General features: G+C 41.5%; 2 protein-coding genes and 1 pseudogene across 4 annotated transcripts; all 3 read right to left on the bottom strand.

The window, feature by feature from the left end:
• Positions 1 to 902: 902 nt before the first annotated feature.
• SLC30A9 (solute carrier family 30 member 9) lies at positions 903 to 69193 on the bottom strand. Of its 2 annotated transcripts, XM_030563788.1 has the most exons (18): positions 68930 to 69191; positions 66260 to 66418; positions 59188 to 59250; positions 55031 to 55130; positions 49404 to 49496; positions 48892 to 48974; positions 46817 to 46875; positions 41447 to 41514; positions 35925 to 36027; positions 31768 to 31823; positions 30020 to 30155; positions 29490 to 29529; positions 26012 to 26083; positions 25260 to 25367; positions 22150 to 22315; positions 9296 to 9425; positions 5204 to 5317; positions 903 to 2910 (listed from the first exon to the last, which is right to left on the bottom strand). In XM_030563788.1, the coding sequence occupies exons 1-18, from the start codon at positions 69024 to 69026 to the stop codon at positions 2866 to 2868; spliced, it is 1692 nt and encodes a 563-aa protein (XP_030419648.1). In that variant the 5' UTR covers positions 69027 to 69191; the 3' UTR covers positions 903 to 2865. The 2 variants fall into 2 exon arrangements, with proteins under 2 accessions (XP_030419648.1, XP_030419649.1); XM_030563789.1 differs by lacking the exons at positions 903 to 2910; positions 9296 to 9425 and having other exon boundaries at positions 5210 to 5317; positions 68930 to 69193.
• Positions 51277 to 52618, bottom strand: LOC115652140 (annotated as a pseudogene).
• Positions 69194 to 78288: 9095 nt separating the features above from the next.
• Positions 78289 to 91815, bottom strand: TMEM33 (transmembrane protein 33). 2 transcript variants are annotated; one of them, XM_030563706.1, is made up of 8 exons: positions 91717 to 91815; positions 91546 to 91624; positions 89574 to 89668; positions 88875 to 89062; positions 84655 to 84722; positions 83419 to 83552; positions 82825 to 82908; positions 78289 to 81851 (listed from the first exon to the last, which is right to left on the bottom strand). In XM_030563706.1, the coding sequence occupies exons 2-8, from the start codon at positions 91600 to 91602 to the stop codon at positions 81722 to 81724; spliced, it is 756 nt and encodes a 251-aa protein (XP_030419566.1). In that variant the 5' UTR covers positions 91603 to 91624; positions 91717 to 91815; the 3' UTR covers positions 78289 to 81721. The 2 variants fall into 2 exon arrangements, with proteins under 2 accessions (XP_030419566.1, XP_030419567.1); XM_030563707.1 differs by lacking the exons at positions 91546 to 91624; positions 91717 to 91815 and adding an exon at positions 91367 to 91522.
• Between the last annotated feature and the right edge of the window lie 30081 nt (positions 91816 to 121896).

Raw genomic sequence — 121896 nt, 5'->3', positions numbered from 1 at the left:
TATCAGTCGTGCTCAATGTAGAAGATGTTTTAACTGAATGCAAGCCATGAAAACCCATGCTGGGATCTCAGAACCAAACTGGGGTCTTTCCTCATGCATTGCCACCAATGAAAGTGGCTTTGCAAATAAAATTAGGTTCTTAGTGAGGCCGGTGCAAACCTACAGCCTCCAAAGGGATTGCAACGATGTAAACAATTGGAATTTAGTCAATCTTGTTGAAGACAGAAGCAACAGAATCCAGCGCACTTTTTCATAGTACTGCAAAGACAATAAAAAGCAATACAATCTTATTTTTGTCACTGAAGTAGCAGATCCCTCCCATACAAGCAGGGAGCAGCTATGATTGAGAAAATACCATTTTTACACAAACTTTTTTTCAGAGTAGTATGCACCTGAAGATGAGGTGCTTAAGTTTCTCTATAAACTAGATAAGGGAGCATTTCAGTACATATCTAATATTTACTAACCTTTGGGGATGTTTCAGGAACACAATACACAAATTCCCCCTATAGAGTACTGACTCCTATTTATGATGATCCAGCATACATGTCACTTGTGATATCACATATACCAGTAATGGCCAGAGGCAATGTTCAGATTCTTGCCCCTCCCTTCCAGGTTTTTTACAATTTTTGCTTTCTTCAGTAACAGTACTTTATAGTGCTTTATGGGAGAGAGTGGAGGACAGAGAGAAGAGAAGATAAATAGGATTTGCATTAATCAGAGTCAAGTTCCAGTGCTCTTCCAGGATGATGATGTCATCAACAGAGTGCATGCTAAGATATGGAGAAGAAAACTTACAGAAAAGAATCAAAAGTAAACCATTTAGACTGTGCCAGTGTCCCTCATTAGATATTTAGGAAACTACCCACAAAGTTGTAACATTTTACAAATATGTGCAATTAACTTTAAAAATATCACTTTTTATTAAACACATTTCTAATTATCAGTCTTAAGGGCATACTACAAATCTAATGAGTACTACAGTGGGAGACAGCCAGATAAAAATCAAGTCTTCCCTTAGATTAAGCACTAATAGGTTATAAACAAATGACTGATGAGAAGAGAAAGAACAGGAATTATAAGCAAGGGTACTAACAGACCCTTCAGTCCCAATTATGTAACAAAGTCATTCATTACACACATTACAGTACATAAAGCCTCACCTCTAAAAACTAAACTTTGGAATGTCATTTTATTTAAAATGCACAGCATGCAGTGTTTTGTGATTGTCAAAAGGCATGCTATTTTAAATTCTCATAATTCACTGGCAAATGACATTTTACATTTTAAAAAATACTATTACAAAGCATGTAATCAAATCCTGACATTTTGGTCTCCACTATTATTATTTGCTGCAATGCATAGGATTTAATCATAACAAATTGATTTTGATGACTTGTGTTCCCTATCAACAATTCTGCCCTCAGTATGTCAGTCACCAGACTACTCAGCAGCAGAATCATCAGGATGCTCTTATTGCCACCTCACTCCCATGAGCAATTTTCATGTTACTGAAACATTTTAAAGTGCATAAAGGGTTTTTCTTGGAGGAAGATTTATCAGTAATTATTCTATTAATATTTCAATTACTAGATTTGCATGATTTGTACTCAGCCTTTATTAAGATTATTTCTTACAGAGTCTGCTATGACTTGGATACCTATTGCAGAAAGCCTTATTTTAGAAACTCATTTTTGTAAAACACTAGAATTGTGCATTTCAAACACGTACATTCTATGCACTCAGTTTTGGGATTACTGATAGCCATGACACATATTTCAGCACAAATGTTTTACTTTCCCCACACAATAAGGTTTTTCAGAAAAAAACAAAAAAGCTATCTACAATTCAGATTCATACAAGTAGTGCCTGTGTAAATAAATTAGTATCAACTTCACATCTAATTATAAATATTTCTAGAATGTTAAAACTTCTACACACCTCTTGCTTTTGCTAGCAAAGATCATTCACAGAATGCTGCCTCTTAAAAATATAAAAAGCCAAATGAAAAACAACAGAAAATGACTAAATAAATCGTTCCCCAGGTTATATCCTCCAACGTTAGCAAGTTAAAGCAACAAAAAGGCATATGGGTGGGAAAAAATCTGAAGAGAAAAAACCTAAACACAAGGCATAGGCCAAGATCTACAAAAAAAAAGTTTGTTGAGGTTTCTACATCCTGCGCAGTAACTCAACGTACTCTAGGCCAAGCCCAAAGCCAACTGCATTCAAGAGACTGATCTGACCCTCTTACGTTATATTAATAATTGCAACACTGGCAGAAGCAAGTTTCCAAATCATGACACTCGAGAAAAGGACTGGGTTTTTTGGAGGGACTGATCTCAGAGGGGAAAAAAAGAGACCATATAGCTAGAATATAACAACTGGTTCAAGATTGACAGGTAGAACAAATGAAACAAATCCTGTTCTAACATTAAAACATCTGTATCTTGCAAATACCTCCAATGGCTTCTAGAAGTAAGTAGTTAAATGAGTGCAAACTGATGTGCAAGTTGACAAAAAATTGAAATGGCGAAACTATCTTCTGTGTATTTTCAGGCATTAACATTTGCCTTATAGAAACTAAAAGATTTAAGTTCCAATTCCCAAATAAATCCACCTCCAACAGTCTCATGTAGAAATTATGCTAAGTAGCTTTTGTTGAACTGATCTTCTATACAAAGTTGTTGACTCTGAATCTATAGCTGTTCTGGAAACTGATTCAGTAACAACAGTTCAGGAAGCCTACAGCATGAAGTAAATGAGGTATGGTATGGAAGTGACTGCAGTTTCAATAGCTGTTCCATTTCTGTGCAGACTTGTTTCCAAAAGAGAGTACTCCACGGATTTCTTCTGTCAAATCTACAATATTTCCAAATCTACATGTCGAACATCAGGATTGCGTTGCTGAAACAAAAAACCCAAAATTCTATTAATAAGCAAAGAATCAAATGTATCACACTGATGCTGACAACAAGACCTGCCACTATGTTGGCAATAGGATAACAAATCCCTGCTCATGGTAACATAGCAATTGTTTTAAAATGAAGACTGACTAATACATTCAACCCATGCTTTAGGCAGGTCTAAAGAATTTGTCCACCAAGGAAAATTTATCAGAGTGTACTACAATGGTGACAACTTCATAGCTAAATTAGTTCTAATGCTTTCAAAAGTATAAAGCAGCTCATGATTTAAAAAAGGTAATTGGTTAAAGGTAAAAATGTCCAAATTAAAAATAAAAAGTTACATTCTACATAGAAGAGGCACTTTCCTGAATGCCAAAAGTGCATGAAAAGAGCTGTCTATGCTATTAAAATGACTTGTAAGACCTAATATACTGACCGAGTTTCTATTAAAGAAATACACAACTTCAGACACTGAAAATATTATGTGGTTTGCATAACAGGTGATGTTTGCTTCAAGTGACTTGCTTCACCAACATTTCTACAGGTGACTTTAAATTAGGTAAAGCTTTTGCAATAGCAACAATTATTGAAATCCCTATATACACTGAAAATAGAATTCATGTTTTGAAAATTATTATTTGTAATTGAGCCTGCTGTTCAAAAAAATCACCGAGGGCTGGCAAGCAAACCCAACTATAGTCAAAACACTGATTTTGATTTTCAATAGCACCACTCTGGGGAGATAAAACTAAAATTACTTAGAATGTTTCTCAAAAATCCTACACAGACTAGAACATGCTCTTGAACAGCACCTTCTGATGAAGGGAAAAGGCAGTCAAAGGCACAATATTTATCTAGCACACTATGGTTATGATCATGGCTCTGTACTCCCCTTGGAAAATACCATGGATTTTACCTATGTCTATGGAAATATTTGTCTGCCCAAATGCCTCACATCTTCAGACAAAGGAAATGCTTAACTACTCCAAAAGTAGAGAAATAATTCTTCAGCAGAAAGGAAAAAACATTTAAAAAAAATCACACCCTATAGAATGGATATGTTCTGTATTAGAAGTTCCCTTTGGGGCTTTTCATACATTTGTAATATAAAACAGTTCCCCATTTATTTCATGCAGACTAATATGATTTATTTGTACATACAATTCCTTCTACTGCTTAGCCACAAAGGGCATGAGACCTGTCCACCTTTTCATCCTAGGAGAAACAGACAACTGCTGGTGCCTGGAAGAACAGATTTTCCCAGATTGTGGGATGTAACAGAATGTAAAGCAAGAAAACCAGACTCTAAAGACGGAACCAAATGTTGAACATCTGCTGCTTCCCAGACCTCTCCAATCCACTTATACTTTCAGGAATTCATAGCATCTCCTATAACTAGGTAATCACACATCAGCACATAAACTATCAATACAAAACCAGTCACAACACAACTGTCTGACTATATCTCTGTCCAGCCCAATAACACCATTCTAGAAATTGAAATCAGAAAGGCAAAAAGTGTTAAAGAGTTGGGAAAATATTTACCTTAAAGGTCCTTATGATGAATCTATCCTTTTATAAAGTTATGGTTTGGTATAAAGGACAAACCACAAACTAAATGAAAATTAAAGCATGCCACACCTACCTACCATAACTTCTCAGGTAAGGTTTTAGTAGCCACAATGTAACAAGGACGACACGCCTTTGCTGTTACAATTGAAAGAGATCTCTAAATCCTAAACTGAAAAAAGGATGGATGCTTGTTTGTGTGTCTATTAATTTCACATGGTAGAGCAGTAGTTGCAATGAGAGATACTGTTTTGCCAAGAGCGAAACAAAACAAAACAAAGGTAAAGTAACTGGAGCTCTCTTCATGTGCAATGACATCACTTTTGACACAACATTAAGTACATGGTTAAAAAACATTTAAAAGCTGCTTCTCATTACAGCTGATGCAGAGTTCAAGGGCCTATAAATGACTTGACATTTTGAGACAACTGTGCCATTTTTCAGAGAACACAAACAGGTAATATTCCATGGGAACTGTAATCAATAAGTAGTAATGATCTTAGAAAGGCAAGTGACTTGGACAGACAAAACAAACCACCATACAAGCCACACATGTCAAGCAGACCCAGGGCAAGACAAATACTTGTTTTCAAGGTCAGAACTGTTGAATGAAACTTAACTGAAGTTTGTCACTGCTTTTCTTAAAGGTAAAACAAAGCCCTAAATATATCAGCAAAATAAGAGCATTCACTGACTGATTATTTTTACCAACTGAATATTACCTTTAGCTCCTTTTCAAGCCGGTCTACTTCAGCTCCCAGTGTGTCAATGACATTCTCTCCATGTTTAAGCATGAAGGCTTCTAATTCCTCAAGAGTTTTCACCTGCTGAATTTCCTGGCAAGAAAAGAAATTTGAGAGGTTGGAGGGAAAGGTAAAAACACAAAACAAAAAGAAAAACAAGCAACCAATAATTTTTAAACATTTTCATGTTTTCTAATGGGCAACTCTTTGCCAAGGAACTGGAAAAGGCTGGGCTTCTTTATTATTCCTGACTTTTCAGGGCAGTGAGGATGAAAGACACAAAGAATGTAAAACAGATGGGGAGGAAGATGGGCTGGCAATAAACCTGCAATATGTACACATACATTTTCACTTTTTCCTTTATTCACAAACTAAGTTTAAAGAACTGCACTTTGTCTTTCCAAAAAGTCATCTCTTCAAAAAGTTGGTAAACGTCTCAGTTTTCTCCTAACAAGACAATGCAGCTTCTCTCTCCTTGTTCTCTCCTCTCATTCTCTCTCAAAAAGGTAAGGCCAGAATGGACCACCGTGACCATGTAGGTTGACCTTTTGCATAACACGGGCTACAGAACTTACCCCACATCTTCCCTGTTTGAATTACAGCATCTCTTTTAGAAAAGCATCCATTCTTGATTTTAAAATGGACACTGACAGAGAATCCACCACAACCCTTGGTAAATTGTTCAAATGGTTGTTTACTTTCAGTTAAAAATTTACACCTTATTTCCTGTCTGAATTTATCTACCCCTTCAACTTCCAGCCACTGGATCTTGCGATACTCTTGTCTGCTAGACTGAAGAGCTCATTCTTCACATAGTATTTATAACCTGTGACCAAGACACCCCTTAGCCATTTCTCTGTTAAGCTAAAATAGACAGCCGACTCTAGGAGCTCAAACATAGAAGCCAGGTTTTCTAATCCTTTAATCATTCTTGTGACTCTTCTCTGAACCCTCTTCAATTTATTAACATCCCTTCTTGAATTATCCACACCAAAACTTGCCACACATTTCAGTAGTGGTCACAACAGTGCCAAATACAGCAGTAATATAACCTCCTTACTCTTATTGTATATTCCCCTGTTTATATATCCAAGGATTGCATTAGCCCAGGGGTGGGCAAACTTTTTGGCCCAAGGGTCACATCTCGGTATGGACATTGTATGGCGGGCCATGAATGCTCGCAAAATTGGGGTTGGGGTGTGGGTTCAGGCTCTGGCTGGGGGTTCAGGTTCTGGGGTGGAGCCAAAAATGAGGCGTTCAGGGTGCAGGAGGCTTCGGGCTGGGGCATAGGATTGGGGTGGGGGCTCTGGGGTAGGGCTGGGGATGAGGGATTTGGGGCGCAGGAAGATGGTCCAGGCTGGGACCAAGGGGTTTGGAAGGCAGGAGCGGGATCAGGGATGGGGCAGGGGGTTGGGGCCAGAAATGAGTTCAGGGTGTGGGAGGGGGCTCCAGGCTGGGGTAGGTCATGGGGGGGGGTGAGGAGGGGAGTGTGAGGCCTTCAACTGGGGGTGCAAGCTCTGGGATGGGGCTGGGAATGAGAGGTTTGGGGTGCAGAAGCGTGCTCCAGGCTGGGACTGAGGGGTTTGGAGGGCGGGAGGGGGATCAGGGATGGGGCAAGGGGTTGGAGTGCGGGAGGGGCAGCTCCCGGAAGGAGCGGCATGTCCCCCCTCCAGCTGCCATGCGGAGGCATGGGCAGGCAACTTGTCATGCTGCCCTATGTGCAGGCGGCACCCCTGCAGCTCCTATTGGCCACAGTTCCTGGTCAATGGGAGCTGCAGGGGTGGCACTTGGGACGGGGGTGGCACACAGAGCCCCCTAGCTGCCTCTAAACATAGGAGCCGGGAGAATGACATGCCGCTACTTCCGGGAGCTGCAGGGAGCCACCGCATGCATGTGCAGAGCAGCCTCCAACCCCGCTCCCCAGCTGGAACTTGAGGGCCAGATTAAAATCAGCTGGCAGGCTGGATGTGGCCTGTGGCTCATAGTTTGCCCACCCTTGCATTAGCCCTTTTGGCCACAGCATTCCACTGGGAGCTCAAATTCAGCTGATTATCCACCATGACTCCAAGTCTTTTTCAGTCACTGCTTCCCAGACTAGTGTCTCTCATCCTGTAAGTATGACCTACATTGTTCCTAAGTTCACATTTGGTTGTATTTATTTGCTTGCACACAGCTTATCAAGCAATCCAGATCATTCTGTATTAGTGACCCATCCTCTTTGTTATTTACCAATCCCCCAACCTAAATGCCATCTGCAAACTTTAGCAGTGATGATTTTATTTTCTGCCATGTCATTGATAAAAATGTTAAACAGCACAGGGCCAAGAACCAATCCCTGAAGTAGTCCACTAGAAACATACCCACTTGAAGAGAGTTGCCCATTTACAATTAAATTGAGACCTGACAGTTTTTAATACTTTTAATATGTACCATTAATTTTTTATTGTTCAAGTTTTTTAATCAAAATGCCAAGTCAACTGCTAACAGAAGTCTACATAAATTATATCAATACTTTTACCTTTATCAACCAAACCTGTAATCTTACTCGAAGTAACAAGTTAGTCTGATCAGATCTGTTTTCCATAAACTCATGTTGATTGACATGAATTATATTAGCCTCCTTTCATTCTTAAGTCCCATATCAGCTGTTCCATTATTTTGTTTGGGATCATTGTCAGATTGACAGGCCTATAATTAGCCTGGTTGTCCCATTTACCCCTTTTAAATATTGGCACATTTCTTCTAGTCCTCTGGAACTTCCACGGTGTTCCAAGACTTATTGAAAATTCATATTAATGGTCCCAGCAAGCGCCTCGGCCAGCATTTTTAAAACTCTTGGATGCAAGTTATCCAGACCTGCTGATTTAAAAATGTGTAACTTTAGTGGTAGCTGTATAATATATTGCATTGCAGGTGGCAAAGTAAATGTAGTAATACCTAAAGATTCCCCATGCAACCTGCAGGAAATACTCATCCTTGGCCCCCAGAAAGAGCCAAGTAAAACAGCTGTGAACTGAGGATAGGAGAAGCCAACAGTGTATCAAATAGAAGGAAAAAGGTTAAGGAAAACAGGATGCAACGCTCTCTATAGAAGTACTAGGCAGACCTCTTTTATAAAGAGAGGAATTTTTCACCCAATAAAAAAACCCAAGCTAACAGATGCATGAGAACTATAGATAGTATCCCAGTACTAACATGAGTTTTTCTTGGCTGTCTCATATCTAATGACAGAGCTGGCTAGATGCTTCTTAACTTGTAATATTCACAGCCATAGGCAATAACGCTGCAGTATATTTAAGACACAAATATTGCATCACTAATATAGACATAGCACAGTATAAGATCAACAGTACCCCCTCGATACAAAGCAAGAAGACTAGTTTAAGTTAAACATTTCCTGCAATATCAATAAAAATGTATTTAGTCTCTAAAAATGAAGTGGAAAGAGAGAAATAATGTGCTGTACAATCATAAACCAGACTTGAAAGCATGCGACCTCTGGTTCTGATCTGCACCTGCTCAGTTTGCAAGACCTACAATGATCAGTTTTTGGATGAGAGATTTCCAGAGAAAATCCCAGGGTGTTGCAGAAGTGGTGTTGGCATTGTCACAGGGTGGGCTTAGCCTCACTCCATCTCCCTGGTCTTCTACTGAATCAGGGTAGTTCTTAGAAAAAGCATTTCAGAGTAAGAAACTGGGAATCATACAGGAAAATCTAGACAGAACAACAACTTGTGAACGTTGGGCAATATCCTGATTATTTAAAATTAGCCTTGTAATTTGACCTGAATAAGATTTTTTTTTTTTAAATACACTTCTTGTACTACGAAGGTTTTGTAATGTTGCTATACATTACTGCTATTTGAGCCCAGAGGTGGAGGCTGATGGTATGATCTCCGTGTATACTTTGTATCAGTGTGTTAATTATGTAACGCCATCTGGGATCCTGCAGGATGAAGAGCTATAAAAATGCAAAACAATACCCCATCTACTTGCAAATTTTTCTTTTAATATGCTTGATAATGGGAAAGAAAAATGCTGGAAGTAACAGTATTGCTTTATTAAACATACTTGTAGCAGCTGTTCAATGTCTTGCTTTTCCAGGTAAGAACGAGTCACAACCCGTCCATCAAAGTCTACTTCTGCCTTGAATCTCACTTTGCTCAATCCCATGTCTGTGGCTTTAACATCATGAATTGCTCTGAAATAAATAATTTTTAGAAATGTGGAAAAATGTAAAGCAAAACAATTAGCTGATCTGAATTCTGATATTCACTATAAATTGTCACAGTTCAAAGATTTTTTAATTATATAAAAGCAGCAAAGAATCCTGTGGCACCTTATAGACTAACTGACGTTTTGGAGCATGAGCTTTCGTGGGTGAATACATGCATGCATCTGAGAAAGTGGGTATTCACCCACGAAAGCTCATGCTCCAAAACGTCGGTTAGTCTATAAGGTGCCACAGGATTCTTTGCTGCTTTTACAGATCCAAACTAACACGGCTACCCCTCTGATACTTTAATTATATAGGGGCACTGTTCCCTTTTGTCCCGCATTAGAGCCTCTGAATATTTTCAAATCAAACTCTCATTACTACATATTCCTATGTTTAGTACTGGTTTAAACAGATCAAGTTTTACAAATATGACCGCTGAGCCTGCAATAGTGCATCAAGTCATTTGTGAGAGGGATAAAATGGCTGAGAACTGATTACAGGAGCATTAGGATCTGACCTGGTGGCTAGTTTATTTTTTGCGTTCGTGGTTAACAGATAACTGCAGAGAACAGAAATTTTCCTATCCATAATTACCATTCTCTCATAAGTTAATAGATAACCACTCCTAGAGCTATGCTCAAAGTGAAAGGTCCAAATTATCTACTACAGCAGGGGAGTTGTGTTTTACACTTCTGGAGGGTTTCTGCACCACTGCACGCATGCAGAAACACGTCCCCTCATAGAGTCTCTTTGCTTTCCCGCAGAAAAATGGTTTTCGTGGGGAAGCAAAGAAAAGCTGCACCAGTGCTCATTCACCCCTTCCTGGAGGGGGGAACAGGAGGTCTGGGGATGCCCCGGCTACCAGGGATGGTAGTCCCGGCTGGACGGGGGTGGAAGAGGAGGACGATGACAATGGAGCTCCCCCTCCCCTGCATGGAGCAGCCGGGGCTGGGTCAGATCAACCCCCAGAAATGTCGGAGGGGTGAGAGTAGATGCATAGGGTTCGGGTGGACAGGGAGAGTGGCTCCCATACAATGATCCTTCCCCCCCACTTCCTGGACCCATCACTTTTCAGCTATAAGGGCAGTGGGTCACTGTACATGGAGCTGCTCCCCCTGTCTGCCCAACCCCCATGCATCTGTCCGTCCAACCCCTGCACCCAGAACCTCCCCACCCCAACCCCACCACACTGGGAGCCCCTTGCATCCAGAACCCCTCCATCAAGCCCCCCCAAAAACTCCCCTCAAGCTATACCCCCCGCATTGGGAGCCCCCACCCCACTGAGCCCCAACCAACTGCAACTTGCCCCCCACCCCACCCCCTCACTGATCCCTAATCACCTTCTTTTGGACTCCCCTGTAGATCCAATTCCGCCTGCACCCAGAACACCCCCAATGAGCCCCTATGCATCCAGATTCCTCTCTACACACAACCCTACTGAGCTGCCCACATCCAGATTGCGCCACACAGAACCCTGGTAGTCTTGAGGGAATTCTGCACCAAAAATTAAAAATTCTGTGCCAAAAAATTAAAAACTCTGCAAATTTTATTTGTAAAAATAACATCGTAACACAACATTATAATTACACCATTTTCAATTATTTTGGTAACTTATTTCAAAATACTTGTCAGCAAATAATTGAAAATGGTGTGATTATATTGTGTTATTTTGATAAATAAAATATGCAGAATTTTAAAATATTATGTGCAGAATTTTAATTTTTTTGATGCAGTATTCCTTCAGGAGTAGTGCGTACTCCTGCCCTGGAACTTAAGTGATCCTAGCGGCTCAATCACCAGTTCCTTTAGAGCAAGTTAGAAACTCATACATGCACGTATTTTAAAAATATGACAAACTGGTTGGGGGAAGAAAAAACGGTTACTCACCATCTCAGAACTGTTGTTCTTCGAGATGTGTTATTCACGTCCATTCCAATCAGGTGTGTGGACATGCACATGCACGATGGTTGGAAGATTTTTCCCTTAGCAGCATTTGTCGGGTAAGCCTGGGCGCTCCCTAGAGTCACGCTTTCATGACGCCTAATATACAGCCCTGCTGACCCGCCACCCCTTCAGTTCCTTCTTGACGGCTACAATGACAGAGGGGTAGGAGGATGGATACTGGAACGGACATGAACAACATATCTCGAAGAACAGTTACGAGAAGGCGAGTAACTGTATCTTCTTCAAGGGCTTGTTCATGTCAATTCTAATTAGGTGACTCCCAAGCAAAATTAGGAGGTGGGGTCACAGCTGTCCACTAACTGGAGTACGGCTCTACCAAAGGCCGCATCATTTCTGGCCTGCCTAGTAACTGCATAGTGCGCAGCAAAGGTGTGTACTGATGACCACGTCGCCACCCTGCAGATTTCCTGAGTGGAGACTTGAACCAGGAAAGCTGCTGAGGAAGCTTGCGCCCTAGTAGAATGTGCCGTCATCGGGGGCACTGTGATTCCTGCTAGATTGTAGCACTTGGTAATGCAGGCCACAATCCATGATGAAATGCAGTGTTGAAACAGGCTGGCCCTTCATCCTGTCCGCTACTGCGACAAAGAGCTGTACCGACTTCCTGAACGGTTTCGTCCTCTCGATGTAAAAGGCCATCGCTCTGCAGACATCAAGAGTGTGTAGCCTCTGCTCCTCGCTACTCACATGAGGCTTGGGGTAGAAAACTGGGAGGAAAATGTCCTGGTTGATGTGGAACTGCGATATCACCTTTGGGAGGAAGGCCGGATGGGGACTGAGCTGAACCTTGTCCTTAAAAAACATGATGTAGGGCGGCTCGGACGTTAGAGCCCTAAGCTCAGACGCCCTCCAGGCTGAAGTTATTGCCACCAGGAACACAACCTTATAGGAAAGGTAGAGCAGGGAACATGTTGCTAGAGGCTCAAAGGGGTGCCCCATGAGCCTAAAGAGGACCAAGTTAAGGTCCCAAACAGGAACCTGTTGGCGGAGGTGCGGGTACAACCTGTCAAGGTCCTTCAGCAAGCGACCGATGGAAAGCCGAGATGGCAGCCAGGTGTACTCTTATAGAAGACAAGGAGAGACCTTCCTGCTTTAGGTGGAAAAAGTAATTCAAGATTTGGGGCACTGAGGCTAGCACCGGGGGAAAGTAGCGCTGAGCTGACCGACTGAAAAATCTCTTCCACTTGGCCAGGTATGTGGCTCTAGTGGAGGGTTTCCTACTGCTCAAGAGAACCTGTCTGACTTGTTCTGAACAGGAGAGCTGTTATGGAGCCTCCATGCCAGGGGTAGGCAACCAATGGCATGCATGCCGACAGCGGCACGCCAGCTGATTTTCAGTGCCACTCACACCGTCCGGGTCCTGGCCACCTGTCCAGGGGGCTCTGCATTTTAATTTAATTTTAAATGAAGCTTCTTAAACATTTTAAAAACCTTATTTACTTTACATACAGCAATAGTTTAGTTATATATTATAGACTTACAGAAAGGTTTCAGAATAGCAGCCATGTTAGTCTGTATCCGCAAAAACAACAGGATTACTTGTGGCACCTTAGAGAAAGACTTATAGAAAGACCTTCTAAAAACGTTGAATGTATTACTGGCACACAAAACCTTAAATTAGAGTGAATAAATGAAGACTCGGCACACCACTTCTGAAAGGCTGCTGACCCCTGCTCCATGCTATGAGATTCAGCGACTGGAGGTTCGGGTGCTGGAGCCGCCTGTGATCCTGTGTGAGAAGGTCAGGGAAGAGCGGCAAGGTAATCAGGGCTCCCACTGACACATCTAGGAGACACATGTACCAATGCTGGCGGGGCTAGGCTGGTGCTATGAGAATGACCTGAGCCTGGTCTCTGTGGATCTTGAGCAAAGATGCGATGTCCGGGCGAAGGGACCACTCGTGGCTGTGAAAAGTCCTACTGAGGCGGTCCACCAGCTCCTTCTGGAACCCTGGAAGGTACGATGCCTGTAGATCGACTAAGTGCTCTATATAAAAGTCCCATAACCTGAACGCTTCATGGCACAGGGGAGAGGAGCATGCATCCCCGTTTGTTGACACAGAACATCGCGGTCATATTGTCCTTCATGACTGATATATGTCGACCTGCTAGATACAGGCAGAATGACAGATATGCTAGGAGCACTGCCCTGAGCTCCCTGACGTTGATATGAAGACGGAGATCTGTCTGTGACCAGAGGCCCTGAGTCTTGTGGTCCCCCAGATGAACTCCCCATGCCAAATCTAACACATCCGTCACTAGCGTTAGGGATGGTTGTTGGGCAAAGGGGACTCCTGAGCACACCTGCTGAGCATCCAACCACCACAGGAGCGAGTTGAGGACAGGGCGAGGCAGGGTCACGATCCTGTCCACGCTGTCCCTGACAGGTCTGTACACTGACAAGTCATGACTGAAGCGGTCAAAGTCTGAGTCTGGCGTGCCGAACCATGTACGTACAATCTGCCATGTGGCCGAGAAGTTTGAGACAATTTCTCATGGTGGAGGTGGGGAACTACCTGAATCCTTGGATCATGGTGTCGAGGGCCTGGAATCTCACCTGCAGGAGGAATGCTCTGGCTTGGGTTGAGTCCAGAACCACCCCTATGAACTCTATCCTCTGACGGGGCACAGAGTTGATTTCGCCTCATTCAGCAGCAGGCCCAGATTCTCAAAGGTGGCTCTGATGAATGCCACCTGAGCTTCCACCAGAGCCCTGAAATGGCCTTTGACCAGCCAATCGTCGAGGTATGGGAACATCTGTACCTCGTGTCTCCGCAGAAAGGCAGCGACGACTGCCATGCACTTGGTGAAGATTCGAGAAGACTTGGAAACCTTCTCTCCTGCTGGTTAGCCACATTGATAACCAGCAAGTCCGGAGGCAGATGGGAGTAGAGATGCTCAAAGCCTCTGGAGGGGACGAAATACCACTGCTCATTATGTTTGGCAGTGGGTGGCAGGAATACTGACATCTGCCATAAGGTCTTTGTGGCATCCACCACTGTATTTATGAGGGGTAACGCTACCCGTGAAGGCCCCAAGGGTGGTAGGATGTCCACCATGTCCTCTATGACCTCCTCGGCCTTGATGCCCAGACCTTGGGTAGCCCTGTGTAGCAACTGCTGTAGGACTCTGTTATGCTCTAACGCAGGCGCTACGGTCGTTCCTGCCAATACTTTGTCCGGAGACAAGGAGGAGGCAGCATGTGCCGGTAGTGGAAGCTCCCTACTGTCTGCCCCAGACGGGTCACATGACTCCTGGGGCAGCGTTGGAGGAGGTGGTGCCAATCATAGGCATTGTAGCCAACGTCGGCGTCAGCATCAATCTCTCTGGAGGTAGCTCCATCGACTTGCTCACATGAGCTGCCGGGGTCAGAGGGCCCAGTGCCAACATCAACACCAGGGCCATAGGTGCCTGCATCGAGGTCAACGTCGACAACAGTGCAGGCATGCGAGACGGGTGTGTCGACGTCATTAAGGCTGGTGCCGAAGTCGGAGCAGAGCATGGTGACAGAGGAAAAGGCATCGGGACCGTAGGCATCAGGGGCAGATGCACAGCGGAAGGTGGCATGAAAGTAGTGGAGGCCACTGAAGACATCGCTGAGCGTGGGCCCTGGGTTCCTCCCTGGTGATAAGCTCAGACAGACCAGAAGGGCCACTGAGGCAGGTTCTGCCACTGCGAAGGCCACGCCTACTGCTCCCTTCTGTCTCTGCCCGACCTCGCTCTATGGCTTCTGCTCCTACTCGAGCGATAGGAGTCGGGCTCCGACTCCGTGGTCTCAGACACTGAAGACCACGGAGGTGCCGATCCTCAGTGCCTCGAATGTCGAGAGCTTGGGGAGCGGGAAGGCTCTCTGTCAGAGTGTGTAGGCGACGAAGAGGAGTGCCTTGACATCATAGCTGGCTTCCCTTAGTATGCACCGGAGGATGGGGCTCCATCAGTGCTGAGGGTTCCTCACTGGCAGGCGAGAACAGTTCCGTCAGGTGAAGGAGATCTCTAGCAGCTTCCAGCATGGACGGGACCTGAAGCTGATGCGTAGACACTGGTGATCAAGTTGGGGCTGGACTTGACTCCCTCACCTGGACAGGAGTCGACATGGCCCCGGAAGGAGACGCTGAGGAGTGGCCCGCCTGGGGTCGCACTTCTTGAGGCTTAGCCGGAGGAGAACAGTTGTCCAGCTTTTTCTTCTTTTGCAGCATCAGCACGTGGGAGTGGTGCCTACTGTCTGATGGGCCCCGTGAAGAGCCGTGGCAGTGCTGAGCGTCCCTGGAGGAGTCCTTCCTCGGCGCCGAAGTCGCCAGGGCTCTCCGTGTTAAGGATGCTGCTGTAGGGGTCAAGTCTCTCGAGCCTGGGTCGGAGTGGGAATGTAAGGCTGCCTCCAGGAGGATCACCTTCAGCTGCTGTTCCCCGTAAGTGTTCTCAGGCGGAACTCACAGCAGATCTTTTAACGATCTTTCTGATGGCTCTCCCCCAGGCACCAAAGACACGATGAGTGCAGATCACCTTTCGGCAGGCGCTTGACGCAAGCCACGCAGTTCTTAAAGCCTGGGGACCGTGATATGCCACAGCGCTGGGGACAGAGTGAGGGGAAACCCCCAACTACTAACTATACTATTAACTGGAGTACTACTAACAACTAATTAACTATATACATGGACTAGAGAAGAAAACTTGCTGAGCAAGAGCCAAGGGAAGTTCCAGCCACCATCGCTGGTGGTAAGAAGGAACTGAAGGGGTGGTGGGTTGGCAGGGCTCTATATTAGGCGCCCTCCATGAAGGCACGACTCCAGGGGGCGCCCAGGCCAACCTGACGGATGCTGATAAGGGACAAATCTTCCAGCCATTGTGCACATGCATGCATGCACACACGCGCACACACACACACACACGACTGGAATTGACATGAACAGGCACCTGAAGTAGTGATCTATGACAACTTATATCTTCAGTGAACAGCAATTGCAGATAAGTCACTTCCTCTCCTTGACTGCTACCACTTGAAACATCTTCACTTTTGGAAAATAAAAGGACAGACTCTCCCCTGTGCCAAGTTATATTTGATACAGGAATAAGTGTCCCCCATCCATCAGGGACCTGCTTACTCGTAGATTTTCAAGCTCTCCCCCACCTCCGACATGCCTACTCTAATTTACCACAGAGCACTATGATTCCGGTAAGGCCATACACCATATGAAAGTTGCTATTAGTTGAGCTCTGTCCTGTCCCCGCATCAAGCAGACAAGCTACACAGCAAGGGTAGGAGGGAAATTTGTAGAAGAGAAGGCGCTACCGACCTTATGGCAGTTGAGAGGTCCCAGCTAGAGAAGTGCAACCATACCGCATTATCTTTGCTTCAGAAATGGAGCCAAGAATTTAAAGCTCCAGGGACACGAGGATCCAAATATTTAAAGATTTTATTATGTGGTATGCATTACTCCAGTGAAAGAAGTTGGTAGCTGAGCTCTGCATGCTCTATTCAAGGCATGCTTAAAACTAATTTTAGAAAGTTCCCATCTGAGCCTTTGTTAGGATCATAATACCAAGCTCAGTCTGCTTTCTTGATAGGAGCACTGACCCAAGGATACTATGCACGTTACAACTTGTCACAAGTTTGTAACTCCATGGAAAAGTGTCCAAAACAATGTCTCTGTCTTTGTTTATACAGTGATGGAATTTTAGAATGGCACAGCCCATGTGGATAAACATGAGCCTTGGAACACGTGCACTTGTACTAACATATTAACAATGATCATAATGTACCTAGAGCCGTGTAACTCCTGTGATAGACCTTACAACTCAGGCAGAAATTAGTGCTTTGCCTAATGACACATGGAGCCCTCCCAGGAGCCCCAAAACATAAGAGAGAATGAGAGCCAGAACTGCAGTTCACATAGGCTGATTTGTTTGGTTTGTTATGTTTTTTGTTTTTAAAAATGACTTAAAATGTTTTGTCAGTTAAAAAAACAACAAAAATATTTCAAATAAGGTCAAATTGTCCCGAAGGAAATATTTAACTTAGATTTTCCTGACTGAAAATCGAAAAATTTTAGCAAGTTCAACAGTTTTCCCAGGAAAAAAAATAGGGTTTTTTTTTCAATTAAAGTTACGTCAGAAAACCATTCACAGAAAGTTCCCAACAAGCTCTAAATATTTTACACTAATAATTTAGATCTCTCGCATATTGGGCTTGAAACTACACCTCTACCCCAATATAACATGGTTGTGGGGAGCCAAAAATCCCTACTGCGTTATAGGTGAAATGCCGTTATATCGGGGTAGCGGTGGCAGGGCTGCAGAGGTGATTTAAAGAGCCTGGGGCTCCAGCCATGTGGAGCTCCAGGCCCTTTAAATTGCTGTTGGAGCCCCACTCCTGCTGCCACAGCCCTGGGATAGTGGTGGCAGGGCTCCAGCGGTGATATAAAGGACCTGGGGCTCCCAGCAGCAGCCAGAGCCCCGGACCCTTTAAAGAGCCGCTGGAGCCCTGCTGCTACCACACTAGATGCAAACCCGTGTTATATCGGGTCGCGTTATAACGGGGTAGAGGTGTACCAAAATCCCACTGGCAAAAGTTGTCAAAAACTTTATAAGCAGTTATAAAAACAAGTCTCCCCTCACACCTGAATGCCACCCCACTAGAAATAACTTTAACAGAAAAGCTAATTTTAGAAGTGGTACACCTTCATACACACTATGAGAAAACTATGAAGGATGTGGGGGGTGATCTGTATTAATTTATTAATACTGAATATGACTGGGCATAGTTTACTGCACAGCTATATTAGAACGTTCATTGTGTGCTTCTGGGGGCATTAGTTTAATTGCAAGCTTAACAGGAAAGCAACACAATGATACCAGATAAAACACACTTGGTAAATAGATCAGGATTTACAAAACAATATCTGCACTATTAATTATGAAACTGCTAATTCCAAGATCTGACCAAAGTTGCAGCTGTTTTGCTAAAGCTGAGAACTAATAGATCAAAAGGACACCAGCTGGAGCAGGCAGGACGATGCTGAATACCAGGGAATAAAACTGATACAAACTCAAACTGAACATTTCATGAACAAATTGAATTGATGTGATGAATAATGCAAAGAGAAATAATTTTTCAGCTGCGTATATACCAGTGCTGGGAGTCTGAGTAACAAGGAAGAAGAATTGGAAAGTTTCACTGATGAGAAGGAATTCAATAAAACTAGCTTTACTGAAACCTGGTGGGGCAATTCATGACAGGAATGCTAAAATCACAGGTTATAACTTGTTCAAACGAGATAGAGTAGATAAAAGAGGTGTTTTGGGGTGGGTACTTTACATTTGCGACACTATCGCCTGTATTATAGTTACTGATAACCCAAAAGTGCAGAATCTTGAATGCATATGGATCAACGTGCTAATCAACAACGTCTGTGTCACAGAATCAAAGTAGAGAACAGGATGAGTTATTCCTTAAACATTTGTTTAAAGTGTGGAAAGAAAAACTCTGTTATGGGAAATTTATTTGGAAGACGTATGCTGGACAACTCATGCCACTAATACCATCATTAGATTTTCTAAAATTGCCAGATGATTTTCCAACACAAAAGGTACTGTGCCCATGAGGTAACTATTTTGGACCTCACTGTGATGGATAAAAATTCATCACTGGACTGGAAGCTGGTGGTTGCCTAGAGACTGGTGAACATGACCGGATTACATTAAATATGGACAGAACAGTCCCAGCCAGAAATATATATCTATATCTATATCTATATCTATATACTTGGTGTTTCAAAAGGGCTAATTTCCCAAAGATGAAGAAGATTATGAGTCCACCTTTTGCTCAAATCCATCTGGTTCAGTGGCAAAGTGAAGGACGCAATTAGAAATAAACAACTCAATACATAACAAATGGTAAAGGGAGGAAAGAGACAGCAATCAATATAAATCAGAAGTTACGAAGTGCAGAAAATTGATAAGGGAAGCTGAAAACATCAGGGACAAACCCGTGGTCAGCAGCGCTAAGGACAATGAGATTTTAAAGTATTAGAAATGAAAGAAATCCCAGCAATGGTATTGGCCCATTATTGATGGAGACAATAAAACTATTGATGATGCAGAAAAGGCAGACTTCAATAAATATTTTTGTTTTATATTTAGAAGAAAGCAAGTTATTGTACTCACATCATGAGGATGTGAAAGGGCTTTCCAGGCAATTAGTAACAGAGAATTATGTTAGATAAAATCCACTAGTATAAACATTTATAAGTCAGCAGGCCCAAATAACTTGCATTCAAATTCCTCAAAAGAGTTGGCTGAAGAGATCTCTGGCCCGCTGATGTTAATTTATAAAAAGACTTGGAATACCGGGGAAATTCCAGAAGACTGGAAGTACTAATGTTGTGTCAATATTCAAAAAGGCAAATGGTGTAACACAATTATATGCTGATTTGTCTGACATCAATCCCAGGCAATATAATATTAAAGCTGATACAGGATTCGACTGATAAAGAATTAAAGGCTAAGAATATAATCAACACCAGTCAATGTGGTTTTATGAAAAATGAATCTTGTACAATGCTTAGACTTTTGTAAAGTGTTTGATTTAGTACCACGTAACATTCTGATTAAATAAATAAGTGGTAAATAATGTTGTGGACAGGGCATTCATACAGAGTTATCTGGATTGCTTGGTAACCTGAGCCCATTCAAACAAAACATATTTTAATACAGCCCACTGCAAAGCTACAAATCTAGGAACAAGTAACACAGACCATAGCTACAGAATGGGGGTCTGTACCATAGAAAGCAGTGACTCTGAACACGACTTAGGGGTCATAGTGGACAATCAACTCAACAGCTCTCAGTGTGATGCTACGGCAAAAAAGGCTAATGCAATTTTTGGATGTATAAACAGGGAGTAGTGAGCACTAGTACTAAAGGGCTCTTTAAACTAAAGCAAAAAACAACAGCTGGAAGCTGACACCAGACAAATTAATATTAGAAATTAGACCCCTTTGAAAAAAAATCAATAAATAAAAACACAAAACAAAAAGCCCAACAGTGAGGATAATTAACTACTAGAATAAACTACTGTACCAAAAGAAGGGGTAGATTCTCCATCTTTTGAAGTCTTCAGATGGAGACTGAATGCCTTTCTGAGAGATACATGCTAGTCAAACAAATTATTTGGCTTACTACAGGAGCCACTGGGTGACAGTTAGTAGCCTGTGATATACAGGTAGTCAGTCTAGATGAACTAATGATCCCTTCAGACATAGAACTCTGAGTAATTACAAGGGGGGAAAGAAGGAGGAGGGGGAGAGAGAGAGAGAAGGTAGGGCAGTTGCCAGTGAGCTGTTCGCAGAAGAATAAGCTAACAGAGACACAGACTGGACCTGTGAAGGGTGTCTGAAGCAGTCGAGCCCTCCTAAGCTTCCAGGGGATAGTAAGTCTTGGGAAAGAAAGATACAGGTGTGGACTGTTTATTGTGTTAAAAACCTTTTTCTCCTGTGCTTTGCAGTGTTCTTACTGATAAGATTAAACAATACTTTGTTTCAAGAAACCTCTCTTTTTATCATATTAACCACTAGCTACAGATCCCAAAGGTAAGACTTAGAGGTGCTGAGTCCTGTGAGACCAGCTGAGAAATCACAATTGGTTCACAGAGACCCAGCCTAAGAAATGGGGGAAACTGCAGGATTCTATCTCAGGACAGGTAAAGCCAAGAGGTTTAATATTTAATGTGGGAAGGGTACAATCTGAGAGACCAGAAAGGAGTCAAAGGTGCTGCTAGCTTTGCAACTGCCACACAATTGATTTTTAACTGTATTGTTAAAACATCCTCCACCACTCATATTAACATGTGGTTAACAAATGTTTTACAGAGTTAGTACCTGACACTTGAATTTTCAGACAGGACCTTAGAAAGGGGGAGATGTGTTGTTAAGTAGGGTTCCCAGATCTCTCTGATAGTGGTTTTCAACCTGTGATCTGCAGACTCCTGGGAGTCCACAGACTATTATAAGATTTCCAATGGGGTCTTTTTAGGGGTCCACAAATGAAAAACGGTTGAAAACCACTGCTCTGTGATTACAACAATCTTCACAGGGCATATTATTCAAATGTGTTGTTTGCAACCCAAATGATACAGCCCTGCACTACAGGAGTACTTGAAATTGAAACTGACTAATTTATTTTTGCTAACCAAAACTGACAGTAATACATAAAGATGAACACCATAAATATTCCAGCTACTGATACACAGAGAAAAGATAGGCATGGGTAAAGGATATTGAAAGCAAAGGGTCAGCTTCTATTTTATTAAAAATTAAAGGGATTAAAGTACCAGAGTTTTAAGATAGATACTGAAAGAGCAAGGAAATACGGACTTTCCAGTATGTGACTAAATTTATTTGTATCCCTTTCCTTCAAAATTCTTGTGCCAACTGCTGTAGTTAATAGTATAGTGCACCACAAAACACATTTGAAGGCTTTATTTCAGCTAAGCTTGAATTCTCCTGTTTGTCAATTCAGTCAACAACATTTTTTGCACAGGAAACCAAACCAAGTTTCTCTCAAAACCCTGATGCTGCCATACTGAGGCTGGAAAATCAATGCAAGAGGTGTATCTCTGCTCCTTTGTTTCCAATTATTTAATTTGGCTTAAAATGCCCTTGAACTATTTTTCCTCAGACAAATACTAGTTTCCTGCTTTTTGATCTGCTTGATAAGAGACGTTTATATCATGAAGATCCTCATCTTACCTAACGACAGGGTCACTCTCCAGTAACTCAGTAAGTCGCTGTAATTGCTCAGGATTAATGGATCGTCCCAGCAATGCTTCTGTGTTGGTGTAGATGAGAAAAGCTGATACAGCTCCCAACAAAGTTCCCACACCTAGAGATCCCAGGCTGTCATAGTAAGGGTTGCCTACACACACACAAAAGTTGAAAATAATTTAACAGAATACTTCTAAAAGCGTAAAAACAAAACCTTTGTAATACGGAAAAGCAGACAATACGTTATCTCTACACAGGAATTACTGTTTCTTTAGAATATGTATTGGAACCCTGTCTTTATTTCTGGTTAAGAAAATATAAATGAATAAAGAAAATAAAGAAAACAGAAGATTTAAAATAAAATCTTTCCTGTCCCAGGTCCTGGAAGCCCCATGCCCTCCCCTTATGACCTATGAATTTGTAGACTATTTTGTTAGGCAGATTCCCGGGCATAGCCGTCATGCAAGTAAAAATACCATCATCATAACCAAAATCTTGACCCACTTTCTGTGCTATGTGATGAGTAAAGCCTTCAACAGAGCAAATATCAAGTTAGCAGTAAGGTCCATCAGTTTGATGGCGAAGAAGGAGAAAAACACTACTCAATCTTTTTATGAAAACAGGAATCTTTCTTATTTGCCTTAAAATATGCAAGTAATATAAAAAAGACAGCAGCAGAAATCCATCCTGGAATGCATTAGAGTACTTACATAATGAGCACGTTATACATTTATTTATATTCATTTTTCGGTCTACAACATTGCATATGTTTACACCGTATCCTAAATATAAAGTATCACAAAACATTTTACAGAGTCAAAGATGAAATAAAGCAAATAAAGCTGTGAGGCAAGTAATTAGTGAAGATCTATCAAGAAAGTTGCTATGTTTATCCAGTTCTTACTAGGTCAATTACAAAAAACTAACACCCTTTAACGGGCAAATAACCCTCATCTCACAGCTATCAAGTCTCCTGATTCTTGCATGGTGGGGAAGTGACAGCTACAGTGCAGAGAATGCACACATTCCTTACCACAGCTTCGTTCTCCAGCCCTTGTGTGGGGCCACAAAATTTGTCATACAGATCATTCTATTTTCCTCATCTACTTTGGCAGATGGGGAGTATTTGGGCTACCGAGCATCTTTGGGGCTAAAGTCATAACTTCAAATCTACATCTGGGGGAAAGGGATAGGATTTCCTCCCTAAACCTTCCCTTCATGCAGAGTAAAACAGTGCACAGCCCAGTAACAAGGCTGTGCATGGCTTCTCAGGATATGAGTTTATGTAATCAGACTAGAGAGAAAGTGATTTACATATTTGACTATGATAGATTCTCTTTTCAGAAAAAGATTCAGCTACAACTTGGGTTAACTTGAATCCAGATAAAAGGAAATGACCCATCATACAAACTTTGAAGTCTGTAAGTGATCCCACTGGCTTCAATGCAACTACTGGAGTAAGTAAGAGTGTGAATGACTCAAGCCCTCATGTCTCCAGAACAGGAAGGCCAATCCATATGATCCTTCAATAGCATTATTAGAATTGTTTCAAGCTATAATCTCAACAATAACGGGGGTTTGAAAAAAGGCATTCAAATATCTCCTAATTTCAAATATCTTCAACTCAACATACTTGAAATCAGATTAGAGAATAATATACAACTGTGGAAGCTCACCGCAGTAAAAACTTCCTCCAAAAAATCTGCAAAGGGGCAGAGATTTTCATTAAAATATACTGCTAGAAAATCACTCAAATTCATCAGTTCTGACAGATTTTAATGCAAGCTTTTTTAAAGCAATATGAAATGTAATTGAATGTCATCCAAGAGACAAACAGCATTATTGCAGGATGTATGTATGCAGAGTGGTGCCCCCAAGATTATAAACTGAAGCTTACGTAGTGCTATCATTAAGGCTACGATTATGTCACGGAGGTGGCGGAAGTTCACGGAAACCATGACTTCTGCAAATTCCGTGACACCGGAGGCCCCCACAGCTGACCAGCCGTCCTGTAGTGTGGAAAAACTGCTGACTGAATGTGCTACTTAGGGTGTACTGAGCATGCTCACGCGAACTAAGCATGCTTAGTAACATCTACTGAAGCCAGGAGTGGGTGATCCCTGTAGCAGCCTAGCCTCCGCAGTCAATCCCCACAACTGACTGGCGGCCGGCAGGGACTCCCGAGTGCCCCAGCTGCCACTGCTGGTAGGGGACCCCTTCCCCCACTGCTCTGACACCGCAAGCAGCTGGTCCCCTCCCACCCCCGCCACAGGCAGAAGGATCCCAGAGCTGCTCAGCAACCACTGGAAGGGGCCCCCCATAACTCCCCAGCTGCCCCCAATGGTGGCAGAGGGACCCCCCTGCATCTGACCGGCCACCACTGCTGGTGGGGACCCCTAAGCTGCCCAGCCACTTCCGCCAGCAGCAGAGGGACTCCAGAGCTGCTCAGCGGCCACGAGCAACTGCTCTCCCCACAGCTCCCAGATATCTCTGGCCATGGCAGAGGGACCTTGGAACTGCTCAGTGCTGCTGGAAGGGGTCCCCGACAACTCCCCAACCAGCAGTGGTGAGGGACCGCTCCCCCCCCCCGATCCAGCTCTGCATGGAAATGGGGACCCTGCAGCTCCCAGCTGCTGTTGGTGAGGGAGGGACAGGGTGCTGGATCCTCCTCCTTCCCCATTTTTTTCATTAATGTATTTAGTAAAAGTCAGGGACAGATCACAGGCAAAAAAACAAAACAAAACAAAAATCAGAAGCTGTGACCTGTCCCTGACTTTTACTAAAAATATCCATGACAAAATCATAGCCTTAGTTATCATACACCAGTCATATATCATACAATAGTGTAGTTTATAAATGACTAATCAACTGATTAAAAAACAAAGTGGTTGATATCAAAAGTGAAATTTTTCTTTTCTTATCAACTGACTTTGTAGAGTTGGAAGATGAGGAGAGTCCCATAATCCAAAAGAAAAAAGATGCATACATTTAAAGTAATTAAAAGAGGAAGTCAAAAGGTATAGTCATACCATGCATACAACACACAAGGATATTCTCTCAAATCGAGGCAGCCTCAATTTAAGATGGAGTTTTACCTGTTAAAGAAGTCAGACCCATGCAAGTAGCAGCTAACGTCACACCCAAAACTGCTGCAGCATCCTCCAACAACACCACATTTGTACTGGGATCACGACTGAGCCTGACTGAATATTTAATAAAAATTACACTAATGTTGAAATCTTAGCTTTGTTACATCATTCACAGAGTTTTGTAAACCACTCTAATTCTAATAATGTAAAAGATAATACATTTATACATATATAAAAACCTATACTTTATAGCTAACTCTTCTGTAAGTGTTCATAAATACATATAACACAGTAAAAACAATGAGGAGTCCTTGTGGCACCTTAGAGACTAACAAATTTATTTGGGCATAAGCTTTCATGGGCTAGAATCCATTTCATCAGATGCATCGAGTGAAAAATACAGGAGCAGGTATAAATACATGAAAGGATAGGGATGCAGACTAACACGGTTACCATTCTGAAACATGTAACAGTGTACACCAATTACGAAAGCTTGTCCAGAAGATGTGTAAAACTAATGGGAAATTTATTCTGAGAAATGCAACAACTTAAGTACTCAAGTGTCTAAGTAGTATTAAATAAGGCAATAGATTTTCACCCAATTTGTAAAATATACTTGTTACTAGCATTCATAATCATAAGACTCATGTAAAAAAAGAGAAACCAGTAATTATACTGTTTTTATTTGTATGCAAACTCAGGTAACAAATCCTCTTTTAAATAACTAACACATACCATACTGATATAAAGAGACATACCATACTGATAAAATGACAGACCCTTGGCCCGGGCACTCCTTCGAATTTCATTTATAGCAACAAGAAGGGTAGCTGAAATAAAAGTAATACTGTTGCTGAAAATGGTTAGAGGCAAAGTGACCAACTTTCTACTACAGGAAGTGGGGGAGAAACTCTTGCTCATATCATAGCAAACTAATTACAGTGCTCCTACCAGCCATACCAGCAACAAATTTCTTTAGTAGATCAGACCCATAAAGTACAAGGATAAATAAGTTTTACACCTACAGAGTACAATAACTTCTTCCTACAAATACAATGAAAATGGTAATATTCTGAACGTAAAGATTTTTTTTCATGTTTCAAATGTGAGAAAACTATAAATATTTCAAGAATTCTAATCTTGTATCTACATAGCACATAATACCCCAAAACAATCGTTCTATTAAATAAAACATCAATACACTATTACATGTGATTGTCACCAGGAAAGTTTTCTGGCCATCAGTATTGTGAGCAGTGGCAACTCATAAAGAGAAGCCCTACCCATGCATTCTTCTCCACATACAAGCCAACCCACTGATGAATACTACAGTCACATAAAGGCAAAAGGCTTGCTGTGTCTTTCAGATTATGTGTCAGATATTCTTATATGTATTGTTCACATCCTATAAGATTAATACAGACCTAGAAAATATCACACACACACACCCCATGATTCACAGATTCTAGGACTGGAAGGAACCTCAAGAGGTCAAGTCCAGTCCCCTGCCCTCTTGGCAGGACCAGATACTGTCTAGACCATCCCTGATAGACATTTAACTAACCTACTCTTAAATATCTCCAGAGATAGAGATTCCACAAACCCCTCTAGCCAATTTATTCCAGTGTTTAACCATTAGGAACTTTTTCCTAATGTCCAACCTAAACCTCCTTTGCTGCAGTTTAATCCCACTGCTTCTTGTTCTATCATTAGAGGCTAAGATGAACAAGTTTCCTTCCTCCTCCTCATGACACGCTTTTAGATATCTGAAAACTGCTATCATGTCCCCTTCTCAGTCTTCTCTTTCCAAACTAAACAAACCCAATTCTTTCAGCCTTCCTTCATAGATCATGTTCTCTACACCTTTAATCATTCTTGTTGCTCTTCTCTGGACCCCCTATCCAATTTCTCCACATCTTTCTTGAAATGCAGTGTCCAGAACTGGACACAATACTCCAGTTGAGGCCTAACCAGCACAGAGTAGAGCAGAAGAATGACTTCTCGTGTCTTGCTCACAACACACACTGGTTAATGCACCCCAGAATCATGTTTGCTTTTTTTGCAACAGCATCACACAGTTGACCCATATTTAGCTTGGTCCACTATACCCCCTAGATCCCTTTCTGCCATACTCCTTCCTAGACAGTCTCTTCCCATTCTGTATGTGTGAAATTGATTGTTCCTTCCTAAGTGGAGCACTTTGCATTTGTCTTTATTAAACTTCATCCTGTTTACCTCAGACCATTTCTCCAATTTGTCCAGATCATTTTGAATTATGACCCTATCCTCTGAAGCAGTTGTAATCCCTCCCAGTTTGGTATCATCTGCAAACTAATAAGCACACTTTCCATGCCAATATCTAAGTTGTTGATGAAGACATTGAACAGAGCCAGTCCCAAAACAGACCCCTGTGGAATCCCACTTGTTATACGTTTCCAGCAGGATTGGGAACCATTAGTAACTACTCTCTGAGCACAGTTACCCAGCCAGTTATGCACCCACCTTATAGTAGCCCCATCTAAGTTATATTTGCCTAGTTTATTGATAAGAATATCATGCAAGATGGTATCAAATGTCATACTAAAGTCTAGGTATACCACATCCACCACTTCTCCCTTACCCACAAGATTCGTTATCCTATCAAAGAAAGCTATCAGATTGGTTTGACATGATTTGTTCTTTACAAATCCCCATGCTGGCTATTCCCTATCACCTTCCAAGTGTTTGCAGATTATTATCTTAATTACTTGCTCCATTATCTTCCCTGGCACAGAAGTTAAACAAACTGGTCTGGAGTTTCCTGGGTTGTTTTTATTTCCCTTTTTATAGATGTGCACTATATTTGCCCTTTTCCAGTCTTCTGGAATCTCTCCCGTTTCCCATGATTTTCCAAAGATAATAGCTAGAGGCTCAGATACCTCCTCTATTAGCTCCTTGAGTATTCTAGAATGCATTTCATCAGGCCCTGGAGACTTGCAGGCACCTAACTTTTCTAAGTGATTTTTAACTTGTTGTTCTTTTATTTTATCTTCTAAACCTACCCCCTTCCCATTAGCATTCACCATGCTAGGCATTCCTTCAGACTTCTCAGTGAAGACCGAATCAAAAAAAGTTATTAAGCATCTCTATTTCCAAGTTTCTTGTTACAGTTTCTCCCTCCTCACCGAGCAGTGGGCCTACCCTGTCCTTGGGCTTCCTCTTGCTTCTAATGTATTGATTAAAACATCTTCTTGTTTCCCTTTATTCCTGTAGCGAGTTTGAGCTCATGTTGTGCCTTTGCCTTTCTAATCTTGCCTCTGCATTCCTGTGTTGTTTGCCTATATTCATCCTTTGTAATTGTCCTAGTTTCCATTTTTTATATGACTCCTTTTTAATTTTTAGATCATGCAAGATCTCATGGTTAAGCCAAGGTGGTCTTTTGCCATTTTCTATCTTTCCTACCCGGTGGAATAGCTTGTTTTTGGGCCCTTAATAGAGTCCCTTTGAAAAACTGCCAACTTTCCTCAGTTGTTTTTCCCCTCAGACTTGATTCCCATGGGATCTTACCTATCAGCTCTCTGAGCTTACCAAAATCCATCTTCCTAAAATCCATTGTCTCCTTTTTGCTGTACTCCCTTCTACCCTTCCTTAGAATTGTGAACTCTATGATTTCATGATCACTTTCACCCAAGCTGCCTTCTACTTTCAAATACTCAACGAGTTCCTCCCTATTCGTTAACATCAAATCTAGAACAGCTTCCCCCCGGTAGCTTTTTCAACCTTCTGAAATAAAAAGTTGTCTGCAATGCAGTCCAATAATTTATTGGATAGTCTGTGCCCCGCTGTGTTATTTTCCCAACATATATCTGGATAGTTGAAGTTCCCCATCACCACCAAATCTTGGGCTTTGGATGATTTTGTTAGTTGTTTAAAAAAAGCCTCATCCACCTCTTCTACCTGGTTAGGTGGCCTGTAGTAGACTCCTAGTATGACATCACCCTTGGTTTTTTACCCCTTTTAGCCTAATATTAATCTTCTGCTTCAGGCAAAGGAAGGAAACTAAATAGAACACACAAGGAAATTCAAAGCAATGAAAAAGTTTTCCTGGATGTCAAACATCAATGAAATTGTGAATAACAAAGCTCAAATCTTTGCAGTTCTGTAAGCAAAAGCTTAATAAACTATCGCCACAGATTGCTGAGCCTGCATTATCAGCTTAAGAACAAAGCAACACAAATATTTCATGATATTGCATACCTCCTTCAGACACCAGTGATCCTGCTAAGATACAATAAGCCTGTAAGCATAAAAAAAAAACAGTATTTATTATTTTGAATGTATACAGTTTCACATTTATATAGAACCTTTCATCCCAAAATCTCCGTAAGAACTTTACATACAAGAATCACTTTACCCACAACTGCAATGCAGCCGTCAATAGGTGGCAGACAGAAGACTGAACAACCAACCTAATTATAATGCACTACCTAGTTTAAGGAGAGAGAGGGGGAAATTTTTGGCTAAGGACACCTGGACAACCTCATATTCTTAAAAAACAGACTAAATTATCAGTGTCAATGCAAAGCAGAGAGGAAATTGGTTTAAATAACCTCACGCAGATACACTGAGTTCCACCCTACATACTATCTCAGATGGCTTGGTTAACCCTACTGGGATTCAAACTTTTTGTTTCAAGGTGTCTAGGTGTTTCAGATACTCAGGTTTCATTACATTAAACCATCCCACCACCTATAGTTAAAAAACCCAATGGAAAAAGATTGACTTACCCAAAGAAGAGATTCCATGGGTTGAGGATGAAGTAAACCCATGATTCCATGATACCAGGAAAGTCCTGCACCCATCATGAAAATGCCGACCCCACTAATGAGGGAGGCAATATAGCGCATATTTGTGAAGCCATACCTATGTGAAAACAAAAAGTGGTTTAGGAAAAAATGACTGCTTTAAAAATGTATTCAGATGCTTGATTATAAATGATAAACTAGAAGCTCCTGATAGCTAATTAAAATATAGTTGCTAAAATCAAATTTAATCAGAGAAAACACTGATGGAAAAGGACATCCAGTTTCTTAAAAAATTATATAAAACAACATAAATGTATGTTTAGATTTTTTCTATTCCCTTCTCCACACACAGGCTATTTAGATTTAGTTGTATTACTTTATTATGATGTACCGTGGCTATATTAATGAAATTAATTTAATCTTTTTTTAAAAAATTCATTCAGGTGTTTAATGAATGGGCTAACATTTACACTGCCTTGCAATACTGCTTCTAATTGAAATCTTCAGGTGTAGTCAGTCTACCGATTTCATTTCCTTTAAATTAATCCCATAAAACTTAATAGTTCAGCTGACAGCAAATCCTCAATGTTTGCAGGTTTAAATATTTTTTGTAAAATTAAAATGGCATCTTAATAATACATCATTGTGTTAAATGTGACTCCTGATTAGCAGCATTGCAAAAGAGATGATGCTGCAGGTGAAGGGCATAATTTGAGGGAAAGGGGAAGACTGAGAAGGGAAGGAGATCTTGATAAAAGATCCTATTCTGAGAAGGCTGAATCTGGTAAACAGACATAAATCAGAAGCCTTAGGGCATGGCTACACTTGCAGATGTAGAGTGCTTTGAGTTAAGCCAGACTTCGTAGAGTGCAGTAGGAAAAGTGCTGCAATTTGTCCACACTGACAGCTGCAAGCGCACTGGTGTCGCCACATTAGCAGCTCTTGCAACAGCCACAGAAAGCAGTGCATTGTGGTAGCTATCTCAGCATGCAAGTGGCTGCAACATGCTTTTCAAATGGGGGGGTGGGGTGGAGTGTGACAGGGTGTGTTGTGTGTATGCGGGGGGGAGAGAGAGTGGGTCTTGAGGGGGCTGAGAGCATGTCAGCATGCTGTCTTGTAAGTTCAGACAGCAGCAGACCCCTCCTCTCCCCCACCCCTCTCTCTCTCACACAGCATTCCACAGTAATGGCTGCTGCCAGAAATGGAAGAGGAAAAGGCAGTCTCGTTACTATTGTTCAAATCCTGCCATCCATGCAGGAAAAAAATCAGAAGTATGAACAGCATACTGTACAGCTATCTAGTGGAAAAGGTGGTAGGGCCCATAAAAATGTATCTTCCTAATAGCAATGAAAATGAAATACAAGTTTCATAGCTTACAATGTCAAAACATGCCAACTCATGACCATTTTGAACTCTTGAAATTTGGTAGGAACCCACATTTTTCTTACTATTTCTACTGTAAAACTGGAAGTTATTCATTTCAGTTTAGAAAAAATGAAAACATTGGATATACATACGAGTACCACCATTTTACTTAAAATAATTCAAATTGTCTGGATTAATATGGTGGAACAAAAAGGAAAAACTATGGTTTATCTCCTATTCAGAAACAACAGATCCTTTAAATAAAAACAGGGTTGCACACAAGAAATAAAAGCTTTTAAGCCCATATAATTATTGAAACAATTATTTATTCAACAAGATAAATTCATTAAAGACAATGGCCTTACGGATGACTAGGATCTGGTGTCCTTGCAGACTGACTTATGCCCAATGCTAGCAAAGCCTGCATAATGCAAAGGAAAAACACATCATCTGTAAGAAGTTTTAAAATCTTGAGACTAGTTCTAACTTGAAAGAATATGATTAAATAAAATTAGATCCAACTTGCTGATTTTTTACATGTAGCGTTAGAAACAAAAACACATTAGCTCAGATTATAGTAACTTCACATGAAACATCCACTCCCAGACAGGACAATGTCATCCATAACTAACTCACCTAAATCTGGTTAGTTCTAGCTGCAAGAAGTTTAGAGCAACAAATTAAACAGAAGTTAAGAACGTGTTTAATATAATAGTAGAAATAATTTTGTAGCACTCTCCACTTGGGTGTAATCAGGAAACAAAGGTTGTTTAATTTAAAAAAAAAATCTGTCCAAACAGAAGTTTATGCATAAACTATAGCAGTAAGTATATACTCATCTCCATTAGGTTTAAGGCAAACTAAAATTAAAATAGCCTACATTTACATTTCAACTTCCTAAGGATACATTTAGTTGCAACAAGTCACCAAATTGGAAACAATAAAAATATACTGTCTGTGCCTACATCTTGAAAAAACGGATTGTCTGAGCTGATACGTTTCTGATAGTTAGTTTAGAATAGATTCAATCTGATGGTGCAGTCTTTTATAAATCCAGGCCCTGCTACTGCAAAGATTTAGGCATGTGCTTAACCTTAAGAAAATGCCAGAATTATGGTTACCCAGGTATCCCTGATTTGCTCCCCCTTAATATGTATGCATTATGATACAGCCTTCAATTACATGATCACATCCTTTGTTCTACAGGACTAATATTTATTGTACAAGATGGACAATGAGTGAGGCAGAAGGTTACCTCTCTTGTGTTTAAGGCATTAAACTCAGACTCTAGAGAACCAGATTCTATTCCTGCTCTTCCTACATAATGCTGGACGAGACTTTTATAACACATACAGACAAAGTGGCCAAATTAAGGTTGTATCAGCATTCTTAATTCTGGTATTTCCTAACTTTTGAGTGCTTAACGTTGCATCCTTAACATTCTTTTAACTTTTTTAGAAATGTAATTTTACTTTATTACTTAGACAACTAGAGGGAAGATGAACTTGAGACTTTCAGCAATAGACAGGCTGAAGAACACAAGTCTGAGGTAGACTGAGCATGTGATAAAAATGGGAGAAGAATCACCAGCAAAGAAAGCATGGGAAGACAACAATAGCAACAAAGGACATGGAAGACTGATGATACTTCTCTGTTAAGAGAAGTGTGAAGAGAAAAGAACTTGCACTTCAAGACCTACAAACTCATGCCAGAAGGAGTGGCAAAGAACTGTGGGCACCTCTAACCCCATGTAAATGGGAAAAGGACTCAAGTGAAATGTGATGTGACTTAGACCAAAGGAAAAAAAACAGGCTAAGGTATGAGGAGGAAACACGATCTACTGTCTTCTTCTTTGCCTTTCCCCATTAGTCAGGGTCAGCAATGCTGATCTACAGAGCATGTGTAGGATTCTACCAAATGCATGGCTTTGAAAAATGTGCCACAGACTATGAAATCTGATCTCCCCTGTGAAATCTGGCACCCAGCCAGAGGCTTCTACTCTGTGCAGGGCTTCAGCTGCTAGTCCAGACAGAGGATCAGAAGGGATGAGACTTCCTCTCACACTGCAGGGGCTGCTCCCTGGGTGGGTCAGACCTATCTCCAGGAACGTTCCCTGGCTGCAGGAAGCTCCGCAGCTCCAGCTGTCACCCCACCCGCACGTGCAGCGGCTGCGGCCCCAGCTGTCAGCCCCACACTGGGGCAACAGACTGCCAGAAAAACCAGATATATGGTATAACCCACCCCCTCAATACCCTGCGACCCTCACTTCCATGCTGCTGCTGACATGGCACTAACTTTAGAGCTGGGACCCAGTCAGCAGCCTTCCTTTCTGGCTGTCCAGCTCTGAAGACAGCAACCCTGCCAGCAGCAGGGGAGAATTAAGGGTCGCAATCCCAGATTTCCCTACAATAGCTTTGCGACCCCATAACCCTGACCACCTTTTAGGTCAGGACCATCATGGCTACAACACCACGAAATTTCAGATGTAAACATCTGCAAACATGAAACTGACTAATTTTAAAACCCCAGCCTTGAAACTGACCAAAATGGACCATGAATTTGGTATGGCCCTAAGGTGTGTGATTAGCAAAACACTTTTACAAACTAGCTGGCCAGGCCTGATTACTTCAGTTTTCCTTTTCCTAGGTCAGTGGCTTCCAACCTTTCCAGACTACTGTTATATACCTCTTTCAGGAGTCTGATTTGTCTTGCATATGCCCAACGTAGACTTAAGTTAAAAACTTCTTGCTTACAAAAAGACATAAAAATACAAAAAAAGTGCACAGCACTCTATTATGGTAAAAATGAGAAAAAGCAATTTCTAAAGTATCATTCTAAAATAAATCAATTGAAATATAAATATTGTTCTTATATTTCAGCGTATATAGAGCAGTATAAACAAGTCATTGTCTGTACAAAATTTTAGTTTGTACGGACTTTGCTCATGCTTTTTATGAAGCCTGTTGAAAAACTAGGCAAATATCTAGAGTTGATAGGCCCCTGAAGACCTCTACCTACCCCCAGGAGTGGCTGAGAACCACTGTCCTAGGTGGACTGTCTGTCACAGCTGATGAGCCTCACCTGAGCAAATAGAGGCACAGAGAAGAGAAGCAACTTGCCTGTGGCTACCCGGCAGGTCAGTGGCAGAGCCAGGAATAGAACCCAGGTCTCCTGTATCCTACTCTGTATCTTCTCCATTGAACCACACCACCTTGCCTGGTACATGGTCAATGGTATGGGAAATTATTAATTTAGAAAGGAGGAGTAATACTTCTACATATCTGAAATATAGACAGAAGTATTAGTCCAAACTTCACTAATCAGAAACAAGATAGCAATAGAATCTCCAGTTTCTCTCCATTTCCAAGGTTTTAGCCTAGAGTGTGAGTATGAATTTGCTAATTAATAATTCCGCTATTAGTTCACAAATTGTGTACCAAGTTATGTACATCAAAACAGGATAATATTAAGAGACAAGTTGGCTACAGCAATATAAGGAGAGACACTTAGGTTCTGAGTAAAAGTGCCAAGTAAAGTAATGATAATGTTGCACTCAGAACTCACACTGTTCCTGGAAGGATCACCAACCCAGGGCTGCTTGCTATATGCCCCCATCATTAACTGACAAGGTTATGCCTAAATCACCACGCAATTTGACAAGCTATTTAGTTATTCTTTCTTCTTTAAATGAATTCACTTTTATATTGCAGCCAAAAAATATATTCATGTATTACAAAAATTGCATGCCCATACTATAACCAAATGGACCTTTATCATGGATTAGTCATAATAGCATGTTACGGTCTCTAATATAAATGCCTTGCTTTGCAAGGCAGGAATTATTTAGTAATAAGTTAACTGACACTTGAAGGTACGTTCTCCCAGATGTGACAACAGTCTAGGTAAGTAAATTCTTAAACTGATCAGCCTTGGCACTGTTAAAATGGCTGCTGAACTTGTTGAAATCCAAAGCTCTTCTTAAGTGTTACCTGTTATTTTACTTTCAAATGAAAAGCATGCAAAACCACATAAATTAATACAAAAACATCCACTAAAGTGTTAAAAGAGGCAAAACCACTGAAATATGCAACAGCTTAGAGCCAGTCTGTGGCTATGCTAATTCTAAAAATGGAAATGACAAAGTAACATCATCAATGTAAACTAAAAGCCAGAGAGAACTTGAAAGCTCAATTTTTGGTCTCCAGCCTCTCTCTCTCTCTCTCGCTCGCTTTGTAGCATTACTTTACAAAACATGCTCCAAGAAAGCTTCTCAGAGCAGTATTCTGACTTTCCAGTTCACCTCACAAAACTAAATACAATGTGCTACTTTCCTTCTATTTGTCATGTGCCCTGTAGTTTTTCACCCTAATCAACCACCACCAGGAGACAGCCACTTAATTTCTGAATTGAAAGCAATCTCCCTATCTGCTACCAACACAACTGTTTCAAGGATCTGCATTCCTCCTTGGAAGCTAACTACAATCACTTTAACTTAAACAAGGCCAATGGAAGCACTACTCACCTGGTTGCAAGTGTCTGCTAAAGAATGTATAGCTTCTGAAAACATGCTTGCAGAACCCGTGTAAACCCAAGCGAGTAGTTTAAAGAAAAAATTCAACCCATTTCTAAGATTGGAGACAGAAGAAAGCTGAATTAGCAATATTATATGAATATTAACATTCAGTATTTTAAATATCACAGTGAAATAAGATATTTTGTACAACTACATGTTGCCATCAGCAAATAAGGAAACTAAATTTCACCAAAAGTCAATTTATCAATAATTAGTACACATAGCGAATGTGTATACATCTTCTGCAATATTTACTAGATTAAAAACATTTTCAATTAAGTGGAGTATAAAGGGATATACAGCTAGGATTTTTGGAAACATGATTTTTTTAAAGTAATTGCATATCATAAGCTATACTTTTGAAAGTTGCAATCTTTTTGCCCTCACCTTCAAGACACTGCACAACTACTTCCCAATTTGTAAACATGTCAGACCTTTTAGTCCAGTGGTTTTCAAACTTTTTTTCTGGCAACCTAGTTGAAGAAAACTGTTGATGCCTGCAACCCAACAGAGCTGGGGATGAGGGGTTTGGGAGGGGCTCAGGGCTGGGGCAGAGGGTTGGAGTGCGGGAGTGAGAGCTGCGGGGTGGGACCAGGGATGAGGGGTTTGGGGTGCAGGGGGGCTCCAGGTTTGGGGGGGGAGGGCTCAGGGCTGGGACAGGGGATTGGGGCACAGGTTTACCTCAGGCGGCTCCCAGTCAACAGCGCAGTGGGGGTGATAAGGCAGGCTTCCTGCCTGTCCTGGCACCGCGGACCATGCTGCACCCTGGAAGCGGCCAGCAGCAGGTCCAGCTCCTAGGTGGAGGCACACAAGCGGCTCCACACAGCTCTTGTCCACAGGCACCACCACACCCTCCCCAGCTCCCACTGGCCTGGAGCCAGTGCTCAGGGCAGGGTCAGTGCACAGAGCCCCATGGCCCCCCTGCCTAGGAGCCGGACCTGCTGCTGGCCGCTTCCAGGGTGCAGTGGGTGTCAGAACAGGTAGGAACTAGCCTGCCTTAGCTGGGCAGCAGCAACAACGGGACTTTTAATGGCCAGGTCAGCAGTGCTGACCAGAGCTGCCGTGACCTGGTGCCTTACATTCATTCCAAGACCCAGTACTGGGTCGCGACCCGCAGTCTGAAAACTACTGTTTTAATCCATCCTTGCCACCCTTGGCACAAGCCTCAGCAATTTCTCCCACTTAGATTTTTGTGCCTTCTTGTACAAAGCCCCCTTTCAATCTCAGTGTGCCAGCTGTAACCTCCCAGTCTCATTTCACTTAAGTTCCTTCCAAGATACAAAGGAGTGGTTGGGGGAGAAAGAATCATTACATTAGGAAGAAAAAATTAAATGAACTCCTTTCCTTTGAGAGTCCCAGTGTGTTGTGTCTTTCTAAACATGCTTTCTAGATTACAAGATCTCTAGGGCAAGCACCATGTTGATATCTGTGTCTTCTATGGACCAGAGTGCAGCTCTTAATAATAAATAGTAGCATAATCATTGGCAAGTGTAGTTCTAAAATACAAGTTTCTTTCTAAAACATATTATTTAGTTCACCTACTAGCTGTTGGAGACACTGGGTAAAATTCTATGGTCTGTGTTACACAGACAATCAGACTAGAGGGTCATAAGTCCTTTCTAGCGTTACAACTTTTTAAAACAGATTAATAACTAACTCAGAGTCACAGAAGAAACCTGTAGTAACAGTGAAAAGAATTAAGTTCTCCCGGCTCCCAGTCTTTTGTTTAACTACAAGCCTGTTCTTCCTATCCATAGTGCAACACAGGTTTAGCATTAATGAGCAATGCAAACAAATTGCTGTAGGAATTATGACCACATTTTCCTGACTTCTTGTAGCAATGTAATTTCTTCCATTTAAAGATAAAAGGAGTCAATCTGTTTATCTGAAGATGTAGTAAAGCTGTGGGATTCCTGCCTTCTAAGATGACACAGGAGAGTCTCCCCAGGATTAATAACATTTTACTGCACTCCTCCAAATTCCAGGTTTGGGTTGTCTGTGGGAACACAATAGACTTGAGGGCTACATAAAAATCTGCATTCAAATTTGAGATGTCAGGACCCAACAGAATGGATAAACCTTTTCCTCAAATGTAAAATGCTTTGAGATCCACTTGCGAAAAGACTTACATAAGAGCTAGGTATTATTATTGTGCCGTCTGGGTTAGAAACAGTAAACATGGAGTAGGGAGATTTCGAGAGCTACTCATTAAAGAGATGCATGACAAAGCACAAGTAGACTAAGGAGTCACTGTAACCCCAAGAGCATCCTTATGCCAGAAGGAAAGGAGCTCCCTGGTATCTGACAGTGAGTTTCAGCTGACCTGACCAATTCAGTGTACCCCAACTCATCACTGTTATAATCTGTAACTCAAAGATGCCATTAGGGATGTAAAATGTTAACCGGTAAGCATGAGTCTTACTGGTTAACCCACCTTAACCGTTAACAGCTGCGCCAGCCAGTGGGAGCAGCCCTGGACGCTTAATCAGTTAACCATTTAAACAAAATATTTTAAATAATTTAAACAGTTAACTTTTTTAATGGTATTTACACCCTAGATGTCATGTAATACGTCATTGGAAAACTAATAACTCATTTATCATGCATACATCACACAAGAATATTTAAACCATGCATGTCAGAGGGATTTGATCAACGGGTTTTTTCCAGACAAAGGAAGAAATGTGGTTCCAGCTGCCTGAATGTGCCTTCCATGTAAACTGAGAAAGATGTGACCAAAGACGAAGAAAACAACATTTGCATGCCAGGCAAACAAAGCCATCGGGAGGGCAGGTGGGGGGAAAAGTGATCATTTATGGAGCCCTGCACACATACAAAATTTGTAACCACATCCAATACGCAAACATGGTCTGTGGATAGCTGCAGATTTGCAGGGTTGTAATCATTTAACAATTTGGGGGGGGAGGAGGGAACGGGGGACTGCACCCCCAGGAAACCTTCCTATCTTTTGAAACACGGTTAATGAACTTTGAGAGCGAGACTTTTAAAGGTTTACTGGACTACAAAAACAGCAGCAGAGAACCCTTAAGTTATCCTGGACCTGAGGAGACAAGAAAAGCCAGCATCTTGGGCCCTGGGGGATCCTGGCTAAGGGCCAGTCAGCCATTGCTGGAAAAGGAAGACTGGTGAAGAAACAACCTTAAACAAAGACTGTAGCTTATTAAGTTATGTCTTAGCCAGTAGAAAGTGTTTTAACTTTTGTTTGTTTGTAACCCTTTCTATCTTTATCTCTTATACTTGAACTCATTTAAAACATCTCTTTTGATGGAATAAATTTGTTTTACTTTTCTAAATCTAAACCAGTGGTTCTCAACCAGGGGTCTGTGGCCCCCTGGGTGCCCATAAGCCCTGCGTGGAGCCCTGCAGCTGAAGCCCTGATCCCCAGTGCCACCCATGGGGCTGAAGCCCTGAGCCCATGGGCAGAGTTGGGGACATGGAGGGCACTACCGCCCCCAAAACTACAGCACAAGAGCAAGGCAGTGCTGGGGGCAGCTCCACACCTCCTCCCCATCTTCTCTCCCTGCCCAGGTCAGAGGCGGGAAGCGGGAGCCAGGCAGTGCAGGGCAGCTGCTGCTCTGGCTGGTGCCATGGAGCAGGCAGCTGCAGTGTTCCCTCCTCTCCTATTGGTGCCCAGATTGAAGCTGCTCCTCAGCTCTCATAGTGCCCTGAAAGAGCACCACATAAGAGAGAAGAGCCTATTACTCAATTATCTTCTCAGAGATTCTCTGCAAGGCTGGAGAAGGAAGGATGCATGTAGCCCTTTCATCCCTTCCACCCTACTGTAGACCCCTAATCTGCAGACGGGTCCCTTTGAGGTCATGAGTGTAGGGAAGAAACAGTGCCATGATCATGGCTGTGCCCAATTCCAAGGAAGAAGGGCAAAATTTGTACATGAATCTTTGGTGCAGGAAAGAAATAGGAAGGGAGCATAATACATGCCACTCTTTCCCCCTGTACACACCATACAGTTGTGGTTATTGTAAATTTATTTAACAGAGCAAACTCAAGGCTCAGTAGTTAATAACAGAATCTCTTGAATGATAGAAAGGACAATTTTCAGTGAAGTTACTTTCCTGATCCTTTTTTCCTGAACAAAATGCAGAAGGAGTGGTAAACAAATTCAGGAATATTTCCCATCAAATTGCAGCTTCTTCTTTTGGGGTTATAAATTACGATTTTGTTAAGAGTTCCTGCTATTTGGTCATTTATTACCTTCCATTGGATCTGAGGAAATAGCCACACTTTTTAGAAAAATGAAGTGAATCTGTTTAAAAGATTCACTGTGTTCCTCTAAAAAGTTTTATTCAGTCTTCACTTCCTTTTCTTGTGGGTAAACTCAGTGGAAAATAGTGATAGTTTTCAAATCAGGTTTATTTAAAGGGAAGGTTTTTGTTTGTTTCACTTAACTCAAACTCCTGACAAATACTTGAGGAAGAAATCATCTTTGTGAAAAATTCAACACTTCTCTGCTTCTACTAATGGGGTCCTTAAGAAATCTCTCCAGCAAAAGCAGAAAAGTCAAACTTTTGACATATTTAAAGTTTACCAAAAAAAAAAACTTGTTAGAAAATACATGAAACTCTCTTTATACATCATACAAGAGCAGGAAAGGGCATGAGCTATAAAAAGTGTTTGCCTATGCCATTCACCTTCAAGAATTTTGGTTGCTGTTTCAAACATTAATTGTCTAACTGACCAGCTTCGAAAGACTAGCCTTTCTTTGATCAGAGATGGAACAAGTCTTTCTGATCTCTAAATATAGAGGAATGTACTTCTAAAAGGAGCCTACCCTCCCCGTTTGTCAAGACATGCAAATAAATCTATTAATTTCAACTAAGATTTGAGTCTACAGATGAAACTATCGAGACAGAAAGAGAGAATAATTTTGCTAATTCTTATTGTCAACAGTGTGATCCATTACAGACTATGTACAGTGGAAACTAATTTTTTTTTTAAAAACAAAGGATACTGCACTTACTTTGATAAGAGGAGTTTTTTTTCATTTATAATACTCCACAGAACACTAAAGCTGTACTGTCGCATCTCCTAAAGGTAATTAAATCTTAATGAAACCTAACTGTTGTAGTTTGTTTTATTATATTACAGAGAAAGGAGAGTGAAACTAATGTTTTAGCTGTTTTTCAGGTTTGCTTTATTATTAAGTTATCAGTGCCTTCAATGAGAGCTGCTGGATTCTCAGTCCTTTGGAAAGTCATGCCTATTATTTAACCAAATGCCTAAATATGGACTTGGAAACTAATTTAAAAAAAAAATTCCCATAATTTCTTTTAAATAAAGATTGTTTTCTGGGTCACATTGCTACAGCAATGGTGGGCTCTTCAGCAAATTTCATAGCTGCAGAATTGCAGAGAACACTAGGACCTGGAACTCAAAAATACAGACTATTTTTTACTCTTACATTTACAAAACATTTTCTTTTTCAAACTTACATGCAAATAGCAACCATCACCACCTTTCCTGGTCCTTTGAGCAACATACTGGCTGTGCTGGAGCGTGGCTATATACAGAAATGAGAGAATGCTAAAATAAATTGCTAAACTGAACAATGAAGTAGTAATATAGCTAAATCCTGGGTTTATGAAGGGACTATCAGTAGTCTACTGTACACCACATACATCACCTACAATATCATGTAGTACTAGAATTCCTGTAACAGTTGAGGTATAGCTTTTCATAATCCAGTAATTTATCATGGACAGCTCACTAGATTTATAGTTTGGTCTCATGCATAACTAAGATACTTAGTTTCTGTGCAGAAGTTCTCAAACTGTGGTCTGTGGAGCTCTTGATGATTCACATGATACTGACAATTCCCTTTTCAATTCAATAGACAGTGCAGGATTAGCTGTAAAGGAGATTAAGCAAGCATTGCAGCCTCCACCAGGGGCCACTGCAACCATAAACAGAGTGAGGAGAGGAACCAGAGTCCAACAGAAAGGGTATGTATACACTATGGGATTATTCCGATTTTATATAAACTGGTTTTGTAAAACAGACTGTATAAAGTCAAGTGCGCGCGGCCACACTAAGCACATTAATTCGGCGGTGTGCATCCATGTACCGAGGCTAGTGTCGATTTCCGAAGCGTTGCACTGTGGGCAGCTATTCCGTAGCTATCCCATAATTCCCGCAGTCTCCTCTGCCCCTTGGAATTCTGGGTTGAGATCCCAGTGCCTGATGGGGCAAAAAACATCATCGCGGGTGGTTCTGGGTACAGTCTCACACCTCCCTCCGTGAAAGCAGCAGACAACCATTTCGTGCCTTTTTTCCTGGGTGAACTGTGCAAACGCCATAGCACAGCAAGCATGGACCCTGCTCAGATCAAGACCGCAATCATGGATGTTGCAAACACCTCGTGCATTCTTGTGCAGTCTATGCTGAACCAGGACCTGCAAAGCCAGGCGAGGAGGCAGCGGCTACGGCAGAGCAGCGACAAGAGTGACGAGGACATGGACACAGAATTATCTCAAACTGCGGGCCCCCGCCCTTTGGAGATCCTGCTGGTAATGGGGCAGGTTCTAGCCATTGAACGCTGATTTCGGGCCCAGGAAACAAGCACAGACTGGTGGGACCGCATAGTTTTGCAGGTTTGGGACGATTCGCAGTGGCTGCGAAATTTTCGCATGCGTAAGGGCACTTTCATGGAACTTTGTGACTTGCTTTCCCCTGCCCTGAAACGCCATAATGCCAAGATGAGAGCAGCCCTCACAGTTGAGAAGTGAGTGGCAATAGCCCTCTGGAAGCTTGCAACGCCAGACAGCTACCGGTCAGTCGGGACTCAATTTGGAGTGGGAAAATCTACTGTGGGGGCTGCTGTGATGCACGTAGCCAAAGCAATCATTAAGATGCTGCTACGAAAGGTTGTGACTCTGGGAAACGTGCAGGTCATAGTGGATGGCTTTCCTGCAATGGGATTCCCTAATTGTGTGGGGGACGACAGATGGAACCCATATCCTTATCTTGGCACCAGGGCACCCAGTACGTAAACCGCAAGGGGTACTTTTCCATGGTGATGCAAGCACTGGTGGATCACAAGGGACGTTTCACCAACATCCACATGGGATTGCCGGGAAGGGTTCATGACACTCGCGTCTTCAGGAACACTACTCTGTTTAAACAGCTGTAGCAAGGGAATTACTTCCCAGACCAGAAAATAACAGTTGGGGATGTTGAAATGCCTGTAGTTATCCTGGGTGACCCAGCCTACCCTTTGATCCCATGGCTCATGAAGCCATACACAGGCAGCCTGGACAGTAGTCAGGAGCTGTTCAACTACAGGCTGAGCAAGTGCAGAATGGTGGTAGAATGTGCATTTGGCCGTTTAAAGGCGCGCTGGCGCACATTACTGACTAGCTCAGACCTCAGCCAAATCAATGTCCCCATTATTACTGTTGCTTGCTGTGTGCTCCACAATCTCTGTGAAAGTAAGGGGGAGACCTTTATGGCGGGATGGGAGGCTGAGGCAAATCACCTGGCCGCTGATCATGCGCAGCCAGACACAACGGCGATTAGAATAGCACACCACGAAGCAGTGCGCATCAGATAAGCTTTGAAAATAAGTTTCATCACGGGCCAGGGTACGGTGTGACTGTTGTGTTTGTTTCCCCTTGATGAACCCCACTCCCTTCATTGACTCATTCCCTGTAAGCAATCCACCCTTCCCCTACGATTACAGCTTGCTTAAGGAAATAAAGTCACTATCGTTTAAAAATCATATTCTTTATTAAAAAGTCATTATTAAAAGAGGGAGAGAACTGACAAGGTATCCCGGTTGTGGTTTGGGAGGAGGATAGGAGGGAAGGAAAAGGCCACTAAAAATATTTCAAAGTAATGACAGCCTTTTGGTTGGGCTGTCCATGGGGGTGGAGTGGGCGGGTGCACGAAGCCTTCCCCCACGCTTTCTTACACGTCTGGGTGAGGAAGATATGGAACACGGTGAGTGTGGTTACACAGGGGCTGCAGCGGCACTCTGTGACCCTGCTGTTGTTCATGAAGCTCCACCAAACATCGGAGGATGTCAGTTTGATCACACAGCAGCCCCAGCGTTGCATCCCGCCACCGCTGATCTTCCTGCCGCCACTTCCCATCTCGAGCGTCTCTCCTCTCCTTACGTTGGTCCCTCCTTTTCTCACGTTCACTGGCATCTTTCCTGTAATTTGATACCACGTCCTTCCACTCATTCAGATGAGCTCTTTCACTGCGGGTTACTTCCATGATTTCCGAGAACATTTCGTCTCACGTCTTTTTTTTCAGCCACCTTACCTGAGATAGCCTTCGGGATGGAGCAGGGAGGCTTGAAAAATTTGCAGCTGCGTGAGGGAGGTAAAAAAGGGAGAGAAGTATTTTAAAAAAGATACATTTTACAGAACAATGGTTATACTCTTTCACAGTGAACAACACTATTCACCTTACATAGCACATGTGATTTCACTACAAGGTCGCATTTTGCATCTTAATATTGAGTGCCTGCGGCTCTGGTGTTACTGATCTCACAGACACAGGTCCGGGCAGCAGAATTCAGCTTGCATGCGGCCATGGTAAGCCATTGCCTTTCGGCTTCTGCAGCCTTCATATACACAGTGCCCTCCTTTCCCAAATACCAAGCAAAGCCCGTTCAGTGCTGCTTCTTTCCTGTTAATATGCAGCAGCAGAAACCACCCCCCATTCAATTCTCTGGGATGATCGCTTTACCCCTCCCCCCACTGTGTGGCTGGTATCATGGAAGATCACTGCTAATCATCCCCCTTCTCCCCCCACCGCGTGGCTGGTAGCAGGGAAGATCCCTGCTAGCCAAACACGAAAAAGCTCAGCGTCATTAACCACCCTCCCCTCCCCCCGCTTGGCTACCTGCAAGGAAGGATTTTTTTTAAGCAACAGGGAAACAGCCCAGTAGGAATGGCCATCTCTGTCCCCTTAATTAAATTCCTGAATTTCAACTAGGTTACCATGAACGATATCACTCTCCTAAAGATAACACAGCAAGATAAAGAAGAGATGTTGCTTGAATGCCAGCAATCACCGGGACCATACACAGCTAGGCTTTGTCATGCAATGATACCAGATTACTTGCTACATGCATGGCGTGGTCAAGTGTCCTACCATGGTGGACGGAATAAGGCTGCCTTGCTCAGAAACCTTCTGCAAAGGCTTTTGGAGTACCTCCAGGACAGCTTCATGCAGATGTCCCTGGAGGATTTCCACTCCATCCCCAGACATGTTAACAAACTTTTCCAATAACTGTACTGGCTGCGAATGCATCTCAAGTCCTCAGGAAAAATCAATCATTAAAAATGCTTGCTTTTAAACCATGTTTTATATTTACAAAAGGTACACTCACCAGAGGTCCCTTCCATGGCTTCATTTTCTGGGCTACTGGCTTGGGAGGGCTGGGAGGGTAATTCTGTCTGGGTGAGAAAAAGCTCCTGGCCGTTGAGGAGAACGGAGTGCTGTGTGCTCTCTGCAAACTTGTCCTCCTCTTCATCTTCCCCGTCCGCAGAATCCTCAGCTGCGGCTGAGATTACCACCTCCACCTTGGAATCCACGGACAGGGGTAGGGTAGTGCTGGCGGACCCCCCTAGAATTGCATGCAGCTCAGCATAGAAGCGGCATATTTTCGGCTCTGCCCTGGACCTTCCATTTGCTTCTTTGGTTTTCTGGTAGGCTTGTCTGAGCTCCTTAACTTTCACTCTGCACTGCTCTGAGCCCCTGGTGTGGCCTTTCTCCATCATAGCCTTGGAAATTTTTTCAAATGTTTTTTCATTTCGTCTTTTGGAACGGAGTTCTGTTAGCACAGAATCCTCTCCCTATATAGCGATCAGATCCAGTACCTACCGCGCAGTCCATGCTGGAGCTCTTTTTCAATTCTCAGGAGACTGCATTGTTACCTGTGCTGATGAGCTCTGCGTGGTCACCTGTGCTGGTGAGCTCTCCACGCTGGCCAAAGAGGAAACGAAATTCAAAAGTTCGCAGGGCTTTCCTGTCTACCTGGCCAGTGCATTTGAGTTCAGATTGCTGTCCAGAATGGTCACAGTGCTGCACTGTGGGATACCGCCCAGAGGCCAATACCGTCAATTTGTGGCCACACTAACCCTAAATCCGATACGGTAATACCGATTTCAGCGCTACTCCTCTCGTCAGGAAGGAGTACAGAAACCGGTTTAAAGAGCCCTTTATATCAATATAAAGGGCCTCGTTGTGTGGACGGGTGCAGCGTTAAATTGGTTTAACTCTGCTAAAATCGGTATGAACGCGTAGTGTAGACCAGACCAAAGAAGTGTCACGTATCATCCAGCAGGCCTGGAGTTAGGAGCTTTCTCAACTAGGTTGCTTAGGGAGAGGGAAGCAAGAAAGCCAAAACAGGCTAAGGAGATTTGTTCAAACAGATGCAGGGAAAATTAAATGGAAACAAACAACCAAATATGATTTTATGTAATTAACTGTGTATTGTACACATTCAGCAAGCTGCCACACATCTGGGGTGGAATCACAATGGGATTGTGACTAGAAATCTGGGAGAGGAGGAGATCCATAAACCAGCTCTTACAAATGGGCCATACTATGATCATATTAGAATCCATTTAAATAATATTTTAAACATTTAAGATTCTATTACAATCAGAATGATATAAAACAGATACATTACAGGGCATTTACATTACAGGGCATTTATAACTTTCAACAAAATCTTGTATGGCCACCTATACTTTTTTCCCACATTCTTTTGCTCCGAAATATGCTGTGAGCAATCACACACGCACCTTAACGGTGATTTTACCAAAGGAATTTAAATGATCTCTTACCTTAGTATCCCCAAGAAAATCTTTGTACTCCTTTAACAGCTTTTGGTTTCTAAACAGATCTGCAATAAGACAACTCTAGTTACATGCTGCATTTTGCAGTTGAAAATAATTTCAGGAAGTCAAGATTTGTTTTCTTTACACAACTCAGGTAAGTTTGCTACTGCATACAAATGCATTTACATTAAACAAGAAGACCTGGTCAAATTTAGATTTCTTAAAGGATCTGTTTCTTAACAGAACCCAGGCATAACATGGTAAATACTTAGCATTGGAACTGGAACTGAAAAGTATCATCTTCATCAAAAAGCTGACAGGTGTCTAAATTGACTCATAACATCTTGAAAAATAATTTAAGTTTAGGGGTGTGATTCTATATGTCATCTCTAAGAGGTGCCATACACAATCTTCAAGCCAGGGAGAAGTGAACTATGATGGCTCTAAACCAGCTTTTCAATCTCCCAACTCTGGGATATTCCATAGCCCCTGGCATAACACAGAGAGCCCTGGGGAGGATCTGTCTAAATAACAACAGTCTGTCCCAGTGCTGCTTACAATCTCCACAGCTCTTTGTGCTATGACCCTTTCCCGATACACCTCTCCTGACTACAGCTTTTTGTGCTATGTCCCTGCCCCGACATACCTCTCCTGACTACTGACATCTCAAATGCCAGAGCTTTCAAGAGGGTCCTTGGAAGGTAGCCTTACAGCTGTCTTCCACAGCTGCTGTGCTGAAGGATTCATCCCCTAGCCAGATCTGGGCCTCTAGAAACCCTTTATGCCGCTCTGGCCCTTTTACCTGAAGTAAAGGGGTCAGAGCCTATGTGAGGATCTCACCCCAGATTCTTTCCTCAGCACCCTCAACTTGAGAATCCTTTTTCCTACACTACTGCTTTGTCACAAATAATATTATTTGTATTACCATAGCACCTAGGAGCCCTAGTCATGGATCAGAATCCCATTTTCCTAGGCACACAAAAGGAGCAAAAAGATGGTTCCCAAAGACTTTATGATCCAAGTACAAGACGAAAGAAAAAACTGGCGCAGACGGGAATATAAGGAAATAATGAGACAATATTGGTCAGCCTGATAGAGTACTCACCTTTTGAAGTGGGAATTGCCTAATACAGTAAACATACACCTATATAACAGCACAGTACCACTGAGATTTTATTCAATTCTGCTTTCACATTAAGATCTGGAAACGTTTGCTAGTTGTTAAGCTTTCAGGCTCCGACTTTGCGATATTTGGCTCAAATCCTTAAAAACAGTTTCAATTCTTACAATCTTTACGAAGAGTTGCAGACATGTACCACTCCCTTCCATTGGGACTACACACCTATTAAGTTACAAAGGTGCTATATGTTTGCAGGATCAGGCCCCGTTTTATTTTCAGTTTTTTCAATGGTAAGCTTATTTCTATGAACTACAACAGACCTCTAATTTTAAAGTTGCGTAACTGGAACAATCAACTCAACTAATAATGCTTCTGCTAGAATTTTAATTGGCCAGTACTTCCAACAAGAGAAAAATGGAATCTATAGTAAATATTGAATTGAGTTTTGTTGTAACATTATGAATAAAATCTACAATTTTGTTTTAAAGGAAAGAGTGGATCATCAGAACACATACTTTTAAAGCATTAGACTAAAATTACAAAAGATAAGGTATCATGAATCAATAGTTCAAATAGCATAAAACAAATAAAAGGCAAGGCTTGAAATGGTTTTGATATTTTTGTAAATTCTCACAAAGAAAAAAGCTTTGCTCAAAACCCATTCAGATTGTTTAACAATATCTACAAATTAATCCATCAAAGCAAGGATATGTTCAGTTAAGATTAACTCATTTAAACACGTCACAAATACCTCCTATGCGTACATTAACAATACACACATTTTTCATGGCCACACTATACCACAAAACCTTAACAAAAACATATGTATATGTTAGACACCCATACAAGGGTGAAGTGAATGATGTGTTATTCTCTCACAGGGAAGTATGAAGTTGAAGTTAACAGTGATTGATAAGGCATTGTGGAGACATTTGAAAAAAAAACAAAACTCTACACTTACTTTCTCTGTATTCTATCTCTGCTTCTTTACGCCGTTTTCTCTCTCTAGCAAGAGCCTCCGGGCTTCCCCAAACTTCTAGAGATCTGCACAAAATACAAATAATTGGGAATCTATTTGATTTCCCCACACTATACGTTACAAAACAAAACACTTTGAATTTCAAGTTTTTGACTACATAACCCAAGCCTTCATTAATACCAGAGTAACATGTCTTATCAATATTTCTTCTGGAAGAAATCCATCCAGATTAATCTCATGATAAGATAGTGTAGGGGGAGAGTTAGACTGCAATTTGGATATATACAATATGACCCTTCAATTTTGTATACTGTACCGAGTTACTACAACAATGGGCAAATACAGATGCATTTAAACAGAGAAGGAAAATATTACTGCCCCTTCCGTTATAAAGCTAACCTTTTAAAAGTATATCTTATACCATTTTCTCATATAACCAAAGTTAAATTACTTAAAACCACCAACTAATTTCCGTTTAAAAAAAATTTGCTTACTTTGCCTCTACATCTGATCTCAAAAATACAGTGAAAGCCTCAGTATCCTCATGGGGACTTCGTCGTCTGATTTTCCTCAGCTGTTCTAGATCACTGTTGAAGGATGGAAACAGTTTATGGCAACAAAAAACATGTTCATACTGTACACAAAGGAGTCAATATAAAGATCAAATGTACTGATTATATCATTAAATTTAAAAATCTACCCTAAATTTTTTTTTTAAAACTTGACAAGCTTAAAGAAACTGACAGGAAGCTGAGGGTTTTTACTTAAACACAGTCCAGTGGCAATACAAGCACTATAAAGTGTTCTTTAAATTGCTCTTGAAGCTCATAATGGGATTTGCCTGGGCTCAGACTGTATATTAACATGGGAATGTTTATACCTTAGCAGCTGAAAGGAAGAAATTCTTTGGATAATAAATTAACCCACAGTCCCTCTTATTCCTGTCTGGTGGCTACCTATATGAAAATTAGAGGTCATATGGCATTTTAAGAAAGCCGAAAGGATTATGCCCAATACCCAGGCCATTTCCCCCTCTTTCAGTAACACAGGTCTAACGCTATGTAAAAACTGTGACTGAGCAAGTATTTGCTACGTCTGGCTATCAGTTTTTTGTTATTTTCCCCCACTGTAAATCACTTCATAGAATCATAAAAATGTAGAGCTGGAAGGGACCTCAAGAGATCATAAAAGTCCATTCCTCCACACTGAGGCAAAACCATGTATATTTAGACCATTCCTTACAGATAATCTGTTCTTAAAAACCTCCAATGACAGAGGTTCCACAACCTCCCTTGCTAATCTAGTCCAGTACTTAACTACCCTAAAGTTTTTCCTAATAGCTAACCTAAATCTCCCTTGCTGCAGATTAAACCCATTCCTACTTGTCCTACTTTCAGTGGACCTGGAGAACAACTGATCACCATCCTCTTTATAACATTCCTTCACATATCTGAACACTTATCAGGTGCCCCCTCCGTTGTCTTCTGTCAAGATGAAACATGCCCAGTTTTTTTAATCTTCCCTCTGAGGTCAGGTTTTCTATACAATTTATCATATTTTTTTGGTTCTCCTCTGGGCTCTCTCCAATTTGTCCACATCTTTCTTAAAGTGTAACACCCAAAACCAGACAATACTCTAGCTGAGACCTCACTAGTGCCAAGTAGATCAGAACAAATTTCCTCCTGTGCCTTACGTATGATACTCCTGTTAATACATCCCAGAATTATATTTGACTTTTTTATAATCGCATCACACTGCTGGATAATATACTATTTGTGATCCACTATAACACCCCCAATTATTTTCTGCAGTACTACTGTATAGCCAGTTATTCCCTATTTTGCATTTGATTTTTCCTTCCAAAGTGTAGTATTTTGCATCTATCTTTATTTGAATTTTGTCTTCAATTTCAGACCAATTCTCCAATTTGTCAAGGTCCTTTGAACTCTAATCCCCTGTCCACCAAAGTGCTTGCAACTCCTCTCAGCTTGGTGTCTTCCATAAATATTATAAACATACTGTCCACTCCATTATTCAAGTCATGAACAAAAATACTGAATAGTACCAGACACAAGAGAGAGCCCTAGGACCCCCAATAGATACATTCTCACAGTGCGACAGCAAATCATTGATAACTGCTCTTTGAGTATGGCTTTTCAACAAGTTATGCACTTTATAGTAATTCAGTTTGTTTATGAGAATGTCATGTGGGACAATGTCAAAAGCACTACTAAAAATCAAGATATATCATATCGACTGCTATCCACAAGCCCAGTAACCCTGTCAAAGGAGGAAATTAGGTTCTGGCATGATTTGTTCTTGACATATCCATATTGGCTACTACTTTTTATTCACTGTAGCAACTGTCTGCTGTGTTGCTGCCCTCTATAGTTCAAATGGAGTCATTCATAGGTAACAGAGGCTGCTCCTTCTTAAAGCATGGAGAAGTTTTAAGTGCTGGTGAAGCAGGATGGACAGACTGCAATTGTTCCTTAGTGAGGAGTTCTTCTGGTCGCCTGTTTCTCAGTTTCATTTTAGCTTCCAGTTCTTTAAAGTCTTTCTCCGATTGTTTATTTTGTTCATTCATGGTCATGATGAAATTAAATACAGATTGCCTGGGGTTCACAGTTCAGTCAAACTGACGGTACATATTTCTCCAAAATTTATAATTGAAGGACAGTGTTAGACTCCAAGAGGGCAAGTTTCTTGGAAAAATCTGGATTGTAGAGGATTTAGATGCTTCTTTTGTTTGTCCAGAAGGAATGGCCATAAGGAATAAGCTCTCTCTTTCAATTTTAGTTCTTCTAGCTCTTTTTGGCAGTTTCCAAGGAAGTTTCCAAACTGACATGAATGGACATGTTCATGGCTCTGAAAGAGGAAAGCTTCACTGTATTCAAAGGCTCGTGGTAACTGCTCTGTGAGATGCCACACACCTTCTAAAAAGCTGAGTGAAAACTAGAGCGATTTCCTTTGGGTCACCATCCAATTGATCACATCAGTCAGAAAACGTGTGTTCAAAAGAGAGCCAGTTCATCTCTATCAAAACCATGAAGCCTTATATTGTTCTATAAAACAAATCCAACAAGCAAGTCAATTGAACAAAATTTGGGAAGTCCTGTCCCAGCCATCAGAGCAATGAACTGGCACAGTTGCATTTTCAACTGCTGTTGCTTTGGCTAAGAAGACAGCAGCATCCAACACAGCTTTGATATGACACAGTCAGCTAGAGTTCTCCAAACCAGACAAGAAATTGTTGATAGACAAAGCTTTTGTACCACTGACTTCTAAAAGTTTCTGCAGGCTGGATCTCATACAGGAATGTTTTCAATTCCAACAAACCAGAATCTAATATTAGCATAGTTGTATTCATTTTCATACTCTTTACCTGTTGCTCTGTTTGCCATTGCATTAAGCTTCAGTTGAGTGTCCATGACACACGTCGTGATGAGTAGGGTTGGCTATACAGATTGCATTCAGCATATTTTCATCCTCCAGACACCTGGCACTGAAACTTGAGAGAGGTTGCCTGCATCTGCAAATGGCAGCCTCTTTATCTCTGTGATAATATAACACTGGGAATCTTCCTTTGCATCTAAATTTAGAGCTACTTATCAACCTATTCTCCTCTAGGTGCTTATAAAAACTGATTATTTAATCATTTGTTCCAGTATTTTTCCAGATACCAAAATTAGGCTGCTTTATCTATAATTCCCCAGGTCCTCTTTGTTCCCAGGTCCTCTTTGTTTTAAAGGTAGGTATTACATTTTCCATTCTCTAGTCCTCTAAGAACTCATGGGGGACGCATGAGGTCCCAAAGATAATTGCTAACAGTTCTGAGATGTATTTCAGGAACTACCTGAAACAATTTCATCCAGCCCTGACAACTTAAATGTATCTAAACATACCTAATATTAACTAACCTGTTCTTTCCCTATTCTGGCTTGTGTTCCCTTTCCCCTTTTTGTTAATATAAACTATGTTAAGATTCTGGTCACAATTAACTTTTTTAGAGAAGACTGAAGCAAAATAGGCATTCAACACCACAGCCTTCTTGGTACAGTCCATTAGAAAATCTCTTTCTTCACTTAAGCAGTAGACCTATGCTTTCCTTTGTCTTTCTCTTGCTCCTAATGTATTTATAGAACCTCTCCTTATGCCTTTTGTGTCCCTTGCTCGGTGTAACATTTTGTTTCTTAGCCTGATTTTGCTCTGATTTCTACATGCTTGTGCTATACTTTTGTACTCACAGTTAAGAATTGGTCCATGATTCCACTTTCTATATATTCCTTTTTAATTTTTAGGTCATTAAAGAGCTCCTCATGCCACCAAATTGGCCTCTTACTATTCTTCTTATCTTTCCTTCACTTCGGGATAGTTTTCTTTTGTGACTTTATTATTGCGTCTCTTCTAGAAACTGCCAGCTTTTCTGAACTGCTTATTCCCCTTACATTTTCTTACTGTAGGACCTTACTTATTAGTTCTCTGAGTTTGTTAAGGTCTGCATTTTAAAAAAGTCCATTGTCCTTATTCTGCTGCTCTCACTCCTTCCTTTCCTTAGAGTCATGAACTCTATTTCATGATCACTTTCACCCAAACTGCCTTCCACCTTCAGATTCACAACTAATTCCTTTCTGTTAGTCAGAATCAAATTTAAAATGGCTGTCTCCCTAGTAACTTCCTCCACTGTCTGAATCAAGACACTCGATTATATAAGATGTTTATATATAAAATAGGAAATCATTTGGTTTGATCACAGTAACTAACCTATGGTCCCATTATTTCTGTCCAGAACTTTCTATGTAAAAGCCAACAAATAGATTTTCAAATTAATCTGCCTACAGAGAAAATAAGTTATGATAAACTGATTTCACTTAATTAAGACCTTTGGCTGAACTAAGATACTAGGGTGATAAGTAAGACCCAGAGCAGAAATAGTTACAATTTTTTAATTCTGCTGTAAAAGTCACCAAACTTTCATATTTAATAAAGAGAGAGTCATGGCTGGTGAGGTAATATCTTTTATTCAACCAACTTTTGTTGGTGGAAGGGATAAGGTTTTGAGCATTACAATACTCTTCCTCAGGTTTGGAGAAGGTACCCAGAGTGTCAGAGCTAAAGACAATGTGAGACATATTGTTAAGCAGAACGGTGATCGCCTATGCATGAAACCCTTCTGCTTAAACAATATGTCACACTTTGTATTTGGCTCAAGACACTCAGGTTACGTTCTCCAGACCTGAGGAAGAGCTCTGTGATGCTCGAAACCTTGTTCTTTCCACCAACAGAAGTTGGTCCAATAAAAGATATTGCCTCACCTACCTTTGTCTTTTGTATCCAGGGGCAAACATGGCAACATCAGCAGCACCGCTGCAAACAATTTATTTAAAATAGGTCAAACAGATTTTATAAATGAGATCACATATTTGAACTGTATTGTTTAAGTGGATGATAGACACTAAAGAGAGTTAAGTAAAGTAACAACAACCATGGTCCAGACTGATACATACGATTAAGTCAGGATTATAGTGAGAGTTAAGTCTTAATTTGGCAAAATATAACAAGCATTTGTAAACAGATATAATACTAAAGTACTTAAAGTTTAACATGAAGCTTCCTATGGCTTCTAAGTGGGCTTTCATATTTTAGAGATTTGCACAGTTTCTAACTACTGTTACAAGGTTGCCTGTGCCCTCTGTGAAAAGTTGGCTGTTCCAGAGACAGCATTTTCTCATCAGGGACTAATAGGATTTGCACTTCTTGGCATGCAGAGTCAGCACTCGAGAGAAGAGGAAGGATAGAGATGTTGGAAAGAGAACTTAAGTGAAGTTCATTTTGTTTTAAAAGTATATATATTAAACTATTATAATGCCCCTTTGAAAGGGTAGGAAAGAGTTTGAATCCATCAGCCACCATGATTACAATTAGCTTGAAGCTTAGTCATTTTCAAATGAAGCGTCAGCTCAGTCAGTCTACAATTTATTGTGTATATTGGAGCGGCACCTAGATATTTCAATCAGGATTAGTGTCCCACGGTGCTAAGCCATCCTTCACTTCTGAAACACATATGAACAAGTCAAAAATAAATAGACAATTATACTTTAACTCACTTAAACTACTGTACCTGGATTTAAGACAGAACTCATTTATTGCTCTGACACCAGTGATGAAATTATTTTGTGTGTATTTTGGTCCATACTCTCTCTTTTTAAGAACTGCTTTAACTTAAAAAAAAAAAAAAAATCGTAAGTATTATTAAGTGCAATTAAAAGTCATATACAGCATGCTTCAGTATACGTCCTGAAAGACAATTTAGCCCTCTGTGAAATCATAGGAAATCGTGAATTTACCCCATTTAAATGGAGACAAGCAAATCCTTCCTTCCTGCCAGGGATTCTGGGATAAAGATATTTAATGAGAGAAGTAAAAGAGGAAGGTACTTGGATAGAAAAATTAATAATTTTCTGGACAGATTGGAAATAAACATTGTTAAGAAGAGACTAATTTAATTTTGTCATTTAATATAATAAAAATTTCTATTCTGGCAAGAAAAAAAAGCAGATATAAACCATGTTCTACTCAGTCACTGGTGGCCAAAGACTTAGCAAATTAATTTTCTAATCTCAGTAGTTAATTATTTTGCTATTGCTACAGATCTTTTCAGAACTAAACGAGAACTGAAACAGACTGTAACCTCCACTTCCTTATTTTTTAAATACTCCTCCTAGTACTTTCCAGAGTTCTCTCTCTTCAAATTGCCATACTGTGCTTTGTAGACTGTAGAACAGTTAAAAGTGCACATTCCTTATTTATTTGTAGTATCTACCTAGGAGATTCTACTATAATCTTTTCAGAATTTGATGCACAAGCAGGAGACCATGAGAACACATACAATTTTAAATGCAAATGTATCTTATTTTCAGTTATGCCATTCTTGGCTGCTTGTCACCCAAGTATAACATCCTTACAGTGATTTGTACTTTTAAAATCACTATTAAGTTTACTTCTGTTAATATGTTAGGCAGGTTGCCATTAAAGAATAGTTACAGTTGATGAAGGATATTAGGTGTATTAAAGGAGAAGAGAGATCTTTGAAAATTTACAATTCACAGATTAAGGCCAGAAGAGACCTATAGGATTCTAGTCTGGCCCCCTCCATAACAGAGGCCTTAAGTCTTCACCCAGTAATTCCTGCATTAAGCCCAAAACTTTTGTTGGAGCTATAGTATATCTTTCTAAAAGATATCTAGTCCTGATTTAAAGTCAACAAGTGATTAAAAATCCACCACATTTCTTGGTAACTTGTTTCAATGGTTAACTATCCTCAATGTTAACATGTTTGCCTTCTTTCTGGTCTGAATTCTGGAAGCTTTGAAGCAAAAGGTTTCAGCTGACACTGAGTAACCCACAGGCATTACAAATTTCAGCATTTATTTACAAAAATTCTGGTGTTTTTATGGCATCCAGTGGGTTGTTTAATCTACAACACCGTTTTAAAGTAAATTTTCAGCATCTGATAGTATGTGCTGCATCATGATCTACTCCAGAGTAATCTTTGGATCTAATGGTCACTAACACAGAGTTGCTTGGGCAGTGGAATGGAAGAGAACAATTGTCAAATAGAGAAAATGGCTCTTGCATGCTTTAATTGTTTTTCTTTAAATAAACCCTTGAGCAAGTTTATTAACTTTCATATCTTGGGATATAGATTAGCAACAGTTCACAAAGTATCCACTCAATATTACAAAATAAAAGACAAATTTGAAAAATAATGTCAGTTTTAAGTTTCCATAGAAATGTAATAAAAAAAATTAATTCTTTAAAATATAACCCAAATATCACACAAATTTTACAGTGAAGAGTGTTCCCTTTAAGAGTTTTCAGTGCTTTGATATTTCATTACTATTTGTAATAGTAAATATTTAGGGGCTTGGCTACACTCGAAACTTCAAAGCGCTGCCGTGGGAGCGCTGCAGCGGCAGTGCTTTGAAGTGTGAGTGTGGTCGCAGCGCCAGGAGAGAGCTCTCCCAGCGCTGCACGTACTCCACCTCCTCATGGGGATTAGCTTGCAGCGTTGGGAGCCATGCTCCCAGCGCTGGGGCACTGTTTACACTGGTGCTTTACAGCGCTGTATCTTGCAGCGCTCAGGGGGGTGTTTTTTTCACACCCCTGAGCGAGAAAGTTGCAGCACTGTAAAGTGCCAGCGTAGCCAAGGCCTTGGATACAATTGTGCCTAAAGGCCTATACAGAGCATTGAGCTGAGCATCATACAAAAGAGGGAATCCTCACGCTGACGGACTTACAATTTAAAGACACAAAGAATGCACCTTCACTAGGAAAAGGTTGTGGATTTGTTTGCTTTACAGTGAGTTAGCTATCTCTATACAAAACAAACCTTTCCTTAGCAACAATAGGCCCAAACTGATAAAGGTTAGAGGATGTGAACAGAACTGTCATAAACAGATGGTTAAGGGTTAATGTCTCTTTTATCTGTAAAGGGTTAAGAAGCTCAGTGAACCTGGCTGACACCTGACCAGAGGACCAATGGGAGGACAAGATACTTTCAAATCTTAGTGGAGGGAAGTCTCTCTTTGTGTTGTTTGTTTTGTTCGTTGTTCGCTCTTGGGGCTAAGAGGGACCAGACGTACACCCAGTCTTTCATGTTTCAAAACTGTAAGTATAGCTAGGCAAGGCGGATTAATCTTATGTTTGTTTTCTTAACTTGTAAATGTGTCTTTTGCTGGAAGGATTTTTACCTCTGTTTGCTGTAACTTTGAATCTCAGGCTGGTAGGGGAAGAGTCCTTCTAGGCTATATGAATCTAAGTACCCTGTAAGCATTTTCCATCCTGATTTTACAGAGATAGCTTTTAATTAAAGAAAGAAAAGGTAAAAATTTTCTTTTTAAGAACCTGATTGATTTTTCCTTGTTTCAGAATCTAAGGGATTGAGTATAAACTCACCAGGGATTGGTGGGGGGAAAAGGAAGGGAATGGTTAATTCCTCTTTGTTTTAAAGATCCAAGGAGTTTGGATCTGGGTAACTTCCCAAGGCAACCCAGGGAGGGGAAAGTCTGGGGGGGGAAAGGAGGGGGGAGAAGTGTGCCAAACACTATATTTTTGGCTGGTGGCAGATACCAGATTTAAGCTAGTAATTAAGCTTAAAAGTTATCATGCAGGTCCCCACTTTTTGGACGCTAAAGTTCAAAGCGGGAAAAAACCCTTGACAAGAACATACAAGCAAATGAGTAGAGTGAAGAATTGACACAGCTTTGTTAATTACATGTACTATAGATGGGAGAAGAGGGGAGAACTGAGGGTTAATTGGGCTTAGAGTAAGGAAGCAGAAGAGGAGAGAGGAGGAATAGGCAATATCACCTGTCTAGCTAGGATCAACAGCCTGAGTTTTGTAGGTAGTGGAGCAGAGGCAAATCTTTATATTCCTTTAAATCCTTTAAGTAGCAACAATTCAGATTTTAATCAGGAAGCTTTTCCCCATGCATGAGGTGATTAAAAGCACAGAGGTGGTTAAGGAAGAAGATGACCAGTAAGTAGCAATGGCTAGGAGTATTGGTGGAGATAAGGCAGCAGTCAACATGACAATAAGTTATATCAGCTAGGTAGGCTGGGATTAACTAATGGCAGGTCTTAAAGATAAAGACAAGAAAGCAGGTGTGAAGAGGGAACCCCTGGAATAAAGGGGCTGATATGGTCAGAATGACAAGTCAAGGTGTTTTAGCTGCAACATTCTTAAATGTTTTTCATCATAAGAGAAAGGGGAGAAAGGTGGGTTTGAGGCTAGGAGTGGGGGAAGCAATCAAAAATCTCAGTTTTGGCCAAGTTGAGTTTAAGATGTTGACTGGACATTCATGAAGAGATGAAAGACAGGCTGAGATACTAGACTGGATGAAGGGAGATAAATCATAGTTCATCATCTGATACATAGATTTATCAGCTTAAAGTGGTAGTTAAAGCCACACTTCTGGCAGCAACACTATTTCTAATTATTCACTCCATCTCTGAGTAGTACTATTTTCAGAAGACATTCTCTAAAATAAACAGACACCAAATGGAAAGTTGATATGTGAGTGTTTTCCCACAAATGTGTATATAAGTAAGCCCAAGACACGAACTACCTTACATACTTCCTACTGACTCATGGGCCTCCTAATGTTCAAAGATTATTTCCTCCAAGTCTTATAACTTCTAAAGTAGGAAAGGTACCTTAAAAGGAAACACCACTGCCTAACAACTGTACCACTGCAACATAACATACATGTTTACCTTTTACTTGGATTGGCTCCTGCAATAAAAGTGGTTTTTGGCCTGCACTGCCGGTATCCCGTGCTGTAAAAAATAAAAAACATTCACTGCTGATACATGTAAACAATAATTAAATAAAATAAAAGACTATTGTTAACAGGCCAAGAGAAAATTGCATAAAGTTATATTACTATATTATATTACTACATTACTACCACTGAAAGTTGAAATTTGATATTAAACAAAGTTGCTAGGGTTGTCACTGTATTGTAGGTTATCCAAAAATGGTCACGAATCAAAATGTTTTCAGCTGTATCTTTATAGACAAACTTAATGCAAAATTTTACCTTGTAAATAGTAAGAATTGAGGTTTGCAGTTACTACCCCATTAAGATAATGAAGTCTAAAACTGTTTATTTTCTGTCTGCAGAAAATATCACAAATGCTTTGGTTTACAGATTAAAAACCATCTGAAGACCTGGAAACATTTTAAACAAAAAAGAGTTAAGATTTTGAAGAACACAATAGCTTATGAAAAATCAAAATCCATAGATTTTCTTGTGTCATGAATTTCTGTTGAAACTGGACAACAGAAGTATATTAGCTTGCATTTGGCATTTGAAATGTTATCAGATAGTTCAAATGCATGTCTGAATATTTATTTTGAAAATCATCATCTAAACTCACTGTATCAGAATAAAATCCTTATGATTCCAACAACAGATCCAACATTGTGTTTAGTACTTTAGCACTGGATGTTTGCCACACATCTGCTGTTATTAGCAAAATTAAAACTAATTTTATTGAAACTGAAGCAATTTGGAAAACTCAGAAGACCTTTAGGATTCTTCAAGTAGGTCTATGTTGCCTAATGAGAAGCTCCTGACTGAACATCTGATTTGAATTATTCAAAAGTCAAATATTCTTAAAGCTTTGGCTACACAACTACTTTTAAGTCAAGAAAGTATTCCATTAAATATGACAGGAACTACCAAGAAGGTCTAACATGGTCTGAGTATATTTTTTTGGAAAGACCAAGGTAACAGTAAGAAAAACACACAAAACAGTTTCTAATATATTTGCATAAATCTTGCAGCAAGTGAGCTTGGAAAAGCCTAAAAGTAACTCAGCCCTTTTCTTCCTGTTGAAAAGTGTTAGCTGCTCTCTGGATAGCTTGAAGAACAGCAATGTTTAAAAAAGGTTCAAAATAAGAAAGATACTCTTTGCTGTTCATTTCTCATCATACTTAAAAACAATGGGCATGACAAACTATCATTCTTCATATGCACAGACAAGATTGTCTGGCATATTTGCTTCCAGAGTTTGCCAGAAGTCACCCTCTATTCTACAGAAAAGTTTGTTCCTCTTCAAAAATGTGACATCATTTAATGAAAGGTTATGCCATAAACTTTCATAGGAAAAAAATAATTACACATCAAATGTCAAGATTTATATTTGACTGTTCAGACAGCATTAAGTACCCTTTTAAAATATATTACCCTTCTCTGGAGACATGACAAAAAACACAATGAGCCAATAAGAAAAGAATGGAGTATTAGAATTTAGAACTGCTGATCTTTGGGTGGACAGAGGTTCAGATGCCCTTTAAACATTAATTTATTAATCTTCAGAATTCCCAGTCAGGTAGGAAAATATCCCACTTTTTACTAATAGGGAAATGGAGGCTCATGAAGGTTGAAAGACTTACCTAAGGATAATCACGACAAAATTGATATTACTTACTTGTAACTAGAGGTTCTTGGAGATGTGTGGTCCCTATCTGTATTCCACATGTGAATACATATGTGATCCACATGCCTGAGATAGGAGATTTATAGCAAGTAGTGTCTGTTGATCCGCACATAAGCAGTTGCTCTCCCTATTCTCACAATTAAAGGCATAAAGGGCAGAGTGACCAATGCCCCTCCAGCTCCTTCTTACCGTGAATCAGATAGGATATGAAGCAGAAGGGAAGGAGGGCAGGTAGTGGAATATAAATAAGAACTACACATCTCAAAGAACCTCAATTACAGGTAAGTAACCTCCATTTCTTCAAGCACTGGTCCCAATGTACATTCCACACATGGGTGATTGGTGAGCAGTACAGAAATAAGTGGAGGATATAAGGATGCAGTTGGTATGGATGTCTGTAACACTGCTGTCACCACAGCTGCAGACGCTGAGGAAGCCTAGACCAGAGCGTAATGCTTCATAAAGACATGGATGGACCTCCAGGTAGCGGCCTTACAAATATCCAGTACTTGGTACTTCTCAAAGAGATACCAATGAAGTTCTTTGTGTGCTCACAGAGTGGACCCTCACCCCATCCAAGGGAAAAATATGTGCGAACGGATAACATAGAAATATGTATCCAGAGATCCACTTAGAGTTTCTGTGCTGATATAGTGCCCTCATCATTGCTCTGTTATTGTGACAAATGGTCTTTGTGTTTTCCTAATTGCTTTTGTTCTTTGCGGAGAAGAGGCCAAGATCCGTTTGCAATGGAGAAAGTGCAGCCTCTTTTCCTTGCTGGAAAGAGGAGGCTTTGAGAAGAATATCAGTAAGCAAAGAGGCTGGTTCATGTGAAACTCTAAAATAACTTTGGGGATCAATTTCAGACAGAGATGAAGGGAGATCTTTTCTCTATGAAATATGGTATACTGTAGGTTTAACATGAGTGCTCCCAGTTTGCTCACCCACATAGCCAATGCAATGGTAACCTTCATGGAGCATGCGGCCATTGATTCAAAAGGTGATCTGGTAAGAGCTGAAGACATATGGTGGTGTGGGCTTCATCACCGTCAGGAAGGTCCTAATGAGACCTTTCAAGAATCAAATTGTGATTGGATAAGTAAAGATGGAGTGGCCTTCCACTGGAGGATGAAAGGCATTGATAGCTGAAAGTCCATCTGGCAGCAAACTAAAAGAAAGCTCTGACATTTTGAAGGATAGAAGATAGTTTAAAATGACATGGACACCTGCTGATTCTAGTGATAGCTGATTCTGTTGTGGCCACGTATAGAAACACCTCCATTTAGCTAAACAGTATTTTCTAGTGGACATTTTTCTGCTGTTATTAAGGATAGTTTGGATGGTCTGAGACCATGAACATTCCAAAACTGATGACCATCCAACTACCAGGCCATGAGATTAAGAAGGTCTGGGTTGGGATGTCTGATCCTGCCCTTGTCCTTAGTTAAAAGATCCAAAAGGGGTTGAATATAGCCCAGAGGATAGGATGACGATGACATTTGTAGAAGTTCCAGAAACCAAAACCGCCTGGGCTGATTGGTGTGATGAGGACAACCCTGGCCCTGTCATGGCGAATTTTGCCGAGAACCTGAGGTAGCAGGAGGATAGTAGGAAAGGAATACCTCAGATGGTCCATTCAACATAACACAAGGGCATCATCCCTGGAATCTTGACCTAATGCTGCTCTGGAACAATAGAGGTTGAATTTCTTGCTTGATTGTAAGGAGACTAGGTCCCAGGATGGTGTTATCCACCCAGTCAAGATTTCAGTCAAGACGGAATTGTGTATTTCCCACTCACAGTCTATGGAGAAGTGCCTACTGAGATTGTCTGCCAGAGTATTCTGCACATCTGGTAGGTAAGTCACTGTCTTTATACTCACAGGAAGAGATTTTGCTCCACCCTGTTTACATAAAAAGCCCTGTCACATTGTCCAACATTATTTGGACACAAGGAGAGCTTATGAGGGAGAAAAATGTGTTGCAGGCTAGAAAAACTGCCCTCATCTCCAGCAGATTTATATGCAATCTGGCCTCCCATGGGGACCACATACCATGCATGTGTAGTGTGATTGTCCATATGTGCTCCCCATATTATGAATTATGCATCCGTAATTAGGGTTGTGTGAGGGATGGGTGGAAGAAAGGAAACTCGCACTTGCAGATGGTCTGGTTTCATCCACCAAACGACAGAAGCTCTGACTTCTGGTGGGACTGTTACACTGGTTTTCATGTTGTCCTTGTCTGTTGAATAAACAAACTGAAGCCAGGCCTACAGGTAGCAAACGCAAAGTCTGGTAAACAAACAGTGTTATGTTTGTACACGTAGCCATATGGCCTAGCAGGAAAAGGCAGACCCTGATTGTGGTGCAAGATTTGAGGGTGACTTGATTTATCAAGCTATGAATAGCCTGAAATCAGTCTATAGAAGATAGGCTTTGCCTGAAGATGACTCTAGGTCACTACGATAAAAATCTATAGTCCCTGTAGGAGTCAAAGTGGAATTTTCTCTGTTTACACAGACCCCAGTGACATCAAGGTGCAATAAGACAAGGATCACCAACTGGACCTTCTGACTTGATCTACTCATTAGTAAACACTCATCTAGATCCAGGAAGAGGGTGTAGTCATTGCACCTCATCTGGGCCGCCCCCACAGAGAAGACTTTTGTGAAGAGCTTTGGTGCCATCACCAGAGTCATAAACAGATGGTTAAGGGTTAATGTCTCTTTTACCTGTAAAGGGTTAAGAAGTTCAGTAAACCTGGCTGACACCTGACCAGAGGAAAAATAGGGAGACAAGATACTTTCAAATCTTGGTGGAGGGAGGTCTTTGTTTGTGCTGTTTGTTTTGTTCGTTGTTCGCTCTCGGGACTGAGAGGGACAAGACGTACATCCAGACTTCTCCAAATCTTTCTGAATCAGTCTGTCATGTTTCAAAATAGTAAGTAATAGCCAGGTAAGGAGGATTAGTCTTATGTTTGTTTTCTCAACGGTAAGTGTGTCTTTTTGCTGGAAGGATTTTTACCTCTGTTTGGGGGGGGGGGTTTCCTCTAGTCTATATGAATCTGAGTACCCTGTAAAGCATTTTCCATCCTGATTTTACAGAGATAATTTTACCTTTTCTTCCTTTAATTAAAAGCTTTCTTTTTAAGAACCTGATTGATTTTTTCCTTGTTTCAGAATCCAAGGGATTGAGTCTAAACTCACCAGAGATTGGTGGGGGGAAAAAAAGGGGGATGGTTAATTTCATCTTGTTTTAAGACCCAAGGGGTTTGGGTCTTGGGTTCCCCAGGGAAGGTTTTGGGGGAACAGAAGTGTGCCAGACACAGACTTCTGGCTAGTGGCAGCATACCAAATTTAAGCTGGTAATTAAGCTTAAAAGTGATCATGCACGTCCCTACTTTTTGGACACTAAATTTCAAAGTGGGGGAAAAAACCTTGACAACCAGTTTGAATGGAAGTACTCAGAACTGGTAGTGCTCCTGTCCTACCAGGAATATGAGACATCTGGCTTAAGACTGAATAAAACTAAGACCTTCAAGCAGCTGTAGGGAAGAATTCTGGAGTAGGAATTCCAGGGCCATCCAGTTTCACAACAGTAAAAGTTGCCTGTCGGCTTCTCCACCATATTAAATGTTACATAATTTAGTACTTGTGGACATTGCCAGATTAACAGTTCTACAGGGTGAAATCCTCTAAACTCAGAACACCAACAGCCTAAACAGCAGGTTAAGCTTTCTCACCATTTTGCCTCAAGCATGAGGGGAAGGAATTACTACTGATCAGCATGTTCAGCTTTTATGCCAATTCAATCTTTGGCCATGTCTACATCTAAAATTTTGCAGCGCTGGTTGTTACAGCTGTATTAGTACAGCTGTATAGGGCCAGCGCTGCAGAGTGGCCACACTTACAGCAACCAGCGCTGCAAGTGGTGTTAGATGTGGCCACACTGCAGCGCTGTTGGGCGGCTTCAAGGGGGGTTCCGGACCGAGAGAGCAAACCGGGAAAGGAAACCAGCTTCGCCGCGGTTTGCTCTCTCGGTCCCGGAGCCAGCCAGCAAACCGCGGGGAAGGAGACCTGCTTGCTCGGGGTTCCGGGACCGAGAGAGCAAACCGGGAACGCCGCGGTTTGCTCTCTCGGTCCCGGAGCCAGCCAGCAAACCGCGGGGAAGGAGACCTGCTTGCTCGGGGTTCCGGGACCGAGAGAGCAACCCGGGAACGCCGCGGTTTGCTCTCTCGGTCCCGGAGCCAGCCAGCAAACCGCGGGGAAGGAGACCTGCTTGCTCGGGGTTCCGGGACCGAGAGAGCAAACCGGGAACGCCGCGGTTTGCTCTCTCGGTCCCGGAGCCAGCCAGCAAACCGCGGGGAAGGAGACCTGCTTGCTCGGGGTTCCGGGACCGAGAGAGCAAACCGGGAACGCCGCGGTTTGCTCTCTCGGTCCCGGAGCCAGCCAGCAAACCGCGGGGAAGGAGACCTGCTTGCTCGGGGTTCCGGGACCGAGAGAGCAAACCGCGGCGTTTCCGGTTTGCTCTCTCGGTCCCGGAACCCCGAGCAAGCAGGTCTCCTTCCCCGCGGTTTGCTGGCTGGCTCCGGGACCGAGAGAGCAAACCGCGGCGAAGCTGGTTTCCTTTCCCGGTTTGCTCTCTCGGTCCTGGAACCCCGAGCAAGCAGGTCTCCTTCCCCGCGGTTTGCTGGCTGGCTCCGGGACCGAGAGAGCAAACCGGGAAAGGAAACCAGCTTGATTACCAGAGGCTTCCTCCTTCCACGGAGGTCAAGAAAAGCGCTGGTAACTGTCTACATTGGATTACCAGCGCTGGATCACCAGCGCTGGATCCTCTACACCCGAGACAAAACGGGAGTACGGCCAGCGCTGCAAACAGGGAGTTGCAGCGCTGGTGGTGCCCTGCAGATGTGTACACCTTCAAAGTTGCAGCGCTGTAACTCCCTCACCAGCGCTGCAACTTTCTGATGTAGACAAGCCCTTTAGCACCAACTCATTTTATACAAGTAACTAAACAGAGGCAGATTGCTAAACTGTAGAGGCATCCCATTATCTATCCCTTGAGCCATTCTATCCCTCCAACATTTTATCATTTATTTACAAAAAGGAAATCTAAGTTTTTACCCATGCTCATTCACTAGAAGTCTTGATATACGGAGGAAGGTTTGACTATTTCCAAATTCTGCATCTTTAGCATAATAATACATGCAATTCTACACTGTGATCTGTTTTTAATTGCATAAGGCAAACTAACAATCCTTTGCTGAATAAATGCTCTAGGTATCTGCTCCTTTTAAACCAGGTCCCAATCATTCACAAAACAAATGTAAAGCACACAGACCTGTTCCAGGTTTGTGCACAGCTCCTTCAGGGCCTGGTACAGGGCCTTTTTTCTGACCATCAGAGGTGTAAACTCTCACTTGACTCAGTGACTGGGCTGGCAGACGACTGCATGGCAGTATGTGAGAGAGACTTCCACATTTCATTGAGCCTTGCCATCCTGAGAGGAAAAACGTTTTACACATATCAGTTTGAGAAGAAAAGAGAAAGTGTGTGTCAAGAGGAGTTGCCAAGATTAGTTGTGGAAATTGGGCAAAAATATTTATTAAAAGCTATTTTACCTGTGTGCTCAAATTTCGTAAACTCTACACAGCTTTCACCAAATTCCCAAGCTTCTCCTGTTTTCTCCTCAAGCATTTTAACACACAAATATACTGTCATTTTCTGCTAAGTTTCTCACATAGCTTAGTCCTTTTAAACACTACACATGAGATTCTCCTAAAGTTATCTAACAGAAAGCTACTTTAACATTGTCTTACTGCTCGATTAAACCCTATTTTAATCACCCTCGGCACAAAACCATCTTTATAATAAGCAAAATACTTGGCAGTCAGAGAGGATATTACAGCAGAATGACAATGGCATACACTGCAAAACTATTAGCAAGATAATCCTAACAGTTATGTCCTTTAATTCCACCCCCCACACTCAAAAACAAATATTTTAATGGACTAAATATGTAATAGATGTCTGCAATTCAGGTGTAATATCTCAACCCACAACATATAGGCCACAACTGAAGTGTGATTTACAGTGTGATACATAAATATTACACAAACATTTTCTCTGTGTTTGCAGAAAGACCACCTTTACCAAGGCAATTGATAGTGTTAAAAGACTGTCCTACAGTATACCAAATTTACTGAACACAGTTCTGGTCCATCAGCATTAGCAGCCAACTTCTGTTAAGCAACATAAGAAAGCAAGCAAAGCATCAACACACCAAATGCATATATCTTCTCTGCAGATATAACTTCATCCATTATTGAAATGCAACTACCTACTTTAAAAAAAAAAAAGCTGGTGTGGTGTCTTTGGAAAATAATTATAAAATCAAGTAGTGCTTATCTTACTTGCATTGCATATAACTGGCCATTAAACAGAGGACTACATTATTACACAAGTCATCTCACAACACAATTATAGAGATACTTTTGGTAAAAGCATGCGCTCCCTAATAATTCCTTACAGCCTTTTACATGTTCCACTACAGCTAGAACAGATACATCTGAATATAAAGTACTGTACACAAAATATACATGTTATATTAATGTCAAAGTGATTCAGACAACAAAAGGCCTTTAAATACCATGCCAAAGTTCAATATGCTCTGCTAACCACCTGGCTAATAAATTAAGAAGTTACAGAAACAACACTTTATAGTACTTGACAAATGCATGCTTTTAAACTCAACTGTATTTTGAATGTATCTACATTTTGGGGACATTTCACATTCAAAGAGGAAACTTCTTGATAATGGACTAAAATAATTCAGCCATTACATTCTGGCATCAAACTATTGTCTGTTTATTTTCAGAAACTGTCTGTGATATAAACTGGAAAGTTTACTCAAGAGTACTAGGCAGCTTTTATATAAAACAGCAGTACAGTATGTGTTCTGGAGAAAACAGCTACATGAAAAGAATTATATGGATTCTACAGACACAAAATCTAGCTAGTTCAAAATGCTATATTTAGAGCTAGTGCTATTGACCAGGGTTGGGAGGATCACTCTAAAATGCTATGTAGACATACCCAAACAAGCTCTTCTCCCACTACCACATAATCATAAAACTGACCAGCTGCAGGTTTTTATTGCTAGAGAACTCAAAGGACAAGCAATTTCTGAAACTTCTACCCATTACACAAGAAAACATATACATGAATTATTAAAAATATTGGGTTTCCACAAGTTGCCAGTGTGGCCCTAAACATCACAAGGATTAAGTACCTGATCTACAGGAAGTCATCATGTAATTTACTCAACTACTTCCTTTTCATAGACGTTCAGATACAAAAGAGACCTAATTCAGTACAGGACTGTTTCCTCCGGTTTATTATCCAGTACTTTTATTGTCCATTTTTTTGCCTCATCCCACACTGATTACTTCAGTCAATTTCAACAGGGAATAGGTGGGAGAGGCTGTTTGCAACACAGCACAGCAAACAGGCAATTTTTAAATGACAGAGGTCAAGATGAGAAAACATTGGGGGTGCTCCCTTTAGCACAGTGGACAGACAAAACGTGAGGCTCATGGCTATGAAATATTATGATGGGACCTTGGGGAGCCGCTGAGTTGGTGAGAGGGAGCACTGAAGTGATAAGGATAAGGAACAAATGGGAATATGGGTCTGTAACTGAAGAGCACCAGGTTTTGGCAAATTGTGGGAATATGATGGATCACTGAGTGGGAGAGACAGAAGGTTTTGGAAATAGAGTATGGGGCAGTCTAGGTGGGCTAAGATTAGGGGGTCTTTAGGGCGCACAGTATGGGGGGAAAGTGCGGGGCGACCAGATCCCCAGGGGAGGCTGCGGCGAGGGTGTGGAAGCGTGGCCGTGTAGGAGGAGTAAGGCGCCCTAGAGAGCTGTGTCATCAGCGGGTCCGGGCAGGGTGGGCGGCGGCCGGGGGAGGGGGCTGGAGGGCCCGGCTTCCCCGCCAGCCCCACTCACCGTGGCAGACCCGGCTGAGCTGCGCCGCCGGGCACCGCAGGTACAGCCGGTTGAGGCAGCGCCATCCCCGCCTCTGGGCGGCCAGAGCCGGCATCATCCTCGTCTGCTGCCGGACTCGCGCACGCAGGACCCGGACTCGGGCTCCGGCCGGCACCGCCTGGCTCCGCAAGGCAGGGAGAGGGAGCCGCTCTCATTGGAGCACCCGGCGCCGGCCAGCCGGCGGGGGGCGGAAGCGGCCCCCCAAGCGTCCAGAGCGGCGGGAGAGGGAGGAGTCGCTGGACCCGGATGTAAAACGGTGCGCGCGCGCTCAGGCTGCGCCGGGGACCGGACCGCGGCCGGACACACGCCTCCTTCCTCGTGAACGCGCAAGCGCGAGGCGGAGCGCGCACGCTTCGAATGCCAAGCAGACGCATTTCTGGCGGTTGACTGGGTGAGGCAGGGGTTAGGGCAGCCGCCTAGCAAGGGGGAGGGTGGCAGGTTCTAATCCTGCCCGGCTAGTCTCCGCTGCCAGGTTGTGGGAAAGGCAGCAGGACTACCTACGACGAGCAGCATCGTACAATTAATTGATGAACGAGAGGAGTTTTGTTCGTAGGCTAGAAATTTACCGTGCTTTGTAATATGCGGCCCCTAATACTCACCCACACTTTTACACATAAAAAAGCTTAATTTGTTAGGGTTTGGAAAGGCCCAGTAACAGCTGACACCATGTCTGCTCCTTTCGTGTGTCAATAACAGGATCTGCCAGGCACGTAACATTCCCAGGGGTCTGCGCCCCACTGATGTCAATGGAACTAATCAGGTGCATAATCTTAAACAGATGCATGTGTGGTCAGGCTCAGAGCCCCTGGCAGTAATGGCTGATAGGCAGCTGGAGTGGATGTTCCCTCATTTTCATTATAAATTTAGTTCTATAACTATTAAGACAATAAGGTGACTACACTTTTCTCATTATTACAGTTACCCAGCCTTATACCCTAACATTTTTTTCAGTGGTAGAGCATTGCTTTTTTTGTTGCATTGCTCTCTGCTGTATCCTGGTGTATTACAGTAACTAGTTACAATAGGGCTGACACATTTGGTTTTGTCAATGTTGATGTAAAGTAGGTTTTTCATATTTTAATACTCAAACAGTAACAGAATAATTCAGAGATATACACAACCTTAAATAATTAATCTTCTGAATGGCAGGTAAGTATAATATTACCATCTTACAGTCCAAGAACCTGAAGCAGCAAGTTTATGTCACATGCCTAATGCCACAGAGCAAATCAGTGCCAGAGACTGAATTCAAAGTCAGGAGTTCCTGTTACTCAGACCAGTCGTTATCTGTCAGACTATGCTGCTGCAAATAATAACAACAACCAACAGCAACAATTAATTAATCTATTTTGTAATGTTTGAAATCTGCTTAAATTATCATACTAAATACTGAAAATAAGTACATAGAAATTTTATTGATCATTTCTGCCACAGCTCCACCTTTTCCTGCTTGAAGGCTCTCTCAAAACTTACTGTTTTTAGGTAACAGCTATAGCTTTAATAAAAGGCATAAGACTATAAACAAAATTCACTTTCAAGATGCATGCACTAACTTCCCCACTGATTGCATAATCACATTGTTCTCGCCCTTATCATACCCTTTCCCCTCTCTGTGTTCATTCTCCTGCTTCTGTTGGTTTTATCGTAAAATAGGCCCCATTCCTGTTAACACATATACTTAATTTAAGTAATCCCACTGAAATCAGATTATATGTTTTCATGCAAGCCTTTTGACAACTTTGAGGAAGTTCCAAAATGTCTTAGATTTTCATTTATATAACTGTGCCAAATATTCTTTGCTTTACTCCTCTTGGTCTGCATCACTGTGGGGAGCATGCTCCTGGATCTAATCAGAAAATAAACTTGGCAGTGGAATTGGATAATTGATGTATCTGATAATCCACAACACTGTTGAACACTTAAGAGAATTACTATGCATATCCAATTTGATTTTGAATAAGGACATGTTCACTGGCACAGAACTTCTTTCACTGCCTGCAAGTAGTGTTGCCAATGTAAGTAATCCTGTAAGCATGGTGAAGGCAGACTGAACTAAGATACTTAGATGAAATAATGATATTAACACCTATCTTCCCAATAGCCCAATCACTGCTATAGCAAGATATCGCTAGTACTGCAACAGATGCAGTATCATTAAGTACCAGATGTACTGCAATGGAGTTAAATGTTAAATTAGCTGTAAACTAGAGTAAACTGCAAAGCAGTAAAGGTGGAATAGGTTTTCTCCACTATAATTTAGAGTGTAAACTGGTGCATTCATGTTCAGCTGACTTATTACTATGTTGGCAGGGGGTCCAGTAATAAAAATTTAAAAGGAGAAAACAAGATTGACAAGAAAAAGTTCCCTGTATTGTGGGAAAGCATTCTCCTATGTGTGAAGATATCTGCAAAAATGTGAATGGCTAGTAATTATTCAAACATTTGTAATCTCTGAAGGGTCTCACTCAAATTCCGAAAGAGATGGAGGCAGTTTTTAAAACATTTTTTTCTGATGTGCCATTTCCTCCTGCAATGCAAAAGTTACCTCTGGACAGTCCACTCTCATTTTCCTACTGTATCTGCTACTTCTGTGTTTGAACTCATAATTTTGGCACAGGAAGGAAACAAAAATGATGAAGCATCACAGACAAGTTGGTGGCTATTGCAAGGATAGCAGGGCTTGGCTCCATGTTAAAACAGAAAACCAAGGACCAGATCCACAAAGGAATTTAGGTATTGCAATGCAGAGTGTCGCAGGGCCTAACTTTTGGATGCCTAGAAAATCACAGGAACTCTATTATTCACAAAACCTGAATTAGGAATTTAAGATTCCTATACAATTAATGTGGAGAGATAGGTGCCTTAAAATGCAATCAATAAAAGCCAACATGCTAGGTGGGACTAGCCAATGGGCGATGTTGACATCAGTGGTGTATGCTAAGCCCTGCCCCCTTATGGAAACAGGTGCCAAAGTCTAGGTTGCAGGGAGGCACCTTTCTCTGCATAGTGATCTGTTAATGGGAAACCCATGTCCTGGAGTCAGGCAGCTTACGCACCTAGGTAGCTTCTTGCAAGAATAAGTTAGGTGCCTCCCTCACTCCACACAAAATGGCCACAAAAGAACTTGATGGTGTCCATCTTATAACTTTTAGTCCAGTGGTCAGAGCATTCACCTGGGATGTCTGGGGTTTAAACAGCTTTGTAGCTCTGGGCCAAAAATCTGTAATTACAGAAATCTGGTCCACTAAGGGCCTGATCCAAATACATTGGAGTCAGTGGAAAGACTTTCCTTTATTTCAATGTGTGTCAAATTAGACCTTAATTGAACTGCCTCTTTGACCCTAACAACAAGAGGGGATCATGGCTGGGAGTACAATGGATGTTTTCCTTATGCTACCTCTCAAAGTCCTAGATGCCACAATAGATTTCATCCTCTCTTTCTGCTTTGGAGGCGTTACGAGAATTACAAGAATGAAGAGCATGCCATTTATTAAAATAATAACAGAATAAAGTAAAAAGATTTTCAAGACAGAAAAAAAATTAAATATGAACCCAAGACAGGCTGGTAAACTGCTGGGTTATAGGTAGTATAAAATTTAATACCAGCAAAAAACACACATGCAGTCAGATGTAGAGAGAGAGAGACCCATGCACATATCCAAATTTGGTATTTTCCCTAAATTGCTAATATACAAAATTAACATTGAAACAGGGAAGGTAAAAACTTCAAAAGCCAGTCAAGTGGCTCAGCCAAGCAGCAGCAATGGTGGATGAGCTAGAACTCTGTACTCACACACTGCAGCATCCTCCACCATGGTAGGCTGGCCCAAGTAACCTTCTATGGCAGCAATCTGTTTTCATTTTAAACAGCTCAAGATCAGTCTCTCTCAGTTTTGTACAAAGTGAAAGTCACCAAAAATATTATTCCAATGGCACTTTAATATAGAATAAATTATAAGTAATTTCCAGCTAGAAGACTTTAAGGCTATCCAGAGGATTCAGGTAATGTCATAAACAAGAGCGGAATTTGCGTGGGTTGTGTAATCGCCAGAGAGCCCAAGAAGCTCCTTAGCTCTTATTATTAATGTTATATAGTCTTTTTTTTAAGTTGCTACTTCTTTTTCTGCCTTTTCCTTTTTGCTCTTCCTCCTCCTTCCTTCGTGTCCTATTCCTTCTTTCAACTTTCTCTTCCCCTTTTTGCAAACTGTTAGATTGCTTTAATTGCAATGCAATTGGAGCAACTGAAGTCATAGAGTCATAGACTTTAAGGTCAGAAGAGACCAATATGATCATCTAGTCTGACCTCCTGCACAACGCAGGCCACAGAATCTCACCCGTCCACTCCTGTATCAAACCTATGTCTGAGCCACTGAAGTCCTCAAATCATGGTTTAAAGACTTAAAGATGCAGAGAACCTTCCAGCAAGTGACCTGTGCCCCACACTGCAGTGGAAGGTGAAAGAACCCCAGAGCCTCTGCCAATCTGCCCTGGAGGAAAATTCCTTCCCAACCCCAAATATGGCGATCAGCTAAACCCTGAGCGTGTGGGCAAGACTCACCAGCCAGGCACCCAGGAAAGATTCTCTGTAGTAACTCAGATCCCACCCCATCTAACATCCTATCACAGGCCACTGTGCATATTCACCGCTAGTAGTCAAAGATCAATTAATTGCCAAAATTAGGCTATCCCATCATGTCATCCCCTCCATAAACTTATCAAGCTTAGTCTTGAAGCCAGATATGTCTTTTGCCCCACTACTCCCCTTGGAAGGCTGTTCCAGAACTTCACTCCTTTGATGGTTAGAAACCTTCGTTTAATTTCAAGTCTAAATTTCCTGATGTCCAGAAGTCAATGCAGCTATGCCAATTTATTCCAGTTAATGATCTGGTCCTATGTCTTTATTATCATTTATGATTTTTAACTTAATTACTCAATGGAGTGATCTCACGATCTGCTGGTGAGAGCTTTGCCTATACACTTTTATGTAGAATGTGTAGCATACAGAAGCAATGTGCTGAAATTCACCAGAATGAACACAACGTTGTCCAGTGGCTGGGCACTAGTTGTCCTGTTTATTTCAAAATAGTCCTTTGCTGAAGTTTTCTTTAATAATGCTGGCCCCAAACCCCTCACAACCTAATAACTAATTATCTCACTAGCTCTCAGGTTGTATGTAAACATGAAATGAGTTGTGTTTGGGTTTTATCCCAAAGAATTATCTTGCTATCCCTTTGATCCAAACTGAACACTAGCAATGTGATTATATGTCAGTTATGATAGAAAAGAATCAACTTGACTGGGGGCAGAGATTGAGTGGCAGCCAAAAATCATTTGACAGCCCACCGTAAATCTGCTAAGGCTGGCTCTTGTCCCAATGCAGAGCCTAGACTTATTCACTTGAATAAAATAAGCAGGATCTGGTCTGTAGTCACATTATTTAACATCAGATTTTGTTGATATATTTGTTATGGGGCAGATTTTGATCTCAGTTACATTGGTGTAAATTCAAAGCAACTTTACTAATTTGAGCAGTGTTACCCCAGATTTAAACACATGGAAACAGTTATCAGTATTTGGCCTTATTTCATTACTGTGTAATAATGACCAACAAGCAACCTCTTTTTAGACTTACAGAACAGAACCTTGATCCTGCAAACACTTATACACATGTTTAACTTGAAATCAATAGGACTACTCAGAGTAGTAAGGTTAAGCATGTGCATAAGTGTGTGCAGGATTGGGGCCTAAATCTTTAGCTGAGATAAATCAGCATAGCTCCAAGCTGATGATCCAGCCTTAAGTCTTTATTGACATTTGAGATTTTGAACTTAGTTCTTCATTTCCACCATTAAATAAAACAATAAATTACATCAGTTCCCAGTATCTTGCACTGTTTTGTAAACAAGAGGACAGTTTATATGTAAAGTTTCCAACTAGTAACTCAACTGCACTCAAAAGAAAGCTGAGTTCTAGTACCAAGTGTTCCTTTGCAACAAAACATTGCAAGATTGCTTTGAATCTAGGAAAACAATTATTACACAATTTGATTTTGACATCAGATAATACCACAGATGTGACAATATAGAAGGAGAGAGCAATTTAATTTGTGTTGAAATAAATACTAGACATACAAAGCACATACAGTGAAAAAGGGTCACAATAAATTACAAGTGGAGACATTTTGCTCATTCATTGAAGAAAGCCCTTGATATTTCCAATTTCATACCATCAAATTTATCATTCTTGCTGATTTAAGCAGAACACAAAACAAATATGGATCCCAGTGCTTACTTTCACAGGTACTGGCATGGATAATTTAGTACGGTGATCCAATTTGGAAATCAGTAGGGACCAGTAAATCGCTGCATAAAAGAAAGAGCGAATGAGGTCTTTTCTCCTTAGTGTCAGCAGGCTGTGATTATTACGTTTATTAGATTTTCTTGAAAGGACTTCAGATTTTCTCAAATATGCAGGAGAAAGTTATTTCCCCTCTGAGCCCTACATTAGCATTTGTGTGCCTCAGTCCTTGAATACAGGAAAACAACGAATTTTTCAATTTATTTTAGAAATGTATACAGAATGGATAGTATAGATGGTGGGAGCAATGAAACTCTCTTACCTGTACAATATTTGCAATTAAAAATGGATCCGGCTTTTGCAGAAAAGTTACTAGGGAATGCTGACATGAGCTATAAAAGAAGCTTTTGAAGATTTATTTCATTACATTGATAATGTATTTATGATATAGCAAATGATTGTTCAAGGTCCTGTTCTTGAAAAGAAAACTTTTTAGATTGTAAGCTTTTCGGGGTAGGGGCTGTCTCTTCCTGTGTTTTTGGGAAGTGTCTAGCAGTTAGGATACTATTGCAATTTAATATTTCCATGATGGTTGTACTCTCTCCACAAATATTGTACACCCCTTTGCTTAAAATGAGCCAGTATAGATGATTACAGTAAAACAGCATGGTCTGATGATGTCTCATGCTCTCACATACCAGTATTCATGGAATCAGATTCTCTGATGCACTTTGATTCTACTGGAAATAGCGAAGGGGGAAGAGATGTCAGGGAGGCAGTTATGATTCCATTTTTCCAGCCAGCTCTGTGCCAGCCATAGCCCCAGGAAATTTAGAACAAGCTGCTCTAAATTCCATCAGTTTGCAGATGGTCTCAAAGTCACTCAATGCTATGGCCACTTCTCCTTTACTTTCTACATCAGCTCTTTGGGCATAAGGGTAGTCAAAGGAGCTGGCTACACTTGCTCACTGACTGCTGAGGAATTGGAGTTCCTGCTTCCTTTGTGCTACTTTCTAATAGGATTAAGATAACATGAACCAGGCGCCTTTTAGTTCACACCAGCAGTGTCCACACAGGGTGGAAAGGTGGTTTCAGCAAAGCATGCCCGTGAATGCTGCCAATCACACCCCTGTAGTCCACACTGGAGAAGTGCACAGACAAGCCCTAAATCTCAGGTTTAGGCACCTAAATCTCAGGTTTAGGCTCCACTGTGATCCACAAAACTCCTGCCAAAGACTGTAGGTGCTCTACTCACTTGGCACAGGCATTTTTAGGGTAAAAATTCCCTAGGCACTTATGTTTCTGCTTTTGAGCACACACACTGCTCCCTCACTCTGGGCATTTGGATGCCTATCTCCCGCCTATGCCCCAGAGCAATCCACAAACCAAGGGGAAATACTGTAGGCAGCAGATGAATGTCTAATTCACAAGCAGAGCACAATCCAAACAGTAGGCATGCTCAAAGGCTGCCTACCAGATTGGATCCCATTCAAAATATGGATGATGTGGAGGTGCCTATCATCTAACTTTTAGTCCAGTGCTTAGAGCACTCACTTGGGATGTGGGACACACAGGTTCAATTCCCCTCTCTGCCTGAGAGGAAGCAGGATTTTAACAGAGGTCCAGCACCTCTCACATGGGCGGTGGGTACCATAGGCAGGGGAAGGGTGTGCCTCCCCAAAACAGCTTGGCGTGGCCTTGCCCACACTCCAGCCCCAGGTCCCCTCCTGCCTGCTTCCAGTTCCCTCCCTTCCCAGTGTGGCCAAGAGGCTGGCAGGGGCAGACAGGTTGGGGCTGGTGAGCACAAGACCCAGGGCTGGGGCTGTGCTATGCCGCCTGTCCGTCCGCCTGGCCCTGGGGGCATTAAGACCACACCACCTGCCCAGCACTCCCCAACATAAGGGCTGGGGGCAATCTACTTTGTGGATCTGAGCCTTAATGTATTTTTGGAACTGTAACAGAACTATCATTTCTGTTACTGAGTGGAAGGATGATCCACTTACTGGGCCAAAGCCTGGAACTCAGGAGACCTGGCTTCAATTCCCTGTTCCATCACAGACTTCCTATGGGACCTTGAGCAAGTCACGCAATCTCTTACTTCCTCAGCTGCCCATCTGTAAGAGGAGAATAATACTTCCCTACTTCACAGGGTATTGTGCATTAAAGATTGTGAGACATTCAGATACTACTGTAATGGGGACAATATAAGTACCTAATAAGCAATTATATATAAATATGCATGTTATCACAAAATACCTTTAGCATCTCAAAAACAATGTGAAGTATAGATTTAGGACAGAAATTGAAAAATACATGGTGACTGGAAATAGAATATTCTTAAAGAACAGAATTTAAAATATCTTAATTTATAGTGCTCCCCTTTATACATAGCAGGGTATTTTCTCATTTCTAATGAAGTGACAATATATATATACACTGAAAGTACAAAGAGGAATACAAGTAGAAGGAATCTGGATAGAGATGAGGAGGAAGACAGGTGTGTATAAGACACCTATTATTTTGTTTTTTAAAAAATCTGACATTGCTCATTTCCCAACTGTACGTCAGAGACTTCTCCAAATTAGTCATGTACTTTAGTCTATGTTTATCTAAAGGAGACTGAAAGAAAGGTAATCTGATGTTCCTCAACCAGTTCTCTCCTCTGTATGCAGCCATATGAATTTATTGTGAAAAGCTAAATCATACAAAACTCCATCTGGTTTCAGAAGAGTTACTTAGGTTAGCACAACCTATTTGGTCAGCCTAAAAACCTTTCATTGGAATTAGATGTGATTTTGTTTTGGGTAGTCATGCTGGAACCTGAGTTTCACATGCTAGTTGCAAAACTTCATTCTGATGTCATAGTCATGTGTGACAGGCTCACCTACTCAGTGATATGAAACCTATACTCATCGGTTCAGCATGCAAACTATGATAGCCTTGGCACATGATGTGCATAACTTACAATAGTGAAGGGACAAGGAAGAAGCTGGGGTATTGTTTGTTTGGTTTTTTTAATTTCAACAAAAATTTCCAACCTTGTTTTTGTGATGATGGGAAAACACTGAGTTCATCAGATAATAGGTATTGAGGATTGACAAAGGATCAAGAACGCTTGCTGGAAAGTGTTGGCTTGTAGTTTGCAAGCAAAATGAGGGGTCAAAACTATTCCCACAACTTGGCTGTCCTGTGAGTATTGCAAAGCATTGACGAGCTAGGTTGTTCAAGCTAAGCACAGAACTATATTTGCCGTTTTGTCCAGTCATCTCTCTGTGCTATATGCTAAATCTGGGTAATACTGTGGACAGAGTAATTAGGAAACCTTCTACAAAGCCTGGGGTATTAGTCAAACTAAATCCTAGGTATGGAAAGTTTCGTAATCAGTTTCTCATAGTTTTCTCATAACCAAAGAAACCCCAACAAGTTAAGTAAAACCAAACCAACCCAGTTAAAAGAAAGAATCATACCTTCCTCGGGCCTGCTAGTTCTGCTCTTTCTAGCCATTTCATCTGCTTCAAGTTCTCTATTCATAGCAGACTTACTCACTTATTTACCCAGCTACTCTCCCACGTGTTCAGAGTATGGTACAGGTGCTGTAATAAACAGGCCTAATTGTCCTGTTTTACTCCAGTTTTACATCAGCATAACTCCACTGAAATCAAGTAAGTCACACCCATGTAAAAATGAAGTGGTGAATCAGGCACAATGTCACTAGCAGATGGTCCCCTAGCTGGTTCAGAATCTGACAACAGAAAAACAGTGTGAGATGAAGGTTTCAATGAACTTATGCAAATTAAATGCCAAGGATCTAAAAAAAGCTTACAGCCATGGGGGAGGGATAGCTCAGTGGTTTGAGCATTAGCCTACTAAAACCAGGATTGTGAGCTCAGTCTTTGAGAGGACCCACTTAGAGATCGGGGGCAAAACTGAGGATTGGTCCTACTTTGAACAGGGGGTTGGACTAGATGACCTGAGGTCCCTTTCTGATATTCTATGATTCCACCAATAGAAGATGGTCCCATAAAAGATATTACCTCACCTACCTTGCATCCTGTATTCTGGGACCAATGCAGCTACACGACCACTGCAAAGGTCTTTATGCACCTTTCACTTACTCAAGTGTATATCAGGAGTTATTTCTCTTAAATTAGTGGTCTAAATGAGATAAATCATGCCTCACGTATGTGCATGGCATTTAAGAATGATAAACATGTTAATTTTCCAACAAGGACATTCAACATCCTAGACACAGCATGCTGCCATACAAAGATAGGTAGGCTCAAGAGCAGATTTACATTTACATTTCTGTTCTTTTGGTTACAAGGTTTTGGGTCTAAAAGATGTGATGCTTAAGTACCACAATTTAAATTTAAAAGAAAAACTAACATTTTTCTTGAATGCTGCCCTCCAGGGTTGTGAACACCAGTGCTAACCTTTAAAATCTTGCTTTCTTAGGATAAGTAAAAAGGTGGATCCAAAATAAAAGGTGGATGTAAGAATGTGTCAGGGCTCTGATCTGTGTAGCATTTAGGTTAGATTCAGGTGTGGTAATGGGACTAGGCAGAGAAAAACACACGCACCAAAATTGCACTCTCTGCTCAACTTCAGGACTCATCTCAGAATATTGCAGTTACTTTACAAAGAGGAAATAAACTAGAAAAGCCAACTACTAGCAAACTCTTTTCTAATATTCATTTTATTGCTGTAGAAATTTTAGTTTTATAAAAACACTCAGATCACAGGACACAGACATTGAGGCTGGTTGCAGATCTGAGCAGCTGTACCAGAGTATAGCATGCAGTTGCTTCTGCACAGTTCCATAAATAGCTAATTATGCTCAAAAAGCCAAGGTCAGAGCAATCAAGTAAAATTATTCACATCATTTTTGTCAGTACCTGGAGGTTGAGCAAAAATGTACAATGCATGGCTCCTAACAGAAACTAATGACTGAAAAGTCTAAATTACATCTGCAACATACATAAGGAAATGAGATAATTACAAGGAAATATTTTGACTTAAAGGAGCAAGAGTTTTCCAAATATTTAGTATAAGGTCTGATCTGATCATGCAGTAGTAAAGGACACTGAATTATAAAGAAGCTCAATGAATAAAATTTAACTTCTATGCAACTGAAGTATCAACTGTATACTGTGCCTACTCGCCCAAACATCTTACCCAAATTTTAAGGAAACAGGCTAAATTCAGACAAAATGTAATTCCCAAAAAAAATGAATACCTTTACAATAATGAGGTATGCTGGATGAATGTGTAATCAGCACTCAAGTTCACATGCATTTCTGAAGTCAAGATGTTTAGTAGTGCGATTATAGGAACAGATTGACTTATGCCAAATTTTCTCTACAGTAATTTGTTTCAACAGATGTCTGACCAGGTGCAATCTTTTACGTAAGTTCTCCATGTCAGTGAGGTTCTTAGTAACTGGGGAAAGAATTCCTATAGGACTAGCTACAGATTTTACAATTTATATTTTCTAAAAAGTAGCAATGCCTAAATTGCTGCAGTCTTATTTAGGCACAAAAGCACTTGTATTTGCAATAATTTTTTGCACTATTACATTACACAATGACTTGAGGTGGGTAAGAGTTTAAACACTGCAGCTTCATTTTATACAGAAGCCCACTGGTCAGTGACTTCACTATAGTAACAAAGATATTCATCATATAGAAACACAAGCCCACTGTTCAGAGAGTTTGATATGGTCACATTTTAAGACTTCTCCCAAATGCAGGATGTGAAAGTATGAGGGCATTAGGTGATTTATTGGTGTGTTCACTTTTAAATGACATTAAAAAACAGACTCGCCTCCAAAAAAACTGTCACATCAACCACCACAGTTCATGAGATTTTTAATCCATTTGATTACATCCTAAATGGGCCATGTTTGCATTCATGAACTGACTACGTGAATTTAAACAAATTATGTGTACTGGGTATATTTGGAGTGTGGAAAAGAATACTGTCCAAAATGTACTGCATATGTCCATATGCCAATTGCTATCTGTAACAGACTACAAGTTATGCTGTGGTAACATCTTATAGTAGCTATGCATACAGCTAGGATTGACTAAAATTCTTAAATATATCTCTCTGCTTTCAGTAGGTCTATTTTATGGGGGAAAACCAGGTACAATTCTCTGTTAATGTTTTTTTGTTTGTTTAACATTCTGTATGACTGAGTATTTTTTCCTTAAAATAATTTTGGCTAAGACGCAAACAGATACTTTCACCAATTAGCAATACAGCATAGTAATATTGTCTTGGAAACTTAGGACTTATTTGTGAGACAATGCACTGAATATATCAGAGGGAAATGTATAGACAATTTTATACAAACGAGTGAGATCAGTGTAAAAACTGGAATTTATAACCATTAGCAGAAATGCCAGCAGCTCATAATGTTCACAATATATACATACACACATTTCTGAAAGTTAATTATGCAACTGTTGGTGCCAGTCTGCTTATAAAGGAAATGCTATTGAGGCACAGTCTTCTTACAAAAAGAGGGCATGAAGGCTTCATTATTAGGTGTTCAACAACGATCCTCAGCTCTGTGAAAAGAGTCCTGAAAATTTAAAAAAAAAAAAAAAATCAAATTAGAAATATATTTACATCACAGCTGTGTTGATCACCAGTTATTAAACCTCAAAATAGTCTTCAATTCAATTATTCAAGAATCTTATATTAGACCCAAAGTAGCTAGAAAGCATCTGAGGACAACAAGTGTAATACATATGTGACAGACAAATGTTCAGTGTGGACCCGAGAATTATTGCCCCTGAAATTCTTCAGGTTTTTAATCACTTTTGCAAGCTACTTCAAACTTAAAAGGCAGCCTCAGACAAAAAGGGAACACCATGAAAGAAAGATGATAGTTTTTTGCAAAGGGAGAAAGGTGGTAGTAATGGTGTAGAAGATGCAAGCAACAGAGCAAAGAGACATCAAGAAAGGAAGAGAGACAAGCCCATGTTCTAGAACCCCTTCCTCTCCTCCAGGAAGAAAGACTGCATGGCAACACTCTCACAACAGAAACAATTCAGAATATCCTATAAGTACCAGTGAAATCCCAGTTCATCTCTTCAGGGCACATATAATTAAGCAAATGAATCAAATTAAATGCTGCACTGCTTTAAAGGATTTTTTAAGATGTCAAGGATTGAAATGCTTTCCTGGATTTCTGTTGAAAGACTTCAATAGTAAAATGGAATGATTGATTTCTTGTATTATACTGTACTTTTGATGTTTTGGCTCTCTAGTCTGTGGCCACAAAACTTGTCCTGGAACTGAGGAGCTTCACTTCACAAAAAGTTTATCTAAAAACAGTCGTGAGAAAACTTCTCACAATATATAACTACAATTTAGTGAGGGAGAAGAGCAACCTCCCATATATGGTGCTGTTTGGAAAATGTAATTTTGAATAAGGGTTTTTTTTTAAGCCCAGTTAAATATGAATTACATTTCCAGCATGTAACATTTTAGCATACTATTGTACATAAGTTTTAATACATTATTAATTCTCAAATCAATGTAATGCTTACCGGCAATATGGATTTCTACGGGAGGAATAACGCAGTGTAAGAAATCTATAGTAAATGAAAGGCTGAAGCAAACTCCCTTGGCCACTGAAAGGAAAGGAAAAAGATTGTTCTGAGTTTTGTCATTACAAACTCAATATGTTTTGCAATTAGAAATAAGGCAACTCTATATATTTTATGTATTGAGGACAGTCAGATGATCATGTTTGTTTGAGAATCCAGGTTTGACAACAAAAAGCAATAAGATATCTAGAAACACCAGCATATTCATATCCACTAAGGCTGAAAGTTATAAAATAAAAAGCAACAACTGCATGCTACACCACAATTGAAATTTTAAAAACGAAAGAAATGCAGCATTACTGTTCTCATTAAAATTACCATTTATAAAGTGCTTTATGTGCCCAATTTTCAAGACAAAACACAGAAGTGGATGCAAATGCCTGTGTAAAAGCTAAAATCCCAGCTACCTGCCATGAGCTTTACATAGGCTCCATACCTGTACCCATGTAGAACTAACTGCAAGATTGAGGCTTTGGGTAGGAAATGTTCAAGTATGGAAGTAAATATATTAGAAAATGTTTCTGTAATTCTTACCTAAGAAGCATAAAAACTGTAGCTGGCATCAGGAAAATTTCATTGCAAGCAATAAATTTTAGAATATTTTGTTGATTAGCATTTAGTTTCTCTAAAAGACTTCTCAGGAAAGGCAGACTATTCAAACCTCTTGCCTTTAGAAAGGGAAAACAAAGTTAGAGTCACTTAGGTTGTCCAGTTCCGTTCTTGCTCTAGTTTTAACTCAAACGACTGTCAGCCATACTAATTTCAGCAACTTTTGAGACCCTACCTACTTACTTCAAAACTAATAAGATTCTGGGATCCTCTAAAGGATACTTTAAATATAGGGCTTTTGTAGAAAAGAGAAGCATTGCAGAAAAATACCCCACATTTACATACTTCCCGAACAGTTAATCCCAACATTTTCTATGAAAGGCAAGTAAGCATCTTCCACTTTCCAGCATTATCCATAAGACATATGGAGAAAATATGTGATTTTGGGAAAAGTAAAAATCCAGTTTTACCCTTTTTCTCTTTAGTTACAGATGCCATAGCAATGGCCAATAGCTTTATTCTGATCACTAGAACAAAATACGTACCTGTAGCATATGGAAAATTTAATTTAAAAGAAAAGATTCCAAAGGAGAGTGTGTGTATTATATAAAACAAAACAACATAGTGAGGATTTGGGGCTGAGAAGCAGCTTCTTTAAATATTGTTTTGCTTTCCAACTTTATTTTAAGCACTTTGCTGCTTCACCTACTGAAACAGCACTTGTCTAAGTGCAGCTGGAAGGGGGTCCAGAGGCAACCCACCATAATCTGTTGCAATGCAGTCAGTTATCTCAAGTATTTCTGCATAGTAGGCAAACATGGAAGTCATTTGCTTCCACATGGATAGTAACTGGAGAGAAAAAGAGAGCACAAAGCTTAAATAGGATTAACATATTCTAAAGTACCGGTATTGAAGCAACACAAGCTGGCTAGCAAGATGAGCATCTCAAACTAAGAGGAGACTTGTCTACAAACATTGTGTCTGTGTGTCAGGAGGTTAGACCATCCAACTATATTTATTATGCAAAAATTAAATTGATTGGTTCTCAACTTTACCATATTGTGACCCCACATTGGAATACAAAAGCGTTTCAAGACCACTCTCCCATCTAGCCATAAAGAAAGAAAGGATAATCGCAACCCTTTGAAATGTGTTTACAACCCCTAAATACAAGCCATTTTACGTCAAAAAGTACTGAGCAATATATTGCACCATACTTACATCAATAACTTTCTTTGTATATGTGGCAGCATGAAGCAACGAGAACAGCAGAACCGGGAAAATACTCACTGAAGCAAGCAATAAGGAAAATTATAGGCCAGAAAATATTTTAATACATTTATTCTGTACGATGAATATATGCCAGCATATCTACATAATACAGTTGTTATAGCATGAAGTATAGCATTATCCTTAGCAAGAAGTTTTCAAAATGAGTGACAGCTATTCAGAGCTCAGAGATATGTATGTGTATAGCAGTTCCCTCTGTAGCTGTTTTCTTTTGAAAAAATAACATTAAAGAAGAGGAGTTCGTAATCAGCTAGCAGCCTCTTTTGTGATATTCTGAAACGACTTAACAGACCTAGTTGTAATTGTGAGACAGACATCACACACAGCTGTATTACTGTTGACCCAGACACTTCTTGATGTGTTTGGTTCCATCAAGGATTTTGGGCAAGTCACTTAATCGCCTCTGTCATGGTACAATTCCCCACTCTGAACCTTAGCGTCCAACAGATGGGGTACCAGCATGAATTCCTCTAAGCTCAATTACCAGCTTAGGACCTGTAGCGCTGCCACCAACCAGGAATTCCAGTGCCTGGTACACTCTGGTCCCCCCAAAACCTTGCCCGGGGAACCCCAAGACCCAGACCCTCTGGATCTTAACACAAGGAAAGAAAACCCTTTCCCCCACCGTTGCCTCTCCCAGGCTTCCCCTCCCTGGGTTACCCTGGAAGATCACTGTGATTCAAAACTCCTTGAATCTTTAAACAGAGAGGACAATTCACCTTCCTCCCTCCTTCTCTTTCCCCCTCCCAGACTCTTCCTGAAAGAGAAAGTAATCCTGACACAGAGAGAAATTAGCCTCTCTTTCCCCCTTCCCTCCTTTCTCCCCACCAATTCCCTGGTGAATCCAGACCCAGTCCCCTGGGGTCTCACCAGAATAAAAAAACAATCAGGTTCTTAAACAAGAAAAGCTTTGAATTAAAGAAAGAAAAACCAGTAAAAATTATCTTTGTAAATTTAAAAAAAATGGAATATGTACAGGGTCTTTCAGCTATAGACACTGGGAACACCCTCCCAGCCTAAGTATACAAGTACAAATTAAAATCTTTTCAGCAAAATACCAATTTGAACTCCTTTCAGCCAAATACACATTTGAACTTCTTCCAACCAAATACACATTTGCAAATAAAGAAAACAACCATAAGCTTAACTCGCTTTATCTACCTAGTACTCACTAGTCTGAACTTATAAGAGCCTGTATTGGAGAGATTGGAGAGAAACCTGGTTGCACGTCTGATCCCTCTGAGCCCCCAGAGTGAACAACAACCAAATTCTAACAGCACACACAGAAACTTCCCTCCCTCAAGATTTGAAAGTATCCTGTCTCCTGATTGGTCCTCTGGTCAGGTGACAGCCAGGCTTACTGAACTTGTTAACCCTTTACAGTCAAAGAGATATAAAGTACTTCTGTGCTATTAACTTTTCTTATCTGTTTATGGGCTTGTCTACATCAGAAAGTTGCAGCGCTGGTGAGGGAGTTACAGCGCTGCAACTTAGGAGGTGTACACATCTGCAGGGCACCACCAGCGCTGCAACTCCCTGTTTGCAGCGCTGGCCGTACTCCCGTTTTGTCTCAGGTGTAGAGGATCCAGAGCTGGTGATCCAGCGCTGGTAATCAAGTATAGACACTTACCAGCGCTTTTCTTGACCTCCGTGGAATAAGCAGGTATCCCAGCATCACCGAGGAAGCCTCTGGTAATCAAACTGGTCTCCTTCCCCAGCTTGCTCTCGCGTTCCCCGAACCCCGAGCAAGCAGGTCTCCTTCCCTGAGGTTTGCTGGGTGGTTCTGGGAACGCGAGAGCAAACCGCGGCGAAGCTGGTCTCCTTTCCCGGTTTGCTCTCTTGTTCCCCGAACCCCAAGCAAGCAGGTCTCCTTCCCTGCGGTTTGCAGGGTGGTTCGGGGAACGCGAGAGCAAACCGCGGCGAAGCTGGTCTCCTTTCCCGGTTTGCTCTCTCGTTCCCGAACCCCCGAGCAAGCAGGTCTCCTTCCCTGCGGTTTGCAGGGTAGTTCGGGGAACGCGAGAGCAAACCGCGGCGAAGCTGTTCTCCTTTCCCGGTTTGCTCTCTCGTTCCCCGAACCCCGAGCAAGCAGGTCTCCTTCCCTGCGGTTTGCAGGGTGGTTCGGGGAACGCGAGAGCAAACCGCGGCGAAGCTGGTCTCCTTTCCCGGTTTGCTCTCGCGTTCCCCGAACCCCCCTTGAAGCCGCCCAACAGCGCTGCAGTGTGGCCACATCTAACACCACTTGCAGCGCTGGTTGCTGTAAGTGTGGCCACTCTGCAGTGCTGGCCCTATACAGCTGTACTAATACAGCTGTAACAACCAGCGCTGCAAAATTTTAGATGTAGACATGGCCTATGACAACCTCATACCTTGGCTCTTCATCCGCAAAGTGGGAATAATAAACCTTCCTTCCTTTCACCCTTTCTTGTCTATCTAGATCGTAAACTTTGTCTAGCATAATGTGGTTCTGCTCTCAGCTGAGACCTCGAGGCACTACAGTAACAGAAAAAAAGTTATCAGCCAAAGTCAGCAAATGGAGTTTACATTTTTCTTCCTGAGATGAGTCAATGGAATGAATTTGGGAAGATATCTAGTGCATTGTCACCATAACAAGAAACTTTTTATGACCAACCTTTACAACAGACAGTGAAATGTAACAGGTGTAAGGGGCATAAACTGAATTCCACAAAGCTCTCTTGTTCCTAAGAGTACTTGAGACTGATTACTACTGCCTGGCATCTCTACTCTCTAGAAGAGAACTTGAATGTAGAAGTAAAGCATAATATATTCCAGGGCCACTTTCTGGTATTATGTCATGTCACAGTGTGCGTTCAAAACCTCATTCTGAATCCAAGGTCACAGAACTGCAAATTAAAGTCCTCTGTATAACTGACCAAGTGACTGGCGCTGAAGTGAAGGAAAGGGGGCTTATCTTAGTGTGAACTGACTGCTCAGACTGATGAGTCTGAAGTGTTAACAGAAAATGGACAGTGCACACACAGATTAAAGGTGTTAAAGAAAGTTATTCAAAAGCTAGTCTGTACTGTCAAAGTATCATAATCCTGACGTATACTACTTAATGATCAGGAACTTTTTTCTTCCCCATAAAAAAGTTTACTCCAGTATATACTTGACTCTACGAGCTACTACAGTATTAACTGGCAACAGTGAAAGCATGAAATCCCTAAAGAATGGTTTATAATGCTGTTTTAGACAAAGAATGGCATCACACTTGCTATTAACATACTGTACTTCACAGTCCCCCACCACCACACACACAGCTTCTACCGGTTCAAGATGGCAAAATCAGATGTCTCTGCTGCCAGGCACATCGTAGTACAGTGAAACAATAAATAAAATAGGTAAACCTGAAGAAGGAAGATAACCACTTCCTAAATTCCTGTTGCTTGTCATCAAGCTGAAAGCTACTATTTCAACAGCTAAAATTCTCATTAATACAGTGAAAATAAACTTATCTAAGGAGAAGCCTCAATAGCTCAAATCAATAGTTTAGAAGTGGGGTACCAAATCAGATATAATTCACATCTAGCTCACGGTGGTAGTGACAGATCTTACCATCCAATGACTGTGAGTTTGTTGTATCACTGCCATAGTTCCCAAGTCTCCCCAAGAAAAAACAAAAAAACAAAAAACACAATTGCCTAGAAGTAGAGACTGAAATGTACTTTCACTGTATGAGTGGTCCCTCCAGGTAAGGGCCACATGCCATGTGGGAGAGATTCGCTATATTGACTATCCTTAAGGCTAAGTTTTTGTCACAGATATTTTTAGTAAAAGGCAATAAACAAAAATTCACAGAAGCCCGTGACCTGTCCCTGATTTTCACTAAAGATACCCCTGACAAAATGGGGAGGCGGGTTCGGCACCCACTGCTGCTGGGGCTCTGGGGTCCCCCACTGCTGCAGTGAGAGCTCTAGGGTCTCCCTGCATGTGGGCTGAGCAGCCCGTGACATAATCATAGCCTTAACTATGCTGTATGTTCTATGGATAGCAGCCGCACTTTGGTTTTAAATCAATTTCTCATATCATAATGAAGGCTGCTGTGGAAGAGAATTAAGTGTCACAATCCTCACTCATGGGAGTAATGTTTAAGGTAATAATAACATGTGAAAGAGTACATAGATAAAGGATACTTGTAACAGGATAAGAATTAACGAAGATGAGAGAATACAAAAGGTAGTGGCAGCTGTCCTCCAACAAAGCCTGGGCCAGGAATGCCCTGCTTAGCTGGAAATGTGGTAACCTTTGGTGTAGTCGAAGAGCACTGGTAAGCGCATTTGCTAGCAAGGCACGTTGATAAAAGCTAGCTGCTTCATGCAACCTGTAAATTATCAGAGGAGAGGTTACCATACAAACCATCCTCCCTTGAGGATTGCATCATAACTGCACAATACTTGAAGCTATTTCTACTATTACAGCCAAGACAACGATTAGTATTAATTTGTTTTTTTTTTAAAAAAAGTCTTTTGTATTTACATAACATTGCTGATGTGCATAGCACTCAACATTACAGAACTACTGAAAGCATTATTTCACAGGAATACAGGGGGAAAAAAAAAAAGCAGTCTTCCTAGTCAGTTCCAAGGAAACAGAAAAAGATTTTAAGAACCAAGTTAGATACTTCATTAAAATTATTTTTAAAAACTTACATTCTCAAACTGTTCTGGTGAAGTGCAAGTAAAAGTTAAAACCTAGACAAGCTAAAACAAATAAACTGCACTCATTTCTTTACGACCTGTGTAATCTTGGGGAAATTGAAAGCTTGCATAAGCATAAAATAAAACTTAGTTACTTTGTAACACTCAAACAACTGAAAATAGTACAATACATACCCTAGAAGGGGCAGAACAAATAAAGCTGAACAGTAGACTGTGAACAATCGGGAAAGCCACATTGCTGTGTCCAACTTATTAGTCATCAGAAATTGCTATATTGAAAAGAAAAAACAAACAAAACCCCCACAAGTTGGTGTCTAAACATTTAGTTACATCCAAGCCGGACATTCTTTCCTATTTTCAGTAATGCATAGTTTATCAGGAGACTTTATTTATATGCCAATACGAAATTAGCTGCGACTGGCCTATCAAGTTTATTTTTCTATTTATATTATAACTCAGTATAGAGCCAGTCTTGCAATAAGATCTGATCATATGAATTTCTTAGCCCAACTGACTCTCCCAGGTCTCTGTATGGATACAAGCATCCACTTTCTTGGCTCTGACTGAAGTCTACACTTCCCATCTCTAGGGCCAGGTGCTCAGCCCAGGACTCTAAAGGCAGAAATGAGGGGAAGAACCTCTCTATTCTGAGACCAGTTGGGGATGGTCTACCAGCAGGAGCAGTCTCCTTAGAAGCATTTGACTGAGCAGAGATCGCTGGATCATTGCCATTTTGTGCTCTATCCACACACCTTCCTACCCTAAATGTGCTCAGTGTGCCAAAAGTGCTGGAAACAGGTAGTGTGAAACCAACTTTATGCCACTCATGGATTCCTATACATCAGGGGAAACCCCAAATGCCTCATTTAGGGCAGCCTTCCAGTTGGAAAAGCCTGGGGCAAAGATCTGGCCTGAATACCTCTGAAGAAGTTTGAAGATTAGTTCCCACCTCCATGCACTTGTTTTATTTTGGATATATTGTAGCTTATGCAGATATGAGCTGGGACCAACAACTGTGAAATAAGTATTGACTATTAAAAATTACAGGCGTCTTTATTTTATGATCTGTTCACTTAATTTGTACGTAATGGTTGCAATATACGTGTAACGTGTTTTAATTAAGAGATTTCAAAAAAGCATTTACAATGTGGTCTGTGATAAGAATTGTTTCAATTTCAAATTACACTTTAATTAAGAGTTCATTCAAATTTAGACATTCCCTGCAATGTCATGCACTGAAACAGAGACAGAGTTTATGTGAACCAGAAAGTGAAACTTTCTTATTTTTCCTCTTAAAACTGATTGAAGCTTACAAAATGAACAATTAAAACAAATGGTCAAATTAGATATTCATTTTTCTTTTTCACCAATATGAAGTTTTAATAATACATGTGGTGTGCATATGCGTCATGTGTGCATCTGCTGTCTTTCCTATCAGTGATGTTGCAGGAATGGCAATTTTAAACTATATAAGAGGACATTAACACAATGAGATGGAACAGGGATACTGTAAGAAAGAAGTTGACCCAAAGCCAAGACTAAACAGCTTGTCCACAGTAGGAAATAAAGCATGTTTTTACAACCTTAATGGAGACAGTGCAAGTTATAGTTTTGAACATGTTAGTAAATCAAGGTGAGAGAATTTGAACCTTCACCAACTAACATGTTCAAAACTACAGCTTGCCCTGTCTAGCACAGGATTTTCAAACATGCTGGCTACCACATTTTAAACACCTCCCTAGTCGTTTCTTGGCAGGGACAAGCCCTCACTGACTGGCAGAGGCCTCAGGGATTCTGGTATATTGGAATATGATGGTTATGGAAAGCTTGGAAACAATTAGCAGAACAGCTGGGGAGAGCAAGAGACAGAAGCAGAACAGCCCGAAGAGGGTGGTGGAGGAAGGATGTGCAAGAAAGGGAAATGCTGAGGTTAAGGAATAGGCCCAGCAGCTCAAAGAGAGGCATACTTGAAAGCAGAGAGGGAGTCTTTGTCCGTACAGCGCCGGGCACTGTGGGGCCCTGGGGCACTAGAACCAGTGATACCCCAAGTGGGGGCAGATCTGGGGGGAGAATTCAGCTCGATACTGCAGGGCACGGAAGGGACGGTGCGCCCGCCTGGGACAGGGCAGCCGGGGCCTCTCCTTACCACCGCTCCGCCGCCGGCGCCACCCTGCATGGGCCCGTTCTGCGCTGTATCCGCCATGGCCGGCCGCTCGGGACACGCTCTGCGAGGAGAGAAAAGAGCATGAGCCGGGGATGGAGCCGCACAGCGAAAGAGCCCCAGGGGCCTGGCCCCGCCGCGCCAGGGAGCACCTACCAGGCTGACCCGACACCGAAAACACCCGGCAGCAACGGGGGCGACAACCTGACAGGCGAGGCGGCCCCGACCCGGCTGCAGCAGAGAGTCAATTCCGGGTTCGGCGCTGGGGCATGCTGGGTAACGTAGGCAGCGCCTAAAGAGCCGCCCCCTAGTGCTCTGACGCTAACGGAGCCGCCCCGCCCAGGGGGCTACGCGCTGTGCGCGGTGAGCTAAGGAGCCCTTGCTGGCAGAGGTACGCCTGTAGGGGGCTCTGATGCACGCTGACCTTGTGACCCCCTCCCCCGGGCCCAGAACGTGTCATTGCCCATAACAAGTCAGTGACATCATATTGGGGCCTTCTCTTCACCTCTGTGACCTCGCAGCGATCACCTCTCCCCAGTGACATCACGTTGATAACCTCACCTCCACCCCGTGATATCCCAATGGTCGCCTCACCCCAGTGATGTCACATCAATCACTTCAGCTCTGCAACATGACATCACCACAACTGCTTTACCGCCAACCTGATACCGCATTGATCACTTTGTATCAGTGACATCTCGTCAATCACCTCTCTATCCCGTAACATTGCATCAGTCACCTCACATAACATTACAGTATTGCCTCGCTTCCACCCCAGTGACATCACAGTAATTGCCTCATCCCCATCCAAATGACATCACATCAATCACCTCATCTCCACCCCAGTGACAATATCAGTTTGATCACCTCACCTCCATCCCAGTGATATCACATCAATTCCTTTACCTCAGTGTGGTAACGTCACATCATCTCATGAAGCAGGGTAACACTGTATGATTATATATCTACACAGCATGGTGACATTTGCACCATCTTGCACTGATCTGGTGACAGAGTGAAATCATCTAAGCCCACAACACCTCATGCCACTATGGAAGGATGACATGTAACCTCATGCTGATGCAATGCAGTGACATTATACAATCTCACACCAAAGAAGTGTAATGGTAACATAAAACTTTATACATATACAGTGTGACAGCACTTTGCCTATGTCAGCTTAGCATGGTAGCATTAATGCGTCATTTCATGATAATGTGGTGCAGTGAGAATACTTCATAGATGTGACAGATATGATGCTTTGGAAGCATGGAATATGCAAAGACTATTGCATCAATTTTATAATGTTATCTGGATCTTTATGGGCTGGCTCAATGAGTGAGTTAAAAGATGTTTCCTGTAGGAACTAAAGTCACTGCGGGGATAATTAATTAAAATCCCTAATGCAGGGGAAATAGCATATACTGGATTGTCCTAGTTCAAGAGATGGCAAACAAAGAACTGCACACTATATAAAGAAATAGCCCTGATTTGGGAGAAGGGACACACTCAATCCAGGAGTTGACATAAAACTGTGGCCAAAAGAGACAGGAAAGGTCCTGAAGTACTTTATTATCAGTAAAAAAAAAAGTAATTTTCCCTCTGTTGATACTCACACCTTCTTGTCAACTCTTGGGAATGGGCCACATTGATCCTGATTGAATTGTCCTCATTAGCACTGACCCCCCATTTGGTTAAGCAACTCCCATCTTTTCATCTGCTGTATATTTATACCTGCCTACTGTATTTTTCACTCCATGCATTTGATGAAGTGGGGTATAGCCCACGAAAGCTTATGCCCACATAAATTTGGTAGTCTCTAAGGTGCCACAAGGACTTCTTGTTGTTTTTAATATCAGTGTGCCCATGTGCATATGGATGGTTGCTTGGTAAGCTACACCTGCATATAAACTTTATTGTTTTTACTAAGTTTTTTCTGTAATGCTTTTTTCTGAATAAATACTACAGAAAGCTGGCTGGTGACTGGCTAACCCTGTCATTGCCCCTGAGAGAACAGGACTGCAGTTACGGAGCTAAAGTCAGACCTGCTGAGATAATCACAGTGAAATGCAGGAATCTATAGTCTCAGGCTCAGGTTTGAGGGAGGGAGTCATGGTATTCTGCCTGGAGAAGGCTGACATAGGGCTTAGAACAAAATGTGGGTGCCCTCAAGGATGCCCGATGGGATTAGAGGTGCAGTTACCTTGGGAACCTCAACAATAGCCTCATATCATGCTAACATACTGATGTTATCACATACTTCATACCAGTACAGACAGTGACATGAATTCATAACCTCACACTGATGTGATTCTACAACATTAGTGCATAACTTCACACTGAAATAAGATGAAATAACAGTGTTACTGCATAACATCATGATGTATTCGTGCAGATCAGTAACGTTAGTGCATATCCTCACACTATACTGATACGGCATGACTGTGTTGTCAGATAACCTCCCTGATGCAGCCCAACATGACTGTATTTTCCCATAAACTCATGATGTGTCCATGCAACATGATGTTATTTATTTAAATTTTGAATAAATAATAAATACCTATCCAAGACTGTACGCACTGTAACATGCAATAAATATAAGTAAATTAAACCTGAGAAGCATTAAAATCAGTTCACAAGAACACAAGCCCGCCACCTATCCCCTTCATCATCTAGGACAGAGGTTCTCAAACTGTGGTCCGTGGACCACCAGTGGTCTGCAAGCTCTGTTCAGGTGGTCCATGGATAGTTTCCTCTAAGGTGCGCGCCTGGGAGGCCACACACAAAAGAATGAAGGACCACCCGTCTAATTAGTGGAGCCAGGCAGCCCTGGAGAAGAAGCACATGTAAGGTGAGGTGGTGGCCTTGGGGGGAATAGGGGACAGGTGGGAGAAGGCAGTGGGGTGAGAAGAGGGGATGGAGGGAATTTGGGATGTGCAGGGCTGCAGTGGCCAGAGAAAGAGGCAACTTTCCCCAGCTCCAGGGCTGTGGCGGCTGGGGAGAGACCCCCCCTCCTTCCCAGCCCCAGCTCCAGGGCTGCCGAGTCCAGGGAGAGAGGCCACATCCATTGCATTAGAAAGGTAAGACTACTGATATTAAAATACGAGTTGTGTGCTTTTATTTGTAGAACAAAACAACTTTAATTATTATTAAGGGGTTTTTTAATATAGTGCTTTTATCCAAAGAGCTTTACAATAGTTAGTTATCGGTACAAACAACATTTGGAAAGATCATTAAGTGGTCCGCTGAGACCATCAGCAATTTTCAAGTGGTCAGCGAAAAAAGTTTGAGAACCACTGATCTAGGAAGTTGGACTCAGATCCTCAAAAGTATTTAGGTGCCTGACTCCCATTGACTTCAATAGGCCTGAGGTGCCAAAATACCTTTGAAGATCTGGTCCTTATTTAGTGCATGACCATCCAGATTCAGCAAGATGACATCATATAGTCTCAGAGCAAGTTGATGCAAATTTTGCAAGGTAGTAGTGCCTAAGTTTGCATTATTGAATAAACTCTCAGAAGTGTCAGTCCTAGTTTACATATTTTAAAATCCACCTTAATTGGACTAAGGAGGTCTGAAACTTGTGCCATACATATGATTTTAAAATGAATTAATTAGTTACCTCACAACAGAACTGATATTTAATTTAAAGTTAAGAATCCTTGCACTTTAAAACTGGATAATTTAAATACAGGTTTGTTGTAATCTTTTTAATTTCATCTGAGGCAGAAAATGTTAACCTTTGAAAAGGTTACTCCGGAGATACAGGTCACACCCCTTCCCGCCTCTAGATTTATTGATTAAGGGACCAAACCGGCATGGATAGCGGCAACAAATAACAATTTATTAAACAAGGACCCCCAAAATAACCATAACAAGTATAGAAAACCACTTGGTTGCTAACTGAATAATAGGCTTTAAGCCCAGAATCCCAAAAAACAATACACACTATGGGTGGGGAAAAGAAGAGGATAAAAGGGATTAACACATCATCATTCTTCACAATAGATACGGACACCAGAGAAGACTGTCAATATAACAGGAAAACAACAAGGATTCAGGAACGAAGGACACCACGAAGACATCAGGACACACCAGGATCAGGCACAGGTAAGCTACTCTTCTATCTTCTCTTGACACGACGTTTCTATTCTTGACATGATGTCTTGGCTGTGAGCAAGCACAGACACTGGGCTGCCGCTATGGTAGACAGCGACTGGTACCAGGTGAGCCAGCCTTATATACGCTGCTGATTACCAAGTCACCTGACCTCTGCTTTCCTGCCACACAAGAAAAGAGCACCAAACCTTTCAATAAGAAAGGGGCTCAAAATGGAGGATAAACAATAACTTGTAAGAAACAAAATGGTGAAAGCAAAAATTTCCTTACAGAACCACCTCCTATGTCTATAGTCTGAGGGCTTTATTCATCCTATGTAAATCTGGAGTAACTCCATTAAAGTCAGTTTCTAGTCAGGGAGAACAGACTCAGGTCTTCCCCATCTGGCATTTTTACATTTCACTTTTCATCTTCTGACATGATTTGAACTCTTATGGTTTTCTCAACGATGTATATGAGGTTCCTCCTCCTGGTGACAGAGATTTTGGGAAACAAAACCATCTGCTTAGATTTCTAATATCTCAAGATACTTAAAGTTACTCTTTATTAGCAAAAAGGCATATTTAGGTGACTAAATATATTGGAATCAACATCAGCTAATCAGAGTAATTTCTGATTTATGATAATTAACTCTGAGGATTGATTGGAAAAAATTCAGTAAACCAGAAGAGCATACAGTGAAATACCTAGCTAGGCAGGGAGTAAAAGAACATTGGCAGCTAATAACAGTTATAAGTAAGACCTAGAGCTGATTAACAAACTTAAATTGAAAATGTAGGATCCAATTCTTCTCTTATTTGTATCTTGTGTAGTCACTTGCACTTGGCTAAAGTGAGTGCAAAGTGGGCCTAAGTGCAACACTTCTCTTTTGGTAGTGTTTTACACTCATTTTCCACAGATGTAAATGATTACCCAGGGTGCAAGACAGTTCAGAATCAGAACTGTAAATGTGGCCATAAGGTGTTGCACAAGGGTTTTTGTATTCAGTAAAACCAAATATAACCAACAAAAATGTGTATTATGTTAAGCTGGAAATTTCTACTGTATATCCTGAGCCAAAAAAAAAAACTGATGTGAAATTGGAATTAAGGTTGTGCGTACAGATCAGTAATTTAAGGATAAAAAACATTCCAAGACTACTGTAATTATCCCCTTAAAAAAGAATTAAAAATCTATGAAATTCAGAGTTTAGATTGAAACTTAAAAGAAATCCAGTCATGTTCAGGTATGGCAATGCACAGTTAAGGCAACTATACACCTTAACTCTGCCCTATAGTGATGTCATGAGAAAAGAACACTAATCTATCTTTACAAATCATTTTTATCTGATCTGAAACCACAAACATTAAGGCCCAGATTCACAAAGGCACTTAGGTGCCTAACCCTCATTGAAATCAATGGGAGTTAGACACCTAAATACATTTGTGAATGTGGCCCTAGAATACCTTAATCAGAATCATATGGTTATTACCTGTCATTGATAGCTCAGGAATGACTGAATGCACGCATATAAAGTACTCACCTCCAGTGTCTGCTTTGTTATCTGCTGCTCGTACAGACTATAGACTATCCCTTTAGTACAAAGAATATTACAGATTTATCTTAGCCTAGGGTGACCAGATAGCAAGTGTGAAAAATCGGGATAGGGTGTGGCAGGAAATAGGACCCCATATAAAAAAAAGCCCCAAATATCGGGACTGTCCCTATAAAATCAGGACATCTGTCACCCTAGCTTAGTCCCATAGAAATCTGATGTTATTTCATTGTTTATTACCAGACTCTAATAACTTTGAAAAGGCCAAACCTTGACATTTACATTATGGAAAACTGTGTGAAATAAATTAATCCCACATAACTTCAAAATATCACACATTTGGGCCGTGACAAATTGAGAGCAATTCTCAAGTGGTGTTCCTCTTGTCTCGGGTTCATTTTAATTTTTCTGTGGTATTTTCCCTTTTTTTTCTTTTTGTGCGTCCATAAATTATATCTATGTCAGTCGTTGCTTTTCATTTGATGAGAGTCTCTTCTCTTGAGTTTTATGGACAACAGTACTGTCCCTTTTAATCTGAGGAGGAAAAAACAAAGTGGTAGCTTAAGTGGTAGCTGCCTCAACTATTGGTTTTCCCCCTTTCTTGTTTCCTCTCTGCTATAATGTCATGAATTGAGCCACAAAGGAGGGGCAGGAATTGATTCCTATGTTATTACTGATTTGGCTCTCTGCCGTTACAAGAAGATTTTACTAACCCATCAAACTATCAATTTCCTCTCTTATGCCTCTATCAGTTGTTTGGTAGAATCTCATAATAATTGCTAAGTGAGGAGTTATTTATCTCTTTGGGAATCCATTCCCATTCCTGGTAGGTGGCAGCAGGACACCCTTGGCACAGTAAATTATACAGAGATGGCATATTTCATTTGAAATTTTAACTAACACATTTCCTTTTGTTTCCCCTCAAGATATGGTGTGACTATAAGCCTATCAGGCTAGGAGAAAGCAGTGAGAATAAGAACACCTGATCTTCCTTCTGTGATAGGGTATAAAACCCCACACTGTGCAACAGGGGGTTGAGGACTGCACTGGGCTCAGCCAGTTCTGACCCACCACACCCGTGAGGCATGCACAGTCTGGAAGAGAGGCTTTAAAAGGGAGCAGAACAGGTCACTTGTGGGCAGACTAGGGAAGAGAACAGACCTTCAACCTTCAGCTTCTGAGGAAAGGGCTGACTGAAGGCAGGAACTTCCCAGACAACCACTGCCTGAAGGCTCCTCCCTGTGGGAAGAGAGGATCAGATTCTGATACACACTGAGAGGAAGTCATTCTCCTCTCTCTCTTACTAACTCCATGTATTTGTGTTAATTCCCCTTGATTTTTGTTTATGGACTACCCTGGAAGGGGAGAGACTTTGAAGTGACCAAGCCAAAGACCAAGTCACAGGAAGAGACAGAGCAGCCAATATCAGTAGACCCCAGCAGATAGAGTGCTGCTACTCCATGCCCAGCCATGAGGAGGTGCCAGCAATGAATCGACTCCTTCACACATTCTCTTACATTATAAAAATGTGGGCACATCAGGCCAAATTCTGAGCTGTGGCTTCTAATTTTTCAGTTGCAAAAATACATACATCCATTTCCAGCATTTACAATTAGCACTTACAAAACCCCATTTGAGTGCATAAATGTGGGTTTAGCTCACACATATAATGAAATAATAATACTTTGCATTTATTTAGTATCTTTAATCTGAAGCTCACAACTATGCTGCGAGTTAGGTACAGTCTGGAGATTGCCGGTCAGAAAAGTTAATGATTTGCCCATGGACATATGAGTCAGTGGCAGGACTGGGAATATAACCTAGGGTTCCTGACTCCCAGTTTTCTTCTTTAACCCAAAATCACTACTGCTTCCATACAGAGTTATCTGCAAAATTTCATATGCAAATTTAGAAGCCACTTTGGGTATGTCTACACAGCAATATAAGCCTAGGGTTAGTGGGACTTGAGTCAACTGACCCATGTCAGGAAACCCTGGGCTTGAGTGTCTACACTGCATTTTAACACTAGGTTAAGGATTTTCTGACCCACGCTTGAACCTAGGGCTCTAGTGTCCATGCGACAGTGCACAGACCCAAGTCAAAGTAACCCTATCCCAGATTGCCTAGTGCCTCCCCTTTCCCCTGCAGTGCTGACACTGTAGCCCAGTGTTTCTCAAACTTTTTGCACTGGTGTTCCCCTTTGGACTTAAAAAAACCATGACCCCTCTACTAGAAAAAATTGCGACCCTCTACATTAAGCTCAGGACTCAGGCTTCATCCCCATCGGCCGCGGGGCTCCAGACTTCAGTCCCACACCAAGCAGGGCTGAAACATGTGAGTTAGCTTTGCAGGGCTCCCTGTAGCATGGGACCCCAGGCAATTGCCCTGATTCCTACTTCCTAGTGTCAGCCCTGCTTGCAACCCCCTAAACCCATTCCATGACCACCCTAAGGGTCACAAGCCCCAGACTGAGAAACATTGCTTTAGCCCTGCAAATAAATGTGTTCCACTGTGGGAAAACTCTACTGCCCACCCAGTTTCCTACCTGTGATGGTGGTATTGATGGGGCTCAGGTGCCCATAAGGAGCACGAGTACATAAACTGCATAATAAGCTCTTTCGGTGGCTGTCACAATAGAATGCCTGCAGTTTGAGAAGGCTTTATACTGAATTATCATCTAATCTGAGAAGTGGGCTCCAGGGCCACTCAGAGGATTCAGGGGGCCTGGAGCAAAGTGATCGAGCTGCAGCACTTGTACTCACCCAGCAGCAGTCCAGGTCTTGGGCAGCAGGGGGCCCTTCAGTAGCTCCACGTCTTCAGCAGCACTGAAGGACTCCCTGCCACCAAAATGCTGGCCAAAGACCCAGACCGCTGCCGGGCCAGGGCTCGTGGGGCCCCTGCGGAGCATGGGGCCTGGGGCAAATTGCCCCACTTGCTTCCCCCTCTAGGCAGCCCTGGTGGACTCTCCACCTTTATGTTGAGTCACCTAGGCAGGAAATTGCCTATGTGCAGCTGTTCTAATTAGGATAATTAGGACATTAGTCTCCAGGGCTGTCAAACTATTAAAATGAAACTTTGCAATTCTTAATTTTTACACTAGGATGTTCAATGAAGGTGTTTTTGTTGACTGTTTTTTTATTTTTATTTTTTTGTCTGTTTGTTTTGAAGTTTGACGTAAAATGTGGGTTTCAGAGGAAGAAGGCACACACACACCCCAGCCTGGCTGCTGGCAGCTGCAAAGCTGTGAAATGCATCCCCGGGGCTTGGGGTGCAGTGTGTTCCAGCACCCCGTTGGAATCCCTTATCCCTGCCCCTGCTGCACTCCAGGAGGTAGGGTTAAGGGATCCCCAAGAGGCTGTGGGGAAGCTATGGGACTGGCTTCCACTCACCACCCTCAGTACATGCTGCCTTGGTGCCTCTGCACATGCAGCCCCAGGGGGCAGGCGGAGTTTGGAAGCAAGAGCCAAAGAGTGGAGCAGGACCAGGCGGCTGCCTTGCAGGGAGGGTTAGCAGCAGAGCCCTCAGCTCTGCATGGCTGGGGAGGAATGACCCCCAACATTCTGGCAGCTGGAAGCCACCTCCCACCTGTCAACTTTGCTTCCTGCTCCAGGCCAGCTCCAGGCTGCAGCAAGGAGGAGCTGAAACAGGAAGGGGGAGCATGCTCAGCCAGGCAGTAAAGGCACTTCCTGCCGCTGCGCTGGCTGCCTGCAGTGCTGCTCTTCTGCTGCTGAGAACGAGTCTGTGGGGGACTTCTAGGACCTGAGTCAAGTCAGGGCTGTGTGCACACAGGAAAGCAATAGGGCTCAGATCCTAGGTCTCAGCTTAACATAGCGCCAGACCCTCCAGCCCTGCAAGGTTCTGGAACCGTAGGTCTGAGCCCTAGGTTAGCACAGTTGGCATGTGGCTGCAAGGGGGGTTAGGTTTGAGCCCATGCTCAAGCCTGGGTTTACTTTGCTGTGTGGACACACCATTTGATGGCCAGTGAAAACAGATCCTTTTATGGTTAGTTTACTTTTTAAAACACATACATATTTTTACTGTGAGAGGAGCATTAGAGACATTGTAGAAACATTTTATAAATCCATTATTATAATAATTGATCTTACACATCCACAATAAAATATATTTATTATATATAACAGGGGTTGGCAACCTTTCCAAAGTGTCAAAGGGGTAGCCGTGTTAGTCTGGATCTGTAAAAGCAGCAAAGAATCCTGTGGCACCTTGTAGACTAACAGACCTTTTGGAGCATGAGCTTTCTTGGGCGAATACCCACTTCGTCAGATGCATGTAGTGGAAATTTCCAGGGGCAGGCATATATATGCAGGCAAGCTAGAGATAATGAGGTAGTTCAGTCAGGGAGGATGAGGCCCTGTTCTAGCAGTTGAGATGTGAAAACCAAGGGAGGAGAAACTGGTTTTGTAATTGGCAAGCCATTCACAGTCTTTGTTTAATCCTGAGCTGATGGTGTCAAATTTGCAGATGAACTGAAGCTCAGCAGTTTCTCTTTGAAGTCTGGTCCTGAAGTTTTTTAGCTATAGGATGGCCACCTTAAGGTCTGCTATAGTGTGGCCAGGGAGGTTGAAGTCTTCTCCTACAGGTTTTTGTATATTGCCATTCCTAATATCTGATTTGTGTCCATTTATCCTTTTTCGTAGCGACTGTCCAGTTTGGCCAATGTACACAGCAGAGGGGCATTGCTGGCATATGATGGCGTATATTACATTGGTGGACATGCAGGTGAATGAACTGGTGATGGTATGGCTGATCTGGTTAGGTCCTGTGATGGTGTCGCTGGTGTAGATATGTATTCATCGATGAAAGCTCATGCTCCAAAACGTCTGTTAGTCTATAAGGTGCCACAGGATTCTTTGCTGCTTTTTCCGAAGTGGTGTGCTGAGTCTTCATTTATTCACTCTAATTTAAGGTTTTGCATGCCAGTAATACATCTTAATATTTTTAGAAGGTCTCTGTCTATAGGTCTATAATATAGAACTAAACTATTGTTGTATGTAAAGTAAATAAGATTTTTAAAATACTTAAGAAGCTTCATTTAAAATTAAATTAAAATGCAGAGCCCCCCCGGACCGGTGGCCAGGACCTGGGCAGTGTGAGTGCCACTGAAAATCAGCTTGCGTGCTGCCTTCGGCACACGTGCCATAGGTTGCCTACCCCTGATATATAATAATTATTTAACCCCTTCTTTTTTCTCAGTAAAGGACCTTGCAGGTTCCATGCCTGTCAGGAACTCAGCTGGCTCAGGTTGTGGTTGCCAAGCAACTTGATGAGTTGGCTATTCCCAATAAAGCCTCACTAAATAATAGCGCTCCCTGATTGGACAGAAGGAACAACAGCTCACCATTTAAGCCTTGTTCCAGCACATGCTTGCTGCTCCCTGCTTTCTTCAGAACTCCTGGTTCCAAATCACTGGCTTGCCTCCTGACCACTACTCCAATTCTTCTCCAATCACTAGGCCAGACTCCTGTTCCAATCACTGGGTTGTACTGCCTACATTCTGGTGTGTGTGACAGTGTCTTTGTCACCTTTGAACTTCTGCAACTCACTCTACCTAGGGTTGAAGGTAAATGCCAGATGGAAACTACAAATTGTACAGTAGATACCTATCTGCTTAGTAAGGAACAAAGGATGGCGTGAACACATCATACCAGTGCTCTCTGACTTCATATTGCTCTCTGTTTATTTGTCCTGTAGATTTAGGACACGGACCTCACACTCAAGGCCCTAAATGTCTAGGACTAGGCTGTCTCAGGGATTACCCACCCATCCAGGACTATCCAAGAAGGCAACCCTTCATGGGAATGTTACAGTATGTCATGCCCAAATTAAGATTCTTATTCTGGGTGCAGGAGTCAGAGCATTTTTTCGTGGTGGAAAACATTGTCACAGCACATTAGATGGAGTCTAAGCTTGTGTTCAGAGCTATACACAAAATCCATTTCTTCAATAAGTTCTTCCACCATGTAAATGCCTGTTCTCACTTTCTGGTGACATTGTAAATAAGAAGAGGGCAGCATTATCTCCTGTAAATGTAAACAAACTTGTTTGTCTTAGTGATTGGCTGCACAAGAAGTAGGACAGAGTGGACTTGTAGGCTCTGAAGTTTTACATTGTTTTGTTTTTGAGTGCAGCTACGTAACAAAAAAAAATCTACATTTGTAAGTTGTACTTTCACAACAAAGAGATTGCACTACAGTATTTGTATGAGGTGAATTGAAAAATGCTATTTCTTTTATCATTTTTACAATGCAGATATTTATAATAAAAAAGAATATACGCTTTGATTTCAATTACAACCCAGAATACAATATAGATAAAAATTTAGAAAAACCTCCAAAATATTTCAGTAAATTTCAATTGGTATTCCACAGTGCGATTAAAACTGCGATTAATCATGCTTCATTTTTTTAATTGCGATTATTATTATTTTTTTTGGTTAATCACATGAGTTAACTGCAGTAATCGACGGCTCTAGTCTGAACACATTTAATAATGGAGGGTAAATATTTTTACAGATTGAGAAACTGACTCACACAGAGGTTGAGACTTGTCCAAGTTCACCCAGTGCGTCAGTTGAGTCTCCACCCCCCTCTCGCACCACTATGTGTTGTAATCCCTAGGCCATATGAATTTAAACAGACAAGTTTGATACATTTTATGTTTTGTCTTATGTGAAAGAAGTTTTCAGACACATGCATCCCAAACTGGTATTCCTAATGAATCTGTTATATCTTTGGAAGTAGGATGTTTTGATCATATATGCAATAATTCAGGTATCCTCAACATAGGGGCAGGTAACCAACCACCTATCTGGTGGTTGTACTCCTGGTAGATATACTCCTACATACTTGTAAATTAGCTGCTTGAATCAGGGGGCCTGTTAATATTTGTGTTAACCGTTGGAATGTCTACACTGCAAATGCAAAAAGACGACTGACAACAAGTCTCAGGGCCCAGGTCAACTGACTCGGGTTCAAGGGGCTCACACTATATGAATAAAAATAAAAGTGTAGAAGTTTGGGCTCAGGTTGTAGCCTGAGCTCGGAGACCATCTCCCATGATCTGGGTTTCAGAGCCTGGGCTCCAGCCCAAGCCTCAGCATCTACACTGCTATTTCTTGCCCCATAGCTCTGAGATTCACTGCCAAGAGTCTTTTTTTTTTTTTTGCAGTGCAGATGTTCCTTGAGGTTACCCTTAGTTGTCTCAGTATGAGCTCTCCATCTAGAACTTCTACTTTTCCAATTCACCCCCTTTCCAAGCCTTCTCATACCTTTCCTTTTGGCTGTGACATACAGCACAGGTAACATCTTCCACTGAAGAACAGCAAGTTCTGAGATACGACACCTTCTTCCTTGATTTTCTCTGGTTAAGCTCTCTTCTACCTCCATCATCCATAGTGTTGCTTTTCCCTCCAACCAGGGAGACAACATGAAATATTTTTTCTGAGACTATAACTAATGTCGTTCCTTGGTTAGCCACTGATGTATACTCAAAGAACAGGGCTATTGACGCCTTCCAGTGGAAACCAAGTAAGTGACCTCATGATGTGCCAGGTCTCCAAGTGGCCCAAGACTTGGACTCCTGAAGCTCTGTATATTTAACTACACACTGTTGCTGTGCCACTAGGCTGACAGGGAATTTGCCTTGTTTACTTCAAACACTTATCCATGTGCTTAATTTCAAGAATGTGAATAATCCCATTAACTTCAGTCAGAACCTTAGATTATAAATGTGCTAGGGAAAAGATTGTCTCTTATTTTGTTGGTACAGATACAATAAATAAATAATAAAATAATTATTTTATTTCAGCACAATCAAAATAATAGCAATAAAGGAAAGAGCGACAAGGTTTGCATAATAGTAGAGTAACCTAAGTTTATGCACCATTTATAGATTAGTTACCGCAAAACATTTCACTGATAACCACTGTATTAAAATAATTCTTGTGTTACAGTACAAAGCAATATGGAAGTCTAACACAAAGAAAAGTGAATATCACTAAAAATGAATAATGAACATTATTTGTGACAAAAATAGCGGTTAGTAAAAGCATACAATATTTCACTTTTTCAGTGTTATTGACATTGTAATTTTTCTGGCATTTACAGTGCTATAATTGCATGATAGCTTGAAGGAATTTTGTGGTATTTCTCAAAGAACAGCAGAGTTTACCAGAAATACTTTTTTTTCCCAAAACTGTTAAGAGGACTTTTATGCTTTTTAATCTATTCTTTTGAAAATGGAAAGCACATGCCATGTAATCATGACTTCCTGGGAGTCTGAAAGACCAATAAAAGAGGCACATTGATACCCAGTGAATAGAAATACAGTTATTGCATTTTGGATTTGATCTGTTCTGGGTGCTCTTTATACTCAAATCATAATTTTAAAAGGTTGTTTTCATGAAACCTTGCACATTTCTAGTTATCAGAAATCTAATTTCTTCCCACTGTGTTGATCAGTGTGAGTAAAAAATTAAGTTTTTTCCTATTCTATAATTCGTTATATATGTTAGATGTATCATAATGTCATCAGGCTCTCTGATTTGAAAAATAGTAGAAACTGATGTAAAGTATGTGTATGTTGTGTAAGAATGGGGTTGGCTCTTCCATTCCTTTGGTTTCTAAAAACTTTTTTCAGTAATGTTATCAACTGAGATTACTATGTGTAAAGTTATTAAAAGATATTATCAAAATGTGTTTTTTTAAAGGAAGAATAAAATTCTTAAGACTATTATAAGAAAGCTTGGTAGTGCAGAGGTTAATCCCGCATAACCTCTCACCTCGGGTTGAAATCTGTTTTTAGAATCACAAGTAAAAATCAATTTACTGTCCTTATCATTGTTCCCTGCAGATGTTTGTCCAAGTCACAAGACGCCACACAATTCATTGTGTTTGTCAATCTAAAAAAATAAAAGCTGCTTGAAAGGGCAATAAGATGTTTTCTAGCTTGTGGAGTAAGCTGGGCCAAAGTCACAACTAGTCTGTGCCTCAGTTTTTCCAACTGAAAATTGAGATAATAAAACAAACCTTTGTAAAGCGCTGTGAAAGCTTCAGATTGAAGAGACTGAGGGCAAAGATATTGGTCCTGTTCTGGTCCTTTGTGCCATTCTGGCACTGTAAAGGGGCTGTAGAACCAGCTTAATCAGAGTAGATGGTATAATGTCAGCTATGCTGTAGAACTGAAGTAGTGACTCCATGCCACCACTGTTCATAGAACCATAGAGAGTGTGATCAGGAAGCCTCTGTGTTCTGTCTATTCCAGGCTACCTAAGGCTTTGGGCAGCTGAGCATATAGGCAGCCTTTGGGTTGTTCTTATTTATGCTAGAGCCAAACTGGCTCTTGGCCAGCACTAGGATTAAGGAGTTACAAAGGTGGAATAAAGCAATTGTTCTGACTCTCACACCTCAGAACTTGTACTGAGCATAGCTTGGCCTTTTCAACAATAGAACTCTATATACATGCATATTTATTATTCTTTGTTTTTATTTGCAGTGTTGTGGTAGCCATGTTGGTCCCAAGATATTAGAGACACAAGGTGGGTGAGGAAATATCTTTTATTGGACCAACTTCTCTTGGTGTAAGACAAAAGCTTTTTAGCTACACAGAGCTCTTCTTCACAGCAAAAAGAGCTCCATCTAGCTTTAAAGCTTGACCCCACCCACCTTGTCTCTCCATCATTTATATTGTTCACTTGATGGGGACTCAATTCTAGTCTTTCTGAAGATTAAACTGCTGTTGTCTTAAATAGAAATTTCACCAGCATAAAATCTCCAAGATCAGGACGCAGGATACATGATTATTGTTATTAATCATTTATGCTACAGGAGCTGACACAGGTCCCAGTCAGGATGAGGGCTGCTTTGTACTTTGTTCTTCAGCAGAATCTATAGCCCAAGGAAATTCAGTTTCTACTTTAAACCTTGGCTTCTGAGAGGTATTTGGTTGAATTTTAGGCAAAATTCTGATATTTGGCTTGGCCAAATCAGTTTTCAAAGGCATATTCAAAGTTGAACACGTAGGAGAAGACTATCCTCCCTCCTCACTGTGCCTGTAAGAAGGCTGCCTCAGTCGCTATTGCTCCCATTCATGGCCATTTCCTGTCAGGTTCTCTCACTGTTGTTCTCGTCTAATCTCCTACCTTGTGACAGACCTCTTCTTCCCACTGTCTTTCTTACTGTTGTTCTTTCCCATTCCCTCCCGGGTTTCAGGACAGCATCCAAGTTAGGAGTGAACTCAAACACCCTATAGGTTTCTAGGGAGGTTACTTCTCTCCTTGCTTGATGCAATCTGTAAGTTAAAACAAACTTTTTTATACTATCCACAAACTTTGTTTACAAGAGGCAAACAGGACTGTGATGGTGCCAACTTTCTTAAGATGTTGCAATGTACATAGGCATATAACCACATTATACAGCAGGCCTTGATTGCTAAAGGAGATGAAGCACACAGAGAAAAGCAGGACTCCGGAATACAAATACAATGAGAAAAACATTAATTGTACATGAAACTTTTAAGTACACGGACACATCCCACCACACAGATACCGGAACCAGGATGGACACTGCTAGAGTAATATACTACAGCAAGTGTGCTGAGCCTGGGCTCATCCTTACCAACACAATCTTCAGGCAAACTGACAAATATAAAAGTTGAGGGGTGCCTCCAAGATCAGAGCACTTGCACTTGATTGACTGTCATTATACAGCAGAGACATCAGACAGGATAGAGATCACCACAGCAATGCGAGGAGCAAACGGTTAAACTGACCACTGGATGATCAGAACCATTTTCAGTTTATACATTGTTGCCTCTCAGTGAAACAGTGCTGAACAGATTAAACCCAAACTAAATTTAGTAAGGTTGAAACATCCATTTCATCAAGAAATACTGAGGGAAAACATAGGTAAAAATTGGTAACATTACATCATAACTAAATAACACACTTGAAATGTGGAATATATTCAAATCAGCCACCCTTTTTGCAAACTCTAGGTTAAAATCAAAGGCAGCACAAGGATTGAGTTGATGAAAATGATGAGTAAATCAAAAAGACCCTCAAGGAAAAGAACAATGTATTTATGTCAGGGCAAAATTACAAAGAATCAATGTAAAAGAAAGACAAATTCAAGTACTTCCAAGCCAAGGCTCAAATATGGCTTTGTGTTCTACAGGATAACTAGTGGGAAATGAAAACAGAAGAAATACAGTATTATGCACATACAAACAACACCAAGTTGTTTTATTACTCTCGGAATTACTTAATTTATGGCCCATGAAAATCGGGACCAGTTCCACTAAAGAATTCAGATGGAGCTGCTTTAATAAAGAACAAAGGAGGCACCTCTCTAAGATGAGTGTAGCACTTTACTGAGTTACTCAGCCATCCCTCTTCTGTCAACCCACAGGCTAGAGGAACTAATCCAGCATCCCACACAGGAAGAAATTGCCCACTTAACTATCTCTGAGGAAGGGCTATCATACAAATGAAGGCAAGTAAATCATTGGGCAAAGACAGCATACCAGATGAAATCTGTAACTTCCAGGCTACAAACCTGTCCACTATCTATGCAAAATTATCAAAGCTATTTATCAATCTGAGAAAATTCCTCAGGATTTCAAAGACGCAATCATAGTTACTCAATACAAAAATAAAGGCAACAAATCTGACTGTGGCCATTACCAGGGTATTTCCTTAGTGGTAAAATCCTTGCTTATACTTTGCTCAATTGACTTGTCAAAACAGTCTCAAAGAAGATTTTGCCAGAGGCCTATTCCCAGTGTGGATTTAGCTCAGGTTGGAGCACCATAGACGTTGTTTTTGTTTTTGAGACAGATTCAAGAAAAATGCAATGAACAAAACATATAATGTATTCTGCCGTAACTGATCTAAAATATGCATTCAACATATATGCAGAAATAGTCTCTAGAAAATTCTAGGAAACTATGACAGCTCCACCAAATTCATTAACATCACATGTCAATTCCATGAAACCATGACTGGTCAAGTTCTCTCACATGGTGGCTGCTGTGAAATTACCCAGGGTACAATCTGGAGTGGTGAAGAACTGTGTCATCTCAATGCTTCAGCCTGGGGTGCCTTTTACACTGCTTTGCTGTGAGAACAATCACACACAGCCGCCAGTGTATAAATTACTCCCAGGTATACAGTATGAGTGCTATAGCCAGCCACTCTGGAATTACACTTTGGAGCCATGCGAGTAAATTCCCAGTCCCAGACTTTCCCTCAGAAATGTGTATTTTGTCCTGCCCCGCCCCCTCCTGGACAACACAAGTTCATATAAAGCTTGTCGTTTTAGTAATAGAAAATGATATGCACAAATCTTGTTATCTCATATGAACTTGTTACAAGCACACTGGTTTAAGTAAAACAATAAAATAAGTTTATTTAACTGCAGAAAGATAGATTTAAAATGATTACAAGGAATGAGGCATAAAAGTCAGAATTGGTTACAAAGAACTAAAAGGTAAAATGCAACTTACAAGCTAAGAGAATTCAAAGTGAAAGTCTCTCTCAACCCATGCTTCAGCAGTCTTACTGGCTGGATTCCTTTCAGAATCTTACTGGCCCAATGCCTTCCTTCGAAACCTGTTTCTTTGTTCCTCAGGAGTTGTGGCTGCTGTGGGTAGAAAGAAAGGGAGGAATATCTTGGGGCATCTGCTCCCCATTCTTACACCTTTTTCTCTTCTTTGAGAATTATCTCCGATAGGGTTCAGGAGACAGGAAGTTTGTGGGGACAGGAACCTCCAGTTGTTTCTTGGCCAAGATGTAATTTTCTTGCTTACACCCTTTTTCCTGACAAGAGTGGCCACTTAACCAAGTGATAGTCCATTTGATTTAGTTGACCTGGCTGAAACATCATTTGGCCTTTTCTCTCTGAGGAACTGGTTTGTGGCTGCTTCCCCAGATTTTGTAATATGTGTTAGTAACATCATACAGTAGACTCTTGAAACTTTACATAAAATGATGCCACTCATATTTTACCAGAAAAATAAAGACCAGCAAATCATGAGTTTTCAAATGGCACCTCACCAGGCATACTTTGTACAAAATGTATTATAGTATTGGAAAAGGGGTGAAATTAGGGGTGCAGACTGTCACAGCCACCCTGAAACATTCCCCATATCTAACAGAGTATAACAAAGCTTCATGTTTTCACTGGTCCTCCCCGGTAACCACTCTGAATTATCAGGGGGTAGCCATGTTAGCTTGTATCCACAAAAACAACAAGGAGTCCAGTGGCAGCTTAAAGACTAAAAGATTTATTTGGGCATAAACTTTTGTGAGTAAAAAAACCTCACTTTTTCAGATGCATGGAGCCAGGCATCTGGAGAAGTGAGGTTTTTTATCCACTCTGAATTACGCAACTGACAGTTTTCAAGCCCTGAAGAAGAGCTCTATGTAGCTTGAAAGCTTGTCTCTTTGACCAGTAGAAGTTGTCCAATAAAAGATATTACCTCACCCACCTTGTCTCTCTGATCTTCAAAAGGCCGTCTGCATAAACTGATGGAAAACTCTACAAACTCTGAAGGCTTAGTGAAAAGACAAAAGTTCTCGAATAACTCATATATGAAGCTCTGTGATTATATTGTATATAGTCATAGTGAAAATGACCTACAGCTTATCCTTGACAGGTTCTCAGGGACAACTAAACAGTTTGGAGTCACCATCAGCTTGGAAAAAAGTAAGTCTTCTTTCAACCGCTACCACTGACCCAAACATCACCATGGATGTTACAAAGTCACTCTAGCAAGACAAAGCATCAAACATTAACATCCTTGAACGAGGATGAAGAAGGTGCATTGAGGCAAAGATTATCAAAACTTAGCTTAGATGGACAGGTCATGTTATCAAAATGGTTGATGATAGATTCCCCCAAAAATTCCTCTTGAATTTCAGAAAGTGCAAGGACGGTCAATGTAAATGCTTCAAAAACAACCTTCATCAGAATCTCAACTCATGCAGCATAAATATTGATAATTTTGAAGATATGGTCAAGGATAGACTGGAATGGAGAGCAACTATCAATAAAGGTTGTAAAAACTTTGGCAAAGACAGATGAGAAAAACTGATTGAAAAATTGGCCACGCATCATCCCAAGTCTACACATTCCTATGCGACATCTATTCAGGACACTTTTTATCACAGATTGGACTATACAGCTACAGGAGAACTCAGGACATGCCTTGGCATCATTGTTGGATACGACAGCCAACCAACCCCCATGAATACAAAGCCAGACCTCTGAAATGAAAAGATGTCCTTGCAGTCGGACCTAATTCACATTCCAGCCTTTCAAAGTGAAGTAGCTAGTGGTTCTTATATTTCCTCAGTTTCACGCTGTCTTTCTTGGGTGTACTGCCCCAAGCATATACTGCGCCATTTGTAGTGATTTATTAGCTAAGAAATACAGCATGACGTGTGAGTATGGATGCCATGAGATAATCATAGCCCTAGGGTGAGATTACACTAGACACCACCAAATCCTCCCTAGGGGTGTGATTATCTCTTGACAGCCCTACCTTCTGAAAATGTCTCCCCACTTCATGTGATTTATTTATTTAACAATTCGAGGTATTGTAATCAGACAGACTATGGCTTCAGTCCCCTATGCCTACATTCCCTATATGCTAAGCAAATAGATATTTCCCCCTGTACTAAGGAAAGCGTCTAGATTTCGGTCTTAAATCCGAAGGTCGGTAAATCTGGTCGTTTCCTCCTTTGCACAAACGAAAAGCGATTGAAATCAATAGGAGCTGAGTAATGAGAGAAAGATCAGAGCCAGAGGCTATTCCTTTAAATACAAATACATAAAAATCCCTAAAGCTCTTGTTGCAGATTCGTTAAAAGGGCTCTGAACTCTGTAAAAAGACCTAAGCCGTCATGTTCTGTGTCCCTTTCTGTTTCAAAATGAATCTGTAACTCAGTGCTGAATGTTCATAGACACCTTGGGTGAGTAAAGCGGCATTTATTTCAGGGGATTTTAGTACGCAGATTTGGCTAAATATGAATTTTGGTTTAGCAGACTTCTGCCATTGATGTTTGATCGTTTGTCTTTATCTGAGCTTCCCCCTCGCACATCAGATTCCAGTCTTCCGGAGTCTGGTGCAGTCTTTTTAAAGACCCATCTCATAGCTATAGCTGTGTTGCCACGATTTCTCAGCTATTTGGGGTATTCACATAACTACAATTCAAAAACAAGATAGAACCCTCCCGCTTCACTTCTGGACTGTGTTTCCTTATTGCCTTTCTCTTCCTTACTACAGCTATTTTGTCCAATGTTCCCTAAATCTTCTTTTCACCAAAAAAAACAAATTAAAAAAAAGATAATTCACGGATGTGTTCCGTCTGGGGAAATGGGGCGGTATAAAGGAAGCAACTGATTGAAAATAGTTTTCTCTGAGCGTCTGTTTTGGAGACCTTTGATGCATTCGGAGCAGAACTGAAAGATGGGTTTCCGAAAGCAGCTCCTTTTTAAGTATCGTAACCAGATTTTGTCCTAAGTATCAGCTAGAGGAGACTGAGGTGTGCGATGGCCTGGCCACTGCAAGGGGAATGCTCTCCGACGCATTTGTTCTGATTTCAGTATCGTAGCCAGGATGGGTTCCGTCTGTGCTTCTGATAAATATATACGTGAGCATTTATAAGTGCCTGATGTTAAAGACTTCTTGCGGCCACAATTGTGACGGAACCCTACACAAATGCTTTGAGAGAGAGAAATGAACCGCTTCGCTTTTCTTACTTTAATAACTGCAGCGTTTGTGATTATTTTTTTGGATAGCTTTCCAGCTCATGTTGTCCGGTAATCAGCATCCTCATGCCCTCTCGCCAATGTCCTATGTTGTATATGAATGTGAATCTGTCTACGGACTCATTAAGAGAGTAGTATTTGTTTTTCAAACTATCAAATACATTGAACAATAACAAATAATACAGACATTTTCCATTTTACACCTGGCAAGTGCTTTTTCCCATTCAACCACAAGAGGGCACCTTGGACCTCTCTTCTCTCCCGTAATTGATGGAGGCAGCAGCGAAAGATAATTAGTTTTATGTATATAATATTTGATCATGAAAATATTCTTTGCCTTATCCTAGCAAAGGGAACCTGTAATATATGTTAAAATAGTTAATTTTTTATTATCTGTTCGAATTGTTTTACCCATCCTACCCCCAAATTATTGTAGCATCAACTGAAAATGTAGGCAATGCAATGTTAAATCTAATTTTTCTGTGCAAAACCTAATTAGCCATTTTAAAAAAGGTTAACGCCAGCGCCTCAGACGGTTTTTGTTTAATAATCCTATTACTGATGGCTCATCATGTATAAAATGGTGCAGGAGGATGCAAAATTTCCACTTGTTTATAAGTGTATCTCGGAGAAATGTATAAAATAATCTACAGCAGAGGAGGCGAGTCAGTACGGAATGGAAAGCAATCACCTAAAACGTAAGTAGGCACCTTTCCTTCGGCTCTTACTGCCATTGTACCTGGAGAATATGAATGTTATATCTGGCTACAGATTTGTTCCCAAATACCTGCAATATTTCCACCACATTTATATTCTAGAGGAACTCTTGCTTGATTTTTCCCCTTCTCTTCAGCGCGAGCTTCTTTCCCTTGGAGACTAGATCCCTTGGAGGACTCCTGGTAGTTCTGGTACTTTTGGGGAGATGGTGCCTGTACGGAAGAGCCCCCTCCCTCCGCCCCCCAAGAAAAGTGATTATTTCACTCGGGCCACTGCAATGTCCTGCCAAAAGAAACAGAACAAGGGGAATTTAGCTTTTCGATCCCTTCGACCTTTGCCCAGCTCCCCGGGTATCCAGGAAAGAAATCTCAGCCAAGTAGCAGGCACCTGGCTCTATTTTTCCAAGCTCCAAATATCAGTCTTCCTTTAAAATCCGAAATACTGGGCGCTCCGGGTGGGTGGGGGGAAGAGGAAAGAGAGAAATAATTTTAAATCCTCAATCCAGCCCTGTCTATTTCTCTTTATATTTAATTATCCGTCAATATCCTGTCATAAAAGTTAGGATATAAAAGAGTGTATAAAAGTGAGTGAAAGAAAAGGAAAGTTGTTGTAGCATTAATTTTGCAGCTTTTAATAGGCAACCAACTAGAATTGTGGCTTTATATATACAATATGTGGACTAGCCCTCTCTGTGAGCTAGTAACTGGATCTTCAATGGCAATGGTGCTTTTCCTACTCCATAGATTTATAATCGTTTACTTCAAACTCTGGCCAAGAGCGCCCGCGAATGACACTAGAAAAAACACTAGGAAAATGTCTTATTTAGCTGGAATACTTGGCAGGGGAAACAACTGGAGCGCGAGACCGGGAAAGAGGGGAACATTTATGAACAATAAAGATTTGTGAATTGTGAAAGATGTTATTTTTAGCAACCAGGGCTAGCTGCGATCTACGCTTTCCTTAGCAGAGATCCAGCGTTAAAAAAAAAGTGGAGGGGAACGAAAACGTCTCTTGATGCTTTGGGTAAGAAGCTAAAGGGACGGCGGACACTTTAGCAGTAGCTTCCTCTGACAGGTCATTGGGAAGGGGCATTTATTTATTTAGCGGGAAAAAGGACACATTGCTGAAAATAACGCCACAGGCAGTGGTCTGCAGCGGAAAAGAAAGCTCGGTTCTAGAGCTCTCGGCGCTGGTCAGAATCTCCGGCGCTCCAAGAGTTTCAAGCCGCGCGAGCGGTTTCTCAATGAACATGCATTGTCTCCAGTGCTCCACGGCGCTTATTGAAATAGAAGCAGTGACTGGGGGGGGGGGGGGAGTTAAATCAAAGTTGCCCCAGTCTCGGAAACACCTCCAGCTCCCCAGCTATCTAGCGCCAAGCACTGCCAAAGGAGCTCCTTGACTTGTACACAGAGATCGCAGCTGACAATCTTTGTTTTAAACCCCTGCTGATGTTGTTGCTCCAAATCCTCCCACATCAGACAAAATATCTGCATTTTCACCCAAACGAGAGCAATTACTAAGGAAACGGGCCCCTCTCGCATAGCCTTTTCCTTCTGGTCCATTTGCAAACGGATCCATCAGCGGGTACCAGGCGTTTAAGGGAGAATTTCTTAAAGGGCATGTGGGACGGAAACAAAAGGCTGCCATTCACGAGAGAAGTCAAAGGCGCTAAATAGGGACATCAAAAGGCTCCCAAAATAGGAATTCGGATCCAATCGAAAAATAAAAGAACCTGATTTCTTTTCTTATCTGAAACACACGGATGAAAAGCCCTAAAGCAAACAGCCAAAGAAAGCGATTTTTTTTCAAACAGTAAGAAAAGGGAAGAAGGAAAAATAAAGAAACAATCTTATGAATGCATTTCCTTGGACTTTAAATGAGATGAATGAAAACATAATATCAACAGCTTCCACAAGACAAACCTCATTAGACTAATGTCTTTCATCGCGTCAGTTTTGTGCCTTACCCTATTCCCGGGATAGAGCGGCGATTATTAGGTATAAAACTTAAGTAATATGGGACAAACACCCTCTCTCTGGGTAAATAGATACAGCCATCGATTTAACTAATCTCTGGCTATCGAGATAGGTTATATTTCAGGATCTGGGTTTTAAAATGGATCACTATGAAATACTCTGAATCATATGTTTCAAGTATTTCATCGTGATCCATTAAAAAACCCAAGTCCTGAAATATAACCTATATCTATACACTCACAGCCTTTCATATTGACTTTTTAAAAAAATAAATGAGTCCTGAAGTTGTAAAGAGTATATACAACAAATCAGCCTCCGTTACATCTGCTAGAATTTCTGGCTATACCAGGTGTGTGTGGTTATAGAGATGGAAGGAAGATACATCTAATTCGATCGTAACTTAAAACTGATTTAAAATATTATTTAAAACGAAAACACTCCGAGTGCACACGCTACTCCTAGTCATGCGCTCCCCTTTTGCACAGGGGTAACGCATGTCATTCCGTGTTCTCTCCCCCGCTCCTCTCCAAAGAACAAAACATTCCTCACGAAGCAAAGATTTTCTCGGGTGATTTTGTTCCTTGAATTGGATATTTTTAGGCATCTCTTTGTGCAGCCTTTGAAATGATACACAACAGACACATTCCCAGCGCATAGCCAGGCGCCTGCCTTCTGCAGAGTGGGAATAATTCTGCTCGCAATGTGTGACACACATTCCAAGGCTAATCGGGATGGAATTATACGGATTCAACATTGATACGAAAACCCGGTGACTTTCCTGCTTTTGAAGACAGAACAAACTAATAGAGAAAAGATCAAAGAATGGCTAAGGGGGTTACTCTATGCCGAGTCTACAATCCCGATCCTGCTCCTACTCGCGATGATTTAAGTAGGGGCAGGATATCTCTATTTAAAGCTTTTCTCCCCTAGGGGGCTGAAGTTCCGAGCGATCGGGAAAAGTTTGACGCAGCGGCAGCCTTTGGTTTGGCTCGTCCCCCTCCCCCGTCCTTTCCATAGCCTCCTGCCCGGATAAAGCCCTACTTGACAAGGCTCCAGGGCAGAGACTTCCCTTTGGTCTCAGTGTGTGTTCTGTAAAGTTGTGACAGATTATTAGTAAAGGGAGGGGTTTCACAGTTTGATGAAGATATAACACACTCTGGACCATCCATCCTCCAGGCCCATTCATCAGAGGAAAAGACAGAGAGAGAGAGAAACTTTCTCCCTTTTCCCTTCTCCAAAGCAATTCATCACTGGAGTTGAATTGGGAGTTTTGTCTTCAGCTAAATTCTCCCTCCCTGGACCTCTGCTAGGAGCCTCGCGGCAGCACCTCTAGGTTTATGTCACATTCCCATCTCTGGGCTCCCCGAGCAGTAGGACAAAGGAACTGAAGAAGAGAGCCACAAACGAGGAGAAAGGGCTCGAACCTGGTGTTTCCATCACTACACAATACCGCTTTCTTTGGTAAAGTGCTTGGTGCGTTCCACCCAGAGCAGTCGCACACAGAGAATGGGGGCTCGCGGCTGGGCCGGAGCATGTCCCAAACTCCTGCCCTGCTCCATTCCAGGAGGGAACTTTCAGTCACACTCACTGAGCGAGGAAGGACTTGGAGGGGTGGGAGTGAGGGGAGAAGTTTCCCCAGAGCTCCGTGAAGCTGATTTCTTCCTGATAACCGCTCGGAGGAATTAGAAAGGTGCCTGTCCTCCAAGTTAAAATCTTGTCCAATTGTGTCTTGAAAAGGTGGGAGGCAATATGTTTATCTGGCACATAAACGAAGCCATATAAACATTTGTATCACCTTTATAAGGGAAGAGCAGAGATTCCTGGAAACTACATATGTGGGGGTGGGTTGATTAGATAGATAGATAGATAGATAGATAGATAGCCTTACTTCGATCTAAACTTTAACTACAGAATAACTGAAAAAACCTGTAATGGGTGAGGAGCTCCTAGGGCAGTCTTTTGTTTGGGAAGGAGTGATACTCATTGTTTGTCATCGCAGAGAAAGAGAGGAAATTAATTGCAACCAATTAATAATTAATCCAATTTAAACAGCTTTATTATCTCCCCAGAACGAGGGGGGATTTGTCAGATAACCCCCCGAAGACCAAATGTCAAGTTTAACCAAATAGCTTTGCTTTATCAAACAGCGTCTGCAAATAAATTAATCAAAAGCAAATATGTCCTTTGTGCGGCTCATTTGCCGGTAATGGATGGAGACGAAGATTTGCCGATATTATTGTCTGTCATTCAGTCTAACAAAGTGAACATTTATTGCATATATATTAAAAATTATCCCTTAATCGAGCAGGGCTGGGGCTGAAGTTATTGGAGTCTCCACAGAGGTGAGGTCCCCTTGGACAGAAGCGGGGAGGGCCCCTTCCTCTCCTTTCCCTGCGATTCCCTTCAGAGCGTCTTTCAAATTTGCTTTAATCCACCGCTAAATTGAGCTGTTTTACTAACTGTCCACAACACCCTAAACAGTCTGAGGAACTAATGGACGGGCTGTTAGAAAAATAGTGGACGTAAGGCACATCAGAGGCGATACATTAGCCCAGGAGTGATGGCCCGGGACCTAGCCATGGGAAACAACTCCTCTTTGTCTCCCTCTTGGTTACATCATTTTCTAATTAGGCATAAAATTGTCTTCATACACTGGTATCGCTGGCTTCATAAACATAACCATTATGGTTCATAAGGATCCCATTGTGGGGAGCCCTTCTCAAAATAGAAAAGGATTTGGAGAGGCCCGGAGAAAAAAACATCCTCTTTGTTTTCTCTTTTGAGAAGATGGATGGGCGATGTCACGCAGCTGATTACTTTAGACTATTAAATTGTCAGAAAGGAAGAATTTCCCTAATAATAAGAGTTTATGGGGAATTATAGAGTAGGGTTCAGGGGGAGACAGATCGGAGACTATCAAGGAAAAACCGAAAGAGGGGTGGGGGGATTAGGCTGTCAAAGTAAAACTGCTGGGGAGGGGAAATTGCCTGTGTAAATCATTATTTAGTAAAATAAAAGGAATTAATCCAGGAAAGCGGACGCAATTTTAGTGCTAGAGCGTCCTCTGCTAAAATGATGTTTCAGTAAGGATTTCTCTCTCTCCTCTCTCTTTTTTGGGGGTGCTGCCGGGGGGATCTGAAACACTTGCACGTCAAAGGCTTTTTTAAAACAGCAAGTTCTCCCATTTGTCCCTGTACAAGGGCCAGCTGTGTCTGTGAATTCTGCTGTCTCCCCGAAGCAAAAGCAGACTGGGCAGCGTTACCCCGTCCATGAATGGCAGGGCCGAGCAAAGCTAGTCTTAGCTGCAGGATGTACAGCCAAGTCAGCCCGCGCCCTGTTGGGAGCACGGCGCTAACTGGATGGAGATGGATGGTGCTGCTGCGAGCCCCCGACGCGGTGTCAGACCTGGGACAATTACTGTCTCCAAGCGGATGGACAGACTGACCTCGGCGCACTGGCCCACTGGCGGCCCTGATGAGCTTATCTGCAATTTGCTGGATTTAGTTTACAATAACCCGACTTGACATAAATAACTCTCATGCTGTGGCTACGCCTGCCTGACCTCCTGAACTAGTGCGAAAACACTGCTGTATTGAGCCAGGGGACAGGTTTTTAACTATTAAAATATAAACAAATTTCGAGCTACTTCCCAAGCCAGTTCTGCCCAAAGACTGTGGTACAGGCTCTTTATTTCATCCGTACCCAAGAGGACGGGGAGCTTCGATTTCTCCTAGGTCAATTTTTTAACCACCACCACCACCACCGTCCTAATTCTGTCCTCCTCTTCGCTTCCCTTTCGTGTGAACCCACCGGCTACTTTGCGAAAGGACAAAGCACTGGCCGAATATTTAAAATATGAGCTTTGATTTAAAGCATCCCAGCGCCTACGCTTTTAAACAGGATTGCCGAAGAAGGGCCTCGGAGCAGATGGGATAAGCAGAGGGACATGGAGTTTATAGACGTTTCCACTCCTGCACACTCACATCTCCCAATACAACAAACGGGGCGCTCAGACACTACGCTACTGAAAGGCCACATACGTGTTCTGAGAGCACACCTAGAATTCGGCCTGAAGACACAGCTTCAGCTCAGCCCCGGGAGTACATAAGGGATATAGCGACTGGTCCAAAGCCCACCGAAGCCAAGGGGCGATTTTTCATTCCCTTCAGTGGGCTTTGAATCAAGCCCATCACCTCGTGCGAGTCCGTTTCTACAGTCTCTACTCAAGCTACTGTCCCAGTGAATGACAAATCTGCAGTCTCCTCTGGAACGGCCCGGAAGGAATTTGTGAATAAGGCACTAAAGATATGGCCCAGACGGAATAAAGGCTGCAGGGTGTGGCCTCTCTTGAGAGACCTACATCTGGAACAGCAGATGGACAACTTCACCACTTCCTCAGCCTCACTGGAGTATTTGTTAGATTTGAAGAGTCCCTGTAGGAAGAGGATTTGAGATAATTGTAGATCAGATGCGGCTCCACACAATTATATACGTGTAAGCAGATACGGAACCGTTTATTACATCTCATGTTATTAACCTGATGCAATATAACAGCTATGGAAGCAGACCTGCAGGCCTGACAATAGAGAAGCAAGTGGGACCTTCACACTACCACTGTAAAAAGCACGTCTCTCATAGACACCTTTGTTCGTGTCCTTTCTGAAAGCATGGGGTTTAAACCCGAGCGAGTTTGGAGACCTTAACCCAATATCTCGCAACACACCTGAATGCCGTTATCTGAGTGATAACAGTGTGGTGCACTGGCTTCAATAGCACAACCGTTAACTGCACGTGCTCAGTAGTCAAATCTGACATTAAATAATTTTCCAAAGGAAAAACGCAAACAGTTTGTCCACACTATAGACCAACTACTCACAGCATTTCACTGTAAAGTGAAAAATATTGAATGACTGAAAAGCTGAAATACACACAAACATTTGCCTGTAGGTAGTATTTATTTTTTAAACGTGTAAACGAACAAATAACATACCTAAACACACCAGAAGCCCTTGAAAACAGAATTGTAATGGGAAACTAGTGCGTCACTATTGTGAGCTGTTGCAACACCAACTAAAGAAATATTGCACTATTCATTCAATCAGAATATTGTAATCAGTTTCCCTTTTGATCTATATATAGCCTCTTAGCTACAATTGCTGATCTCATGATTTGGGCTATTTTAGCCCTATTCCTTTGCCTACTGAAATACAGGAATGGAGTTCAGGCTTCTTGCACAACGTTTGTGGAAACAAGATCTTTGTTTCTGTCCTTTGGGAAACTCGGTGTCTAACTATAGGAAGGGAAGATGGGGGGGGCACCAAGAGTGAAGGGTGATGAAGAAAAGAAGCTTCCCCTGAAAAGTCCCCTCCGAATTCTTGTAAAGCGGATCTGGTGTTATCCATTTACCGTGGCATATGGAAATCTTTCCGCGAATCTACAATTAAAGGAGCCCCCCTTTATCCTTTTATTCTCCTGTTAACTTTTGTGTTAAATGTTAACAACCTGGCCCTAGCTATTATGGCGCTATTACCAAGTGAATGTTGACTCCAACATTCTGCCTATTCTTTTCTGTCTATTCTGAGGCTGCCCTCCCACGCAGATTTATGTATTTTTTATATTAAATTCTTTCTCCCATTAAGGCTGCTCTCTTGTTGACTTTTATTGACCTTCGGCCCCTATCCCCATACTTTTCCATATTTAATATTGAAACATTTTTTCCAGTGCCCTCCCCTCTTTGTTACCTCCCGGTCGACTGCTGTCCCTAATGGCATGTGCTGTTTGCTCTGTTGTTGAACTTGGTAGGGTCACATAGTCTTGTGCTGTGATATTCTCTGCATTTTCAACCTTGCTATTCTGATGAGGTGCCTTGTATAACAAGCCTTTTCCCCCCTAGCTACCAACTTCCTAATTACTTAAACAAACACCTTCCCTAATGATCCCCTAGGCTTCCTAATCCCTTTCGGGTTTTGTTTAGCTGAACTCCTAATGCTCTGCCTGTCCTACTGGCAGCTTGGCCTTTCTGACCTGAGACATCGCAGCTCTTCTCCTTGGAGCGGGTTGCCTTGTCCAGCTCCTCCTGGGCCAAAGGCCAGGCTCATGGGAGCATTGCATGCCACCAGCTGCTTGAGGTGACACTGAGTTACAAAGGAGAACCGCAAAGGAAACTTCAGCTCACACAGGCAAATGAATGTGTTCATTT

The sequence above is a fragment of the Gopherus evgoodei genome, chromosome 5, assembly GCF_007399415.2.
Source record: "Gopherus evgoodei ecotype Sinaloan lineage chromosome 5, rGopEvg1_v1.p, whole genome shotgun sequence".
NCBI classification, from domain to species: Eukaryota; Metazoa; Chordata; order Testudines; family Testudinidae; genus Gopherus; species Gopherus evgoodei.
The sequence above is the reverse complement of the archived record's forward strand: the minus strand, read 5'-3'. Positions and strand labels throughout refer to the sequence as shown.

Coding starts and splice junctions, on each gene's coding strand:
- TMEM33 (XM_030563706.1), bottom strand. CDS start 91,602: ATGGCGGATACAGCGCAGAACGGGCCCATGCAGGGTGGCGCCGGCGGC. Junction 89,063..89,573: donor TTTGTTCTGCCCCTTCTAGG/GTATGTATTGTA, acceptor GATAATTTACAG/GTTGCATGAAGCAGCTAGCT. Junction 81,852..82,824: donor CGTAGAAATCCATATTGCCG/GTAAGCATTACA, acceptor TTAAATTTTCAG/GACTCTTTTCACAGAGCTGA.
- SLC30A9 (XM_030563788.1), bottom strand. CDS start 69,026: ATGATGCCGGCTCTGGCCGCCCAGAGGCGGGGATGGCGCTGCCTCAAC. Junction 49,497..55,030: donor GAGTTCTGTCTTAAATCCAG/GTACAGTAGTTT, acceptor ATCCTTCAACAG/TGATCTAGAACAGCTGAGGA. Junction 41,515..46,816: donor ATTTTCTTGGGGATACTAAG/GTAAGAGATCAT, acceptor TTCTGTATATAG/CCACGCTCCAGCACAGCCAG.